Source organism: Ranitomeya imitator, chromosome 2, assembly GCF_032444005.1.
Source record: "Ranitomeya imitator isolate aRanImi1 chromosome 2, aRanImi1.pri, whole genome shotgun sequence".
Taxonomy (NCBI): domain Eukaryota; kingdom Metazoa; phylum Chordata; class Amphibia; order Anura; family Dendrobatidae; genus Ranitomeya; species Ranitomeya imitator.
In genome coordinates, this window is record NC_091283.1 from 325,543,527 (window position 1) to 325,687,705 (window position 144,179).

The 144,179-nt window shown below is 45.6% G+C and overlaps 2 protein-coding genes and 1 long non-coding RNA gene across 4 annotated transcripts; 1 reads left to right on the forward strand and 2 right to left on the reverse strand.

Annotated features, from left to right (window-relative positions):
- Positions 1-45,241: 45,241 nt before the first annotated feature.
- Positions 45,242-94,778, reverse strand: LOC138663530 (oocyte zinc finger protein XlCOF6-like). Of its 2 annotated transcripts, none has more exons than XM_069749771.1 (7): positions 94,728-94,778; positions 57,385-57,534; positions 57,076-57,255; positions 56,878-57,001; positions 56,693-56,790; positions 56,404-56,494; positions 45,242-46,897 (listed from the first exon to the last, which is right to left on the reverse strand). In XM_069749771.1, exons 2-7 carry the CDS (start codon positions 57,460-57,462, stop codon positions 45,456-45,458), a joined length of 2,013 nt encoding a protein of 670 aa, XP_069605872.1. In that variant the 5' UTR covers positions 57,463-57,534; positions 94,728-94,778; the 3' UTR covers positions 45,242-45,455. The 2 variants fall into 2 exon arrangements, with proteins under 2 accessions (XP_069605872.1, XP_069605871.1); XM_069749770.1 differs by having other exon boundaries at positions 45,242-46,900.
- A 57-nt stretch (positions 94,779-94,835) lies between these two features.
- On the forward strand, positions 94,836-113,432 carry LOC138663531 (oocyte zinc finger protein XlCOF22-like). The gene is made up of 7 exons (XM_069749772.1): positions 94,836-94,905; positions 97,739-97,816; positions 97,946-98,125; positions 98,209-98,332; positions 98,416-98,513; positions 98,698-98,788; positions 111,484-113,432. Exons 2-7 carry the CDS (start codon positions 97,739-97,741, stop codon positions 112,671-112,673), a joined length of 1,761 nt encoding a protein of 586 aa, XP_069605873.1. The 5' UTR covers positions 94,836-94,905; the 3' UTR covers positions 112,674-113,432.
- A 6,383-nt stretch (positions 113,433-119,815) lies between these two features.
- On the reverse strand, positions 119,816-124,741 carry LOC138663532 (uncharacterized). The gene is made up of 3 exons (XR_011318208.1): positions 123,855-124,741; positions 123,009-123,161; positions 119,816-120,825 (listed from the first exon to the last, which is right to left on the reverse strand). It is a non-coding gene; the product is annotated as an uncharacterized lncRNA (long non-coding RNA).
- Positions 124,742-144,179: the final 19,438 nt, after the last annotated feature.

Consider the following 144,179-nt stretch of genomic DNA (forward strand, 5'->3'; position numbering starts at 1 on the left):
TTGTATCTAGGGTCATTGAGACAATCCCTAAATTTATCAGATTAGGAGACTGGGATAAAAGAATCATCCAGTGAGAGCGGAGATGGATCTTTGGGTTGGACTCCACTAGTCCAGGAGGCTTAAATGAACAACTTAACTTCGGATGCTTTATTTAATTTTGTTGCTCTAAAAACTGCCAAAATTGCCTGGTTACATTGGTCCTACAGACCATGACCGCTACATCTATATCTCTCATTTGGGAGATTCTGTACTATATTTCTATTTGATTATTGCTTTCTTCTTTTCAGCATTGAGGGTCCGACTATCCTTTATTTATCTCTATAAGTCTAATCCCTATACTGCATACTATATTTTTTGTAGGCAATATTTTAAAGGGATGTGTAGTATGAGATGGAACACACATGGTGGACATGTAAATAAGGTATATCTTTAGGTCCCTATATGGACTAATAGAGGGAAAAGGTATATTATGACCGTTTCCATTGTCCGTTAGCCATAATGATGGTGGAACATATTTTCTATCGCTGTGGATCTTTTAGCAGCTGGTAACGCGCCCCATGGAACGCATGCTGCGTTCCACAAGCGAGACAGACTGGTATCACATGATCGCTGATGTGCAGACTGCGCTCCACCACTGACACTTGTAACCGGAAGCCGATACTATCTTCTGAGAAACAAACTGCTGATACATACAAGCGGCTGACAGCTGCCCTGCTACCCCGGAAGTCAATGAATGACTTCTGGGATTACGGCGTGCGTTCCACATTATGGTATATAAGGACCCTCTGTTGAAGCGCATTCAGTGCTTTTTCATTACAAGCTGCCTGGTGCTTACCGCTGGCATTGCCCTAATGAAACCCTTTGGACCAGCAATGGGTGGAAACGCGTCGGGATGGGGCACTAGTCCCCGGGATGGGGCACTAGTCCCCGGGATGGGGCACTAGTCCCCGGGAGATAAGTGGACATTATTGATTACACACCTATGTGCTGATCATGAGGTGTCTGTGACCTTTTTGGTTGGGATGAATACTCACACAACGCGGTTGTGGCTCAATACATATTAATGCCTATAGAGATGGTCACTTTTTTCATCTATATTGGATGGCTTTGCCTGCCTTGACCCAATGGGACTTGTGGCTTATTTTGTGACCACTTTGGGCAAGAATTATGAGCTGTGTAATCTTTTGTATTGATATCATGTATAAATGCCCTAACCTGATGGTTTGATGACTATTAGAACCTGAGTATATTTTCCTTGCCTAAAGGATGGTCATGACACATAATGGGTCTCATCTCTTAGCTGTTAAGTTTGCCAGCTGTTTTGACTCCTCTATCTATCATTGAACCTCAGGTATCATCCTCTATCAGACAATTCTTGGCTAGTGTCAAACCGTTTCACATCTATACATCAAGATAAGAATTGTGGATAAAGACGAGGCGTTTGTGAAATATATGATACCCTCTTTGATTATCACTTGTTATTAGCCTATTGAGCCTTACCTAGAGTTATTCTGCTCCGCCTCTGGAACCACAATGTTTAGATTCAGATAAGGACCTTGGTAACTGCACGAACAGCACTTTAGACATTATAGGTGTTTGGTGATGGTGGTGGCTTTTTGATAGGGATTCCTGTTGAGGGTCAAACCATTTTCTAGTGATTTTTGAAGTGTGTTTTGGGTCATTGTGCTGCTGGAAGACCCATGACCTCTGAGGGAGACCCAGCTTTCTTACACTGGGCCCTACATTATGCTGCAAAATTTGTTGGTAGTCTTCAGACTTCATAATGCCATGCACACGGTCAAGCAGTCCAGTGCCAGAGGCAGCAAAGCAACCCCAAAACATCAGGGAACCTCCGCCATGTTTGACTGTAGGGACAGTGTTCTTTTCTTTGAATGCCTCTTTTTTTCTCCTGTAAACTCTATGTTGATGCCTTTGCCCAAAAAGCTCTACTTTTGTCTCATCTGACCAGAGAACATTCTTCCAAAACGTTTTAGGCTTTTTCAGGTAAGTTTTAGGCTTTTTCAGGTAAGTTTTGGCAAACTCCAACCTGGCTTTTTTATGTCTCGGGGTAAGAAGTGGGGTCTTCCTGGGTCTCCTACCATACAGTCCCTTTTCATTCAGACGCTGACGGATAGCACGGGTTGACACTATTGTACCCTCGGACTGCAGGGCAGCTTGAACTTGTTTAGGTGTTAGTCGAGGTTCTTTATGCAACATCCGCACAATCTTGCGTTGAAATCTCTTGTCAATTTTTCTTTTCCGTCTACATCTAGGGAGGTTAGCCACAGTGCCATGGGCTTTAAACTTCTTGATGACACTGCGCACGGTAGACACAGGAACATTCAGGTCTTTGGAGATGGAATTGTAGCCTTGAGGTTGCTCATGCTTCCTCACAATTTGGTTTCTCAAATCCTCAGACAGTTCTTTGGTCTTCTTTCTTTTCTCCATGCTCAATGTGGTACACACAAGGACACAGGACAGAGGTTGAGTCAACTTTAATCCATGTCAACTGGCTGCAAGTGTGATTTAGTTATTGCCAACACCTGTTAGGTGCCACAGGTAAGTTACAGGTGCTGTTAATTACACAAATTAGAGAAGCATCACATGATTTTTCGAACAGTGTCAATACTTTTGTCCACCCCCTTTTTTATGTTTGCTGTGGAATTATATCCAATTTGGCTTTAGGACAATTCTTTTTGCGTTTTTTTTATTTAAGACAAATTAAATGAAGATAATAATACCAAACAATTTGGGTTTGCAATCATTTTCAGGAAGAAAATGAGTATTATCTGACAGAATTGCAGGGGTGTCAATACTTTTGGCCATGACTGTATCTATGTATGTATGTATTGTACATTTGTGCTCAAAAGTTTACATACCCCTGCAAAATTTTTGCTTTATTGGCCTTTAGTTTAGAGAATATGAATAACACCAAAACTTTTTCTCCACTCATGGTTAGTGGTTGGTTGAAGCCATTTATTGTTAAACTCTGTGTCTTCTCTTTTTAAATCATAAGTAAAGATCACCAACAAAAAAAGTGACATTATATAAGGCCAAATATAGATGTGCAATAGTATGTCGTATAGTCACTTAAAAATAGGACTCATCAAGGGCCAATCATCGAACAGCAAACAAAACCCAAAGAGGACAAAATATGATCAAAAAGGCCAGGGGTATAGTGTAAAAATCTACAACATTATTGAATACGATCATATTATATAAAAACCAGAGAGAAAAAGTGGGTAAGACCACAGTGCACAAAAACAACAAAACCGGGATGGGTGAAACCGCGGCTAGCAATAACGTATATACAATGAGCAAATAGCAAAATACATGGTATAAATATGTAAGATCAATGGCTCCGTTACCCCTGTGCATGGCGAAATGAAAACATCATGTCGGTCAGTAATAATGGCTGTGATACAGACGTGGGCAGAGTAGTAACAGCATAGTAGGATATACCTTAATCAAATGAAGACCAAACGTCCGCAACAGCAAAACAGGAGAGCGGGAGGAAGCCAGCGGTCACCACATCACCCCGACGCGCGTTTCGGCGGAGCCTTCGTCAGGGGGCGTGGTGACAATAGGATATGTGCGGTTTAAAAAGGAGCCCCGACCAATGGCCGGAAACCGGAAGTGAAGTAATGTGCCAATGCATATTAACGATGGAATAAGTCACAGTAATAATGTAATAATAATAAACATAGTCCTAGGAATGGGAGGTATGTTAATAGTGCAATATGCAGCGGCACAAAGATTAATATTCAATCTAGCAAGCTGCTGCGGAAGCGGCGCATGCGCCCTCAAGACCCAAACCCCGCCTGTCGGCGTCCACGTCAAAGAGAGGCGGGGCCACAGCGCTGGGTGAGCGCGGCAGAGACCGCGTCGCTATAGAGATGCAGAAAGCCGAGAGACGGGGCGGGCAGAGGCCGTTATGGTTGTGGCGGATGTTGAATCCCTTTACACCAGCATTAAACACCCTGACGGCCTCAGGGCCACTAAATACTATCTTAATATGTCCAATTTTCCTATTTCTTTTCAAAATTTTGTTTTAGAATTACTTGAATTTGCTTTAACCCACAATTTCTTTACGTTTAAGGGGTCCTTCTTCCTGCAGCTCCAGGGAACAGCCATGGGAGCGGCCTTTGCCCCATCCTATGCTAATCTTTGGGTTTTCTTTTTCAATCATAACTACCCAAAACATCAAAAGACCCTCATCAAAAGTTCACATACCCTGCTGATTTTGGCCTGATAACATGCACAGAGGTTGACACAAATGGGTGTGAATGGCTACTAAAGGTAACATCCTCACCTGTGACCTGTTTGCTTGTAATCACTGTGTGTGCATAAAAGCTGAGTGTGTTTCTGGGATCCAGACAGACTCTTGCATCTTTTATCCAGCCACTGAATTTTCTGGATTGTGAATCACGGGGAAAGCAAAAGAATTGTCAAAGGATCTACGGGAAAAGGTAGTTGAACTGAATAAAGCAGGAAAGGGATACAAAAAGATATGCAAGGAATTCATAATGCCAGTCAGCAGCATTCAAACTGATTAATGGAAATTCAGGGGCTCTGTAAAAACCAAACGACGGTCAGATAGACCAACAAAAAGGTCATTAACAACTGCCAGGAAAATTGTTCGGGATGCAAATAAAAACCCACAAATAACATCAGCTGAAATACTGGACTCTCTGAAAACTAGTGGTGTGGTTGTTTCAAGATGCACAATAAGGAGGCACGTGAAGAAAAATGGGCTGCATGGTCGAGTCGCCAGAAGAAAGCCATTACTGCGCAAATGCCACAAAGTATCTCGCCTACAATACGCAAACAGCACAGAGACAAGTCTCAAAACTTCTGGAACAAGGTAATTTGGAGTGATGAGACCAAAATTGACCTTTTAGGCCCCAACCAAAAACGTTACATTTGGAGAGAGGTTAACAAGTCCTATGATGAAAGGATCATCAGACCTACTGTAAAGCATGGAGGTGGATCGCTGATGTTTTGGGGATTTGTGAGCTGCAAAGGCACAGGAAATGTGGTCAAAGTTGAAAGAAAGAGGAATGCAGCACGTCATCCGCAAATACTGGAGGCAAATTTGCAATAATCAGCCCAGAAGCTGTGCATGGGTGTTCCAACATGACAACGATCCAAAACACAAGACCAAGTCAACCTGTCATTGACTACAGCAGAACAAAGTGAAGGTTCTGGAGTGGCCATCTCAGTCTCCTGACCTCAATTTTTTTTGAGCCACTTTGGGGAGATCTCAAGCGCGCAGTTCATGTTAGACAGCCCAGGAATAAATTTACAGGAACTGGAGGCTTTTGCCAAGAACAGTGGGCAGCTTTACCATCTGAGAAAATGAAGAACCTCATCCACAACCACCACAAAAGACTTCAAGCTGTCATTGATGCCAGAGGGGGCAATACAAGGTATTAAGAAATGGGGTATGTGAATTTTGATCAGGGTCATTTGGATGTTTTGGGTTGTCATTATGATTTAACCCCTTCATGACCTTCACCATATTAGTACTGTAGAGGTCGTTTCCCTCCCTTTGATGTGGGCTCCAGCGCTGAGCCCACATCTTTCCTGGGACATGTCAGCTGTTTTGAACAGCTGACATGTGCCCGGAATAGCCGCGGGTGGAATCATGATCCACAGCAAGTAATTCCATAGCATCATAGCAAGTAATTCTACTGCATAGAGGCGATCTGATTATCGCCTCTATATCGCAGAGCTGATCAGGCTATAGCAACTTCTAATCTCCCATGGAGACTATTGAAGCATGCCAAAAGTAAAAAAAAATGTTTTTAAAAATCTAAAAAAAATAAGTTTAAATCACCCCACTTTCGCCTCATTCAAAATAAAATAAAATAAAAAGTCAAACATACACATATTTGGTATCACCGCATTCAGAATCGCCCGTTCAATAAAAAAAGGGATTAACCTGATCGCCAAACAGCGTAGTGAGAAAAAAGTCAAAATGCCAGAATTACATTTTTTTGGCCGCTGCGACATTGCATTAGAATGCAATAACAAGCGATCAAAACATTGTGTTAGGGTTGGCGGAACGCACCGAATATATACATTTATTAGAAGTTGGTGCGTTCGCAACCCGGGATCCACCATGCAGGAAAGCACCTGCAGCTAAATATGGCGGTACTATATAGCAGTACTTCACAGAGTCTGTTAGCAAGGATAACGCTGTGCCCTGTTTGGCTCACAGAGGAACACAGCTACTTAGTAGAGCAGATGGTGGTCATGCAGTCAAATGCAAACATGAAACTCCTTGCCGGAGGTGCCAGCATTCTAGGGGTTTATTTCAGCCGGATCCCTGAATACACACACACCAAACTCCTCGCCGGAGGTGCCAGCATTCTAGGGGCTTATTTCAGCCGGGTCCCTGAATACACACACACCAAACTCCTCGCCGGAGGTGCCAGCATACTAGGGGCTTATTTCAGCCGGGTCCCTGAATACACACACAAACATGACCACACTGGCGCGGAGCTCGTACATGAATTGACACGTGCGGTCATGCGCACCTATTATAGCTGCAGCAAGTACAGGACCCTCCTAGAAGGACCAATGAGAGACTGCCAGAGACATTGAACACCTTCAGGACCTTCCTAGAGGACCAATAGAATTTGCTGCAGTACCTGAGCATGTGACCCTTGATCTCCAATGAGAGATCTTACCCTGGGCATGCTCAGAAGGGGAAAAGTAGGACTTAGTCCCAAAGACGTCTGCCACAATGGCAGAAGCTGGAGGGACAGCAGTAACCCTTCGCACAGTGTCAGACTGAGCTTGACGCTGGGACCGACGCCTCCGCTGAGCAGGCAGGAGAAGAATGGGAGACTGCAGCGGAGATGGCTCGAGATTCCCTCTGTGCAGAGGTGGGAACTCGACCCCTAACACATTGCATCTGCACCAATATGGTATCAACAAAAATGTCAGCTCAGCATGCAAAAAAATAAGCCCTCACCCAACCCGAGATCATGAAAGGTGGAGACGCTAGAGGTCTCAGAAAATGGCACAATTTTTATTTTTTTTTAACAAACTTTGGAATTTTTTCACCACTTAAACAAAAAAGAACAGAGACATGTTTTGGTGTCTATGAGCTCGTTATGACCTGGAGAATCATAATGGCAGCTCAGTTTTAGCATTTGGTAAACATGGTAAAAAAAAAAAAGTCCCACAAAGTTGCGAAATTACACTTTTTTTTTGCAATTTCAACACATTTGGAATTTCTTCCCTATCTTCTAGTACAGGACATGGTAAAACCAATGATGTCTTTCAAAAGTACAACTCATTCTGCAAAAACCAAGCCCTCACATGGCCATATTGATAGAAAAATATAAAAGTTATGGTTCTGGGAAGAAGGGGAGCAAAGACTGAAATGCAAAAATGAAAAAGGGCAGGGTGGCTTCACCCATCCACTAACCATGAGTGGAGAAAAAGATTTGGTGTTATTCGTATTCTCTGAAAAAAAGCCAAGGAAGCAACAATGCTGCCAGGGTGTGTAAACTTTTGAGCACAGTTGTATGGTGCACTTAATTTCATTTCAACCTTGATAGTGACTCTCTTAGGATACATTTTACTCTATGATGGCACTTTTGCACATAGCCACTAGATGGAGCGACATTTGCCTGAATTTTTATATCTACATATGGTTTACAAAAATTATATTTTCTTCTCTTAACTATATAATATTTATCATTATAAGCTGTGTGTTTTTGTAACTATTTATATGTATACATGATTGATTACCACTTCTGTCTCTGTAAAAACAATCCCCTGTAACGCCTTTCCGACATCGACTCCCTCCCTTTGATGCGGGCTCCGGCGCTGAGCCCACATCTTTTCTGGCACGTGTGCCCCTAGCAGCCTTTGACAGCAGCATTTAACGTGCGCTTACAGCAAACGTGCTGGAAATCCTGCCCATTGGTGACCCCGTCACGTGATCACTGGTCACCAATGGATTGGTATGACAACCAGTGGTCTCCAGCAGACCTCTGTGGTTGCCACTCCCAGATTGCTATGAGCGCCGCCCGGTGGACGGAACTCACAGCAAGTGATCAAATCTGCTACATACAGGCCAATATGGTCAATATATATATATTTGTAAGAAAATATATATTTTTCATATAGAAATGTTTGCAAACAGTGCAAACATTGCATTAATACATTTTATTTACTATTTTAAGCTTAGTTTCACAAAAAAAAAAAAAAAAACTACAAAAAAACTGGTGGCACCTTCCCTTTAATAAAGATGAGTTGTTTTTACTGATGGGATAAATGTTTGTCTTGGGTCATTTATTTCCTTGTGGTATTTGGTTTATCCTATAAAACTCCCATATAATATTCCATCCTTGAATGCACGCTGCGTGCATCATGTGTCTGTACAATAATATGTATAGGTTCTTCCCATCTGAGTTATTTTTGAAGGTTAACAAAATACGATTTTCCTGTAATTCATTTCTCACACTCAGGGCTGCCACTAGGAATTTCAGGGCCCGATACTAGCAAAATTTCCGTGACCCCCTTGAGACTCCGCCCAGGCTCTACCCCAGCTCCGCCTCCACCCCTCAAACTGTCCACAGTCCCACCGCTCTCTATTGGAAAAACTCCACTTCTCACCTATCACACATTAACAGTTCCCATAACCAGATCACACATATAACAGCAGCTTTTGTTTTGGCCAAAAGATTTATCTAATCTGCCACCACGACACGGCAGACTCTTTTGGCCGGGCCCTACGCTACTGTACCCTATTAAAAATTTGTTAAAATATGCAGTACAATTTAGGTATATTTTTATTTATTTTTCAATTTTTAAAATGACCAATAATATCACATACAAGAGACAAATACCACCGCACCATAACCAGACGCCATATTACTACAGCATAGTGACTGAATAATACCACATACAAGGAACAAATATCACCGCACCATGTTCAGATCACATATTACCACCACATGGTGGTCAATAAGACCACATATTACCACCACAGTGACCGAATAATAGCACATACAAGGGACAAATACCACCGCACCATGACCACACCACATATTACCACCACATAGTGACTGAATACTGCAATACTAATCATTAATTAAAAAAACCCACAATACTAATATCACCATATGTGCTATTATACACAGAAGATCTGTACTTAGTATGCAGTGTCCGTGTACAGGTAACACACTGACTCACCAGTGACGTCTCTAGATGAAGTCCTTCAGCCTCGCTTTCCATCTTCATCCAGCACAGACCGCCATCAGGTCTTCCAGCCAGGACTTGTCTCTGCAGTAAATAACACAGTTATCTAGAGCTCCTCTTGCAGAACACATTGCTTAATTTTTTCCCCAACTTCTACATTATACCAGATGAAGAAAAAAAGGCAACAGTGTCGCTCTGCACAGAAACAGGAATGCCCCCCATTTAAAACAGTATCCTCATAAAATAAAATAAATACATCACTGCAGTAATAATATCCGTTAATTAGCCCCTATGGTAATAATATCCCCCATCCTGGCCGCGTGTATCTCATTCCTGGCTCCAGCCATATGTTCTCACATTCTGCCTCCATGTGGTCTCCCCATCCTGCCCCATCTGTCCCATGATCCTGCCCCATCTGTCCCATGATCCTGCCCCATCTGTCCCATGATCCTGCTGCCCCATCTGTCTCCATCATATCCATCCTGCCCCATCTGTCTCCATCCTGCCCCATGTCTCCATCCTGCCCCATCCTGCCCCATATTCCTGCCCCATATTCCTGCCCCATATTCCTGCCCCATCTGTCTCCATCCTGCCCTATATTCCTGCCCCATCTGTCTCCATCCTGCCCTATATTCCTGCCCTATTTGTCTCCATCTTGCCCCGTGTCTCCCAGCCTGCCCCGCCTCACATTCAGCCCCGTGTCTCATATTCAGCCCCCTGGGTCTCACACTCTGCCCCCCGTGTCGCACATTCCTGCCCCCCTGTGTCTCAAATTCCTGCCCCCCCCCCCCCCGTGTCTCACATTCCTGCCCCCCCGTGTCTCACATTTCTGCCCCCAGTGTCACATTTCTGCCCCCAATGTCTCAAATTTCTGCCCCCAGTGTCTCACATTACTGCCCCCCAGTGTCTCACATTCCTGCCCCCGTGTCTCACATTCCTGCCCCGTATCTCACATTCCTGCCCCGTATCTCACATTCCTGCCCCGTGTTTTCATTCCTGCCCCGTTTCATATTCCTGCCCCCGTGTCTCACATTCCTGCCCCCGTGTCTCACATTCCTGCCCCCGTGTCTCACATTCCTGCCCCGTCTCTCACATTCCTGCCCCGTGTTTTCATTTATGCCCCGTCTCACATTCCTGCCCGTGTCTCCATCAAGCCCTCTTGTCTTTACCATGTCCCAGGCTTGCCGCATTCAGTAAAAAAAACCAAAAACACCTTTCTCCTTACCTGGCCAGGCTCCAGCGCCGATGTCCATCGCAGGCATTTCAGCGCAGACTCGCCGGCGAATGACAATTACGTCATACGCCGGCGACGTGCGTGCTGATGTCAGCTGCCAGCCCCCGATTGGCTGGTGGCTCTAACTGTTGCCTTGCGGGCCTGCAAGCAACAGAGGACACTGAACCTGCATCTCAGACGCAGGTTCAGTGTACTGTTTGAAGCCTGCCACTGGGGCCCGGGCGGCGGGCCCAATGTGGGCCCCCTCTGCCCACCGGGCCCCATACGCCAGTCAAGGTAGTAATGCCCTGATGGCAGCCCTGCTCACACTCTAGGTATAATAATGGCTTTTCCCAGTTTAACAGCAAATTTATCAAAATATATAGACTGTCATCTTCAAAAATTGGTCCCTGAACTCCCTTCTCATTTAAAAGATAGTACACATATCCTCAGAAAACTAGAGAATATAGAATGGAAGGATCATTTTATTATGGGCACGCTTGATATTACCTCACTATATACTATTATACAGCATGATAAAGGCTGTGAAGCGGCAGAATTCTTTTTAAATAAACAAGGCCTACTGCCAAAAAGTCAAATTCAATTTATTTTAGACTGCATGCGTTTTATTTTATCTCACAATTATTTTAAATATAATGTGCACTACTACACCCAGCAGTGGGGTACTGCTATGGGTACCAGATTCGCACCTAGCTATGCGAATCTCTATGTGGGTAAGTGGGAGTCTGATACCATTTATGGGGACTCCCATTGGGGTGCGAATCTGGTACTCTGGCAAAGATTTATCGACGACATTGTTTTTATCTGGTCTGGTGGTCCCGATTCTTTGTCTGATTTTATTAGTAATTTAAATAAAAATTCATATTTTTTAAAATTTACGGGAACCACCAGCTCCGTTTCTATCAACTTTTTAGATCTTAACATTTTTATTGAGGAGGGTATCATTCATACAAGGACATTCCTCAAACCGACGGATGGCAATAACTATATTGCTTTGGATAGCTGCCATCTTCCTAATTGGCTGTTGAACGTGCCAAAAAGCCAGATGATCAGGGCACGTAGAAATTGTTCCCGTAAGCAGGATTTCATGCAGGAATCCAAAATTTTGACTGATAAATTTAGTAAGAAGGGTTATTCCCACAGTTCTTTGTCCTTGGCTACTAACCAGGTAGAAAAATTACCAAGATCAGGTCTCTTGCAAACAAAAGAAAAAACCAGCAAGAAAGAATGGTTAGATCGAGTCCCAATTATAACGAGATATAATGCTAACACCTACTTGTTCAAGAAAATTGTAAGTAGACATTGGGACATCCTTAGAGAGGACAAGGTCATTGGGGAAAAACTCCCAGAACGTCCATGGTTTATTTATAAAAAGGCTTTTAATCTAGGTAGCAGGATAGCTCCTACAGTCCCATTTAAAGGGAACCTGTCACCCCGTTTTTTGAGATTGAGCTATAAATACTGTTAAATAGGGCCTGCGCTGTGTGTTCCTATAGTGTATGTAGTGTACCCCAATTCCCCATGTATGCTGAGAAATAACTTACCAAAGTCGCCGTTTTCGCCTGTCAATCAGGCTGGTCAGGTCGGGAGGGCGTGGTGACATCGGTGGTTCTTCCTCAGCTTTACGTTGGTGGCGTAGTGGCGTAGTGGTGAACAAGCAGCGCGCGATCTGCGCTGTAATCCCTTGCATCGGTGGGGGCGGCCATCTTCCTGGGGCCGCGCGTGCGCAGATCGAGTGCTCTGCTGCACGGGGCTTCAGGAAAATGGCCGCGGGATGCCGCGCGTGCGCATTAGAGATCGCGGCGGCCATTTTCCCAAAGCCGAGATGCAAACTCGGCTTTGGGAAAATGGCCGCCGCGATCTCTAATGCGCACGCGCGGCATCCCGCGGCCATTTTCCTGAAGCCCCGTGCAGCAGAGCACTCGATCTGCGCACGCGCGGCCCCAGGAAGATGGCCGCCCCCACCGATGCAAGGGATTACAGCGCAGATCGCGCGCTGCTTGTTCACCACTACGCCACTACGCCACCAACGTAAAGCTGAGGAAGAACCAGCGATGTCACCACGCCCTCCCGACCTGACCAGCCTGATTGACAGGCGAAAACGGCGACTTTGGTAAGTTATTTCTCAGCATACATAGGGAATCGGGGTACACTACATACACTATAGGAACACACAGCGCAGGCCCTATTTAACAGTATTTATAGCTCAATCTCAAAAAACGGGGTGACAGGTTCCCTTTAACCTTCTCCCAATAAAATATCCATTTGGAAAGACACCTCAAGGCTTCTATCCTTGCTTAAAATGTAAACCATGCAAACTGTTGGGAAGTAGAAAACAACATTTATTTGAGAAGGGGACCATCAGTTGGAAAATTAAAAACTTTATTTCCTGTAACACCAAGGGGGTTATATATGCAATTATATGCCCTTGTGATAAGGTGTATATAGGCAGAACCAAAAGAGCCCTTCATACAAGGATCAACGAACATATCAGAAATATAAAGAAAAAATTTGTTGGGTACCCTCTCTCCAAACACTTCCTGACTCACCATGAAGGGTTAATTTGTGGAACTACCTTTACTGGCCTCAAAGTGGTACAAAGATGCTGGAGAGGGGGGGATTTTATTAAAAAAATGTCCAGGGAAGAGACGGAGATGATCTTTAAATTGGATACTTTAATCCCGAGAGGTCTGAATAGCGAAATTGAGCTATTTGCGTTTAATTCATAATATGGTTGTGTGTCCACGGTCCACTATATAAGAGCGCAATACCTTGAAGAGGACCATCCCTGAGGAAGGAGATCGTTTATCTCCGAAACGCGTTGGAATTGGTCCTAAGCTCTTTCCATAGCCGGTCACGTGATTACTCACGTGAATGTGACGTCACACTAGGTCCTGCGATTGCGGAAGACCTAACGGCTTTGTCCAACAGCGTGGACACACTCCATTGTACGCAGGCGTGCGCTGCCACCGGCCGGGGCAGTGCCTGCGATCCGGATCTTTACAGGATTGTTTGTGGACTACATCTCACCCAATTTTTTTCCTGGCATTGTAAAGGATTGGAAGAAACAACAACATAGAAGCAATCGCTACAGATCCATAATCATCTGGTACTTTATTTTCTTTCTCATTTCGGGCGTCTCGAGAAAACTACATTGAAGTATTCCTATCTCCCTCGGACTACTTTCTCAGGTAGCTATGCTATATTTTTAACTAATTTTTATATATCTTGCGGCATGAGGTAGTTTGAGCGTGTATAGTATAATTCTCCGTTTCTTCTTTCACTCACCGTGGTAGGATTTATCAACGGATTTGGCCCTATGGTCCTCTTTTTATTAAAAAAAACAAACACCTTTCTCCTTACCTGGCCAGGCTCCAGCGCCGATGTCCATCGCAGGCATTTCAGCGCAGACTCGCCGGCGAATGACAATTACGTCATACGCCGGCGACGTGCGTGCTGATGTCAGCTGCCAGCCTCCGGTTGGCTGGCAGCTCTAACTGTTGCCTTGCGGGCCTGGATGGGCCTGCAAGCAACAGAGGACACTGAACCTGCATCTCAGACGCAGGTTCAGTGTACTGTTTGAAGCCTGCCACTGGGGCCCGGGCGGCGGGCCCAATGTGGGCCCCCTCTGCCCACCGGGCCCCATACGCCAGTCAAGGTAGTAATGCCCTGATGGCGGCCCTGCTCACACTCTAGGTATAATAATGGCTTTTTCCAGTGAGGGATTTTTGCGGTTTAAAAAAGGTTGACAACTAGTTGGACAAGCCCTTCTCGTTCCTCATGTTTGGTACTGTTAAAATAAAAATACTTATTATTATTATTTATTTATATGGCATCATTGATTCCATGATGCTGTACATGAGACGGGGTTACATCAAAATACAAAGATCACTTACAGTAAACAAAACTAACAATGACAGACTGATACAGAGGGGAGAGGACCCTGCCCCTGCTGGCTTACATTCTACATGATGGTGGGGAAGGAGACAGTAGGTCGAGGTTTGCAGTAGCTCCGATGGTGTTGAGGTGGTCATGTGGTCATTACAGGTTGTAAGCTTCTTTGAAGAGATGGGTTTTCAGGTTCTGTTTGAAGGATCCAAATGTGGTGGATAACCAGGCATGTTAGGGCACAGAATTCCAGATGATGGGGGATATTCGGGAGAAGCCTTGGAGGTGATTGGGTGAGGAGCGAATAAGTGTGGAGGAGAGAAGGAGGTCTTGGGAGGACGGGAAATTAGGTGAGGAAAGATATTGATTAGTTTAGAAATATATGGAGGAGAAAGGTCATGGATGGCTTTGTAGGTCAGTGTTATGCAAACCTCCCATGGTGGCACCGTTTCACTGGTGTTGGTGCTTGTGTTCGTGGGTTTCTTTTGAGATTTTTATGTCATGTGAGCCCTGTGCCCAATCAGCGCTGACGTTACTGTCCCCACCTTCGGAAAAATCAAGCATCATGAGGCAGTCAGAGAGCAGCCGCGGACCTGGCTTCCTATTCATGTTCAATACGTCCGAAGGAAGGATCAGTGAAGCTGCCGCTGATCAGGTGCAGGGCTCTTGTGGTGTAACAACCTCACATAAGCTCTGGGACAGTGAGTCTCAACACCGCTGAAGTGGAGCCGGCACGCCAGCGGAGTATGAGTGTTTTTATTTTAATGAGGCCAAACATGAGGAATGAGTTCACCAAGAAAAAAAAAAAAAAAGATATACACCATATTTTTTGGGATTATAGGATGCACTTAGGTTTTAGAGTAGGAAATACACGAAAAAAAATTGAAGCAAAAAATGTGGTCAATTCTGTACTTTGTATCTCATATCCTGATATATATGGTCCCCTCACCCCTACCCCGATACACATGGCTCCCTCATCCCTAGCCTTGTATGCATGGGTCCATCACCACCATCCTGTCACGGGGAGCCTAGGTAGGCTAAGGCTGGTTACCCGGGCCCCTGCGATATCCCTCAGACTAGGGGGAACCCTGTCTGTCCCACTCCCAGAATTTACACTAATGGTGTGCTTGTCTGCGCCACCAGGCCTGGCCCTGACTCCTGTTTCAGCCCTATGCTGAAACCACCACCCGCCACCCAGTGAAGAGACCACACACCAACCCCCACAGAAAGCACAGACAGGGAAAACTTAAAACGCACCACGCCTCAGACACACAGGAAAACACAATAATGTGCACAGGGCAAAACAAATACAAATATAGGAAGGAGAAATATAACACAGGATAATACACCATCAGATAAGGTATTTCTTCTCCAAGACCACCACTCCAGACCGGAATCACTAGGCACAAGCTATAATCGGCGACGCCCAAAGTCCAGCAATACTATTTAAAGGCCGTGGGCGTGACCCAGCCTCCAACCCGAGTACCAGCTAGATTAACCACGGGCAACCTGGATGAAGTCTAGCCAGCGCCACTGAGCGTATAGTGGACGAATGTGGAATTACCGCTGTCGGACACCCTAGTGTGAATAGCATCCAACATGACAGTACCCCACCTTCTACGAGGGACCCCAGGGCCCTCATGACTTATAGGACCCGGCTTGTCCGGATGGCGGCAGTGAAACATACTGACCAGCCGGTCCGCATGTATGTCCGAGGCTGGTACCCAAGAACTCTCCTCCGGCCCATAACCATGCCAGTGTACCAGGTACTGTAATGTGCGGCGCACTACTCGAGAGTCAACCACCTTGGAGACTTCAAACTCCAAATTGCCATCCACCAAGACTGGAGGTGGCATTGGCGCCGCGTCCACGGAACCCACCACCTTTTTTAATAAAGATCTGTGGAACACGTTGTACATCTTATATACCGTAGGGAGCTCCAATCGGTAGGCTACCAGGTTAATGATGGCGGCGACCCTAAATGGACCAATAAACCTTGGACTCAATTTCAGGGATGGTATTTTGAATTTTATGTTTTTTGTGGACTACCACACCCAGTCACCCACACTCAGGTCCGGACCTGGCACACGTCCACTGTCAGCCACTCGTTTGTACCTTGCACCTACGCTCAGCAAGCGCTGTTTCACTCTCCTCCAGACGGATGACAGTTGTGCTCCTAGCTGGTCCTCCTCCGGGACACCAGCAGAGCCCCGCTGACGCAGAGTACAAAATTGAGGATGGTGCCCGTAAACACAAAAGAACGGGGACTCCCCAGACGATTCCTGGTGGTGATTATTTATGGCAAACTCAGCCAAAGGAAGGAACGTCGACCACTCCTCCTGGTTGTAAGAAACAAAGCAGCGTAAGTACTGCTCCAAATTCTGGTTCATACGCTCAGTCTGACCACTTGACTGAAGATGAAACGCCGAAGAATGCGACAACTTGATCCCCAGCCGTGAGCAAAATGTTTTCCAAAATTTAGCCACAAACTGAGTACCCCTATCAGACACGATGTCAGACGGGACCCCGTGAAGTCTGACCACCTCCTGCACAAATACCTGAGCCAGAGTCTTTGCATTAGGCAACGAAGGTAAGGACACAAAGTGCGACATATTTGAGAACCGATCAACAACCACCAGGATGACCGTGTTCCCAGCTGAGGAGGGCAAGTCTGTGATAAAATCCATGGAGATCTCAGTCCATGGCCTACTGGGTACCCCGAGAGGATGTAGTGTGCCAGCAGGATGGGAGCAGGGCGTCTTAGCCATAGTGCACGTGGTGCATGCTGACACGTACGAGACCACGTCCTGATGGATTTTGGGCCACCAAAATCGACGCGACACCAACTCCAAGGTACCCCTAACCCCTGGGTGGCCAGCCAGGACAGCATCATGATGCTCCATCAATACCATTAGGTGAAGATGTAGCGGTACAAACGATTTGTTAATGGGAAGCTCTGGTGGTTCCTCCTCCTGAGCCTCGGCAATCTCAGCCTCAACCTCAGTCGTGAGAGCCGAGACCACTACACCCTTTTGGAGGATGGGTACCGGATCTTCCCGAGGTTCTCCCCCCGGAAAACACCTGGACAAGGCATCCGCCTTGGTGTTCTTAGACCCAGGTCGGTAACAAAAAAGTTGAATTGCGTGAAAAACAATGGCCAGCGAGCCTGCCTGGGGGACAGACGCTTGGCTGACTCCAAATAGAGAAGATTTTTATGGTCGGTGATAACTGTAACCTGGTGGACCGACCCCTCCAAGAAGTGTCGCCACTCCTCAAAAGCTAACTTGATAGCCAACAGCTCCATGTTGCCGATATCGTAGTTACGTTCGGCGAGTGACAGCTTCTTGGAGAAGTATACGCATGGACGCAACTCGCCCAAGGATGAGCCTTGTGACAGCACCGACCCCACTCCAACCTCAGACGCATCGACTTCCACGGTAAATGGTTTCGATACATCCGGTTGCACCAGAATGGGGGCTGAAGCAAAACTGTTCTTCAGGAACTCGAATGCGCGCACAGCAGCCTCAGACCAGGCAGAGAAATTGGTACCTTTTTTCGTCATGTCACTGAGCAGTTTAGCAATGGTAGAAATTTTTTTTATAAACTTTCTATAATAGTTAGAAAACCCAAGGAACCGCTGGAGCACTTTTAGATTATCAGGCCGTTCCCAACGCAGCACCGCTTGCACCTAAGCGGCGTCCATTTTAAACCCTGAAGCGAACACAATATAACCCAAGAAAGGTAACTCCTGAACCGTAAATACACATTTCTCAAGTTTTGCATAGAGCTTATTCTCTCTGAGTAGCTGTAACACCTGCCTAACATGCTCTAAATGAGTATCACGGTCGCATGAATAAATGAGAATGTCATCTAGGTACACAATAACGAATTTCCCCAGGACATGAGAGAACACATCATTTATGAAATGTTGAAATACAGCAGGCGCGTTTGTCAACCCAAATGGCATCACCAGATTTTCAATATGACCCTCAGGAGTATTAACGCCTTTCTGACCTTGGACGGGATAGTACGTCCGAGGTCAGATCCCCTGCTTTGATGCGGGCTCCGGCGGTGAGCCTGCATCAAAGCCGGGACATATCAGCTGTTTTGAACAGCTGACATGTGCCCGTAATAGGTGCGGGCAGAATCGCGATCTGCCCGCACCTATTAACTAGTTAAATGCCGCTGTCAAACGCAGACAGGGGCATTTAACTACCACTTCTGGCCGGGCGGCCGGAAATGATCGGAGGTCGGCGATGCTTCAGAATTGTAACCATAGAGGTCCTTGAGACCTCTAGGGTTACTGATGCCGGCCTGCTGTGAGCGCCCCCCTGTGGTCGGCGCTCACAGCACACCTGATTTTCTGCTACATAGCAGCGAACAGCAGATTGCTGCTATGTAGCAGAGGCGATCGTGCTGTGCCTGCTTCTAGCCTCCCATGGAGGCTATTGAAGCATGGCAAAAGTAAAAAAAAAAAAGTTAAAAAAAATGTGAAAAAAATATAAAAGTTTAAATCACCCCCCTTTCGCCCCAATCAAAATAAATGAATAAAAAAAATATCAAATCTACACATATTTGGTATCGCCGCGTTCTGAATCGCCCCATCTATCAAATAAAAACAAAGCATTAACCTGATCACTAAACGGCGTAGCGAGAAAAAAATGCGAAACGCCAGAATTACGTTTTTTGGTCGCCACGACATTGCATTAAAATGCAATAACGGGCGATCAAAAGAATGTATCTGTACCAAAATGCTATCATTAAAAACGTCATCCCAGCACGCAAAAAAAAAGCCCTCAACCGACCCCAGATCATGAAAAATGGAGACACTACGAGTATCGGAAAATGGCGCAATTTTTATTTTTATTTTTTAGCAAAGTTTGGAATTTTTTTTCACCACTTAGGTAAAAAATAACCTAGTCATGTTAGGTGTCTATGAGCTCATACTGACCTGGAGAATCATAATGTCAGGTCAGTTTTAGCATTTAGTGAACCTAGCAAAAAAGCCAAACAAAAAACAAGTGTGGGATTGCACTTTTTTTGCAATTTCACAGCACTTGGAATTTTTTTCCCGTTTTCTAGTACATGACATGCTAAAACCAATGATGTTGTTCAAAAGTACAACTCGTCCCGCAAAAAATAAGCCCTCACATGGCCAAATTGACGGAAAAATAAAAAAGTTATGGCTCTGGGAAGGAGGGGAGTGAAAGACGAACACGGAAAAACGAAAAATCCCATCTTCCACTCATCCCCTTGACGGACTCTTATGAGGTTGTACAGCCCCCTGAGGTCAAGCTTGGAGAATCACTTAGCATCAGCCACCTGGTTGAACAAATCAGGTATCAGTGGCATAGGGTATGAATCACGAACCGTAATCTGGTTTAACTCCCTGAAATCCAGACATGGGCTTAATCCGCCATCTTTCTTCTTAATGAAGAAGAACCCTGCTGCCACAGGCGAGGACGAAGGCCTGATGTGCCCTTTGCTCAGACTCTCAGCAATGTAGTCTTTTAAAGCTTGCCTTTCAGGACCAGAAATGTTAAACATCCTTGCTTTCGGCAATTTGGCCCCTGGTTTTAACCTAATAGTACAGTCATAGGGTCGATGTGGTGGCAATTCTGAGCAACCCTTCTCCGAGAACATATCCGCGAAATCCAGCAGTGACTCAGGAATGCTAGGAGTCACAGCAGACACACATGTGGCCAGGCAATTCTCCTGGCAGAATCCGCTCCACTGGATTATGTCCTGGGTTCTCCAGTCAATCACCGGGTTGTGCATACACAACCATGGAAAACCCAGAACCATTTGTGCAGGAAGATTACTGAGCACCCTACATGTAACCTGCTCAAAATGTAAGACCCCAATGTGGAGTTTAACCTCAGCCACAAACTCAGTAATCTCCCCCTGTGGGAGAGGAGCGGCATTGATGGTGACCACCCGGATAGGATGAGGCAGTTTTTCGATCCTGAAACTGTCGGGGTCGTCACGACAATACCCTTCATCCACCAGTCATTCCAAATCAGATTAAAAGCATGTTGGTACCGGATAAGAATGAGTCAGACACAATGCTGGTTCAAACTCATTGCATGCTCGTGTGTAACGTCACAGCAACAACTGAACTTTATTTCCTGATACACAACATTACATGATCTATTGGGGGAAGGTGTGCAGAGGACGGGGATAGGCGGGGGTTAAGCAATGTATCTAGTATTCAGTCCTTCTGGTTGGCTCTGACATCATATGATGGATCCTCCTTCCTCCACGTCACTTTAAGTTTCCATTTCTCCAGAAACGATACTTTAGCTTCAGAAACAAAAGTAGATTCTTGGCAAGAACAAAAAGTAGGGCAAAGGTGAATACTGGCAGCCATCTTAAATACAGTTAAATTTGCATTAGCAAGCAAAGGGGAAAAACTTATTGTTTCACAGCATAAGAATATATAAAAGTACAAAAGAGTATAAAGACATATATTTTTACCTTGACAATCCCCCTAAACACTAAGTTTTTCCCTAAAAAGAAAGATCCTTCGAGACTGTCCATGTGATGGGGAAAGGGGAGGTGGATTTCTTCATCCAGACACCTCAGAAGCTCTCCCCTTGTGAGAGGCCTCCAGGCAGCTGAACCCTTCACTAGCTTCACATGGAGTTCTCCTGCTGTCCCTAAACTAAATCTCTTAGCAACATCTGAAAATTGGGGGTTTTGTCTAACATCTTGGGGGGGGGGACATACTTAGGGATTTCCCCTGGATCAGTGCCATTGTACTCTAGTGGGTCTACTTTTTGGTTGAGGAAGGTGCCAGTCGGAGGTGCCTTAGTGATAACCTTTTTATACAGGGGAATGACACAACAGAGAATTATCGATCCAACTACAAGAAGAGCAATCAGTACTAGACAAGCTTGTTGAAGGAATCCTTTGAGCCCACCCAACCAGCCGGAAAAGAAAGATGTGTCTACTCCAGCATTAGATTTTAATTCTGCTGCTAACCCATTTATCTTTTTAAGGGCTATCATGGTCTTTCCATATACCCCAGAGCTCTGAGGGATATAGGTACAACATTCCTCTCCCACCATCCCACAGACTCCTCCTTTCTCAGCTAAGATCATATCAAGGGCTAGTCGGTTTTGGAGGGTCATTCTAGTGTTAGGGCCTAACTCCTCAACTATACCTTGGAAAGCTTCACAGGTAAAATTGGCAAACCTTTGTTCACTGTAATATATATAATTGATCCCATCAACATTTTTATTAATCTGCACTTGTGGATTAAAGAAGCAAAGCTAGCATAGATCTGGTTCTGGGCTTTAAATTGGTCAGACACCCCCCTTGGCACTCCAATGCCATCGACATATACTAATGGATCTTCTTCATAACTCATATGGAGCTGATCGAGACTTCTCTTTCTGGTATATTCATCAGGTGTCTCTGGATCCCAAGGTAAAATCTTGAACTGCATAGCTAGCTTAACAAGGGCGCATTGACCTGTCCAGGCATTAGGCAACCTAGGACGGAGCTTACCATCTCCACATAACCAATAAATATTGTACATATACTGTGTATGATTAGCTAGCAAGTCAGTATCTAGGGAACTGTTCTCTTTGCAGAAACCTGTCTCGAAGACCCCTACTGGTGTACCTGTAGTGTCGTGGGAATTATAGCAGGTATAATCATCAGCTAATACGGTTATTCCCCCTGGGACCTTTAGTTTGGGTGCTTCATGAATTAGTGGGACATAATCTGAGCAATCAGTGGACTTTAGACCCCTCATCAGATTCATAACACAGGCAGTGGTATTGTCATCAGGAAAAGACAATGCATGTGTGTATAGATGTGTATTCGCTGCAGCACAAGCAATACATCCTACAGAGATATTCTGGACTCGTACATTGTATCTTACCCATTCTAACCATAAATTTGTCCTTGGGGCTGTTTGTGTTTCTATGGAGAAGACTTCTTGCCAACTAAGACCTGGAATGGGGATTACTTCGTTAACTATATTTCGCAAACACTCACCTAGGCCTGTTTCAGCTGTACTGGTAACGGGGGGCCTTGGTTGGTCTGAAGCTAATATCCTGGAGCTGTATATAGCCTAAATTCCCATAGTATCCACCATTAAACACATTATGAAAATATCTTCTCAGTACAATTGTTATCTCTGGTAACACATATATAATACTGGATGATTCCCTCTACCTCTCGCTGAGTCTCGGGGCACTTGACTACATTGCAGAAATCAAATCACCAGATATTTACCGGGATCGTTAGATTTACCCAGAGAATAGTGGCACCGGAATTTTTATTTACAATAGGTGCCGAAAAGGTAGGGGCGAGGATGGCCCCTGGCCCAAAAACAACATTTTTCTTTAATCACTGCTGCGACTAGGCGCTGGTCCGGTCTCTTTTGCAGTGTGAAGCGTAGATCCAGGTGCTCTTTCCTTCAAGTTTAACTGACATAGCTTTTCACGACCATAAGACCACCAGACTTCAAGTTGTGACAAATATCGGTTTCTGCTGAATCTGGAAGGGAAAAAGAAACTAAAACATGGGTGTTAGCAACATTTTTACTAAGCTGAATAACATATTGAACAGCATGGTCAGTTTCTTCTGACAACTACTGAGACTGAAAATTTACAACTGAGAACCTAGCACCAAACAATATCTCATATGAGGACAGGCCATGTTTTGCAATAGGGGTAGTACAAATGTGTAAGAGCCCTGGCCATGGAGCCGTAGTCTCCTGCATCATTTTGGTCAATTCAGTGTGCCGTTCAGCCTCTTAACTTTCCCACTAGATTGTGGATGGTATGAAGGGCTACAGTGGATCCAAGCATTGTCCGAACCTCCTGACACACATGAGAAGAAAAGTCCGGGCCTTGGTCACTTTCAGCAACTTCTGGAACACCATATCTGCATATAACTTCCATCACCAGTTTCTTTGCTGTGATCTTTGCAGTCACGTTGGTAACGGGGAATGCTTCTGGAGAACATGTCGACAACCACCAGACAATATTCATACCTTCCAGACTTAGGCAACGTGATGTGGTCCACCTGGAGCCTTTGGAAAGGATAGTCGGGCTTAGCAAGATACTTCGGGGGTACACGTTGAAGTTGACCGGGTTTGCAGGTCTGACAGATACCTCGATGTGTGGGCCCATGCGCCCACGTGACAATAGCAGGGTACATCCGCTTAGGGAGACACACAAGTTGGTCCTTTTTCCAGCGACCATGTCCATACGTGCTCTATCAGCTTTCCACTGCTTCACTTCTTCCTTTGGAGACATTCTCTGCATCGTCATTAAGCGGTCTCGCGGGGTCCGACAGAAAACCTCAGTCTGGCCTAGATCATCAGGTTCCTGTAGAGTCAGTGTTTCTTGTAACTGTTTACGCTGAGAGCGTGTGGTCACCATAGCTGGTATGGTCAGTTCAACGGGTAGGAGAGCAGTGGCTTTTGCTTGCATATCCGCAAAGGTGTCACCAACAGTCTGTGGCCTGTTCCATAGTACCATGCTCCTTAACTTTGATAATGGCCACCTGAGTAGGTAATTTGATTGAGTCCATGAGGGCTTTAACAGCTTCAACATTCTTCACTGAGTCCCGGCGGTAGTAACAAATCCTCGATTGGCTCATAGGGCTCCGAAATCATGAGCAATACCAAATGCATACTGTGAGTCCGTATATATTAGCCCGCCTGTCTTTGGCCAGAACATATGCGGTAGACAGAGCCTGAAATTCTGCTTCTTGTCCTGACAGGGAGGGAGGGAGTGCAGCTGCGTGCACTACAGTATCTTCCGTAGTAACAGCTTATCCGGTGTGGAATCTGCCAAAATCATCACCATATCTTGAACAGTCTTTCAGGGCATTGTAGAGAAATTGCATTATGCGGGATGCGTCCGGTATTCACTAACAACAATAAGTACATAGTCCAAGCAAACGCTGGAGCTCAGTCACATCTTTTGTAGCTGACGGCTATTTTTCTGTGAGGTGTCTGGCACCCTGAAGGAGACAGTGACCCAAAAATATCACTTGACCAAGGCAGAACCGAAGTTTCGAGGCCGAAACCCGACAGTTCAGATCTGCCAGATACTTGCGAAAACTAACAGTGGCAACAATGGCTTCCTGCTCTGTCTGTGCACACAACAAAAAAATTACCCACATACTGAAGCAGCGTGACATAGGGATATTCTAACTGACAGGGTTAACAACACTATCCCCCCTATTTATTTTATTTTTTTTTTGCAAACTGATTGGGAAAGGACATGTAAGATACACATCTCATTATATTCATCTGCATAGGGGTTATATAACGTAAGGACCATCTGACCATCATCTTGGCTCACCAACTGTCTAGGTCTGCTCAGGTGCACTTATACATCCATCATAATGTCTTTGTCTGTAAAATGGGAAAGGTTTGTTCTCAGGGTCAGCCAATTATTTTAGCGTAGCTAGCTAGTCAGAGGGCTTCCAGGGATAATACTCCTGTATCTGTCCTACACTACCTGATGTGGTTGGTTCTCTGGTAGTGGGGGTGACTAGATGACCGGTTGGGGGTGACATGACATGCTGGTCTACAGCTCCTTCACAAAAGGATTACTGTCAGCCTACTCCCAAAAGTTAATGTCCCCACTACCCACAATCCTGTGTCAGCTTCTTATGTCACTACATGTGATCTTATCTGGACAGGAATCAGTGTAATTCACTTAGGTTGGGTTGCAGCACAGATTATACAAGTATTTCTCCAGTCTGGGTTTGTCTGACCGCAATATTTACAAGTCCATCTGTCGTTTTTTTCTTCTGAGAATTAACATGGCGAGGGAGATTTCCAGACACAGGGTTAAAATGAATATTGGAATATGAGACTGGATTTGTGTAGGGGAGGGGGAGCTGGAGCTGAAGTCTTCTGCTTGGGCCACTGATAAGGAAGCGAGCTGCTAGCTGTGTCCTTGAAGCTGTGGCGGGGGGGAGGGGGACTAGAGAGCGAGTAAAGATCGCTGCAGCTGCTGATACAGAATGTGTTAAGTTCTTCTGAAAACTTTGGCCCCCCTTTCTCTGGCCCGCAGCACAAAGAGGAAAAATAAAAAAAAACAATTCGCGCAGGGGTTCACCCCTCCCATCGGCTATAAACACAGAGATAAGAATTTACAGCATTCCTCAACACAAAAGAAGAAAAACAACAACGCAGCTATTTGACTCCCCCCTCCCATTGGGTGTTTTCACAGATCTACACAGAGTAACGGATTACAGCAGTTCTCAGACTCAATTAATTTCTACAAAACCTTCACACAATTCATATACAAAAACACCTTAGAAAAACCAATGATTGAGATATTTTATAACCAAACACGGGCTCTGCATCCTCTCATCCTCCCTCTCCATCAACCTTTTTCCATTCCTCGTTCTTTAAACCTCGCGCAACTCGCAGATGAGCTTGTGCTTGTTCTAACAGTCCTTCATCTTTCAACATTCTTGACTACCTTCTTACCCTCCCGTGACTCTACTATTGTCTTGACTTCCACAGCATCCTCACTTAACTCGTGGGGCACGGACTTCTTCTGCCATAAGAGACGCAACATGACTCACAGAATACTACGCCCTTCTGCAGTAGGCCGCTGACAGCGATAACAACACTGGTTTCCCATCGAAAAAAACACGGAGCCTCGCGTTCGACGTGTTGTCCCTAACCCCATGAACACCAGTGATTAACAGTCTACCCTGTCACGATATTCTAAACGTTGGGAGGCGGTCTCCTAGTGAGAGCCCTCCACAGAAAAACAGGTGGTCCCCTCTCGGGACGTCTTAATTACCTATCTGGACAATATCACAGAGGCTGCGTCTCCTATCCCTTTCTCTAAGCCGCCCCCAATCCACAAACTTCTCAATCTTTCACTCTATCACTACTAGGCAACAGTCACGGGTAGGGTGGTTGAATGGAGTACAATGACCGGTGGAGGAGGTGTGGTGTACACGAGGATGCGCAGAGTGCGACGTCTCAGTTGCTGGTTCGAAGCGTGGCACGGGATCGCGCTCGGTCTCACCACTCGACCGGTCACTCCCCAGACCCAAGGAGACCACAGACTAACCAATAACGGCTGAAACACTAGCAAGTGTGACACATACATAGTATGTGATCTCCAATTACCGTGTTTAGAGGGTGATCAGTCCTCGAGGTCAGCCACTACGGGTGTCGTCCACGGACGTCCAGGCATGGGTCCAGGGGGTCTCGGATCGCGGGCCACGCCCCACGTTGGTTGCGCCAAATTGTCGGGGTCGTCACGACAATACCCTTCATCCACCAGTCATTCCAAATCAGATTAAAAGCATGTTGGTACCGGATAAGAAGGAGTCAGACACAATGCTGGTTCAAACTCATTGCATGCTCGTGTGTAACGTCACAGCAACAACTGAACTTTATTTCCTGATACACAACATTACATGATCTATTGGGGGAAGGTGTGCAGACGGCGGGGATAGGCGGGGGTTAAGCAATGTATCTAGTATTCAGTCCTTCTGGTTGGCTCTGACATCATATGATGGATCCTCCTTCCTCCACGTCACTTTAAGTTTCCATTTCTCCAGAAACGATACTTTAGCTTCAGAAACGAAAGTAGATTCTTGGCAAGAACAAAAAGTAGGGCAAAGGTGAATACTGGCAGCCATCTTAAATACAGTTAAATTTGCATTAGCAAGCAAAGGGGAAAAACTTATTGTTTCACAGCATAAGAATATATAAAAGTACAAAAGAGTATAAAGACATATATTGGGGCTCGATGCTTATCATGTGACACCCCTGCGATTTGCATAGGCTCCGTGGGCCCACCTGCAGCAACCTCACGTGCACCTACGCTCTCCCCCATAGGCGGCGTCTCTTGTCCCCCTGAAGCAAACGACGATCAATGCGGACAACAAGACTCATAGCAGACTCTAGAGAAGCAGGAGTCTCATACATCAGGAGGGCTTGTTTAACCCTTCCCGAAACCCCATGAACAAACTGACTCCGCAGCGTGGGGTCATTTCATTGTGTGTCCACCGCCCAGCGGCAAAATTCAGAACAGTAATCCTCCGCCATTCGCTCCCCCTGGCGGAGAGCGCGTATTTTAGATTCTGCTAGAGCCATTCTGCCAGGATCATCATATATGAGCCCAAGAGCAGAAACAAAAACTCTCCACTGAGTTAAATGCAGCTGAATCAGATGGTAATGAAAATGCCCATGCCCCGTTCAGTAATGACAACACCAGGCCCACACGCGGAGCCTCATTACCTGAGATCGGGTGCATACGTAAGTATAATTTGCAAGCTTCACGAAAAATAACAAATTTACTGCATTCCCCAGCAAGCCTTTGAGGTAAAGGGATCTTTGGCTCTGCAACTCTACCTGCAGTTTCAGCATGCACATTAGATACTACTAGACCCTGTTGCTGAACCGCCCCCTTCAACCCAGTGACCTGTAAGGACAGCACCTCCCACTGGCGGGTTATGAAAGTCATGGGATCCATAAAATACAAAATTTGGGGCCGATTATAAATGTCACGGGGAGCCTAGGTAGGCTAAGGCTGGTTCCCCTGGCCCCTGCGATATCCCTCAGACTAGGGGGAACCCTATCTGTCCCTCTCCCAGAATTTACACTAATGGTGTGCTTGTCTGGGCCACCAGGCCTGGCCCTGACTCCTGTTTCAGCCCTATGCTGAAACCACCACCCGCCACCCAGTGAAGAGACCACACACCAACACCCACAGAAAGCACAGACAGGGAAAACTTAAAACGCACCACGCCTCAGACACACAGGAAAATAGAATTATTCTTACCGTTAATTCGGTTTCTAGGAGCCTTCCACGACAGCCACCAGGAGGTTGTCTCCATACCCTAATGGGGGACAGGAAGCACAAGAGGTTAAAAACCCCTCACACCTCCCATTAACTAGTGACTTACAACTGAACCCATAGCACCGGTTACCTTTAGGTTCTCAGATAAATATCCAAGAACATCGGGAGGGAATTAATGCTGTCGTGGAAGGCTCCTAGAAACCGAATTAACGGTAAGAATAATTCTATTTTCTCTAGTAGCCTTCAACGACAGCCACCAGGAGGAATGCCAACCAATTCTGTATTTAGGGAGGGATCACAGCTTGAAGAACCTTTCGGCCAAAAGCAAGATCCCGATTGGACCAGAAGTCCAATCTAAAATGCTTAGTAAATGTGTGTAGAGAAGACCATGTTGCTGCCCTGCAAATCTGCTCTGTTGAAGTGCCAGCCCTTTCAGCCCAAGAGACGGAAGTAGATCTGGTGGAATAGGCCCTTAGGCCCGCAGGAATAGCAATATTCTGAGTTAGGTATGCTTCAGAAATGGCCTTTTTTATCCAATATGATACATAAGAAGAGACTGAAAGCGCACTCACCGGTTTTTGAACAATCAGAGCGGTTTATTCACATGAAATCATGCGGTGCAGGGAGGGTTTGTGAATACAAAGAGGATGACAGCTGTTTCGTGCTAGGTGAGCACTTCAACAGATCCAGATTGGATCTGTTGAAGTGCTCACCTAGCACGAAACAGCTGTCATCCTCTTTGTATTCACAAACCCTCCCTGCACCGCATGATTTCATGTGAATAAACCGCTGATTGTTCAAAAACCGGTGAGTGCGCTTTCAGTCTCTTCTTATGTATCATATTGGATCTGTTTTTCATAAGCAGCACCAAGGTAAAATCTTTTCAGCGGTTTTTTTGTTTAGTTTGTTTTCTGACAAAAGGCTTAAACAGTGCATTTTTTTTGCCCCTGGAGCAGTAAGGGTCTAGCGTATAGCGGCTGTGCGATTGCATTTTTTTCTTTTTACTCTGGACTTTGGCCTTTTTTATCCAGTTGGCAATGGTACTCTTCGCTACCTTCTTGCCTTTGTTTCTGCCAGAAAGATGAACGAAGAGATTTTTGTCAATTCTGAACGATTTAGTATGTTCTAAGTAGTATAACACTATACGTCGTACATCCAAGGTATGAAATCTGTGTTCTTCCGGATTTGAAGGATTGTGACAGAACGATGGGAGGACTATATCCTGTGATCGATGAAATTCTGATACTACCTTCGGTAGGAAACATGGATCTGGACGGAACGCGATGGAGTCATCCCTTATGGTAAGATAAGGCTCTCTTACTGAAAGGGCTTGTATTTCCCCCACTCGTCTTGCAGTAGAAATTGCAACCAAGAAGGCCGTCTTGCAGGACAGAAGTTGCGAGGAGCAAGATGATAATGGCTCAAATGGAGGAGCTGTAAGACCCTTTAGAACTATGTTTAAGTCCCATGATGGCACGAAAATTTGTTTTCTTGGACAATGTCTTGATGATGCGACAATAAACCTCTTTATCCAACGATGACCCGCAAGGTCTTGATTGAAGACGGAGCTCAAGGCTGACACCTGAACTTTCAAGGTACTTGGCTTCAGGCCCAACTCTAATCCTTTTTGTAAAAAATCTAATATTTGTGAAATATTAGGATGAAAAGGGTCAGGTTTATGAGGATGACACCACGAGGAGAATCTATTCCAGATTTTGCCATATATGGCATTGGTAATAGGTTTTCTAGATTTCTGTAGAGTAGAGATTACTGACTCTGAAAGGCCCTTAGCTCTTAGTACCTGGACTTCAATAGCCAGGCTGCCAGTTTGAACTTTTGTGGTTCCGGATGGTAAAAGGGGCCCTGGCAGAGAAGATCTTCTGATGCTTGAAGAAAGACTGGACCGTCCACCTTCAGTTCTTCGATGAGGTGGTACCAGCTCCTCTTCGGCCATGCTGGAGCTACCAAGATAGCTTGGACCTGATCGTCCCGGATCTTCCGGAGGGTCTTTGCAAGTAACGGTATTGGAGGGAACACATATGCTAGATGGAACCTCCAAGTATGAGCGAAGGCGTCTACCCCCTGAGACCTGTCCCTGGGGTTTAGGGAGAAGTAGTTCTCGACCTGTGCATTCTGGCTGGAAGCTAGAAGGTCTATATCGGGAAGACCCCATCTGTCTATCAACATTCTGAAGACGTCCACCTTCAGGCTCCATTCTCCTGGATGCAAGTCGTGACGACTTAGGCGATCTGCATGAATGTTCACTGACCCCCTGAGGTGTATCGCTGAAAGTGAGAGATGTTTCTGTTAGGAGTCGAGTTTCCTCTGCTGCACAGGGGGAATCTCGATCCGTGTCTGCTGCGGTCTCCCATTCGGTATCGGCCGCAGTGGGCCCTGCTCAGCGGAGACGTCGCTCCCAGCGTCTCGCTGGGGCTGATTCGGTGCATAGGGTCACTACTGCCTTTTCTGGCTTTCCTATGGTACCCTGGACTGATCTGCGGCGAGCGAGCCTCTCTGGGACTAAGTCCTTGTTTACTCACACTGAGCATGCCCAGGGCAGGGTCTCCCATTGGAGGTCGAGGGCCACATGTTCAGTCACATGCTCAGGTGCTGCAGTACATTCCATTGGTCCTTCTGGAAGGTCCTGAAAGGGCAAAAACTTCAGTAGCAGCTTCCTGTGCTGCAACTATATAAACTGCGCATGACCGCATGGCCATGCGCTAGTATTGTCTTATGTTATGTGCTTTGCGCCAATGTGGTCACATGCATGTGTGTTCAGGGACCCGGCTGAAATAAGCCCCTAGAATGCTGGCTCCTCCGGCGAGGAGTTTTGTATGTTTGTGTGACCACTGACTGCTCTCTGTTTGGGCAGTTACCCTGTGCCTCTGTGGAGTCTAACAGGGCACAGTGCTTTCCTTTCACGGCTACTCAATGAATTAACTGAGTTAGTCTATACCGCCATATAGCTCCGCCGTTTGCTAGCAGCAGGTACTCCTGCACGGTGGACCCCGGGCTGCGAACGCACCAATATCAATAAACATCTCTATTTACTCGGTGCGTTCCGCTAGCCTTAACAGTTTCTCTGCCCAGCAAAATATTCTGTTTGATATTGCTTTTAATTGGTTGAACTTCGGACTTCCCTGGTATTTTAGATGCGCAACAGTCGTCATATTGTCCGAGTAAATTCTGACATGTTGACCCATGAGACTGCTGGCTGCCAGAAGGGCCCTCTCCACTGCCAACAATTCTCTGAAGTTGGAGGAACTGGAGCTCTCTCTCTGATTCCAGTGACCCTGGAATTTGATTTGCGAGACCACTGCTCCCCAACCTTCTTGACTGGCGTCTGTTGTCACCGTAATCAGCGGATCTTGCACCCAGTCTACTCCTTTCAGTAGGTTTGATTGGATCGCCCACCAGGTTAACGAGGCTTTTACCTTCCCTGGAGTGTAAACTCTTCTGTTTAGGGAATTTGGATTCCCGTTCCAGTTCCCTAAGATGTGTGCCTGCAGAACTCTGGAGTGGCTCTGAGCCCACTGGACTGATTGTATACAGGCTGTCATCGACCCCAGAAGAGACATTGCAGCCCGTAGAGTCGGAGAACGTTGTTTTCTGAAGTGTGAGACCTTGGAAATTAGATTTATCCGATGTTCCTCTGGCAGGAAGGATTTTTGACCTTCTGAATCCAAGAGGACTCCGAGGAATTTCCTCACCTTTGATGGTGATAGCTGAGACTTTTTTAGATTTGGAATCCAACCCAAAAACTGTAAGATGTTCAGAGTTTTGGAAATTCTCTGATTGAGAACTTCGGCGGAAGGACCAATTATTAACAGGTCGTCCAAGTATGGTACTATAGCGATGTCTTGGCTCCTGATATGGGCTACTGCTTCCGCCATGACTCTGGAAAACACCCTTGGGGCTGAGGAGATCACGAAGGGGAGAACATTGTATTGGAAATGCAAGATTTTTTGGTTGAATTGGACCGCAAATCTTAGGTATTTCCTGTGATGAGGAATATGGAAATAGGCATCCTTGAGGTTTATTGTTGCCATATATGAATGAGGAGCTATTAGAGGGATGGCTGTTCTGACTGACTCCAACTTGAACTTGCGGTAGGTTATATATTTGTTGAGAGCTTTTAGATTTATTATGATCCGAGCTTGCCCGGAAGGCTTTTTTATCATGAAGATACGGGAATAGTGTCCTTCCCCTTGCTTGTTCACCGGGACCACGGAAATAGCTCTTGAGTCTAGCAAGTCCTGTATTCCAGCCATCATCAACTTTTGAGTCTCCTGAGATGACGGGGAGGTGACTCTTAAGATCCTGGGAGGAGGCGCATCGAACTCTATCAGTAGACCCTGTTGGATGACACTCACGACCCAAGGGCTGTTGGAGATATTCTGCCAACTGTGAACGAAGTTCGAAAGCCTCCCCTCCACCGGATCGGAGTCATTGCTTTTCTTGTTGTTTGTTGGGGAATAAGGATGTTTTTAGGCTTCCCTTAGCATAACTCCACCTCCCGGTTTTTCCTTTCCCTCTACCCTGGGAGGGCTGGGGCTGGGAGGGTAAAAAAAAAACGCTTCCTGAGAGGTCTCTGTTCAGGAAGGGTTTTCTTTCTGTCTGTGGCTTTCTCTAAGATGTCATCTAAAGAGGGCCCAAACACGTAGTCACCCTTAAAGGGAATGGAACATAGTTTTATTTTTGACGTAACGTCTCCGCTCCACATTTTTAACCAGAGAGCTCTTCTGGCCGAATTTGTCTGGACCAAGGATCTGGCGGCCACCCGGATAGATTCCAGTGAGGCGTCTGCAAGAAACCCTGTTGCTCTGTGCAAGATAGGCAAGGAGTCCAGTACCTCCTCTCTCGGGGTACCCTGAGAGATGTGGTTTTCCAACTCTTCTATCCAACGGAAGAGAGCGCGGGCCACGCAGGCGGATGCTATATTGAATCTGAGGGCAGAGGTAGACGTTTCCCAGGACTTTTTGAGAAGGCTCTCAATCTTCCTATCCAAGGGGTCCTTTAATTGGGAAGAATCTTCGAACGGCAGAGCCGTCTTCTTAGCCACTCTAGCCACATGGACATCAATTTTTGGGATGCTCCATTTTATTGAGTCCTCATCAAGAGGAAACCGATGTTTAAAATCTGGAGGCGTTGTTAGCCGTTTCTCGGGCAATTCCCATTCATTATTAATCATATCTATTATGCTTTTATGGACAGGAAACCCAGGTTGCTTTTCAGCATGTATACCGAACAGTTCGTTTTGTATAGACTGAGGAACTGATTCCTCTTTTAGCCCCATGGTGTTCCTCACTGCAGACACCAATTCCTCAATATATTCAGATGAAAAAAGGTATTTCCTAATTTCCGCAGATTTATGGGGTAGCACATCTTCCCATTTGACAGAGGAAGACGTATAAGACCCCTCAGACTCTGACTCAGAATACACCTGGATTTTCCTCTTTTTGGGGAGTGATGGACCAGGTGAGGACGGTGGTGGCGGTGGAGGTGGGGCAAGTGTGGCCAAAGAGGTTTGAACCTCCTGCCTAACCAAAGAGCGAATTTCATCAATCAACGAAGGGTGTTCCGCTCGGACGATTTTATCCGTACAAGGTTGGCACAACTTTTTCTCCCAATCTAGCGGCATTTTCACATTACAGGTAGCACATTTGCGTTTGGTAATGTTTTTAGGAACAGGCTTGACTCCCTGTTATGAGAGAGGAAGCCGTGTAAGAAGGTATATTTAAGTGTACCTTTAAATGGGACCCCCTCTGCCACACTTACTGGGCTTAAGGAGCGCTGGGCTCTGCAGCTGCAGGGCAAGACCAATCCATGCTTAAGCAGGCTTACCTGAGACGTCTTCACAGCTTATATAGAAAATAAGCCTGCACCAGCGCGTGGCAATTAGCCGCCGCTCCCCCTCCGAAGTCCCAGGCAGGCGTGCGAGGATGCAGCGTGCCTCGCACGCCGTTCGGTGATCCATAACACTGACCTGTGTCGCTCCTGTACAGGAGCGCCGACCCGGAAGTGGAGAGTCACCTGACTTCCGGGTCGCCGAACAGCATGCGCTGGAGGGAGAGACACCGGAGAGCTCAGGGAGGCCTCCGGGTGGGCTCACCGGCCAGCTTTGTCCCCGCAAGAGGACACATGAGGACCGGGAACGCGGTCCCAGAATCCAAAGGAGACGGGAGAAACAGCGCAGGAGGAAGCCGCGGGGGGCCCGACCATTAGTGCCCGGCAAAAGAATACAGGTACACTGCTAGAGCCGCCGCTGCAGCGCACCAGTAACCTCTCCATGCCCCATGGGGGACAGGAAAGACACTGGTTAATAGGAGGTGGGAGGGGTTTTTAACCTCTTGTGCTTCCTGTCCCCCATTAGGGTATGGAGACAACCTCCTGGTGGCTGTCGTGGAAGGCTACTAGAGAAAACACAATGTTTACAGGGCAAAACAAATACAAATATAGGAAAGAGAAATATAACAAAACGATAATACACCACCAGATAAGATATTTCTTCTCCAAGACCACCACTCCAGACCGGAATCACTAGGCATGAGGCACAAGCTATAATCGGCAACGCCCAAAGTCCAGCAATACCATTTAACCCTGCTGTTCTGTTGGTCAAAAATGACCGACTTTGAACTTCAATATTCTTTAAAATATTCAAGATGCGGCTCTGAAACCCGTGGCCGACCGACCCATCCTCATTTAAGTCAATCAACCACAAGTTTCAGAACCGCATCTTGAACACCCCAAAAAATACCAAAGTTCAAAATAGGTCTCCCCAGACCGAACAGAACAGCAGGGTTAAAGGCCGTGGGCGTGACCCAGCCTCCAACCCGAGTACCAGCTAGATTAACCCCGGGCAACCTGGATCAAGTCTAGCCGGCACCACTGTTATGACCTGGTGGTTAGGAGCACCCGGAATGACCTGATAGTTAAACCTCATACAGGACGAGCTCTGGGATGTGGGAGCTCTGCTGACCGCAATCCCTAATCCTATCACACACACTAGAAATAGCCGTGGAGCGCTCCTGACACTCCCTAGGCGCCTCGTCACAGCCTAAGAGCTAGCTAGCCCTAGAGAAAGAAAATAAAGCCTAGTAATGCTTGGAGTCAGTTACTTCCTCGGCATTCCGGCCACCGGCTACGCGCCTCAGTAGGATGTTGCCGATCTCGGGGCACAACTCCTACTGGCTCTCCTTTGTGCTCTAATCTCGTTTTTCACTTCTCCACAGTATCCTTCGCTTCGTGTCCTTCCTTAGGATGCCGCCGCAAGGTAGTGCAGGTGCGGCTCCTCTGCGTTCTGTCCTTCTGCTAGGTACCTGCCAGGAACTCACCCCTGACAGGTCCTCCCCGGAGCTCTCCCAGACTGCGTTCTAACTAACTTCCTATCCAACCCCCAGTTTTACTAGTGTGAGGAGTGGCCTAATACATAGTGCCTTTTGCTTCCCCTGGTGGCCGGAGTGTGAAGTGTAATGTATGACTGTGATACCTGGTCAGATGAACTCCTTTAGTGCAATCAGACATAACATCACTCCCCTTAGTGGCAGAGCGACACTACTGCAACGACCAGGACCCTGGGGCGCTGCACTTCCTGTCCCCCATTAGGGAATAGAGACATCCTCCTACGTTGTCGTGGAAGGTTCCTAGAAACCGAATTACTGGTAGGTCTAATTCTATTTTTTTGCCCTTGCAGTGCTGTTTGCACACCGAATAGCACGCATGGTACTGCACAACTGAGGCGCAGCCAGCACCGCTGTCTGCTGTGGTGCCTGGCGAGCTAAATCTTCAGCTTTAACCTCGGGACAATTTTTTTGTCTTTGCGGTGCTGTTTGCACACCGAATAGCATGCACGGTACAGCACAACTGAGACGCAGTCAGCACCGCTGTCTTCTGTGGTGACTGGCGAGCTAAATCTTCAGCTTTAAACTCAGGCCAATTTTTTTTGCCCTTGCGGTTCTGTTTCCACACCGAATAGCACGCATGGTACTGCACAACAGAGGCGCAGCCAGCACTGCTGTTTTCTGTGGTGACCGGCGAGCTAAATCTTCAGCTTTAACCTCAGGCCAATTTTTGTTGCCCTTGCGGTGCTGTTTGCACACCGAATAGCACGCACAGTATTGTACAACTGAGATGCATGTCTTCGGTGGTGACTGTGACTGGTAAGCTAAATCTTCAGCTTTAACCTCAGGCCAATTTTTTGGCCCTTGCGGTGCTGTGTCTAAAACACAAAGCAGTAATAGGCTGTAGTGCTACCATCCACAAATCACGAACTGCTCCTTGTTCCCCAATATTTGCACCTGAACATCTGCAACTATTGCACAGAAACCCAAAATTCCCAAAAAGCCTGTTGTGAAGGGACAGGGACATGGACGTCGAAGTGGACGTGGGGTTGTCAGTGGTGCCTGAGAAGGCACTGAGTCTGGGAGACAGAAGAAGGTTGATGCATCTATGTTCCTTTTGAAAATTCCTGGTCTGAAACATAAACGTGTCTGGAAGCCAGAAGAGCAAGAGCAGATACTGTCTTGGATGGCAGATAAAGACTCAACAAAATTTTCTAGCAGCACCCAATCTTCCACGAACACACAGTCTACTGTCGATACACAGAATGCTAGGTCATCCAATCCTCAACCTGTTCCTACTTCCTCCCCCTTCAGTAGTCACAGGAATCATTTGGCCCCAAGCTTGGCCAGTCAAATGATCTGTTTGGTACATATGATCCTTTGGTTGCCTCTAACCTCTCAATGCGCAACATAGAAGAGGAACGTGAGGAGGTATCATCTGTTCATGGCCAAATATTTGAAAGCCCACGGCCAGAAGAAAGCCACTTTCAGCCACGTGATATACCAGCTCAAGAGGTGGAGGCTGATGATGATGAGACACAGTTGCCATTTGGCCAGCCGACAATATCAACATGGAAGGAGGATGACATGGACGACGAGGTTGTCGTTGATGAGTCCACTGATCCAATCTCGACCATTGGTACACATAGCCAGCACAGCGGAAGAAGGTGGATACGTAGCACCAACAAAGGCACCAAGGGCTACTGGTTTGAGCAGAGTGTGAAGTGTGTCAACTGATGCCAAGAGCAATCTCTCTCTGCTCCAAGGCAAGGAGGCGTTCATCCTCCATCTGGATTTTTTTTCCGGATAGTTCTTCTGAACCAAACATTGTCATCTGTAGCATCTGCCATACAAAGCTGAGCAGACGCCAGGGCAAAGGCAACCAGATCACCACCAATATGCGGAAACATATGGCAGGCAAGCATCCTAGTCAGTGGGCGGAACAACAGGATACCAAATCAGTGTCTGCGGGTCAAACCACTGCCATGTTGCCTGTGATTCGTCCTTTCCAATCTGCTGGCCAGGAAGCAGATGCTTATACCTCCTGCTCACAAGCTGCAGTTGCAGAGACACAACAATCCCATTCACTTGTCCCAGCCAAGCGTCCAGTTGTCGGTGCCCCAGATCTATGAAAGGAAGCGTAAATACCAACCCACGCACCCACAAGCACAAATATTAAACGCACACATTGTCAAGTTGCTAGCTGTGGAGATGTTTCCATTTAGGCTTGTGGGGACACAGTTTTTCCGTGATCTCTTGGCTGTGGCTGCCCCACGATACTCTGTTCCCAGCCGGCACTATTTTTCCCGGTGTACCTTCTCCGCGTTACACCAGCATGTGTTAAACAATGTAAAGAGTACTCTCACCAACGCCATTAACGGGAAGGTCCACCTAACAACACACACGTGGACAAGTAGTTGTTGACAGGGACGATACATTTCTGACATGGCACACTGGCTGAACCTGATGGAGGATGGGACAAAGTAGCAAACTGGAACATCACATATCCTACCCACGCCACAAATAGCGGGCCCAACTTCAATCATGGTTTCCTCCTCAACATATACGTTCTGTCTCCTCTCTTCCTCCACCGCCTCCTCATCCAATGCTGAAATACCCTCCACATCACTCCCAAGTTGATAGCTGTGCAGGAGCACATCGGCAAAGCGGCAACACATTCTGCTAAAGTTGATCTGTTTAGGTCAAACACCACACACTGCAGCACAGCTGTGGCAAGGAATAAAACAACAGACCGATCAGTGGCTCTCCCCACTGCAACTCGAACCTAGTCTGGTTGTCTGTAATAACGGGCATAGCCTGGTGGCGGCTTCAAAGCTTGGGAAGCTGGTACATCTGCCATGCATGGCTCACGTGCTGAACCTAGTGGTTCAGAAATTTATCAAAACATACCTTGCCTTGCCATACCTACTTGAGGTGCGCCATATTTGCGCCCATTTCCGCCATTCCTCTACCGCTGTTGCCAATCTTGCAGCGCTTCAACAGCAATTTAATTTGCCAAATCACCGACTCATTTGCGACCTGCCCACATGGAGGAACTCAACATATCATATGTTGGCAAGGATTAGTGAGCAGCAGAGGGCACTTGCTGAATACCAGCTTAAACATGCCTGTCAGACTGCAACTCAGCCAAAACATAACAACTGTCGAGTGGGTGTGGATCGCTGACATTTGTGAGATGCTTGATAACTTTGAGCACTGCACCAACCTCATCAGGCTATTATCAGCATTACCATCCCAATGCTATGTACGTTGAAAGAATCGCTGCATAATCTAAACATGGAATCTTTGAGTGCCCATCAGCTGGGTATGGAGCAAGATTTCACACTGGGTGATCCTACCCAGCCCAGCCAATATCATGAGGCAAGATTCAGTGATGATGAAGATGAGGAGGAAGACAAGGAGGGAGAGGACTTCTTTTTCTGTGGTACCAAGGGGACCCCTGATGCTACAGAGGGGACTCCCAACCCCAGTTTCATGTCTATCCAGCATGGGTGGGCTGGAGAGGAGGAAGTAGAGGAGAGTCAGTATGAGGAGATGATGGGTATTATTCCTCCTTTTGGGGCCACAGAACATTTGCCTCTTTGTAGCTTGGCACACATGACACAGTTCATGTCTGTCTGTCCCAAGACCCTCGCGTGATCCACATTTTCAACAGCAACGTATACTTCTTGGCCACCTTTCTTGATCCACAGTACAAGGACAAATTTCATTCACTACTGTTGCAGTCAGCAAAGGCTTTCATAATTGAATCCTCCAAGAGGGCAGTTGTCGATCATTTGATGACAAACACCGCTGGTAGCAGAGGTACCAGCTCTTTGCAACAGCATGCATTAATGGGGCGAGACACGCCCAGCAGGTCCAAAAGAGGTGGGGGAAAATGTCCACAAACTGGGCCATCTTTAATAAACCGACTCATCAGCAAGGGCTAGCTGGACCGGTAACAATGTCAAGGAGGCAGAAGTTGAACAACATGAACAACGAGTATCTAAATGAACATACCTGCGTCCTTCCTGACGCTTCTGTTCCATTTGATTACTGGGTATCCAAGCTGCACAGTTGGCCAGACCTCTCCTTATATGCCTTGGAGGTGCTGGTCTGCTCTGCTGATAGTGTGATGTCAGAGCATGTTTTCAGTGCCACTGGGGAAATCATCACAGATACACGCACACGGCTGACTACAGAGAATGCAGACAGGCAGACTCTGATAAAATTTGACAAGGACTGGATTTCGCCACAGTTTTTAAGCCCTCCAGATGACAGCATCCCAACCTAAAGTCACCCAAAGCATTATTTTATGCTACTGGTGATCACGTCCATCTCTTCCCATACAAACCCCTTTCCTTCTTCTTACATTTGTATCCAACTCCTGCATCTGCCACATGTACCTCCTGGTCAACAAGATAGAAACAATGTTACATTCATTAATATTTCCCATCAGAGGCACTTGTGGTGAGACCTCCTTCCTGCATCAACCATGATACAGCCCCTTGGGATAATTTTTGGAAACACTATGTCTAAGCCTGCACATTGGGCACTGGAACTACCGTGCTAGTAGTCCTAGCTTCACAATTGTCTGGCCCTTGAGGCCTCCTTCCTGCATCAACCATGATACAGCCCCTTGGGCTAATTTTTGGAAACACTATGTCTATGCCTGCACATTGGGCACTGGAACTACCGTGCTAGTAGTCCTAGCTTCATAATTGTCTGGCTCTTGAGGCCTCCTTTCCTGCCCCAACCAGGATACAGCCCCTTGAGCTAATTTTTGGAAACACTATGTCTATGCCTGCACATTGGGCACTGGAACTGCCGTGCTAGTAGTCCTAGCTTCGTAATTGTCTGGCCCTTGAGGCCTCCTTCCTGCGTCAACCATGATACAGTCCCTAGGGCTAATTTTTTGGAGACACTATGCCTGCACATTGTGCAGTGGCAGTAAACAACAAGGACAGTAGTCCAACCCTTATAATTGTGAAGCCCTGATGATGATGGGTGGCTTCTTCCTGCGTTAACCAACACACAGCTTTTTACCACCTGCTTTTAAACAATCATGCACCCATTTCAGCCTTATCCTCAGATCCCCAGACCGCTTTGTAGGGTCCAAGAGAAAATTACTCACATTTTCCATTAATTTGCATTGGACTCACTACTCATTACGAATACCCGAGTATTAGGACCTACTCGTTATAAGTATAGCGTGTCCAAATATTTCACTACTCGCTCATCTCTACTCACCACCTGAGAACTTGGCACAATAACGTCCCAACTCATTCCAAACTTTTCTAGTCTTCATAACAAGCATAACCCACCTCTTCAACCTGTCACTAACAACTGATGTCTTCCATCCTGATTGAAACATACCTTGATCATACCCAGACTAAAGTCACCAACGACCTACTAACCACCAAATGAAAGCGACGTGAGTTTGTCCTCGTCCTTCTCCTGGACCTGTCATCTGTCTTTGACACAGTGGACTATTCCCTCTTACTACAGACTTTCTGATCTGTTGACATTACAGACTTGGCCCTTTGTTGGATCTCCTCGTACCTAACAGACAGGACATTCAGTGTCTCCCACTCACACATTACCTCCTCATCTCACCCCCTATGTGTCGGTGTTCATCAAGGTTCAGTTGTAGGACCAGGAACTATGCTTAGAGTGCGCACTAGTGCTCTCCCTTCCTCTTAACGGGACCGCTCGCATCAACCTAAAGTATTCCCAACCTATAGCTGGGCGACACCTTCTGTTTAAAGCTTCTCCTCCAATATGGAGGTGCCTGAGCTACGCTGTTAAGTTTGTCTTGCATGCTTGCTAGTTGTCAGGTTCCCCATGTCCATCTGTCTGCTTGTTTACCCTGTAGCTGCCTGCTCTTACCTGTCTGTGCCCGTCTGCTTGTACCTGTCTGCACTCTTCTGTCCATTAGCTAGTCCAGCCCCCCACCTGCTTTGATTTTCTGTTCCTTAGTCGGTCCCATCTGCACCCGTGGTTCCAAAGTTTCTACAGTGCCTGCCTGCATTTTTCATCCCTCCTTTGGGCCTTAGCAGCTTACCCGCTTTAGGGGATCAGCTGCCTCATTCTGTAGGTCAGCCATGGTGTAGCATCTGGTGCCACCTCTTTGCACCTCCTTGGGTCACAGTTTTTGCCTGCTGACACTTGTCCGAGTAGGGATTTGGAAGGCCACCTAGTTACACCCCTTCCAGGCTTTCAGAGGGATACGGAATAGTGATTCTACCACCTTGCCCGTTACAATCTCCATCTGCTGGGTTGGCTGTAGTGGAAGAAGTGTCGGTCCCCGCTATACTAATTCTACTTTATTGCAATTGATGCCACATTGTTGGTGTCTGCCACTAATTGTTTAAAATGTGTAGACTCTTGGTTGGGTCTCCTTCATGCATGTTGCCTGTAACAGTAGGCCTCCAAGACCATCAGGCCTCCACTTCCTTGCACTCAACTACCCGTGTTACTATCCTTAAATTTTTCTGACAATGGTAGTCTAGAAAACTGATATTTGTGCCACCTGACTGTGGCTCAGCATGAAAGCAGGTAGAGGTGTCCCAGCAAAGGGGCCCTACACTGATCCCGCACCCACCGCGTCTTACTGTGACGTTCATTGGAAAGCTGTAAATGTTGTCCCAGACCCCTATTCCCCTAGACCTGGCTGATTTCTGTAGTTTCATGCTGCAATTTGTACTGTGGGTGAATTGAGGCCACTTTCCTGGTGTCTCCCCCTCATTTGATGTGCCTTGGCAGCATTTGGGACTGTTCTAAGGTGTTTTGCATGCGTTTGTTTTTGCCTCCCATTGACTATGATGGCATTCGGCTATGTTTGACAAATATTCGATGAATTAATCGGCGAATATTGCAAATTCGGCGCATGTAATCCAAATAGAATTTTAAAATATTTGCTCACCTCTAATAGTAACATCTACCTTTCTGCGCCTAAGAGGTATAGTTTATAGATATATCGAACACAAGGAAACTGCAAAACAAACAGACCCCAATGCAAGTACGTAACTGGGGGATGTCTTTACAGGCGTAAGTCAAACTTTCAGTCCTACGGATCCTACCATGGAATATATAGCAAGTAAAGTAATACAGTCGGATATTAAAGTAATATAATGTGAGCTCAACTTATATGCCGCTCTAAGGTAACGTTCACACTAGCGTTATGCTAGTGTGCGTCGGGTTAGCGTCGGGCGACGCAGCAGCGACGCACGCGTCATGCGCCCCTATATTTAACATGGGGGATGCATGCGTTTTTGTTTGTTGCGTTGTGCGACGCATGCGTCTTTTTTGCCGCAAGCGTCGGACCAAGAAAACACAACAAGTTGCATTTTTCTTGCGTCCGATTTTCGGCAAAAAATGACGCATGCGTCGCAAAACGCAGCGTTTTTGCGTGCGTTTTGCCGCGTTTTTGCGTGCGTTGTGCGTTGCGTCGCCGACGCTGCGGCGCACAACGCTAGTGTGAACGTAGCCTTAGATATGAACTACAATATTCTATATAGTGGGAGAGAGGAACATAAAACTCTATTCAGCTATATCTAATTGTATGCTTAAAGTAATAAGTAAGCATCTGACAACGGTCTCATCAGGAAAGACTAGATTAATTTCAGGGTATCATATGATTGGCAAGTTCATTTCCAGTCTAGGTGCATTGTCGTTAAGATCTTGATCCATTGAACATCTATTGCAACGAGCTGGAACTCTCTGTGGCAATGGTGGAGCAGGTGGCCAGTCAGATATATGGATTCTGGGAATGTCCAGGGCATCACAGAATGGTCTCATGTCACTTGGATCTTGCAAAGTAAACAATACCATACATAAGTGATCTAGGACCTCCAGCACTATTAGTGGGTACATTCACATAATGTATTTGCTGCAGAAATTCTACTATGGAAATCCCACAGCAGTTAACAACGGAAATATCCATGCAGATATTGTGCTGATATTGCTGTATTTACTACTATGTAATGTTGCACCTTTACCACTAACCTGATCCTTTGTATTGCAAAGGATAAAATTGGCAATGAATATCCGCAACAAGAATTGACAAACTGTTCATGTCAAATCTGCATTAATCAATTCATGCTGTGGATTTTCTCAGCATAAGGATGAGATGTCATTAATCCCATCCACTGCGCTATTGCTATAAAAGATTGGTTTACTGGTTAATACATATCAGGGGACCTTTATCATTAAGTCTGCACCTAAATGTGGGCGCCAACCCTTTCTATAACATTAGGAATAGTGATGAGCGAGTATACTCGTTGCTCGAGATTTCCCGAGCATGCTCAGGTGTCCTCCGAGTGTTTTTTAGTGCTCGGAGATTTAGTTTTTGTTGTCACAGCTGAATGATTTACATCTGTTAGCCAGTATAAGTACATGTGGGGGTTGCCTGGTTGCTAGGGAATCCTCACATGTAATCAAGCTGGCTAACAGATGTAAATCATTCAGCTGCGGAGATGAAAACTAAATCTCTGAGTACTAAAAAATACTCGGAGGACACCCGAGCGTGCTCGGGTAATCTCGAGTAATGAGTATACTCGCTCATCACTAATTAGGAAGTGAAGTATATTACATTATACCTTGATATTAGCGTGTTTTACCACACAACTGGTGGTTTTGTATTTATTTCTATGTAGCTACATAGCGAGCCCCAAGAATGCTTTTGTCTGGTGGGTCCAAGGTGCTCCAGTTCGACGCTGATCTAATTGCTTGTGCTACACAGAACAGGGCCAGCCCTGCTCTATGTAGCAGATATGCTCACTTGCTATGAGCGCCGACCGCTGAGCGGCGCTCATAGCTATCTGACTATGAAAACCACAGGGGACTCCTGCTGACCCCAGGTTGTCATGCCAATCTATCGGCGACCCGCAATCATGTGACACGGGCGCCAAAGGGAGGAGATAATGACACGCTTCCTGCATGAGCATATTAAATGCCACTGTCAAGAGACAGGGGGAGGCGTCCGATGACGGACTCTGCCCAACATTGGATGTTAAGGGGTTAAACAGACTGTTTATTTGCTGGCTGTGAAGATCCAGTGTTTGTTTATGAGCATAAATAGCCCAAAACATGTACGACATCATCCTCTAACCTCTGTATGAGTATGAGTGTTATTTATTTTAAAGGGAACCTGTCACCCCGAAAATCGCGGGTGAGGTAAGCCCATCGGCATCAGGGGCTTATCTACAGCATTCTGTAATGCTGTAGATAAGCCCCCGATGTTACCTGAAAGAGGAGAAAAAGACGTTATATTATACTCACCCAGGGGCGGTCCCACTGCTGGTCAGGTCGGATGGGTGTCTCTGGTCCGCTGCGGCGCCTCCCATCTTCATTACAAGACATCCTCTTCTGATCTTCAGCCACGGCTCCGGCGCAGGCGTACTTTGCTCTGCCCTGTTGAGGGCAGACAAAGTACTGCAGTGCGCAGGCGCCGGGCCTCTGACCTTTCCGGCGCCTGCGCACTGCAGTACTATCCTCTGCCCTCAAGAGGGCAGAGCAAAGTACGCCTGCGCCGGAGCTGTGGCTGAAGATCAGAAGAGGACGTCTTGTAATGAAGATGGGAGGCGCCGCAGCGGATCGGAGACACCCATCCGACCTGATCAGCAGCGGGACCGCCCCTGGGTGAGTATAATATAACGTCTTTTTCTCCTCTTTCAGGTAACATCGGGGGCTTATCTGCAGCATTACAGAATGCTGTAGATAGGCCCCTGATGCCGGTGGGCTTACCTCACCCGGGATTTTCGGGATGACAGGTTCCCTTTAACGAGGTCAAACTTAAGGAATGACAAAGTGTTATCCTAGCAGTGGATAATCTCTTTTAAGAAAATACAATTTTCGGTTAAAACATTTCCATCATTCTGAACATGAAAAAGGCTTCTTCCCTGTGTGACCTTTCAGAAGTTTATGAGGAGTTGATTTCTATGTAAAACATTTCCCACATTAAGAATATGAAAAAGCCTTCTTCCCTGTGTGAATTCTCTGATGTTTTTTAAGATTTGTTTTCTCAGCAAAATATTTCCCACATTCTGAACATGAAAAAGGCTTCTCCCCTGTGTGGATTCTCTGGTGGCTATCAAGATGTGCTTTCCTGTTAAAACATTTCCCACATTCTGAGCAGCAAAAAGGCTTTTCCCCTGTGTGGGTTCTCTGGTGTATAACAACATCTGATTTCCGACTAAAACATTTCCCACATTCTAAACATAAAAAAGGCTTCTCCCCTGTGTGGGTTCTCTGATGTCTATTAAGAAGACATTTCCGGTTAAAACATTTTCCACATTCTGAACATGAAAAAGGCTTCTCCCCTGTGTGGGTTATCTGATGTTTGACAAGACTTGACTTATTTGTAAAACATTTCTCACATTCTGAACATGGAAAAGGCTTCTCCCCTGTGTGAGTTATCTGATGTTTGACAAGAGTTAACTTATTTATAAAACATTTCCCACATTCTGAACATGAAAAAGGCTTCTCCCCTGTGTGGATTCTCTGGTGGCTATCAAGATGCACTTTCTGACTAAAACATTTCCCACATTCTGAGCAGCAAAAAGGCTTCTTCCCTATGTGGGTTCTCTGGTGTATAACAACATCTGATTTCCGTTTAAAACATTTCCCACACTTTGAACATAAAAAAGGCTTCTCCACTCTGTGAGTGCTCTGATGGCTATCAAGAAGACATTTTCGGCTAATAGATTTTCCACATTCTGAACATGAAAAAGGCTTCCCCCCTGTGTGGGTTCTTAGGTGTATAACAACACCTGATTTCTGTTTAAAACATTTCCCACATTCTGAACATGAAAAAGGCTTCTCCCCTGTGTGGGTTCTCCGGTGGCTGTCAAGGTTCGTTTTCCTGTTAAAATATTTCCCACATTCTGAACATGAAAAAGGCTTCTCTCCTGTGTGTATTCTTTGGTGTCTAACAAAATCTGATTTCTGGTTAAAACATTTCCCACATTCTGAACATGAAAAAGGCTTCTTCCTTGTGTGGATTCTCTGGTGGCTATCAAGAGGCACTTTCTGGTTAAAACATTTCCCACACTTGGAACGAGAAAAGCTATTCTTCGCTGTGTGAATTTTTTGATGTTTAAGAAAAGACTTTTCGAGGGGAAAACTATTTCCATATTCTGAAACTGAAAATGGCTTATTTGCTTTGTGAGAAGTTTGTTTTTGAATGCTTATTTTGTGTCTCCAATTTTCATTAGTAGTTGGTAATGAATCGGAAGACAGGACCTGTTTCAAAGTATCAGATGATAGATCTTTGCTGTGAAGGGATGATGGTATATCTGGGGTAATGGCATTCACTTCAGTTGTATCCTGTGGGATCTTTAGATTATCTGATTTAAAAATTGAAGATGTCAGCTGCCCCTCTGATCTGCTGGTACAATCATCTGCTAAGAATAAAACCAATTATTAGTTTTAAATAAAATATCTTTAAATTTTATATTTTTAAACATTTCTACTTAAACTGTCTGAAAAATATCAAGTTAAGCAAAAATATTGAATTATTCAACAAGACAATGACAGTTCTCAGTCTAATAGAAAGCCTCATAGCCTGAACTGTTTTTTCATTCTGCCTCCCAAATACAGAATACAAAGCTACTAAACAATGTTATGTAGGCAAAAATAATACCAATAAAAACTTCTATTTATCTCACAAAAAACAATCTGTCAATAGAAAAACAGAAGTGTACAAATAATTAGTAGCTCAAAGGCTCTTGAAAAGCAACATGGCTTCCGTAAACCAATCCAGCTATATCTGCTCTTCAAAAGTCAAATCTCCCCCTCGCTTCTGAGCCTTGCAGTGTGCCCAAACCACATTTAGCATCCATGTGTTTGACTATATTATAGTGAGAAGAACCCACTTAATTTACGGTGTGTGTGTGTTTCCTGGAGCACAATCTGGGCACTATGTGGTAGGTAATAAAATGGCAAAAGTGCAATTTTTACTCTCCAAAATCTACTGCGTGTTAATATCTGGAAAGTGGCAATGGAGTAACATAGTAACATAGTTAGTAAGGCTGAAAAAAGACATTTGTCCATCCAGTTCAGCCTATATTCCATCATAATAAATCCCCAGATCTACGTCCTTCTACAGAACCTAATAATTGTATGATACAATATTGTTCTGCTCCAGGAAGACATCCAGGCCTCTCTTGAACCCCTCGACTGAGTTCGCCATCACCACCTATTCAGGCAAGCAATTCCAGATTCTCACTGCCCTAACAGTAAAGAATCCTCTTCTATGTTGGTGGAAAAACCTTCTCTCCTCCAGACGCAAAGAATGCCCCCTTGTGCCCGTCACCTTCCTTGGTATAAACAGATCCTCAGCGAGATATTTGTATTGTCCCCTTATATACTTATACATGGTTATTAGATCGCCCCTCAGTCGTCTTTTTTCTAGACTAAATAATCCTAATTTTGCTAATCTATCTGGGTATTGTAGTTCTCCCATCCCCTTTATTAATTTTGTTGCCCTCCTTTGTACTCTCTCTAGTTCCATTATATCCTTCCTGAGCACCGGTGCCCAAAACTGGACACAGTACTCCATGTGCGGTCTAACTAGGGATTTGTACAGAGGCAGTATAATGCTCTCATCATGTGTATCCAGACCTCTTTTAATGCACCCCATGATCCTGTTTGCCTTGGCAGCTGCTGCCTGGCACTGGCTGCTCCAGGTAAGTTTATCATTAACTAGGAGTTGCATCACTGATGCAGCACCACACAACGCAAATGTGAACTTAGCCTAACCTGCAGCCAATACAGACTTAAGTCAGTCAAAGTTGGACCAAGAGGGTAAACCACCAGAAATAAAATCCTTACACGAAACAGTTTTATATGAAGCAGGTATATGTCTGCTGCTCATTTAGACCTCCAGGGCTCATGCTCTCCATCCAAAAAATCCACCTGCATTCTCGCTGAAGAATCTTCTTATCCCAATCCCCCTGTCTAATTGAGGGGTGCACCACCTCAATGATCTTAAAAGTGATGCTATCCACATCTCCATTGTGTACGGAGTTTATATGTCTAGCTAACGGGGAGTCTCTTTTGTTTCTTATGTCACCCAGGTGTTCACCTATCCTAACACGTAGCTGGCGTTTCATTTTTCCAATGTAGTCCATGGAGCAAGGACAAGTGCAGACATATATGACTCCCTCTGTTTTGCAGTTTCCAAAATACCTATTTTTATATACTCTTTTCGTAACAGAGCTTTGAAATGTACTAGATGGTGCAATACATTTACAGAAACTGCAATGACCGCATTTAAAGGTCCCCAGCGATCTGTAAGCTAGCCATGTCTCTTTTGTTTAGGGAGGATTTTAATGGCTACTTACTACCAAATCTCTGATAGATCTCCCCTTCCTATATGTGACCGAGGGGTATGGGGAAATCCATCTGTTAAGGTCCGGATCCGTTCATAGGATACCCCAATGTTTTCTTAGTATACCCATGACCTTTGTCTGTTGGTCATCGAAAGTGCCTATTAGCCTCGTTTTTGAAGACTCACTGTCTCTCGTCCGTGGGTGAAGCAGTGTGGCTCTATCGGTTGTTCTGGCATGGTGACTTGCTTCATCCAATAGAGCCCTAGGATACCCACGGTCAGAGAACCTTTGTTTTAGGTCCCTGGCCTTATTGTAGTAATCCTTGGTCTCAGAGCAGTTCCTCCTCAGCCTTAGGAACTGCCCTTTTGGTATCCCGCGTTTTAGCGGGATGGGATGATAGCTCTCCCACCTTAATGGGCCATTGGCCGCCGTGGGTTTCCTGAACAAGGTAGTTTTTATTGAGCCATTCTCCTCAATGGATAATTTCACATCTAAAAAAGTGATGTCATTTCCTCCCACCTCATTGGTAAATTTAAAAAATTGATTTTCATTTAGGGACTCCATAAAGGAACGGAAGGTAGGTACGTCACCTGTCCAGAGGACGAGGATGTCGTCTATATAGCGACCCCAAAATTGAATATGGGGCCCCCAGACGGCATCCCCGTCCCCAAAGACCACCGTGTCCTCCCAGCAGCCCAGGAGCAAATTAGCATAAGTGGGCGCACAGGGGCTACCCATTGCGGTGCCCCTGAGCTGGTGGTAGAACCTCCCATTGAACAGGAAGAAATTATGTCGTTGGACATATTCCAAAAGCTCCACCACAAAATGATTGTGTGGAACAAAATGGTTCCCTCTTGTGTTCAAGAAATACTCGACTGCTCTCAGCCCCGCCTCATGATGTATACTCGAGTATAGGGCCTTGACATCAATTGAGAACAGTGTCGTGCCTGGTTCCACTGTAATGCCATCCAGTTTGGTTAATAGATCAGTTGTATCTCTCGTATAAGACGGCAGAGCTATAACAAACGGTCTTAAAATTTGGTCAAGGTAGACGCTACTGGGCCAGAGCGTCTATACCCGACACTATCAGTCTACCTTTTAGAGGTGGGTAACCCTTATGGATTTTTGGAGTTGCATAAAATGTTTCAACTACAGGGTTTTTGGGTAGGAGGAAATTATATTCGTTCCTTGAGATCAGGTGGGCTTCCTGGGCTCTGGTTAAGATGTCATTCAATCTCTTTTTATACTCAGAGGACGGGTCCTGGCGTATGACCTCATAGGTGATCTCATCTGACAAGATGTCCATACACATTTTAACATACTTTGGTCTATTCATCAGTACAGTATTTCCCCCCTTGTCCGATGGCTTTATTATCAATGAAGCATCAGACTGGAGGCATTGTAGAACATTTTTTTTACCTCCTCAGATATATTATGGATAGCAGGCCTATGTCTGGGATTTATCCTCTTTATGTCCTCCACAACCAATTTTTGGAAAGCATCTATAATCCCATGATCACCCAAAGGTGGCATTTTGATACTTTTTAGTTTCAGATCGGTAAACGGGCCTTCCCCCAGATTTCTGGCTCCCTCATCTGCCAGATCAGCTAGGAGGCGTACATCCTCTAGGTCCTCTGGCATAATCCCCAATTGCTGGCATTTATTCCGATCATTATGAGCAAAGAATTTTTTCCATCTAAGCTTTCTCAAAAATAGGTTTATATCTTTCACCCATAGGAAGGGATCAAAATTGGTTGTGGGGACAAATGAAAGGCCAGCCTGTAATATAGTTTTTTTCCGGTACTGTCAATGTATGATCCGATAGATTAATGATGTAATTTTTCCCTTCACCATTTTTATGTTGTCTTGAGATCACATCATCAGTAAACCCCATCATTTGTGTGTTACTGTTCGCCCCCGAAGGTGATAGCGTATGTCTCTGTTCTCTAAAAAAGATGGTATTGTAGAGGAGGTACCAGAAGAGGGTGGCACACCCGTATCTCCACGTTCTGATCCTCCCCATCTTGCTGTGTTGCCCCTCTTCCCTTTTCCCCTTAAACCGTCTATAGGTTTCCCTTGATTGATAGTCAGGGTCTGATGACTCAATATCAGAGGAAGATGTATCAACTGTAGTGGATGGTCTACCATTGTTAATGTTATTATCAGAGAACAAGTAAGCTCTCTTTTCTTTGAATTCAGTGAGGTCTCTTAGGAACTTTTTATGTTTCCTATCTTTAAGTGCAGCCTTATATTTTTCTATTGCTGTTTTAAGATTCTCTTCCTTACTGGCAAAATCACCCGCTGATTTGTGTTTAAGGACCTCGTCTATTTGCTCCTTTAACTTCTTTGACGAGACTTCAAAATTTGACGAATGCACACGCCGTCTTCCAGCACTTTATTAATGACATCTTTAAGGTACCGTCACACTAAGCGACGCTGCAGCGATACCGACAATGATGTCGATCGCTGCAGCGTCGCTGTGTGGTCGCTGGAGAGCTGTCACACAGACAGCTCTCCAGCGACCAACGATCCCGAAGTCCCCTGGTAACCAGGGTAAACATTGGGTTACTAAGCGCAGGGTCGCGCTTAGTAACCTGATGTTTACCCTGGTTACCAGCGTAAACGTAATAAAAAAACAAACACTACATACTTACATTCCGGTGTCTGTCCCCCGGCGCTGTGCTTCTCTGCACTGACAGTGAGCGCGAGCCGGAAAGCACAGCGGTGACGTCACCGCTGTGCTCTGCTTTCCGGCCGGCGCTTACAGTGCAGAGAAGCACAGCGCCGGGGGACAGACACCGAAATGTAAGTATGTAGTGTTTGGTTTTTTTTACGTTTACGCTGGTAACCAGGGTAAACATCGGGTTACTATGTTTACCCTGGTTACCAGTGAAGACATCGCTGAATCGGCGTCACACACGCCGATTCAGCGATGTCTGCGGGAGTCCAGCGACGAAATAAAGTTCTGGACTTTCTACGCCGACCAACGATGGCACAGCAGGATCCTGATTGCTGCTGCCTGTCAAACTCAACGATATCGCTAGCCAGGACGCTGCAACGTCACGGATCGCTAGCGATATCGTCCAGTGTGACGGTACCTTAAGTCACCTAGTAGGCAGGTTTGTTATCTACCTGGATGGCAATCTTGTGTATTCACCTGACCTTGAGTCATACCAGCAACATGTCAGGCAAGTCCTACACATACTTGATGACAATAAATTGTAAGTCAAACCTGAAAAGTGTATGTTCTCGGTTGAGGAGATCCTTTTCCTTGGATATGTATTATCTGCCACCAGTTTTCGCATGGATCCAGCGAAAGTCCTGGTGGTATTGGAATGGGATCGTCCTGAGGATTTGAGGGCCTTACAAAGGTTTTTGGTTTCACAAGTTACTACCGTAAATTTATAAAATACTTTTCGGTAGTAGACAAACTGCTCACTGATATGACTAAAAAGGAGACAGACTTCTCCAGGTGGTCCAGTCCTGCCAGGGAGGCATTTGACACATTGAAAAGGTGTTTTGCTTCTGCGCTGATTCTTATTCAGCCTGATGTCACTCAGCCTTTCATTGTGGAGGTGGATGTGTCCGAGGTGGGAGTGGGGACTGTATTGTTGCAGGGTGCATCTCCTGGTAAATGGCAACCATGTGCATACTTTTCTAAACAACTTTCACCAGCTGAGAGAAACTATGATATTGGTAATAGGGAACTCTTAGCTATCAAATGGGCATTTGAGGAGTGGTGTCATTTTTTTGGAGGGAGCGGTTCACCTGGTGATGGTGATTACTGACCATAAGAATCTGGTTTACTTGGAGTCGGCAAAACATCTTACACCTTGTCAGGCATGGTGGGCATTATTCTTTACCAGGTTTAACTTCTTTGTTACTTTTAGGCCAGGGAGCAAAAATGTTAAGGCAGTTGCTTTGTCCCATTACTTTCCTGGGGGAGGCGGTAAGTGCAAACTGGTACCTAGTTTAAAAAAAGGGGTAGTGATGGCGTCTATATGCTCCAATCTTGAAAGAGAGGTTGCTGACGCTCCACTTGGTAAACTGTTTGTACCAGTCACTCTCCGTCTTAAAATCCTCAGTGAACATCATGATATGGTGCTGGCTGGATATCTGGGGAATAAGGCCACCACAGATCTACTTACTCAGCGTTTTTGGTCGCCAGGTGCTTTTAAGGATGTTCAGGAGTATGTGGCCGCCTGCAATATCTGTGCGCATTCTAAGACCTCACATACTCGTCCGTCAGGGGTTCTCCTACGATTAGAGATTCCCAGCAGACCTTGGACTCATTGGTCGATCGATTTTATTACGGATCTACCTGTGTCTGCAGTGAACATTGTAATCCTGGTGCTGGTGGACAGGTTCAGTAAAATGTCTCATTTTATTGCTTTGTCAGCTTTGCCTAATGCCAAAACTCTGGTGCAAATCTTCGTCAGGGAAATAATAAGACTGCATGGGATTCCCACAAAGATTGGGTGGTGCAGTTTATTTCCAAATTCTGGAAGGCGTTTTGTACCTGTCTGGGGATCCATTTGTCTTTTTCCTCTGCTTTTCACCCGCAGTCAATGGGCAAACTGAATGGGTTAATCAGAATTTAGAGACATATCTTAGATGTTTTGTGTCTGAGAATCAGCCTACTTACCATTGGCTGAATTTGCAGTTAATAATCGCTGTCAGGATTCAACCGGTAAGTCATCATTTTTCGGGGCATGTGGGTTCCATCCACAGTTTAGTTCGTTTAATGGTGATCACCTTTCTGGTTTACCGGAGGAGGAACTCTTCTCTTCTTCCATTTCTACTATATATATTGTAGGGATTGTACTCGCTCGGATGCATAGGAGGAAACAGGAGGCACATTCTCTTCAGCGTTCATGTAGGTTTATTCACTCCATAAACCACATAGCAACAGGAATAACAGGTAAACAGTCTTACTTCAGACAGTTGAATCCTAAATGTCCATATTAGAGCTCCGCTCTCTCAGATCTGTAGGCACACGGGCTGTGCTATGTCCAGCACGTAGGCTCTCCAGCCTAAATATGGTCTGTGTGCTGTTCAGGACGTCCGTCCCCACATGGAACCGTCCAACACACAGGCCACTCTGCAGTGTCCAGCCAGGACACATGGAAGTCTGTCCACTCTTGCAGACTCCCAAACACACTCACCACATGGGCTACACACACCTCTTTACATAAGTGTAACCACACCCAGATACCTGTCACATGGCCAGTCAGGTGAGTGACATCACCACAGGTCCTTCAACACAAAACCATCTTAGGTATTCAAACACGCCTCTTAGGGTGGGTTTGTAGGTGACTGAACCCACCCATCTCTCCAATCACCTGGAAGCCTTCCCAATGTAAACAAATCCCTCAGCAGTAGATCTGCTTGAGCAAAACATACCCAGGCTTCCATCACAGGGCCACCCACCTCTGCGATACATACCGTCCATTAATCACATGACCTTTAGCCACGCTACAATATATATATTTATATACTATAAAATCCATAATGTTTTTCACCGTTCACTTCTCAAGAAGTACATGGCATCTGCAGGACTTTCATCTCTGCCACCTTCTCCTGTCATTGTCGATAGTAACCTGGAGTTCCAGATAGCAAAGGTCTTAGACTTTCGTCTTGCTCGTCAGTCACTTCAATACATGGTGCATTGGAAGGGGTACGGTTCTGAGGAGAGGATGTGGGTTCCAGCTTCTGACGTCCATGTGGCCACATTGGTTCGGGCCTTACATGCAGCTCACCCAGATAAACCTGGCCCTGAGGTTCCGGAGGTCCCTCATAGAAGAGGGGGTATTGTCATGGAGTTACCATGACAGAGCAGTACCAGAAGACCACAGCGTCTGATGGCTCCTGCTTCGCCGCTGAGAAGTACTTCTTCGGGCGTGTTAAAGGTGTTTGTTTTCTTTCAGCAGGACAGGAGTTAATAGGCCATGTGGAAATTCCTGCTTTCAGCTGTGCTCAGTTACCCACTCCTCTCTCCTATAAAAGCTAGGCCTTCTGGCCAGATCCTTGTCTGAGATAGCACTTGCTAGATAGACCTGGAGTAGTGAGGAGCTGGTGTTTGGAGACCTGGATGAGTTTATTGTTTGGTTTGTACACTTGGAAATTCCTCATCTTTACCTGCCTTATTTTTTTCCTCCGTCCTTCACACCCTGATGAATACCTCTGTTATTTGTGAGAGTATATTTTGTGTGAGTGGAGTTTTCTTTTACCCTTGTCCTGGTTCCCCTGTTTGTCGGGTTGGGTTACTACGGTACACGGTAGCTCCTCTCTTCCCCGGGAGGGGAAGGGGACAGACGCAGGGCTGCAGTTAGGAGACAGGGCAAGGGCGGGGGCCCCAGCATCCTCGCCATCTGAGGTATCCAGGGGATTAGGGCGAGTTAAGGCGCCCCCTAATGCTAGGGCCAGGAAAGGTGCCCCTGGTCCCAGTTTACTCGCCAGTCCAATCGTGACAGCAGAGCTGAGGTGTCTTAAAGTTAGATCTTGCGCATTTGGCAGAAGAAATGTACACCTTTTGTCAAGACTACCTGGGTGTTGTAGACTCACATAAGTGAGGCAGGCCGATCCCAGGACAATCAAACTATCATACAGAATCAATCTGTAAAAAAAGAAAATTTGTTTAATTCTATGTTGCATCTTTACCAACAACATATGTTTGAGGGGAAAGCTTCAACACTAAACTGGAGTTTCACTCATTTATGGTGGACAATTGGAGCTGCTATGACTCCTGACCAGAAGAGTAAAGAAAGTATTAGCGCCCCCCATTTCAGGAGAGATTGTGCAGTAATCCGAATTCCTTAGGATCGAAAAGAATGTAATTTATAACGTGTGGTGAATCCATGACACCAGGGCTTGAGCCATGCCAACACATCTCCTGCAGGCGTGAATAAATGTATATTACAGCCATCAGCCACGCACAGCTTAGAGATATATCATGGCACAGGAGTAATGGTTTTTATGTACTTTATTGTGATCCTATTTGAAGTTAGTCAGTTTAAAAAGGAAATGAAAAATTAAGAAAAAGGTAATTTCTGTTATTATTATACAGAAATTCTCAGTTGGTTTCACTGCACATTCAATGTTGTCGATCATAAAAACGAAGTTTGTCCAGAAAGACTGGACCTGGTCTTGTAGGAACCATATGAGCACATTCAGCAGCATAGAAGGGAGAGAAGGTAGATTTATTCAGTAAGATATCAGGGTTCTAGGAAGCCAACAACATCATTACCATCCATTTTCTCTTACAGGCCCATCATAATATTTTTCTTCAAGTGATTTTCTAACTTGTCAGCACATTCTACGCAAGCTGTCATTTGGCTTTGCAGTTTACTGATCTGGCCAGGTAAGGGTCAGCATCTCCTAATCCCAGAGGGTAGGTGGATCCTCCAGGTTGTAAGGTCTATATAAAAGGGCTTTCAATGCCCAAATTAATTTGTGCAGTTTTGGGTGGAGGAGAATGTTGGGGTCTAGAGCCGGACTACAAGACCGATAAAGCAGCCACAGCCAGTGACTGAGAACAATCTCGCACTTCTCTGCATTTAGTGGTCACTACTCACCTGGGTAGTCATATGTAGGAATCTCCTCTTTACATCGCTCATCACCCCTCACATTTGTCTCTGTAGTGTTAATATGTGTCAGATCTTCACCCTGAAACAAATATTGTAAAAGTCACAGACAGATGGAGAAGTCACATCTCTGATCAGCTCTAATCCTGCCATCTCCACCATTCTCATAACACAAGTATAAAACATATAATACTGGTGGATAAAACAAGACTAAGCACAAGACCTTCACAGCCATCTACACATCACAGTGGAGATCTCCTGACACCTTCTCTCCATCTACCTGATGATCCTGAGGAACATTAGGATTTTCTTCTTTACAGTCCTGTGGAAGAAGAGGACGGGGACATCTCTCTGGTGTTGTCCTCTTACTGGATAGATCTGGAGAAAACACATACAGAGACTGAATTCATTCTTTACATACAGATAGATAACTATAGGCCATGTGTATTTAGTCCTGTCTATTACCTGATGATGTAAAGGGCTGGGGAACCTCCATCATGATGTCATTGTACAGATCTTTGTGTCCTTCTAAAAACTCCCACTCCTCAATGGAGAAATATACAGCGACTTCTTGACACCTTATAAGAACCTGACAAATACAATGATACCATCATTTCCCCGATCCCTTCATAGCGTTACTGTATAATGTCCCAGCAGTGTCACCTCTCCAGTCAGCAGCTCAATTATCTTGTAGGTGAGTTCTAGGATCTTCTGGTCATTGATGTCCTCATGTATCAGGGGGTGATGTGGAGGCCCCATGATTGGGCTCAAGGGTCTTCCCCATCCCTCAGACACAGGGTCTTGACAGCACTCAGTAGCGGTCTTCTTCACTACTGTGTAATCCTGGTTATGGGGAGACACAATAATAAATCTCACTATAGACATTTCCAGAGTTTTCCTCTCTCCAGTTTTGTCCATCTCTTTTTCCTATAGATAAGAATGATGTAAAGTGACCTCATCAACATCTCTCACCTCTCCAGTAAGCCGGAAGAGGATCTCTAGAGTGAGGTGTAATATCCTCTCCACCATCTTGTCTCTGTCCATATCCATCTTTGATTGGTAAATCAGGAAAATTCTCTAATATAGAAGATCTTCACCAAGAGGATCCGATATTGTAGAGAACTGAATGAAAAGAAGAGGAGCCGATGTAACATCATAAAATCCTGTGTAACAATACAATTACTGGAGATAATAAGGGAAACATATAAGAAGATAGAACGTGTAGATGTTGTATTGTATAATCTTGTTTGGTCTGGAACATAAGCTGAATGTTAGGTGTAGAGTTCCTGCCGCTGCACAGGGGGAATCTCGAGCCATGTCGGTCTCCCATTCTTCTCCAGCCGCAGTGGAGCCTGCTCTGTGGAGACGTTGGTCCCAGCGCCTGGCCAGGACAGATACTGCACGCTTGGTTACTGCTGCCCTTTCAGGTTCAACCATTATAATTAGTGCTGTTTGGCGGAGAGCAGGCGCTCCTGGGACTAAGTCCTGCTTTTCCCCTCCTGAGCATGCCCAGGGGAAGACCTCTCATTGGAGGTCGGGTGGTCACACGCTCAGGTCCTGTAGCAGCTCCTATTGGTCTACAAGGAAGTTCCTGAACTGCTACAGCTATAAAAGGTTTGTGTTTGGCAGTTGATACTCTGCCACACTGTATATAAGTGGTGTGAGTCTAGTTAGCCTTGGGGCTGTACACTCAGGCAGGCAGCTAGCATCAGTGCGGGCAATTAGCCTTGCCTTAGCATCTGGCTCCTTCATGTGTGCGGTTAGCACAGAAGAGTTCCAGAGCAAGCACAACTTTTAGGTAGGGTTTTAGTTCCTGTGTACAGTGCGACTGTGAGGCAACAGAGCTCGCTTTCATTTCACACGGGGTGAAGTTTAACCCACGTGTGAGCTCTGTGTCCATCCGCCATTACTTGCAGCAGGTATCTCTGCACGGTGGACCCTGGGCTGCGAACGCACTTTGTATCTATCACCCTATTACTTGGTGCGTTCCGCTAGCCCTGACACTGAATTACTGACTAAGATATCTCCTCCATTCCCCCAATCACTGCCTATGTTACTCACTGCTTCGGCAGCTGATTAGCTGTAGGAATCACAAGTTTTCTAATTAGAAAATACAGAGACTGGTGGGGACCCAAACAGCAATGGTATTTTTATTATTATACAACATTCTTTTTTTTTCCTGACATCTACTAATAAAACCTATATTTTCCTCCAAATACAGGGTACCGCGATGAGGGCGTCTTGTGCGCCCTCATACGCAAATTTATTCTTAGGCCTATGGGAGCGGGAAATCTTTCAGACCAACCCACATCGGTTGAGTCATAAGGTCGTCTCTTTGTGGAGTTATATTGACGACGTTCTTATGATTTGATCGAATAAGAGAGTCAAAGAGACCGCACCACCGCCTCTACAAATTAGCCGAGAACTGCTCACCTGCAGTAGAAGTCCAGTCATTAGTAACATAGTAACATAGTTAGTAAGGCCGAAAAAAGACATTTGTCCATCCAGTTCAGCCTATATTCCATCATAATAAATCCCCAGATCTACGTCCTTCTACAGAACCTAATAATTGTATGATACAATATTGTTCTGCTCCAGGAAGACATCCAGGCCTCTCTTGAACCCCTCGACTGAGTTCGCCATCACCACCTCCTCAGGCAAGCAATTCCAGATTCTCACTGCCCTAACAGTAAAGAATCCTCTTCTATGTTGGTGGAAAAACCTTCTCTCCTCCAGACGCAAAGAATGCCCCCTTGTGCCCGTCACCTTCCTTGGTATAAACAGATCCTCAGCGAGATATTTGTATTGTCCCCTTATATACTTATACATGGTTATTAGATCGCCCCTCAGTCGTCTTTTTTCTAGACTAAATAATCCTAATTTCGCTAATCTATCTGGGTATTGTAGTTCTCCCATCCCCTTTATTAATTTTGTTGCCCTCCTTTGTACTCTCTCTAGTTCCATTATATCCTTCCTGAGCACCGGTGCCCAAAACTGGACACAGTACTCCATGTGCGGTCTAACTAGGGATTTGTACAGAGGCAGTACAATGCTCTCATCATGTGTATCCAGACCTCTTTTAATGCACCCCATGATCCTGTTTGCCTTGGCAGCTGCTGCCTGGCACTGGCTGCTCCAGGTAAGTTTATCATTAACTAGGATCCCCAAGTCCTTCTCCCTGTCAGATTTACCCAGTGGTTTCCCGTTCAGTGTGTAATGGTGATATTGATTTTTTAGATCTCGGTTGCTGTGCCGAATAAACATGTGGAATATTCCAATGAAGAAGAGAAAAGAGGCAGCACTCACCGATCTTCCGAGACAGGTAAATTTATTCACTCACAATAAAATCTTCACGGCCGGGGGTGCTGTACATTGAGTGCGGCAAGCCTGACGACGGCCGTTTTGCGCCTGATGGGCGCTTCTACGGGTCTGACTGACCCATAGAAGCGCCCGTCAGGCGCGAAATGGCCATCGTCAGGCTTGCCGCTGAAGATTTTATTGTGAGTTCTTATGATTTGGCCAGGGTCACATGAAGAGTTGGGTGTGTTTATCAATGATCTGAATTCAACCACTAGGAACATTATTTGACATTTAAATATGATACTAGAAAAATTTACTTTTTAGATATCTCCATTATTGTCATACAGACAGATTTGTTTCGTAAGAGCACGTCCGTTAACTCTTTGTTACATGATTCTTCACAGCATCCACATCATCTGATTAAAAATATGCCCAAAGGTACCTTCACACTGAACGAAATCGCTAGCGATCCGTGACGTTTCAGCGTCCTGGCTAGCGATATCGTTCAGTTTGACACGCAGCAGCGATCAGGATCCTGCTGTGATGTCGTTGGTCACTGCAGAAAGTCCAGCACTTTATTTCGTCGCTGGACTCCCTGCAGACAGCGATGTCTTCACTGATAACCAGGGTAAACATCGAGTTACTAAGTGCAGGGCCGCGCTTAGTAACCCGATGTTTACCCTGGTTACCAGCGTAAAAGTTAAAAAAAACAAACACTACATACTTACCTTCGCTGTCTGTCCCCGGCGCTGTGCTTCTCTGCACTGGCTGTGAGCGCCGGCCAGCAGGAAAGCACAGAGGTGACGTCACTGCTCTGCTTTCCGGCCGCTGTGCTCACCGTCAGTGCAGGAAAGCAGAGCGCCGGGGACAGACAGCGAAGGTAAGTATGTAGTGTTTGTTTTTTTTTACTTTTACGATGGTAACCAGGGTAAACATCGGGTTACTAAGCGCGGCCCTGCTCTTAGTAACCCGATGTTTACCCTGGTTACCGGCATCGTTGGTCGCTGGAGAACTGTCTGTGTGACAGCTCTCCAGCAACCAAACAGCGACGCTGCAGCGATCGACATCGTTGTCGGTATCGCTGCAGCGTCGCTTGGTGTGAAGGTACCTTTAAGGACAGTTTCTCCATGCAAAGAGGATATGCTCAAATTAGGATCTTTTAGAGAAACAGGCTTTGGACCTTTGCAAACGATTTAGAGACCGTGGTTACGGGAAGAAAACAATCTGTCGTTCCTACCAAAGTGATAGAAATACTCTTTTGCAGAAACAAAAAACGGATAAAGGAATGGACCAGGTATGTTGTATCCTGGATTTCAATTCCAGGAGAGACGAGATTAGGAGGGCCATCACAAAGCACTGGTCGTGCTTATGACGGATAATACCATCGCTAAATGTATCAGTAAAACCCCTACAATTACCTTCAGGAGATCATATAATTTGAGGGATCAGTTAGTTCATAGTTAGCATAAAGGACCTGGTCCTAAATTTATCTTTGAATCTAAAGGTCCCAAATGGGGCTGTACTAGCTGTGGCAAATGCGTGGCCAGCCGGAATATGTACAGCGCTACTGAGTTTTCTAACTCCAGGTAAGACAGGGTGTACCAAATTACACATACCATCACGTGTACAACGAAAGCTGTTGTGTATCATGCTACCTGTCCTTGTGGTCATATTTACATCGGAATGACCACACGTGAACTTCATAGGAGAGTGCGTGAGCACGTATTGGATATTGAGGGTGCCGTTACAGAAGATGATCTCCATAACCTTAAACCAATCCCGTGGCACTTTAAACCTTTCATGGGTGTGACCCTAGGGGATTACTTTTCAAAGGGATAGGGTCTTTATTGGACTTAGAGGGGGTAACTGGAAAAGGATGTTGGCTCAAAGGGAGGCCAGATGGATCTTTAAATTGGAGACTATTACACCATTTGGCCTAAATGACCACAATAGTTTTGTTCCCTTCCTGCCAACTTAATTGTTGTGAATTCTGCTCTTGGGTTCCCTCCAGTGGTTGTTGGTGGGAATGCAGTTGTCTCTGAGTCGCAGTCCTGGCCAGGTGTATCTGCTGATTACAATTCTGACTGGGATATTTAGGTGTGCAGGATTCATTAGCCCTTGCCTATTGTCAATGTTCCTTGTGAAGTGTTGGATCACTTTCTGGCTTCTCCTGCAAGCTGCCAAATTCAGGAAAGATAAGTGTTTGGCTTTTTGTGTCTGTGGCACACTGCTGTGTGCTTGTTTTTGTTTGTATTCCTGCTCTGATTGTAGGATTCGCTGGAGTTGCAGATATACGCTCCTACATCTTTTGTTAGATGTAGGAAGTTTTTGTATATTCTGCTGTGGATATTTTTCAAGGGTTTTAATACTGACCGCACAGAACTCTGTCCTATCCTGTCCTATTTAGCTAGAGTGGCCTCCTGTGCTAAATCCTGTTTTTCTGCCTGTGTATGTTTTTTCCTCTCCGACTCACCGCCAATATTTGTGGGGGGCTGTCTATCCTTTGGGGATCTGCTCTGAGGCAAGATAGTATTCTTATTTCCAGAAAAATGTAAAAAGAACAGCGCTCCATCCGGGTGTAGATTTTCTTAGAACAAATTTATTAAAGCCATAATCCAGCAACGTTTCGACCGGTATGCGTTCTTTGTCAAGCATGCTTGACAAAGACCGCATACCGGTCGAAACGTTGATGGATTATGGCTTTAATAAATTTGTTCTAAGAAAATCTACACCCGGATGGAGCGCTGTTCTTTTTACATTTTTCTGACTATATTGGATCCGGGACGGTTCCCTGGATGTTGAACGGGCGCCCCTATTGAGAGTGCTGTCAGCCGCTATCTATTCTATTGGAGTATTCTTATTTCCATCTTTAGGGGTATTTAGTCCTCCGGCTGTGACGAGGTGTCTAGGATTGTTAGGTACACTCCAAGGCTACTTCTAGTTGCGGTGTTACGTTCAGGATTGCGGTCAGTATAGTGACTGTTGTGAATTCCGCTCTTGGGCTACCTCCGGTGGTTGTAAGTGGCACTTTTGTGAATTCTGCTCTTGGGCTCCCTCTTGTGGTTTCAAGTGGTATGGCTGCTCCTTGGAGTTAGCTGTCTTCAGCTGCTTCCACTGATCGTCTTTTCTGTTCGGCTATTTATGCCTGGCTCTGTCCTTCAGCCAGTGCCACTTGTAAATGGTTCCTGGTTGGATTCACATCTCTTTGGATTTCCCTGTTATCCTGACCAGTTCAGCAAAGCTAAGTTTTTGCTTGCTCTTTTCTGTTCACAGATTGTGGACTTATCCGTTCTGTGCTTTCTATGTTTGTCCAGCGTTATCAGTATGAATTAATTCTGTCTTGCTGGAAGCTCTGGGAAGCAGATTTACCCTCCACACCTTTAGTCAGGTGTGGAGATTTTTAGTAAACTCTGCGTGGATTTTTGTAGTGTTTTATACTGACCGCACAGTATTCCATCCTGTCCTATCAAGCTAGACTGGCCTCCTGTGCTCATCCTGGTTTCATTCTGTGTATGTCTTTTCCCTCTCCACTCACAGTCATTATTTGTGGGGGGCTAATCTATCCTTTGGGGATTTTCTCTGAGGCAAGATAGTTTTCCTGCTTCTATCTTTAGGGGTAGTTAGATCTTAGGCGGTGACGAGGTGCCTAGGGAGTGTTAGGAGCATCCCAGCTACTTCTAGTGTTGTGTTGAGCTTAGGGACTGCGGTCAGTACAGATACCACTTCCTTCAGAGCTCGTTCCATGTTGCTCCTAAACCACCGCATCATAACAGTACAAGTGGCCAAAAATGAATTAAATGCATCTCAAAAGAAGGAAAAGAAAGTTCTGAACCATTTTTTTTCTTCTGTGCTCTGGTTTGTCTTTTTTTTCCTCTTGATATCTGGGTGGTTCAGGATATATGTTCTGGCATGGATGTTCAGGGTTTGTTTTCTCGTGTGGATCAACTTGCTGCAAGAGTACATAGTATCCAGGACTATGTTGTCCAGACCCCGGCTTTAGAGCCTAGAATTCCTACCCCTGATTTGTTTTTTGGGGACAGATCCAAGTTTTTTAACTTTAAAAATAACTGCAAATTGTTTTTTGCTTTAAAACCCCGTTCTTCGGGTGATCCCATTCAGCAAGTAAAAATCATCATATCCTTGTTGCGTGGTGACCCTCAAGACTGGGCCTTTTCTCTTGAAACAGGGGATCCGGCATTATTGAATGTAGACGCATTTTTTTCAAGCGCTCGGATTATTGTATGACGAACCTAATTCTGTGGATCAGGCAGAAAAAACCCTGTTGGCCTTGTGTCAAGGTCAGGAAGCAGCAGAATTATACTGCCAGAAATTTAGAAAATGGTCTGTGCTCACTAAATGGAATGAGGAGGCTCTGGCTGCTATTTTCAGAAAAGGTCTTTCTGAAGCCCTTAAAGATGTTATGGTGGGCTTTCCTACGCCTGCCGTGTGAGCGAATCTATGTCTCTAGCCATTCAGATTGATCGGCGTCTGCGCGAGCGCAAAGCTGTGCACCATATGGCAGTGTCCTCGGAGCAGAGTCCTGAACCTATGCAATGTGATAGGATTTTGACTAGAACAGAACGGCAGGAATTCAGACGTCAGAATAGGCTGTGCTTTTACTGTGGTGATTCTACTCATGTTATCTCTGATTGCCCTAAGCGTACTAAGAGAGTCGCTAGGTCTGTTACCATTAGTACTACACAGCCTAAATTTCTCTTATCTGTGACCCTGATTTGCTCATTGTCGTCCTTTTCTGTCATGGCATTTGTGGATTCAGGCGCTGTCCTGAACTTAATGGACTTAGAATTCGCCAGGCGCTGTGGTTTTTCCTTGCAGCCTTTGCAGAGCCCTATTCCTTTGAGGGGTATTGATGCTACACCCTTGGCCAAGGATAAACCTCAGTACTGGACGCAGATGACTATGTACATGGCCCCAGCACATCAGGAAGATTGCCGTTTTCTGGTGTTGCATAACCTGCATGATGTTGTTGTACTGGGTTTTCCATGGTTACAGGAACATAATCCGGTGCTGGATTGGAAAACTATGACTGTGACTAGTTGGGGTTGTCAAGGGGTACATAGTGACGTTCCTTTGATGTCAATTTCCTCTTCCCCCTCTTCTGAGGTCCCTGAGTTTTTGTCGGATTTCCAGGATGTATTTGATGAGCCCAAGTCCAGTTCCCTTCCACCGCACAAGGACTGTGATTGTGCTATTAACTTGATTCCTGGTTGCAAGTTCCCTAAGGGACGACTTTTCAATCTGTCTGTGCCAGAGCATGCCGCCATGCGGAGTTATGTTAAGGAGTCTTTGGAGAAGGGGCAAATTCGGCCCTCTTCGTCACCATTGGGAGCGGGTTTCTTTTTTGTTGCTAAGAAGGATGGCTCCTTGAGACCCTGTATTGATTATCGTCTTCTTAATAAGATCACGGTTAAATTCCAATACCCCTTGACTCTGCTTACTGATTTGTTTGCTCAGATTAAGGGGGCTAGTTGGTTTACTAAGATTGACCTCCGAGGGGCATATAATCTTGTTCGTATTAAACAGGGTGATGAATGGAAAACTGCATTTAATACGCCCGAAGGCCATTTTGAATACCTTGTGATGCCATTTAGGCTCTCTAATGCTCCATCTGTGTTCCAGTCTTTCATGCATGATATTTTCCGCAATTATCTTGATAAATTCATGGTCGTATATTTGGATGATATTTTGATTTTTTCCGATGATTGGGAGTCTCATGTGAAGCAGGTCAGGATGGTGTTCCAGATCCTTCGTGATAATGCTTTGTTTTTGAAAGGGTCTAAGTGCCTATTCGGAGTTCAGAAGGTCTCTTTTTTGGGTTTTATTTTTTCTCCCTCGTCTATAGAAATGGATCCTGTTAAGGTCCAAGCTATTCATGACTGGATTCAACCCACATCTGTGAAGGGCCTTCAAAAATTTTTGGGCTTTGCTAATTTCTATTGCCGTTTCATTGCCAACTTTTCCAGTGTGGTTAAGCCCCTTACTGATTTGACGAAGAAAGGCGCTGATGTGACTAATTGGTCCTCTGCGGCTGTTTCTGCCTTTCAGGAGCTTAAACGCGGATTTACTTCTGCCCCTGTGTTGCGTCAGCCGGATGTTTCTCTTCCTTTTCAGGTTGAGGTCGACGCTTCTGAGATTGGGGCAGGGGCCGTTTTGTCTCAGAGGGAGTCTGATGGTTCTTTGATGAAACCGTGTGCCTTTTTTTCCAGAAAGTTTTCGCCTGCGGAACGCAATTATGATGTCGGCAATCGGGAGTTGTTGGCTATGAAGTGGGCGTTTGAGGAGTGGCGACATTGGCTTGAGGGAGCTAAGCACCGCGTTGTGGTCTTGACTGATCATAAGAATCTGGTTTACCTCGAGTCGGCCAAGCGGCTGAATCCTAGACAGGCTCGATGGTCTCTGTTTTTCTCCCGTTTTGATTTTGTGGTCTCTTATCTTCCGGGATCTAAGTATGTTAAGTCTGATGCCCTCTCTAGTAGTCTTTCGCCTGATTCTCCTGGAGTCCTTGAGCCGGTTGGCATTCTTAAGGAAGGGGTGATTCTTTCTGCCATCTTCCCTGATTTGCGGCGGGTGCTTCAGGAATTTCAGGCTGATAGGCCTGACCGCTGTCCTGTGGGGAAGCTGTTTGTTCCTGATAGATGGATGAGTAAGGTGATTTCTGAGGTTCATTGTTCAGTGTTGGCTGGTCATCCTGGGATTTTTGGTACCAGAGATTTGGTTGCTAGGTCCTTTTGGTGGCCTTCCTTGTCGCGCGATGTCCGTGCTTTTGTGCAGTCCTGTGGGACTTGCGCCCGAGCCAAGCCTTGCTGTTCCCGCGCTAGTGGGTTGCTTATGCCTTTGTCGGTCCCTGAGAGGCCCTGGATGCATATTTCCATGGATTTTATTTCGGATCTTCCTGTTTCCCAGAAGATGTCTGTTATCTGGGTTGTTTGTGACCGGTTCTCTAAAATGGTCCATCTGGTACCTTTGCCTAAGTTGCCTTCCTCCTCAGATCTGGTTCCATTGTTTTTTCAGCATGTGGTTCGTTTGCATGGTATTCCGGAGAATATTGTGTCCGACAGAGGTTACCAGTTTGTTTCTAGGTTTTGGCGGGCCTTTTGTGCTAGGCTGGGCATTGATTTGTCTTTTTCTTCTGCATTTCATCCTCAGACAAATGGCCAGACCGAGCGAACTAATCAGACTTTGGAGACTTATTTGAGATGCTTTGTGTCTGCTGATCAGGATGATTGGGTGGCTTTCTTGCCATTGGCGGAGTTTGCCCTTAATAATCGGGCTAGTTCGGCTACTTTGGTTTCGCCTTTCTTTTGTAATTTTGGTTTTCATCCTCGTTTTTTTTCAGGGCAGGTTGAGCCTTCTGACTGTCCTGGTGTGGATTCTGTGGTGGACAGGTTGCAGCAGATTTGGGCTCATGTGGTGGACAAGTTGGTGTTGTCTCAAGAGGAGGCTCAACGTTTTGCTAATCGTCGTAGGTGTGTTGGTTCCCGGCTTCGGGTTGGGGATCTGGTCTGGTTGTCTTCCCGTCATGTTCCTATGAAGGTTTCTTCTCCTAAGTTTAAGCCTCGGTTTATTGGTCCTTATAGGATTTCTGAGATTATTAATCCGGTGTCTTTTCGACTGGCGCTTCCGGCCTCTTTTGCTATCCATAATGTCTTCCATAGATCTTTGTTGCGGAAATATGTGGAGCCCGTTGTTCCCTCTGTTGATCCTCCGGCCCCTGTGTTGGTTGATGGGGAGTTGGAATATGTTGTTGAGAAGATTTTGGATTCCCGTTTTTCGAGGCGGAAGCTTCAGTACCTGGTCAAATGGAAGGGTTATGGCCAGGAGGATAATTCTTGGGTTTTTGTCTCTGATGTCCATGATGCTGATTTGGTCCGTGCCTTTCATCTGGCTCATCCTGGTAGTCCTGGGAGCCCTGGTGAGGGTTCGGTGACCCCTCCTCAAGGGGGGGGTACTGTTGTGAATTCTGCTCTTGGGTTCCCTCCAGTGGTTGTAGGTGGGAATGTAGTTGTCTCTGAGTCGCAGTCCTGGCCAGGTGTATCTGCTGATTACAATTCTGAGTGGGATATTTAGGTGTGCAGGATTCATTAGCCCTTGCCAGTTGTCAATGTTCCTTGTGAAGTGTTGGATCACTTTCTGGCTTCTCCTGCTAGCTGCCAAATTCAGCAAAGATAAGTGTTTGGTTTTTTGTGTCTGTGGCACACTGCTGTGTGCTTGTTTTTGTTTGTATTCCTGCTCTGATTGTAGGATTCGCTGGAGTTGCAGATATATGCTCCTACATCTTTTGTTAGATGTAGGAAGTTTTTGTATATTCTGCTGTGGATATTTTTCAAGGGTTTTAATACTGACCGCACAGAACTCTGTCCTATCCTGTCCTATTTAGCTAGAGTGGCCTCCTGTGCTAAATCCTGTTTTTCTGCCTGTGTATGTTTTTTCCTCTCCGACTCACCGCCAATATTTGTGGGGGGCTGTCTATCCTTTGGGGATCTGCTCTGAGGCAAGATAGTATTCCTATTTCCATCTTTAGGGGTATTTAGTCCTCCGGCTGTGACGAGGTGTCTAGGATTGTTAGGTACACTCCACGGCTACTTCTAGTTGCGGTGTTAAGTTCAGGATTGCGGTCAGTATAGTGACCACCTTCTCCAGTGAAAGTTCTCATGCTGCTCCAAGGTCACCGGATCATAACACTTAATACTCTGAGTTCTCAAGATTTGGGTATCCCCACTATTTGTGCTTATATATGTGGGTATGTGGGTTTGGTGGTATCACTTACAGTGAGTCATACTTGCCTTAACTGGTTTGTCTTATCTGCTGTTTTTTGTTCGTGGTTTTTTATCTGGCTTGTTTTAACTTTTCTTTTATTATTTTTTTTAAGGTCTTTCACCTTTCGGTCTCTTTGGGCCTTATTGGATATCGTTTTTTGGAACTGAGAGGAATTTCTACTTACTATTTCAAGAATCATTTTGGTGATGCTAATGGATTTCTACTATTATGAATGTTTTGGCTAATTGTCATAGAGATATTTTTTGGTGACTGTGTGTCCATGTATTTTTCTTGCACCTTTTCATAAGATATTATATTGCATCTTTATGGTTACATTTTTTATATATATATTGACTTTTTACACTATGTTCAGTATGTATTTATTAATAATATAATATGGTCAATATTTGTGGCTATATTGCCTTTACAATTATTTATGGCATAATGTGTCAATGTCATTTTTTTATATATATATTTGGATCTTAACGTTCCTTGTCACTAATTTGTATGGATTAATGTTGCATTTCTTTCACAGTATTACTTTTTTATTTTTTTCATATGTTTTTCGGGTTCACTGTGCACTTTCACATTCTTTCACTTTTTGTTTTTTTTGTAATCCTCATTTTGATTTCTAGCTTTGGCTTGTGCCTCATACTTGTCACTGCAGTCTCCTTAGTAACGGGCACTCTTGCTGTCGGATATTATGCTGAGTACCTTAGGGATATGCGCTTGAGCGTTTTTTTCGGTTGCTATACCTACCGTATCTTCCTGGTGGTCGCCGTGGTAACTAGTATTTGTGTTGCCGGATATGACAAAACATGTACTCCGGCGTGTTGCCATTGTTACAGCAACGTTGGTCCCACGTGGGTTATATCTACTGTGCATGTCAGTTCTTTATTTGTATGGTTTACGGCCGCTGCTCTTATTGGATGTTCCTGATGGTTGCCGAGGTGACCAGTATTTGCTTTGCCGTAAGAGATATTAACATTATAAAGGACATGCGCTCTCTTGTGCTACTGTCGGTATGTCAACACTGGTCCCATGTGGGCTTTGATTGTTATGCGCAATGCGCTATGCCCTGGCAGTGATTGTTTCACTTCTGGGTTATCAGTGATGACTGCGTGTGAGTGAATGTGATGCTAGTTTTGATTGTGTCCAATCAGGTTATCTGTACATAGGAGATTCCGATTAGCATAATCTAAGGTTCCTTCATCCTATAGGCTCTCGTTTGTATATATACCATTTCTGGCCAGTACCTAACCACCTCTGGACAAAGCATTTCATTGTGAAACGCGCGTCGGGTGTGGTGGGTCCCCAGTACTCCATTGGTAATTATATGTTTATTTACTTTGATATACATTTGTATTATTATTATATTTGTTGACTTGTATTATTGGTGCTTGTTTGTACATGGTCACACAGTACTATTATGTCTAGAGTAACTTTAGCAAATTATCTATTTATATATGTACATTGTTTATTTGGGGTTACGTCCTGGGCTACCCACCGTGTTTACCTGTGCTTGTGGTAATATACCTACCTTTTAACATATGTTTTTATTGTTCCTAATAAAGTTTATGGTTAATTTTATTGGCCCAGTGTGAAGTTGTTCTTTTGGTTATCTATATACAGTTGTGGCCAAAAGTATTGACAATTTGGTTCCTCAAGTCAGACAGTTCTTTGGTCTTCTTTCTTTTCTCCATGCTCAATGTGGTACACACAAGGACACAGGACAGAGGTTGAGTCAACTTTAATCCATGTCAACTGGCAGCAAGTGTGATTTAGTTATTGCCAACACCTGTTAGGTGCCACAGGTAAGTTACAGGTGCTGTTAATTACACAAATTAGAGAAGCATCACATGATTTTTCGAAAAGTGCCAATACTTTTGTCCACCCCCTTTTTTATGTTTGGTGTGGAATTATATCCAATTTGGCTTTAGGACAATTCTTTTTGTGTTTTTTCATTTAAAGGGAACCTGTCACCTGAATTTGGCGGGACTGGTTTTGGGTCATATGGGCGGAGTTTTCAGGTGTTTGATTCACCCTTTCGTTACCCGCTGGCTGCATGCTGGCCGAAATATTGGATTGAAGTTCATTCTCTGTCCTCCGTAGTACACGCCTGCGCAAGGCAAGCATGCAGCCAGCGGGTAACGAAAGGGTGAATCAAACACCCGAAAACTCCACCCATATGACCCAATTTCAGGTGACAGGTTCCCTTTAAGACAAATTAAATGAAGATAATAATACCAAAGAATTTGTGTTTGCAATCATTTTCAGGAAGAAGCTGAGTATTATCTGACAGAATTGCAGGGGTGTCAATACTTTTGGCCACAACTGTAATTTAGGCTACAGACAGCAAGCAGTTACTTCCTCAGAGTTGCAGCTGAATACGTGTCTCATAGGCTCATCTTCCATAACGCTAATTCTCGTCTCATTTCCCGACACTGGAATCGGCATTAACAATACTGCGGGAGATATTCATTACACGTGACATGAGAAATAACTACTTCATGATGAGGACGACATCTTCATCTTCTACTACGGCTCTAGAAACAGATTTGTCCAGAGTCCGTCACTGACTCCATCACCACCGGCCGTCTATATGAAGGTTTCCCGTCTTCCCCGCACTGTAATCTTCTATCACGTTAGATCTCAGGTCTGATTCACACACAGAAGTTTGAGGCTTTTATAAGAGATTTTTTGTAAGAACAAAAAGACAGGAGATATATGATGCCAATGTCTCCATGTAGGCTTCCATATATTACATGAAAAACACCAAATAAACAGGTGTGAAAATATTCCAAAAATAATTATAGTGAAGTGTTGAGGCACCAAATAAAAAGTTTTTACCCAGTGTATGGACACATTGAACCAATGTTACAACATCCACTATAATAAATCTTCAGGGTGGTGCATAGACGTGAGACTATTTATAATCAAGATAACGGAATGAAGAAAGTCAGCACTCACCCTTTTACAAGATATTTCAGTACTTCATTTGATTCAGCACAATGACAAAAAGTGAAACAGTGCGAACAGCGTGGTGGCAGGTGCAGTGATTTCCAAAAAAAAGACACTTAATTTGCACTTCTACTGATCCATGTTCTACTGGTCTATGAACATAGACCAGTACAAGGACTGAAGTATCTTCTAAAAGGGGTGAGTGCTGATTTTCTCCATTCCGTTATCTTGATAACAAAAATAATATTGAGGATGGGGGTACTGTGAGAACATTATACTGTGTGTGGGGGCCAAAAAAGGGGCACCGGACTATGAGAGTAATACAAGTTTCCTTGAAAAGGAAGTTGAAAAGAAACAAAAACATTGTGATTCTTATAAGGAGGCAACACAAAACCCCCCCTAAATATAACATTTCTATAACAACCTCACAATCTGTGACTCTTCAGGGTAAATCACTCTCTCACCATTGGATTAGAGCTGATACTATGAAGCTAAAGTGACTAAACAGACTTTCTGTCACTTCCATAAAGGGGCACTTTCCCGTGTTTGTCAGAACTGTCCAAGGATTATTAGAGGTGATAGTTTCTGCCCAATTAGAAGGGACACCTGTGGATATACTTGATATACACAAGCTCCACACATTACACGTGTAAAGCAGCACTTGCACAAACATTCCCAGGGTTTTGAAAGATAAAATAAAAATGGCCCATTTGTTAAAGGGAACCTGTCACCCCGTTTTTTGAGATTGAGCTATAAATACTGTTAAATAGGGCCTGCGCTGTGTGTTCCTATAGTGTATGTAGTGTACCCCGATTCCCCACCTATGCTGAGAAATAACTTACCAAAGTCGCCGTTTTCGCCTGTCAATCAGGCTGGTCAGGTCGGGAGGGCGTGTTCACAGCGCTGGTTCTTCCTCAGCTTTACGTTGGTGGCGTAGTGGCGTAGTGGTGAACAAGCAGCGCGCGATCTGCGCTGTCATCCCTTTCGTCGGTGGGGGCGGCCATCTTCCTGGGGCCGCGCGTGCGCAGATCGAGTGCTCTGCTGCACGGGGCTTAAGGAAAATGGCCGCGGGATGCCGCGCGTGCGCATTAGAGATCGCGGCGGCCATTTTCCCAAAGCCGAGATGCAAACTCGGCTTTGGGAAAATGGCCGCCGCGATCTCTAATGCGCACGCGCGGCATCCCGCGGCCATTTTCCTGAAGCCCCGTGCAGCAGAGCACTCGATCTGCGCACGCGCGGTCCCAGGAAGATGGCCGCCCCCACCGATGCAAGGGATTACAGCGCAGATCGCGCGCTGCTTGTTCACCACTACGCCACTACGCCACCAACGTAAAGCTGAGGAAGAACCAGCGATGTCACCACGCCCTCCCGACCTGACCAGCCTGATTGACAGGCGAAAACGGCGACTTTGGTAAGTTATATCTCAGCATAGGTGGGGAATCGGGGTACACTACATACACTATAGGAACACACAGCGCAGGCCCTATTTAACAGTATTTATAGCTCAATCTCAAAAAACGGGGTGACAGGTTCCCTTTAAGACTCTATTCACCAGAGGAGGCATATGCTTTCCTTGACTCCAGCACGGATTCAGCCAGTGAGGAAGATCCCACATTACTTTAGTCCTCCTCTTCCTCATCTAGTTAGGAAGGATCCCCAGAAAGGCGCCCTAGGACCCAGGCAACACCTCCAACAATCGATCCCACATAGATTGCACCCCCCCGAAAATTATCAGCCCGTCATTCCGGATTTCATCGGCAGCTCAGGAATCCAGTTTGACACCACTGGCCTCACTGACACTGACTTCTTCAAATTCTTTTTCAATGAGGAAATAATAAATCTTATGGTGGCCCAGAAAAACTTTTATGCCCATCTATTTTTCACCAAAAATCGCACGTCATCATACTCCAGATGGACCCCTGTAAATGTAGCAGAGATGATGACATTTTGGGGAATTGTGCTGCATCTGGGCATAATCCAAAAACCAGAGCTTTGGCTATACTGGAATACTGATATTCTCTACAGTACACCGATATTCTGTATGGCCATGACAAGGACACGATCTGAAGAGATCCAAAAATGATTGCATCCCCGAAATGATCCGAACTTTGATCGTCTATATAAAAAATTCGGCCAGTGGTTGAATACTTCAGCAGAAAATTTGCTGAGGCGTACAACCTCCAAAGAAACATCGCTGTAGATGAATCTGGTTAATTTCAAAGGGAGGCTAAAATTATAACAATACCTGCCCAGTAAGAAGGCCAGGTACGGATTTAAACTGTACAAACTGTGTGAGTGTACCTCAGGGTACACACACAGATTTAGGGTCTACAAGGGAAAGGACACCCAGAATAACCCCCTGGATGCCATCCTGCCCTGGGGGGTGAGTGGGAAAATTGTGTAGGATTTGCTGCACCCACTGCTGGATAAGGGTTATCACCTCTACATTGATAACTTTCACACCAGCATCCCACTCTTCAAGACTGTCTCTGTCAGAAGTACAGTTGCACGCGGCACCATGTGAAAAAATCAGAGAGGCCCGCCTAAGCCACTAATTGGGCAAATGCAGAGAAAAGGCAAAAGCCGAGCGGAGTGCAGCGACAACATGCTCGTGGTCAAGTATAAGGACAAAAGGGATCTCCTTATCTTCACCACCATACACCGTGACAACAGCTCCCTTGTCACTGTTCGTGGTACCACAACAAGAGTCCCAAAGCCAGATTGTAACCTGGATTACAATCAGTACATGGGGGGTGTAGATCTCTCAGATCAGCTCCTCCAACCATACAGTGCCAAGCAAAAAGCTGAAGTATGGTACAAAAAGTTGGCTGTGCTCATTGTATTGATGGCACCATACAATGTATTTGTGCTGTTCTGATCTGCAGATCATCAGGGCCCTAATGTTTGGCACTCAGAAAGGTGATGGTTCTGGTACTTCTGAAACTGATAGTGCCCATATTGTGCCAGGTCAACATTTTCCAGGACAGGTTCCCCAAACTGCAAAGAAAGGAAGATCACAAAAACGGTGCAGAGTATGCTCCATGAGGGGAATCCAAATGGACACAACTTACCATTGTGAAACCTGTCTCAAGAAGCCTGGTCTTTAAATTAAGGATTGCTTCAAAGCGTACCACATGTCCACAAATTAATAAAATGAGTTTTTACCCTGTTGACACAACACACTTTTATAATCTGATTAGCTGAAGAGCCCGGCGTTGCTCGTGCATAGTAACTACCTGCGGTTAGTTATAAAAAATTATAATGATTACATTGCACATAAATTCTCGCTGTATGTCATCTCCTCCGGTATGTAGCGTATGTCAACTCCTCCTGTATATATTATATACCTGTGTGTCATCTGCTCCTGTATATAGCATATACCTGTATGTCCTCTCCCCTGTATATAGTTTATACCTGTGTGTAATCTCCTCCTGTATATAGTATACTAGATTGTGGCCCGATTCTAACGCATCGGGTATTCTAGAATATGCATGTCCCCGTAGTATATGGACAATGATGATTCCAGAATTTGCGGCAGACTGTGCCCGTCGCTGATTGGTCGAGGCAACCTTTATGACATCATCGTCGCCATGGCAACCATTATGACATCTACGTCGATACTGTGCCCGTCGCTGATTGGTCGAGGCGAATTCGCGGCAGACTGTGCCCGTCGCTGATTGGTCGAGGCAACCTGGCGGCCTCGACCAATCAGAGACACGGGATTTCCAGGACAGACAGACAGAAAGACAGACAGACGGAAAAACCCTTAGACAATTATATATATATAGATACCTGTATGTCATCTGCTCTGTTGTGAATTCTGCTTTTTGGTTCCCTCCAGTGGTTGTAGGTGGTAATGCAGTTGTCCCTGAGTTGCAGTCCTGGTCAGGTGTTTCTGCTGATTGCAGTTCTGACTGGGGTATTTAGGTGTGCAGGATTCTTTAGTCCTTGCCAGTTGTCCATTGTTCTGGGAGGTTTTGGATCTTTGTCTGGTTCCTCCTGCCTTGCTGCCAATTCAGCAAAGATAAGTGTCTGGTTTTTGTTTCTGTGGCACACATGCTGTGTGCTTAATAATTTTGTGCTATTCAATTGTTTTCTCTTGTCCAGCTTAGACTGTGTCAGTGTTTTCTCAGTCTTGTTGGATTCTCTGGAGTTGCAGATATACGCTCCACATCTTTAGTTAGATGGTGGAGTTTTTTGTATTTTCTGCTGTGGATATTTTTGGAAGGATTTTAATACTGACCGCTTAGTATTCTGTCCTATCCTTTCCTATTTTAGCTAGAGTGGCCTCTTTTGCTAAATTCTGTTTCCTGCCTGCGTGTGTCTTTTCCTCTACTACTCACAGTCAATATTTGTGGGGGGCTGCCTATCCTTTGGGGTTCTGCTCTGAGGCAAGGTAGAATTCCTATTTCCATCTATAGGGGTATTTAGTCCTCCGGCTGTGTCGAGGTGTCTAGGATTTGTAAGACACACCCCACGGCTACTTCTAGTTGCGGTGTTAAGTTCAGGATTTGCGGTCAGTACAGTTTACTCCAACTCCAGAGAAAGTTCCATGCGGCTCCAAGGTCACCGGATCATACACTGCTCCTGTATATAGCATATATCTGTATGTCATCTCCCCTGTATATAGTATATACCTGTGTGTCATCTCCTCCTGTATATAGTATATACCTGTATGTCATCTCCCCTGTGTATAGTATATACCTGTGTGTTATCTCCTGTATATAGTATGTACCTGTATGTCATCTCTTCCTGTATATGATGTATACCTGTATGTAATCTCCCCTTTATATACCTGTATGTCATCTCCCCCTGTATATACCTGTATGTCATCTCCTCCTGTATATAGTATATACCTGTATGTCATCTCCTTCTGTATATAGTATATACCTGTATGACATCTCCTCCTGTATATAGTATATACCTGTATGTCATCTCCCCTGTATATAGTATATACGTGTGTCATCTCCTCCTGTATATAGTATATACCTGTGTGTCATCTCCTCCTGTATATAGTATGTAACTGTATGTTATCTCTTCCTGTATATGATGTATTATGCTGATGACACACAACTATACACATCATCCCCTGACCTTACCCCCGCTGTACTACAGAACGCCACTGACTGAAACTCAACCTCTCCAAAACTGAACAACTTCTGCTCCCGCCATCTACTAACCTCCCTAAATCTTACATTTCCCTCTCCGTGGGTGGCACCATAATAACACCCCTACAGCAGGCGCGCTGTCTGGGTGTTATGTTTGACTCTGATCTCTCCTTCACCTCCCATATACAATCTCTTGCCCGCTCATGCCGCTTACACCTAAAGAACATCTCCGCCCTTTTCTCACCATGGAAACAACAAAAACCCTCATTGTCGCCCTGATCCACTCCCGCCTGGACTACTGTAACGCTCTATTAATTGGCCTCCCCCTCATTCGACTTTCCCCTCTCCAGTCCATCCTTAATGCAGCCGCCAGGGTTGTCCATCTGGCTAATTGTTACTCGGACGCGTCCGCTCTTCGCCAGTCGTTACACTGGCTGCCCATTCATTACAGGATACAATTCAAAGTACTTGTTCTCACCCACAAAGCTCTCCACAGTGCGGCACCCGCATACATATCCTCCCTCATTTCTGTCTATCGGCATAACCGACCGCTGCGCTCTGCAAATGACTTTCGACTAACCTCTGCCCTAATCCGTACCTCCCACTCCCGACACCATAACTTCTCCCGTGCTGCGCCAATCCTCTGGAATGCTCTACCCCAAGATATTAGGACCATCCACAATTTGCATAGTTTTAGGCGCTCGCTCAAAACACATTTGTTCAGAGCGGCCTATTACATTCAGTAATCAAACTCATTTTATGTTTGTGTGTGTAGCCCATTCACTATCTTCATCTATTCCCCACCCCCTGAAGATGGCTGGACCATCATTCTTAATACATCATTGTAAATACAAACCTGTACTTTGTATCTCCTCCACCTCATTGTAGATTGTAAGCTCTCACGAGCAGGGTCGTCTTATTTCGCTTTAATTATTGTATTGTTAACGTTGTTACTTATGACTGTTGTGTTTGAAACTGTTTAACTGTAAAGCGCTGCGGAATATATTGGTGCTATATAAATAAAGATTATTATTATTTATTATTATTATACCTGTATGTAATCTCCCCTGTATATACCTGTATGTCATCTCCCCCTGTATATAGTATATACCAATATGTCATCTCCTCCTGTATATAGTATATACCTGTATGTCATCTCCTTCTGTATATAGTATATACCTGTATGTCATCTCCTCCTGTTTACAGTATATACCTGTATGTCATCACCCCTGTATATAGTATATACCTGTATGCCATCTCCTCCTGTATACAATATATACCTGTATGTCATCTCCCCTTGCATATAGCATATACCTGTATGTCATCTCCTGTATATAGTATATGCTTGTATGTCATCTCCTCCTGTATATAGTATATACCTGTGTGTCATCTCCTCCTGTATAAAGTATATACCTTTGTGTCATCTCCTCCTGTATATAGTGTATACCTGTGTCATCTCCTCCTGTATATAGTATATACCTGCGTGTCATCTCCTCCTGTATATACCTGTATGTCATCTCCTCCTGTATATAGTATATACCTGTGTCATCTCCTCCTGTATATAGTGTATACCTGTGTCATCTCCTCCTGTATATAGTGTATACCTGTGTCATCTCCTCCTGTATATAGTATATACCTGCATGTCATCTCCTCCTGTATATAGTGTATACCTGTGTCATCTCCTCCTGTATATAGTATATACCTGTGTCATCTCCTGTATATAGTATATACCTGCGTGTCATCTCCTTCTGTATATAGTATATAACTGTATGTCATCTCCTCCTGTATATAGTATACACCTCTGTGTCTTCTCCTCCTGTATATAGTATAGTAGACAAAATTGATACATAGTATGGGACTGTGGAGAAGTTTGTGCCATGTGAGGTAATAAAAAATCATAAGTAAGCATGCGCGGGTATACTGAGCAGTTATGGCTGTTACTGGGCATAGCGGTGACGTATATCTGTCACTTGTGCAGGCGCAGTTCGTGGCCATAAGGCTGTTACTGCGGCTGCACAAGTAAAACATAGACGTCACCGCTATTCCCCACGCAGGCGAAGTAACAGCCGTGTCATTACCACACAGTTGTGGCTGTTACTGTGCATGCACGGGAATAGCGGAGATATGTACGGTATGTCACTTGCACAGGTGCAGATCGTGGCCTGCGCTTGTGACACTGCCGCGGTCACTGGGGGAGGCAGTTTCTGTGGGAGCAAGCTGGACAGTAGCCACTGGAGGAATAAGCTGGGGGACAGCCTCTGCGAATCTCAGCTGGGTGAGGTGGCCTCTGCGGGAGTAGACTGAGGGGCAGTCTCCGTAGGTGTAAGGTGGGGGGCAGCCTCCGCGAGTGTATGCTGGGGCAGCCTCTGTGGGTGTATGCTGGGTGGCAGCCTCTGCGGGTGTATGCTGGGTGGCAGCCTCTGCGGGTGTATGCTGGGGGGCAGCCTCTGCGGGTGTGTGCTGGGTGGCAGCCTCTGTGGGTGTAAGCTGGGAGAGGCAGCCTCTGCGGGTGTAAACTGGGGGGGCAGCCTCTGTGGGTGTAAGCTCGGGACAGCCTCTGCGGGTGTAAGCTGGGGGCAGCCTCTGCGGGTGTAAGCTAGGAGAGGCAGCCTCTGCGGGTGTAAACTAGGAGAGGCAGCCTCTGCGGGTGTAAACTGGGGGGCAGCCTCTGTGGGTGTAAGCTGAGAGAGTCAGCCTCTGTGGGTGTATGCTAGGAGAGGCAGCCTCTGCGGGTGTAAACTGGGGGGCAGCCTCTGTGGGTGTAAGCTAGGAGAGGCAGCCTCTGTGGGTGTAAGCTAGGGGCAGCCTCTGTGGGTGTAAGCTGAGAGGCAGCCTCTGCGGGTGTATGCTAGGAGAGGCAGCCTCTGCGGGTGTAAACTGGGGGGGCAGCCTCTGTGGGTGTAAGCTCGGGACAGCCTCTGCGGGTGTAAGCTGGGGGCAGCCTCTGCGGGTGTAAGCTAGGAGAGGCAGCCTCTGCGGGTGTAAGCTGGGAGAGGCAGCCTCTGCGGGTGTAAACTGGGGGGCAGCCTCTGCGGGTGTAAACTGGGGGGCAGCCTCTGTGGGTGTAAGCTGAGAAAGTCAGCCTCTGCGGGTGTAAGCTGGGGGCAGCCTCTGTGGGTGTAAGCTGGGAGAGGCAGCCTCTGTGGGTGTAAGCTAGGAGAGGCAGCCTCTGCGTGTGTTAGCTGGGAGAGGCAGCCTCTGCGTGTGTTAGCTGGGAGAGGCAGCCTCTGCGGGTGTAAGCTGGGGGCAGCCTCTGCGGGTGTTAGCTGGGAGAGGCAGCTTCTGCGGGTGTAAGCTAGGAGAGGCAGCCTCTGCGGGTGTAAACTGGGGGGGCAGCCTCTGCGGGTGTAAGCTGGGGGCAGCCTCTGCGCTGTTAGCTGGGAGAGGCAGCCTCTGCGGGTGTAAACTAGGAGAGGCAGCCTCTGCAGGTGTAAACTGGGGGGTCAGCCTCTGTGGGTGTATGCTAGGAGAGGCATCCTCTGCGGGTGTAAACTCGGGGGCAGCCCCTGTGGGTGTAAGCTAGGAGAGGCAGCCTCTGCGGGTGTAAGCTAGGGGCAGCCTCTGTGGGAGTAAGCTGAGAGGCAGCCTCTGCGGGTGTATGCTAGGAGAGGCAGCCTCTGCGGGTGTAAACTGGGGGGGCAGCCTCTGTGGGTGTAAGCTCGGGGCAGCCTCTGCGGGTGTAAGCTGGGGGCAGCCTCTGCGGGTGTAAGCTAGGAGAGGCAGCCTCTGCGGGTGTAAGCTGGGAGAGGCAGCCTCTGCGGGTTTAGTAAGGTCAGCTATTAGTTGCCACTCTACTCCCCTGTAACCAGACAACACCTGTCCACTGGGGGGCGTACGGGAGATATTGGGGGAAGTCTCGTATATAATGCAGAGCATTTTATTCTATGTATACAGATATCAGTGTAGTGGTAGCTAATGCTGCCTGCGGTCTGTGCTGTGTACTGTGCGGTATATACGATATCAGTGAGGACAGGACACGCACGGCTCCTACCGCCCATCCTATTACCGGGCCCCCGCTGCAGGACATGTAATGTCAGCACTTCCGCCTCTCATTACAAGCGGCAGAGGCATCCCATCCGCAGTCTCATAGTAACCAGAAGCCTCATCTGTACAGAGAGGGGCGGGCAATGCTCCTGGCTGCACTGATTTCTGTGGGCGCGGTGCCTTATGGGATTCAGGAACAGCACCCAGAAATCCCAACTGGCGATTATTTATATAGATGCCTATAGATACCTGTATGTCATCTCCTCCTGTATATAGCATATACCTGTAAGTCATCTCCTCCTGTATATAGTATATACCTGTGTGTCCCCTTCTCTGTATATAGTATATACCTGTGTGTCATCTCCCCTGTATATAGTATATACCTGTATGTCATCTCCTCCTGCATATAGTATATACCTGTATGCAGGGCCGGCGTCAGCCCCCGGCGCACCTGGGCAAATGCCGGGGCCCTGGGAAGAGAGGGGGGCCCAGTCACGCTGTCATAGATACAGCTGGGAGAGCAGAGCAGGAGAACATGCTCTCTCCACCCACAAAGTCACTGCTGGCTGCGTTCTCTTAACCCCTATGTGCCAGCTCTGACAAGCATCTTCTCACTCAGTCAGTGCAGCCAGGCAGGCACACATAGGGGTTAAGAGAACGCAGCCAATGTGACATTGTGGGTGGAGAGAGCACTTTCTCCTGCTCTGGCCCCTGGCTGGCTGCAGTGCTGAAGTTTATCAGGCAGATTCCGGAGCTCCTACCAGTGACTGAGTGAGTGCAAAGGTATCCAGCAGTGGTTGCAGATGGACTTGTGGCTCAGTCTGCTGCTGCTGTCTCCGCTGCCTAAAAATGTGGGTGATGTCTGGAGGAGCAGCTGGTGGGGTGCAGCCTGCAACCTGCAGCCACCCAGCTCTCCCAGAATACATGCATGCTGCACCAAACCTGCACCAGTGGGGTAGGAAGAAGCTTAACCCCTTCCCATCTGTATGAAGGTTATTGCTAAACCTTAATGATAACAATCCGACCCGCATAAATGGGGTTAACCAGATGCCAGGAGGAAGGGGAGATGCTGCCATGGATAAAACTGAGCTGTGGGCTGTACGTTGGGGCCCCGTGGCCCCAGGCTGGTGACTGGAGGGACGCTGCCCAGTGCTGGCATGTGGGTGATTTCTGCTCCGGAGTCTTAGCTTCTCTCCTCCAGGTCACACTGTGCAGTCACAGCAACATTGGTTGTGTCTGTCCCAGGTCCCAGCAGCTGCCACTGCTCCCTCCAAGGACATGGAATTACTTAACCCTTCCCCTACAGCCACCGGCAACAAATCCACATTATTCCTTGATTAAATCAGGTTCCAACCCAATAGAGGAGCAGACATTTCCTGCTGCCATTAGGATCCGGGAGGGGGTGACCTGTGACATTGGCTGCCCTGCTACTCTGTAGTGGGGGGTGACAAGTGTAACATGGGGTAACGATGAAGGAGAAATGCACAGGATAATAGTGAGCGCAACAGAGGGCAGTGTATGGTATGGAGCAGTCAGGGGGTGGGCTGCAGGATCCCCCCATACTGTACATGACTACTCAGGACAGGGAGGTGTTTAATGAGGTTCTAATGACGGGGCACTAATTGGGTCATTAGGGTTTGTGGAAAGGATTCAGCATCAGGTCCCTCATTAATGCCCGATCCGCCTGTTACTTTGTAGCACAGATCTGTTAGGGCCGCAAAACCAAACAACGTTGTTTATGTAGAAAAGTCTTTGTTTCATAGAAAAACTCAAAACAGAAAAGATTTTCTGATACAACAACGCCCTGCTCACGACACTGCACAGCACCTCTCCCCCTGTATATATACACTGCACAGCACCTCTCCTGTTATGACCTGGTGGTTAGGAGCACCCGGAATGACCTGATAGTTAAACCTCATACAGGACGAGCTCTGGGATGTGGGAACTCTGCTGACCGCAAGCCCTAATCCTATCACACACACTAGAAATAGCCGTGGAGCGCTCCTGACCAGACCTAGGCGCCTCGTCACAGCCTAAGAACTATCTAGCCCTAGAGATGGAAAATAAAGCCTACCTTGCCTCAGAGAAATTCCCCAAAGGTAAAGGAAGCCTCCCACATATATTGACTGTGAGTAAAGATGAAAGTCACAAACGCAGAAATGAAACAGGTTTCAGCAAAGGGAGGCCAGACTTACTAAATAGACAGAGGATAGGAAAGGTAACTTTGTGATCAGCACAAAAACCTACAAAAGACCACGCAGAGTGTGCAAAAAAGACCTCCGCACCGACTCACGGTGCGGAGGGACCACTCTGCATCCCAGAGCTTCCAGCTAGCAAGACAAAATCATGATAACCAGCTGGACAAGAAAACAAAGAACAAATAATGACTATCAGGAACTTAGCTTCTGCAGGAGAAGGCAGGTCACTAGAGAGATCCAGGAGCGAAAAGAACAAATGCAAAAACATTGACAGCTGGCATGGAGTAACGATCTGAGAGGAGTTAAATAGAGCAGCCAACCAAAGGATAAGCCACGTCACCTGTGTAAGGAACCTCAGAAGCCGCAGCTTCACTCATAGCCACCAGAGGGAGCCCATAGACAGAACTCGCCGAAGTACCATTCACGACCACAGGAGGGAGCTCGACAACAGAATTCACAACACTCTCCCCCTGTATATATACACTGCACAGCACCTCTCCCCCTGTATATATACACTGCACAGCACCTCTCCCCCTGTATATATACACTGCACAGTACCTCTCCCCCTGTATATATACACTGCACAGCACCTCTCCCCCTGTATATATACACTACACAGTACCTTTCCTCCTGTATATATACACTGCACAGCACCTTTCCTCCTGTATATATACACTGCACAGTACCACTCCTCCTGTCCTGTATATATACACTGCAGAATTTACAATAGCTGTCACTCATGTAAGAAGTGAAATCTGGCATTGTACTATACATTTCTCTGCCGTATCTGTGCATCATAAATCGGGGTATGTGTTAAAGGGGGGGGGGGCCCACTGAGACTCTTTCGCCCGGGGCCCTCGAAAACCTGGAGCCGGCCCTGCCTGTTGTCATCTCCTCCTGTATATAGTATATACCTGTATGTCATCTCCTCCTGTATATAGTATATACCTGTCATCTCCTCCAGTATATAGTATATACCTGTATGTCATCTCCTCTTGTATATAGTATATACCTGCATGTCATCTCATCCTGTATATAGTATATACCTGTATGTCATCTCCTCCTGTATATAGTATATACCTGTGTGTCATCTCCCCTGTGTATAGTATATACCTGTGTGTCATCTCCAAGTTCCCTCCCGTCTATACACTGTGGAGGCGCAGTGTCCCAGCAGCTCAGAGCATTTCAGTGCTGCGGCTCCACCCATTGAGAATAATACCATTTAGTTAGAAATTGTAAAGGAGTCATTTAGAGCTGCATTAGTTGTAGCTGTCAGGGCTGGTGTTAGGGGCATGTAGACCAGGCAGCTGCCTGGGTCCTCCCCTCTCCCAGGGGCCCCCAGCTAGTGGCAAGTCACGCAGCCGCTTTGGGGCCCCTGTGAGGCAGGGAGGCCCGCCTGCCACCAGCACCAACTCCCCCGCCGCATTGAACCATACCGGCGTCTGCCGGTACAGTTCAAAGCAATGATGGAGGAGAGAGCGTCAACTGATGCTCCCTCTCCCATCATTCCCCGCTCTGCCTCTGACACTGCGGGTGCGCGTCATCGTGCACTCGTGTGCCAGTCAGTGCGGCGGCAGCTGCCGACACAGGAGCAGCGCGGGCACGAGGAGAGTTTTTTTTTTTACTGGACTGTGGGGCCATTCTTGGGAGGGGAGAGGAGGGGAGGGAAGGGGGATGTGGGCTGTGCTGTATACTACTGTGTGGGTTGTGCTGCATACTACTGTGTGGGCTGTGCTGTATACTACTGTGTGGGCTGTGCTGTATACTACTTTGTGGGCTGTGCTGTGTATACTACTGTGTGGGCTGTGCTCTATACTACTGTGTGGGCTGTGCTGTATACTACTGTGTGGGCTGTGCTGTATACTACTGTGTGGGCAGTGCTGTATGCTACTTTGTGGGCTGTGCTGTATACTACTGTGTGGGCAGTGCTGTATACTAATGTGTGGGCAGTGCTGTATACTACTGTGTGGGCTGTTCTATATACTACTGTGTGGGCTGTGCTATATACTACTATGTGGGCTGTGCTCAGGGCCGTATTTAGAGTTTATGCTGCCCTAGGCACTTTTAGTGCTGCCTCCCCCATTGGTGAGTATGACACTATCGGCAGTGACTTTGGCTAGAATCGCTGATGTGAAAGTAGCCTTTTGCAGCAGATCCGGCAGTTTTTCTGCATCTGCAGCGTAATGGATCACTTACGGCAACACTGCGTTCGGCCTCATTCATTCCCTATGGGATTTGCGGCACTTGCCGTGGTCTGGCAAATGCGGCATCATACCTCCCAACTTTTGAAAAAGGGAAAGAGGTATAAAGTTTGCAGTGCGCGTAGTGCGCCGTGGCAAATTTTAGGCCACGCCTCTGACCACACCCATTTAGCACTGCTGATCACACTGTTTCATATACAATAATTATAACAAAAAAAAATATGGCCACACAGTGCTCCATACTGTATAATGGCCACACATGATGCTCAATACAGTATAATGGCCACACATGATGCTCAATACTGTATAACGGCCACACAGTGCTCCATACTGTATAATGGCCCCACATGATGCTCCATACTGTATAATGGCCCCACATGATGCTCAATACTGTATAATGCCCCCCTCCCCTCTTGTATGCATGGCTCATCTCCCCCCATCCTGTATGCATGGCTCATCTTCCTCCCATCCCATATGCATGGCTCATATTCCCCCCCCGTATGCATGGCTCATTTCATATGCATGGCTCATATCCCCCCCCCCACCTGTATGCTTGGCTCATATCTCCCCTCCTGTATGCATGACTCATATCCCCACCCCTCCTGTATGCATGGCTCATTTCCCCCCCCTCCTGTATGCATGGCTCATCTCCCTACCATACCATATGCATGGCTCATATTCCCCCCACCTGTGTGCATGGCTCATATTCCCCCCCTCCTGTATGCATGGCTCATCTCCCTACCATCCCATATGCATGGCTCATATTCCCCCCACCTGTATGTATGGTTCATATCCCCCCCCTATATGCATGGCTCATATTCCCCCCCTGTATGCATGGCTGATATTCCCCCCCTCCTGTATGTATGGCTCATATTCCCCCCCATATGCATGGCTCATATTCCCCCCCTATATGCATGGCTCATATTCCCCCCCTCCTGTATGCATGGCTCATATTCACCCCCCCTCCTGTATGCATGGCTCATATTCCCCCTCCTGTATGGTTACATTATACTCTGTGGGGTGGCTGCATTATACTCTGTGGGGTGGCTGCATTATACTCTGTGGGGTGGTGGCTACATTATACTCTGTGCGGTGGTGGCTGCATTATACTATATGTGGGCTGAATTATACTGTATCGAGGACTATGGGGAATACATTATACTATATGAAGAACTATGGGGTGCATTATACTATGGGAAGTGAATTGTACTACATGGATGACTATGGCGGTGCATTATACTATATGGAGCACTGTTAGAAGTGTATTATGCTATATGGAGGACTGAGGAGTGTATTTTAATATATGGAGGACTATGAGGAGTGTACTATACTATATGGAGGACTACTGCATATTCTGCAGATGTGCTGCTGATAACAGGATACTGTATGGTGATCTGTTAGGCTACGTTCACACTAGCGTTCGGCTAGTGTGCGTCGCGCTAGCGTCGGGCGACGCAGCGGCGACGCACGCGTCATGCGCCCCTATGTTTAACATGGGGGACGCATGCGTTTTTGCTTGTTGCGTTTTCCGACACGTGCGTCTTTTTTGACGCATTTTTCTTGCGTCCGATTTTTGTCAAAAAACGACGCACGCGTCGAAAAACGCAGCGTTTTTGCGTGCGTTTGCACGCGTTTTTCGGTGCGTTGTGCGTCGCGTCGCCGACGCAGCGGCGCACAACGCTAGTCTGAACGTAGCCTTAGTGATCTATTAGTGATGGTTCTGTCCCCATCATTCTTTCTCAGACGGTGTAAAGAGGCCGGGAAACAAGCGTCCAATTACTTCAGTATTGTCGATCACACTCGTTTAGCGGCCTGAGATCAGCGCATGTAAGTACAATCTAAATGCTTCTGTGTGATGTGCAATATGTTAGCTTTTGGGGCCCCATTTTAAACTTTGCCTAGGACCCCACTTTGCCTGGTAGCTGTATAAATAACTATAAAGTGAACCAGACATTGTCAGGGTGGCACTGTTACACCGATTAAAATTATACCTGGGTTGGAGAAATCCATCTTGTGTTTTCTTTTCTTAATCTGTGCTTGAATTTTTAAGTTAATGAGATGCTTCATGTCAGACCAAGAGAAGTTCCTGATTCTGCGCCCCTGCAGCCTGTGGCAGAGGGTGGTCTGTGTCGGCACGGTAATAAATTCTGTTATTTCCAGCTTTACAGAAGGACGATAACACCATAGAAATGATAACAATAATAGGCCTCAGTTACAACTGTCTACAAGTAAAACTGTTGCTCATAGCAACCAATCACAGCTCAGCGTTCATCTTTTAAACAGCTCTGGTGAAATGAAAGCTGCTTAGTGATTGGTTGCTATGGGCAACACAGGCAGTGTAACCTGTTGTGGTCAAGAAGATGTGCCTTATATATATACAAGATTATATATATATATATTTATTATATGGGCTTTGCATGTGGAGTGAGTGTGGCTATGTTGAGTGGGTGGGGCTATGCATAGTGGGCAGGGCTATGTAAAGTGGGTGGGGCTATGTGGAGTGGGTGTGGATTGAAATACACACACACATACACTCCGCTTTGTATATATAGATGTACACATAACACCATATTATAAATTCATACACTAATAAAACTAAAAACATTATAATCATTACTATAAAACTATGATTCTAACATAGTAACATAGTTAGTAAGGCCGAAAAAAGACATTTGTCCATCCAGTTCAGCCTATATTCCATCATAATAAATCCCCAGATCTACGTCCTTCTACAGAACCTAATAATTGTATGATACAATATTGTTCTGCTCCAGGAAGACATCCAGGCCTCTCTTGAACCCCTCGACTGAGTTCGCCATCACCACCTCCTCAGGCAAGCAATTCCAGATTATCACTGCCCTAACAGTAAAGAATCCTCTTCTATGTTGGTGGAAAAACCTTCTCTCCTCCAGACGCAAAGAATGCCCCCTTGTGCCCGTCACCTTCCTTGGTATAAACAGATCCTCAGCGAGCTATTTGTATTGTCCCCTTATATACTTATAATAATAATAATAATCTTTATTTATATAGCGCCAACATATTCCGCAGCGCTTTACAGTTTAACAGTTTCAAACACAAAAGTCATAAGTAACAACGTTAACAATACAATAATTAAAGCAAAATAAGACGACCCTGCTCGTGAGAGCTTACAATCTACAATGAGGTGGGGGAGATACAAAGTACAGGTGTGTATTTACAATGATGTATTTACAATCATGGTCCAGCCATCTTCAGGGGTTGGGGAATAGATGGGGATAGTGAATGGGCTACACACACACAAACATAACATAACTTTGATTAGTGAACGTGATAGGCCGCTCTGAACAAATGTGTTTTGAGCGAGCGCCTAAAACTATGCAAATTATGGATGGTCCTAATATCTTGGGGTAGAGCATTCCAGAGGATTGGCGCAGCACGGGAGAAGTCTTGGAGTCGGGAGTGGGAGGTACGGATTAGTGCAGAGGTTAGTCGAAAGTCATTTGCAGAGCGCAGTGGTCTGTTAGGCTGATAGACAGAAATGAGGGAGGAGATGTAAGGGGGTGCCGCACTGTGGAGAGCTTTGTGGGTGAGAACAAGAAGAGCGGACGTGTCCGAGTAACGATTAGCCAGATGGACGACCCTGGCTGCTGCATTAAGGATGGACTGGAGAGGGGAAAGTCGAGTGAGGGGGAGGCCAATTAATAGAGCGTTACAGTAGTCCAGGCGGGAGTGGATCAGGGCGACCGTGAGGATTTTAGCTGTCTCCATGGTGAGAAAAGGGCGAATTCTAGAGATGTTCTTTAGGTGTAAGCGGCACGAGCGGGCAAGAGATTGTATATGGGAGGTGAAGGAGAGATCGGAGTCAAACATAACACCCAGACAGCGCGCCTGCTGCCGGGGTGTTATTATGGTGCCACCCACGGAGAGGGAAATGTCAGATTTAGGGAGGTTAGTAGATGGTGGGAGCAGAAGAAGTTCAGTTTTGGAGAGGTTGAGTTCCAGATAGAGAGCGGACATGATGTTGGAGACTGCGGACAGACAGTCAGTGGCATTCTGTAGTACAGCGGGGGTAAGGTCAGGGGATGACGTATATAGTTGTGTGTCGTCGGCATAGAGATGGTACTGAAAGCCAAATCTGCTGATGGTCTGTCCAATTGGGGCCGTGTAGAGAGAGAACAGAAGGGGGCCAAGGACTGAGCCCTGAGGTACCCCAACAGTGAGAGGAAGAGGAGATGAAGTGGAGCCAGAAAACAGAACACTGAAGGAGCGGTCGGAAAGATAGGAGGAGAACCAGGAGAGAGCAGTGTCCTTAATGCCTAGTGACTGGAGCCTAGAAAGCAGGAGAGGGTGGTCAACAGTGTCAAAAGCTGCAGAAAGGTCGAGAAGAATGAGCAGAGAGTGGTCACCATTACGTTTTGCTGTCAGAAGGTCATTGGTCACTTTGATGAGTGCAGTTTCTGTCGAATGTAGGGGGCGGAAACCGGACTGTGAAGGGTCTAGGAGGGAGTGAGTGGAGAGGTAACGGGTAAGGCGGGAGTATATCAGGCGCTCCAAGAGTTTAGAGATGAAGGGGAGATTGGAGACCGGTCTGTAGTTGTTTGTGCAGGATGGGTCGAGGGTGGGTTTCTTTAGTAATGGAGTAATGATAGAGTGTTTGAAGGAGGAGGGGAAAATGCCAGAGGAGAGGGAGAGATTAAAGATTGTAGTTAGGTGACTTGTGACAACTGGAGAGAGAGACTGGAGGAGATGTGAGGGAATGGGGTCGGTAGTGCATGTAGTCGGACGAGAAGAGGAGAGGAGCTTGGAGACTTCTTCTTCTGTGATGGGATCGAATGTGGAGAGTGAGCCAGGGGCAATGAGGGGAGGGATGGGAGTCACTGAACTTAGTTGTTGGGAGCGGATTTCCTGACGGATATTGTCTATTTTCTCTATAAAGTGGGAGGCCAGGTCACCAGCACAAATATCTGTGATAGGGGCTTGTGCTTTTGGCCTGAGGAGGGAGTGAAAGGTGTCAAAAAGTTTCTTGGGGTTGTTGGATAGTGAGGAGATCAGAGTGGTAAAGTAGGTCTGTTTAGCAAAGTGAAGGGCAAAGTTATGGGTCCTTAACATAAATTTGAAGTGTATGAAGTCTTCTGGTGTGCGTGTTTTCCTCCATAAGCGTTCAGCACACCTAGAGGATCGCTGGAGAAATCGGGTTTGCGATGTGAGCCAGGGCTGTTTTATTCTGTGTTTGGAGGTCCTGAGGGTGAGGGGAGCTACTTGGTCAAGGGTGCTTCTAAGAGTGTCATTGAAGTGATGTACCGCCAGATCAGGACAGGAAAAGGAAGAGATTGGGGACAATGATAAGCGTAGGGAGTCTGAAAGTGTAAGAGGGTTAATGGCTTGTAGATTTCTGACTGAATGGTGTGTAGGAGGGTGCTGGGGTGAGCGAGGATATGTGAGTGTGAAGGAGAGAATGTTGTGGTCAGAGAGGGGAAACGGTGAGTTATCTATGTAGGAGATTGAGCAGAGCCGGGCAAAAACCAGGTCCAGGGTGTTACCGTCCTTGTGTGTCTCAGAGGTTGAGAGCTGTGAGAGGCCGAGAGAAGTGGTTAGTGACAGAAGCTGGGATGCAGATGTGGAAGTGGGGCTGTTAATGGGGATGTTGAAGTCTCCCAGGATAAGGGTTGGTAGTTCTGAGGACATGAAGTGCGGCAGCCAGGCAGAGAAATGGTCCAGGAAGCGGGTGGGTGAGCCTGGGGGCCGGTATATGACCGCTACTCTGAGGGAGAGGGGGCGAAAGAGCCTGATGGTGTGGACCTCAAAAGAAGGGAATGAGAGTGATGGAACTGAGGGGATGACCTGGAAAGTGCATTGTGGGGACAGGAGTATGCCAACTCCACCACCAGGTCTGTTTGTTGGTCTCGGGGAATGGGAGAATTGTAAGCCACCATGGGTAATGGCAGCAGGAGAGACAGTGTCAGAATCCTGAATCCAGGTTTCCGTGAGGGCCAGCAGATTCAGAGAGTTTTTCAGAAAGTAATTGTGTAGGAAAGGAAGCTTGTTACATACAGACCGTGGATTCCAAAGGGCACAATTAAAAGAAGGAGGGGATGAAGGAGTGCAATTAATATTAGTAAGATTAGTAAGGTTTCGATGTGAGGTAGGGTAGGGGTTGAGGTTGAGGTTTACATGGTTATTAGATCGCCCCTCAGTCGTCTTTTTTCTAGACTAAATAATCCTAATTTTGCTAATCTATCTGGGTGTTGTAGTTCTCCCATCCCCTTTATTAATTTTGTTGCCCTCCTTTGTACTCTCTCTAGTTCCATTATATCCTTCCTGAGCACCGGTGCCCAAAACTGGACACAGTACTCCATGTGCGGTCTAACTAGGGATTTGTTCAGAGGCAGTATAATGCTCTCATCATGTGTATCCAGACCTCTTTTAATGCACCCCATGATCCTGTTTGCCATGGCAGCTGCTGCCTGGCACTGGCTGCTCCAGGTAAGGTTATCATTAACTAGGATCCCCAAGTCCTTCTCCCTGTCAGATTTACCCAGTGGTTTCCCGTTCAGTGTGTAATGGTGATATTGATTCCTTCTTCCCATGTGTATAACCTTACATTTATCATTGTTAAACCTCATCTGCCACCTTTCAGCCCAAGTTTCCAACTTATCCAGATCCATCTGTAGCAGAATACTATCTTCTCTTGTATTAACTGCTTTACATAGTTTTGTATCATCTGCAAATATCGATATTTTACTGTGTAAACCTTCTACCAGATCATTAATGAATATGTTGAAGAGAACAGGTCCCAATACCGACCCCTGCGGTACCCCACTGGTCACAGCAACCCAGTTAGAGACTATACCATTTATAACCACCCTCTGCTTTCTATCACTAAGCCAGTTACTAACCCATTTACACACATTTTCCCCCAGACCAAGCATTCTCATTTTGTGTACCAACCTCTTGTGCGGCACGGTATCAAACACTTTGGAGGGGTGTAGTTTCCAAAAAAAAAAATTCCTGGAGGGGTGTAGTTTCCAAAATGGGGTCACTTATGGAGTATTGCCACTGTTTAGGCCCATCAGGGGCTCTTCACGCACAACATGACGCCCGCAGACCATTCCATCAAAGTCTGAATAAACATCACTCCTTCCCTTCCGAGCTCTTCAGTGCGACTAAACATTGGCTTTTCCTCCACATATGGGGTATCAGGATACTCATGAGAAATTGCACAACAACTTTTGTGGTCCATTTTCTCCTATTACTCTTGTGAAAATATAAAAAATGGTGCTAAAAGATCGTTTTTGTTGCTAAAAAGTTAAATGTTCATTTTTTCCTTCCACGTTTCTGGGTTTCCAAGTTCCTGTGTAGCACCTGAAGGGTTAATAAACTTCTTGAATGTGGTTTTGAGAACCTTGAAGGCTGCAATTTTTACAATGGTGTCACTTTTGGGTATTTTCTTTCTTATAGGCCCCTCAAAGTCACTTCAAATGTGATGTGGTCCTTAATGTTTTGTAAATTTGTTGTAAAAATGAGAAATCGCTGGTCAACTTTTAACCCTTATAACTTCCTAACAAAAAAAATTATGTTTCCAACATTGGGCTGATGTAAAGTAGACATATGGAGAATGTTATTTATTAACTATTTTGTGTGACTCGAGCATGGTGCTCCATCACCTGCGATACTCCAGTAACAAGCTTGTCCGAGCTCCCGATGCCGGATCGAGTAGTGGAGAGCGGCTCACTCATCACTAGTATCTACATTATTGTGCTGGAGCCAGAAGAGGAGTCATCGCATTGTGGGAGAACTTCTCTGGGCTTCTGTCCTCTCATCCTGCAGGTGTCTGACTGGAAATAATGTAGAACCAGCGAAGCCTCATTCTGTCCACAGCTGTTATGCAGTGGTGTAGCAACGGGGGGCAGAGGGGGTGGTCGCCCCAGGCCCCGTGGTCTGAGGGGTCCACCCAGAGCTACCCTACTGTAACTGTATTGGCGTGCACAGCGTGCCCGTATAGTTACATTCTGCAGCAGTGCAGGGAGAATCGATTTCTCTGCTTTGCCGCCTGACTGCTATGAGGCCCTTGAGCAGGCGGGGGGGGGGGGGGCAGTGTCAGCAGTGGCCCTCCTACCGTCTTCGCAAGTTCAGCTGTAACACCTAGATGTTGGTACAGCTGACCGAATTGATGAGAGAAGGAGCATTTTGTTCCCTCTCCCATCATCCCCCTCTCAGCGTCTGACACCACCGACGCTGACACTGACAGGGGGTCGCGATGACGTCATTACTTGGCACCCGCTGTCTGGAGATGTGCGGGCACTCAGAACAGCGGAGGAACCAGGAAGAAAGGTGAGTATTTATTTTTTATGGGGCATTCTATAATGCTGTATATCGGCCCCCAACCCGACCTGTAAGAGAAGAAAAATAACTTTTCTTATACACATCTGCGGGGCGGCCTGGTCAGAGGGGTGTCGCTCTTCTTGATCCAGCACCTCCCATCTTCTTATGATCATCGTCCTGCTTGCTTCATGTGGATAATGCATCACTGCGTCGTCCACACAGTTTCCTCAGCATCGCGCTCCTGCGCAGGCGTACTTCTCTGCCATGTTGAGAGCAGAGCAAAGTACTGCAGTGCTCAGGTGCCAGGGCTCTTTGACCTTTCCAGACACCTGTTCGCAGTGCCAAGGAGTCTGTGTGGATGACGCAGAGACGCATCAGACACATGAAGCAAGCGGGAGGGCGACATCGCAAGAAGATTGGAGGTGCCGGACCAAAGCCTACGACACCCCTTGGATCGGACTGCCCCATAGGTGAGTATAATAAAAGGTCTTTTTCTTCTCTTACAGGTCGGGTTGGGGGCAGATATACAGCATTATAGAATGCTGCATACCAGCCCTGAAAGGTGATGGCCGTAACATATAAAGGCCAAAACTGGTGACAGGTTCCCTTTAAGGGCTGTATTATACTATAAAGTCTGCCTATGGGGGTGCATAATATTAGGGGCTGCATTATGCTATAGAGTCTGCCTTAAGGGGTGCATTTTATTAAGGGCTGCAGTATACTATAGAGACTGCCTATGGGGAGTGCATTATACTACATGGAGGCCTATGGGGAGTGCATTGTACTATATAGTCTGCCTATGGGGAGTGCATTATACTATATTGAGGACTATATTGATGATTGTCTGGTGCATTATTCTTTATGGAGGCTATTTAGGGGCCATCATACAGTGTGACGATTACAGTGTTGGAGCTATCAAACAGTTAGGGGGATACTAAGGGGTCAGCATATGTACAGTGAGGGGCATTAGACTATGTATAAGAGAGCTTCATACAGTGTATAGGGGAGCTGTACAGGGGGAGACTCAGGACATTATTAAATGTAAAGTGGGCACTTATTGTTATAGGGGAACTCAGGTTACTGTGACTGTTAAAGACGGGAAAACTGAACGATTCCATCAGAAAGAAGGTCAGCGGTAAGAGATTATCTGTAACTGTGCAGTGATCTCTTATATGTTCTGTAGGGCTGGTATCTACCACTGACCATATGGCGGTAATATCCATGTTGGTCTTTATATAGAGATTATCTTCAGTAACAGCGCGGTCATCTGCTGAGGTTCTCCTCCACTATTAGGGGGCGTCACCCAGTTGTAATCAAGGTTACCGGGTTAGGGGCTCACTCAGAAGCTTCGCCCCCCCGAACCAAAACCCTAGCTACGCCTCTATGTTTCGTCACTGTTAACACCACACGGAGACCCCCAAAAACTCTCAGTGCTGATGGGGTCAATGTCCCCCAACCCGCACCCAGTAATCTCCAGCACCTACCTCCACCCTTAGAGCAGCACTCCACATATATGGCTTTTCTGTGCGCACAGGACCTGTGATGAGGTCACAGAAGGGGAGGAGTCAGGGGGTCACATGATCAGGGCCCTCAGTGTATGCAGGACTCTGCTGTGCTGACAAGTATTCAGCTCGTCTGCTGGTGCTGCTCCTTTAAGAACAGGTAACGTTGCAAAAATAGTGATTGGATCCCCCCAGATCTTTTATAAATCTTAATGATATTACAGACGGGAGTTTCCAAGAGCGCTAGATTCAGGGGCAATCCTAGTGCTGACTGAGCCGTGTGGCCTCTATCCAAGGCCAGGTTCACATTGCGTTAAAGCAGCCCATTCAACGCATGCGTTAAACGGACTGTGTTAATGCAAGTGCCGAAATGTGATCGCGCTAGCGTAGATAAAGCTAGCAGATGCTCTATCTGCGCTAGCATTGACGGACCCGGAAACGCTGCAGCCCGCTTCCGAGGGTCCATCACAGAATGACGGCACATCGCTAGAGCATGCCCATTATGGCATGCTTTCGCGATGTGCCCGATAATGGGGTTAATGGCAGCGTTAACGGACTGCTCCTTTCTTCTAGAGTCAGGAAGACTGTGGTGAATCTGTCGGCAGTGACATTGATGTCTAAGTCCGGATTACCTCTCCTGTGCTCTCTATGAAGATCTTCTCTAGGATATTCTGTGTATTTGTCCCACAGAGCCCGGGGATTGGAAGGTGCACAGGTTGTAGTCATTATAGGGAGCAGGTTTAGAAGTTGAGGTGGAAAGCGAGTGAGGGACATCTCCTGCAATGTCAGGTCCTTGTGTTTATTGGTTCTGTTGTGTGTACAGAAGACGCTCGCTCTCCACCTTGGCATACAGATCTACTATACATTGATGAGAAAGTTGCCTCCATTGTTGTCTGATCATTATTTGGTAGGTGTAGAAGTCCATAGCTGATATTTTATTGGTTGGTTTATTGGTTGACCTAGCAGTGTTGGGATCATTCGGTGTTAGATTATAGTGATCGCCCTCTTGGCCATTCCACAATATTATATGATCTATGTGTTTCTGTAATACTTTGAAGATTTTCGCTGCGTCCCTGAATAATTATATCTCGGCTTAGAAACTCCCATCCAACCATTACAATAGTTACTTCATTAACACTGGGAGAATTAAATCTTCTTTTGCGCCACCAGCCGGTGTCTGCTCTTATTACACCCTGATATTCCGCACTTGACATTCTTTATCAGGTGGTTTTATAAAGGTTTACTAACTTATTGGGTTGATGGAAAACTCTTTGCAGATTCAAAACAATGTATTTTTGTATCAGGTATAACTTCACAGTGTCAATCAGATTGCATCTGTTCAGCTCCCAAACAGTTAATTTGTAAAAATGTGGAATCTTGATTTGCTACAGGAAGCATCAAACCTATTTTGTGATATATTTGTCCCTGGACTTTAAAAGTTGGAATAAATGCAGCTTCGTTAAGTCCAGCTGTCTTACCAGAGGATGTCATCTGGAAAGATGAATTGTATCTCCTAATAATTTGCAGTAATTGCTTAGACTCATGAGTTGTTCCTGACATGTATGAAAAAAGTGGTTCAGGAGGTAGAGTTAAAGGTGACAAATTGACTTTACCATTTGAGCTGCACATACCAGGAGATTTAATGTTAAAATTTTTGCTTGACAATGTTCTCATATTACATCCATTCTGCTTATTATGACTTTCAGATGTGACCTATAGTCGTGAATAGGGTCATAGTGAAACGCTTCCAAACTCAGGTCAGCTTGCCTACGTCGTTGCATATGTCATATGTGGTCTTTTTGACGAAGTTCATCCTTTTCTTCAGATGTTTCCACGTCCCTTGATTCAGCCTGTCTCATCTGTTTTTTCCTGAAGATGACATTCCCGTTGCTCTGATGTTTCCGCTGCCTCTGATTCAGCCTGTCTCATACATTTCCTTTCAATCCAGAGCTCACATTGTTCACTTGTCTCAGCTGTTTGAGAAGGTTTATTTTCTTAGCTTTTGGATTATATTGCCCCTTAGTTGGTCATCTTTTGGGGCGGCATTTTAAAAGCAAGTTCTTAGTATTATGACCCTTAGTAATCATCTCACACTCATCAGAGATCTAATAAGTGAAACTATATATAAAGCAATAAATGTGGGACTGCCTCACAGTCAGACTGTTCTAGTTGTCCATGGTAACCAATCAGAGCTCAGATTTCACTTTATCTCAGTAGCTTCATGCTAAAAACTGCACCCTGGCTGCTATAGGTAACCAGAACGATCTTACTGTGAGGCAATTTTCATTAAAGGAAATCTGTCACCCCAAAAAATCGTCTTTGAGCTAAGCCCACCCGCATCAGGGGCTTATCTACAGCATTCTGTAATGCTGTTGATAAGCCCCCGATGTAACCTGAAAGATGAGAAATAAAGGTTAGATTATACTCACCCAGGGGCGGTCCCGCTACGGTCCGTGTCCGATGGGCGTCGCGGTCCGGTCCAGCACCTCCTATCTTCATTCGATGACATCCTCTTCTTGTCTTCTTGCAGCGGCTCCGGCGCAGGCGTACTTTGTCTGCCCTGATGAGGACACAGCAAAGTACTGCAGTGCGCAGACACCCATTTTCTCCTTTGTTTCTATGGAGTCTTTGGGGGCCAAATCTCATGAAGGGGGGAAATTTAGAGTTTTAATGTTCGCAGTATTTTTAGTCTGGTGTTAAAGATGAGCCATACAAAATTTACTGAAACCGAGTGAAAAATGTGGTTTTGTATTCCACGGGCTACCATACGCAGATATTCTGCTTTATAAATATAGATGTAAAAAAGAAAACTAAATACTGTAAAATATTAACTCTCCTCATATGTTTCCCTTATTATCTCCAGTAATTGTATTATTACACAGGATTTTCATGATGTTACATCGGCTCATCTTCTCATTCAGGTCTCTACAATATTGGATCCTCTCAGTGAAGATCTTCTATATAAAATAATTTTTCTTAATTACCCATCACAGATGTATATGGACAGAGACAAGATGGCAGAGAGGATATTACACCTCACCCTAGAGATCCTCTTCCGGCTTACTGGAGAGGTGAGAGATTCTGATGACGTCACATTACATCATTCTTATCTATGGGGTCAACAGATGGACAGAACTGGAGAGGTGAGGACTCTGGAAATGTCTGTAGTGAGATTCATTAATGTGTCTCTCCATAACCAGGATTACACAGTAGTGAAAAAGACCTCTAGTGAGCGCTGTCAGGACCCTGTGTCTGAGGGATGGGGAAGACCCCTGAGCCCAATCATGGGACTTCCACCTCACCCCCTTATCCATGAGGACATCAATGACCAGAAGATCCTAGAACTCACCTACAAGATGATTGAGCTGCTGACTGGAGAGGTGACACTGCTGGGAATGCTGGGACATTATATAGTAGCGCCATGAAAGGATCGGGGAGATGACGGTATCATTGTATGTGTCAGGTTCCTGTAAGGTGTCAGGATGTTGCTGTCTATTTCTCCATGGAGGAGTGGGAGTATTTAGAAGGACACAACGATGTATACAAGGACATCATGATGGAGGTTCCCCAGCCCCTCATAACACCAGGTAATAGACAGGACTAAATAGACCCGGCCTATAATTATCTGTATGTAGAGAATAAATTCAGTCCCTGTATGTGTTTCCTCCAGATCTATCCAGTATGAGGACAACACCAGAGAGATGTCCCCATCTTCTTCTTCCACAGGAATGTAAACAAGAAGATCCCAATGTTCCTCAGGATCATCAGGTAGATGGAGAGAAGATGTCATGAGACCTCACCTATGATATGTAGACGACTGTGAAGGTCTTGTGCTCAGTCTTGTTTTATCCACCAGTATTATATGTTTTAGAGCGGTGGAGATGGCAGGATTAGAGCTGATCATAAATGAGATTTCTCCATCTGTCGGTGACTTTTACAATATTTGTTTCAGGGTGAAGATCTGACCCATATTAATACTACAGAGACATATGTGATGGGTGATGAGCGGTGTAAAGAGGAGATTCCTATATGTGACTACCGAGGTGAGTAGTGACCACTAAATGCAGGGAAGTCACAGATTCATTAGAAGCTGCAAATGATCTTTGGAGCAGGTAAGTTTTCCCGGAGTGGTATATGTTGGGCCGTCTGACAATTGAGTTTAGTCTAGGACAATTTGTATACACTACTAATAGACAGCTGTTACAATACCAAACTAGGGCAGTCCCTATAGGAGGAAAAACACATTAATTATACTTTATTTTCATATAGTTTCTATTCCTCACTGACTGCCACTGGAGTGGCTTATAAACTTACAATGTGTTAGGGGTCAAGTTCCCGCCTCTGCACAGGGGGAATCTCGAGCCATCTCCGCTGCGGTCTCTCATTCTTCTCCAGCCGCAGTGGAGCCTGCTTAGCAGAGACTTTGGTCCCAGCGTCTGGCTCAGCCTGATACAGTGCGGATGGCTACTGCTGCCTTTCCAGGCTCAGCCATTGTAGCCAGTACTGGTCAGCGGCGAGCAGACGTCTCTGGGACCAAGTTCTGCTTTTTCCCTTTTGAGCATGCCCAGGGTAAGACCGCTCATTGAAGGTAGGGGGTCATATGCTCAGGTACTGCAGCAGCTCCCACTGGTCCTCTAGGAAGGTCCTAAAGTTGTTCAGATACTGTAGCCTCTCCCATTGGTCCTCTAGGAAGGTCCTGAAGTTGCTGCAGCTATAAAAGGTTTGCATGACCGCACGGCCATGCGCTAGTATCAACTAAGTTGTGTGTTCAGCGCCAGTGTGGTCTTACAGTATGTACAGTACAGACCAAAAGTTTGGACACACCTTCTCATTTAAAGATTTTTCTGTATTTTCATCACTATGAAAATTGTACTTTCGCACTGAAGGCATCAAACTGAAATTATGTCTTATATTCTAGGTTCTTCAAAGTAGGCACCTTTTGCTTTGATAACTGTTTTGCACACTCTTGGCATTCTCTTGATACGCTTCAAGAGGTAGTCATCGGGAATGGTTTTCAATTCACAGGTGTGCCCTGTCAGGTTTAATAAGTGGGATTTGTTGCCTTATAAATGGGGCTGGGACTATCAGATGTGTTGTGCAGAAGTCTGGTAGATACACAGCTGATAGTCCTACTGGATAGACTGTTAGAATTTGTATTATGGCAAGAAATAAGCAGCTAAATAAAGAAAAATGAGTGGCCATCATTACTTTTTTTTTATTTTTATCGCAAATCAATTTTTATTAATAATAACATTACAATTGACATGTTACATTCTTATTTTCAATACAAAGTTTTCCCCCCAAACGACCCCCCTCATTCCCAACTTATCCTGCCCCCTCCCAGTAAGACAGCCCACCTTGTTTAATAATTCCATAATTAAATCTATAGAGTGACTAACCCCTCAGTTAGAACTGTAGGCTACATGTCCCATTTTCACCAATTTAGGACTTTGATTTACCCATTCTCTATAACAAACCTATCCCATGGCAATCCACAGAGACCACAATTTATTGAACACTTCAATTTTCCCTCTTTTCTGATAAAACCCCTTTTCCAGTATCAGGCCCTGCTTCACATATTGGAGGAATTTTCTTCCTGAAGGCGGCTCTTCCCTGATCGAATTTCGCGCTATTACCTTCCGGGCCATATACAGCAATCTGGCAATAGCTATCTTCAGGTTTTTATCCACTCCAATCTCATCCACGCACCCCAACAAGCACACCACCGGGTCCCTTGGCACCGTGCATCCGTACGCTCCTTCCACACTACTCAAAACTACCAACCAAAAAGCAGCCAGTCTCAGACATGTCCACATCATATGAAATATATCAGCATCTGTAGATCCACACCTCGGACACTCAGAATCATCACGCAAACCTGCCTTGTATAACACTTTCGGAGATTTGTAAACTCTGTGTATTACATAAAGCTGTGACAGCCTATACGGTTCGCTCAGTGACAGCCGTGGAACCCACTCTAGCACCGACTCCCAAGTCTCATTCTCCATTGGGCCCAGATCCCTCTCCCACTTAGCTCTCGCCATTATTGGAAACCCTAAGAGGAAAGTATGCAGCAGGTCTTTATACAGAGTAGAAATAACCCCCCCAGTAGTCCCTTCATTACACACATACTCCAGTACTATATCTCTTTGAATTCTAATACCTCCGTCCCTATTCTGAGGTCCAAAAGCATGTCTCATCCGCAAATACTGATACTCCCCCGCAAGCCCGAGATCAAATTCCACCTGCAATTGGGAAAAGGATTTAAACTCTCCCCGTTCAATTATCTGATGCACGTAGTGAATCCCCTTGGCCTGCCATTCTGTTAGTACCCCCAATGCCACAAACTCCTGTAAATTATTGTTATGCCATAACGGGGAGAATCTGGTCAGACCCGTAATCCCACGTATATGTCTCAGCCTACCCCACAGCTTACATATCAATAACACAGTCGGATACAATTTCCCCAAAGCCCCCAGGGATCCATCCTCCAGACATTGTATTGCTGGCCTTCTTTTTGTCACCTTTTCCATTAATTCCTGTACCGCCCCAGACGTCCCTTCAAGCGCTCAGCCCTTTAGATGCTGACTCTGGGCTCCAAGAAAATATACTTCAGGGTTAGGCAATGCCAAGCCCCCATCTTCCTTGGGTCGCTGAAGTGTCTCCAGTTTGATACGTGGATGTTGTCTCCCCCATCAAATTCCTGAACAGGGAGTTAATCTGCTTAAATTTTCCGTGCGGTATCCAAACTGGCGCATTATGAAGAACATATATAATTTTCGACATCGACATCATTTTGATAAAATTCACCCTGCCCACCACAGATAAATGCAGCTTAAGCCAAGCATCCACTTTTGCCTTAAGAACGCCTAAGATCGGAGTCAGATTCCTATGTATGTAATCCGTAATAGGCATAGATACCCATATCCCAAGATATTTAAATTGGCTTACCACCTTCAGTCGCCCATCCTCCGGCGGCTCACTCCCCTCCTCCCCTATGTCATCCACTTTAAACAAGGTAGACTTACTCCAATTTATCGTCAGTCCTGACAATGGGCAATCATTACTTTAAGAAATGAAGGTCAGTCAGTCCAAAAAATTGGGCAAACTTTGAAAGTGTCCCCAAGTGCAGTGGCAAAAACCATCAAGCGCTACAAAGACACTGCTCACATGAGGACCGCCCCAGGAAAGGAAGACCAAGAGTCAACTCTGCTTCTGAGGATAAGTTTATCCGAGTCACCAGCCTCAGAAATTGCAGGTTAACAGCAGCTCAGATTAGAGACCTGGTCAATGCCACACACAGAGTTCTAGCAGCAGACACATCTCTACAACAACTGTTAAGAGGAGACTTTGTGTAGCAGGCCTTCATGGTAAAATAGCTGCTAGGAAACCACTGCTAAGGACAGGCAACAAGCAGAAGAGACTTGCTTAGGCTACAGAACTCAAGGAATGGACATTAGGCCAGTGGAAATCTGTGCTTTGGTCTGATAAGTCCAAATTTGAGATCTTTGGTTCCAACCACCGTGTCTTTGTGCGATGCAGAAGATGTGAATGGATGGACTCTACATGCCTGGTTCCCACCGTGAAGCATGGAGGAGGTGGTGTGATGGTGTGAGGGTGCTTTGCTGGTGACACTGTTGGGGATTTATTCAAAATTGAAGGCATACTGAACCAGCATGGCATCTTGCAGCGGCATGCTATTCCATCCGGTTTGCGTTTAGTTGGACCATCATTTATTTTTCAACAGGACAATGACCCCAAACACACCTCTAGGCTGTGTAAGGGCTATTTGACCATGAAGGAGAGTGATGGGGTGCTACGCCAGATGACCTGGTCTCCACAGTCACCAGACCTGAACCCAATCGAGATGGTTTGGGGTGAGCTGGACCACAGAGTGAAGGCAAAAGGGCCAACAAGTGCTAAGCATCTCTGGGAACTCCTTCAAGATTGTTGGAAGACCATTCCCGGTGACTACCTCTTGAAGCTCATAAAGAGAATTCCAAGAGTGTGCAAAGCAGCCATCAAAGCAAAAGGTGGCTACTTTGAAGAACCTAGAATATAAGACATAATTTCAGTTGTTTCACACTTTTTTGGAAGTATATAATTACACATGTGTTAATTCATAGTTTTGATGCCTTCAGTGTGAATGTACAATTTTCATAGTCATGAAAATACAGAAAAATCTTTAAATGAGAAGGTGTGTCCAAACTTTTGGTCTGTACTGTATGTGGTTTCAGGGTTCAGCTGAAATAAGCCTCTAGAATACCGACACCTCCGGTGAGGAGTTTTGTGTGAGTGATTTAGGGCACGGCTGAAATAAGCCCCTAGAATACCGGCACCTCCGGTAAGGAGTTTTGTGTGAGTGATTTAGGGCACGGCTGAAATAAGCCTCTAGAATACCGACACCTTCGGTGAGGAGTTTTGTGTGAGTGATTTAGGGCACGGCTGAAATAAGCCCCTAGAATACCGGCACCTCCGGTAAGGAGTTTTGCGTGTGTTATTCTGACTGCATGACCACTGTTCGCTGTATTTGGTAGCTGTGTTCCTCGGTGAGGTTGACAGGCCACAGCGTTCTCTTGCCTTAAGTGACTCTGTGAAGTAACAGAGTTCACTTATACCGCCAGTGGCGTAACTACCACGGTCGCGGCAGTCGCCACTGCGACCGGGCCCGGGGGAGTCAGGGGCCCCGGCAGGTCAGATGCACGCCGACACCAGCAAAAAGTTTAAAACTGTTGCCATGCAGGTGATTTCTCCCGCACAGCAACAGACAGACCGGCCCTCCACCTGACCTGCCGGGCGCACACATCAGATCAGCAGCCGACGCCTGATCTGAAAGGAAGAGCTAAAGATCCTGTGGTGACGTCATCACTATCATAGGTCTTTCACCATTTATCAGCTCTGCCTCCTGATCACATGACGATGACGTCACCACAGGTCCTTCAGCTCTCAGCAGCTCAGTCCTGGTTGTGTGCAGCTCGTGTTCTCTGGTATCAACCAGCAGCAGATTTCCGGTTCCTGCTGTTCTGGTGAGATGTGGAGACAGGGGCAGAATGTGGAGACGGATGGGGCAGAATGCGGAGACGGATGGGGCAGAATGCGGAGATGGATGAGGCAGAATGCGGAGACGGATGGGGCAGAATGCGGAGTCGGATGGGGCAGAGTGCGGGGTCGGATGGGGCAGAGTGTGGAGTCGAATGGGGCAGAGTGCGGGGTCGGATGGGGCAGAGTGCGGAGTCGGATGGGGCAGAGTGTGGAGTCGAATGGGGCAGAGTGTGGAGTCGGATGGGGCAGAGTGTGGAGTCGGATGGGGCAGAGTGTGGAGTCGGATGGGGCAGAGTGCGGAGTCGGATGGGGCAGAGTGCGGAGTCGGATGGGGCAGAGTGCGGAGTCGGATGGGGCAGAGTGCGGAGTCGGATGGGGCAGAGTGCGGAGTCGGATGGGGCAGAGTGCGGAGTCGGATGGGGCAGAGTGTGGAGTCGGATGGGGCAGAGTGTGGAGTCGGATGGGGCAGAGTGTGGAGTCGGATGGGGCAGAGTGTGGAGTCGGATGGGGCAGAGTGTGGAGTCGGATGGGGCAGAGTGTGGAGTCGGATGGGGCAGAGTGTGGAGTCGGATGGGGCAGAGTGCGGAGTCGGATGGGGCAGGAGCATGGGCAGGATGTGGATTTGGGTGGAAAATATTTTGGCGGGGGGGGGCCCCATTTGAAAGTTCGCAGCGGGGCCCATAACTTTGTAGTTACGCCACTGTATACCGCCATATAGTACCGTCACTTACTAGCAGCTGGTTTTACTCCTGCACGGTGGACCCCGGGTTACGAACGCACCTATTACTTTATAAATAAATATTTGGTGCCTTCCGCCAAACCCTAACACGAAGTATATACAGTGGGTATGGAAAGTATTCAGACCCTTTAAATTTTTTAATCTGATTCATTGCAGCCATTTGGTAAATTTAAATAAAGTTCATTTTTTTCTCAATAATGTATACTCTGCACCCCACCTTGACTGAAAAAACAGAAATGTAGACATTTTTACAAATTTATTAAAAAAGAAAAACTGAAATATCACATGGTCATAAGTATTCAGACCCTTTGCTCAGTAATGAGTAGAAGCACTCTTGATCCATGAGTCTTCTTGGGAATGATGCAACAAGTTCTTCACACCTGGATTTTGGGATCCTCTGCAATTTTTCCTTACAGATCCTCTCCAGTTCCGTCAGGTTGGATGGTGAACGTTGGTGGACACCCATTTTCAGGTCTCTCCAGAGATGCTCAGTTGGGTTTAGGTCAGGTCAGGTTTCTGGCTGGGCCACTCAAGAATGGTCACAGAGTTGTTCTGAAGCCACTCCTTTGTTATTTTATCTATGTGCTTAGGGTCATTGTCTCGTTGGAAGGTGAACCTTCGGCCAAGTCTGAGGTCCAGAGCACTCTGGTAGAAATTTTCTTCCAGGATATCTCTGTACTTGGCCGCATTCATGTTTCCTTCAATAACAGTCGTCTTGTCCCTGCAGCTGAAAAACACCCAGTAGCACGATGCTGTCACCACCATGTTTCACTGTTGGGATTGTATTGGGCAGGTGATGAGCAGAGCCTGGTTTTCTCCACACATATCACTTAGAATTATCACCACAAAGATCAATTATCGTCTCATCAGACCAGAGAATCTCATATTCTGGGAGTCCTTCATGTGTTTTTTTTAGCAAACTCTATGTTGTCTTTCATATGTCTTGCACTGAGAGGCTTCCGTCGGGTCACTCTGCCATAAAGGCCTGCCTGGTGGAGGGCTGCAGTGATGGTTGACTTTCTCCCATCTTCTTACTGCATCTGTGGAGCTCAGCCACAGTGATCTTGGGGTTCTTCTTTACCTATCATCAAGGCTCTTCTCCCACGATTGCTCAGTTTGTCTGGACGGCCAGGTATAGGAAGGCTTCCAGTGGTCCGACACTTATTCCATTTAAGGATTATGGAGGCCACTGTGCTCTTAGGAACCTTGAGTACTACAGAATTTCTTTTGTAACCTTGGCCAGATCTGTGCCTTGCAACAATTCTGTCTCTGAGCTCCTTGGCCAGTTCCTTTAACCTCATGATTCTCATTTTGTCTGACATGCACTGTGAGCTATAATAAAGAAAACATGGCACTCAATTTCTAAAATATTTTTTTGGGATTTTTTAATGCAGCCAGAAGATAACATAGACCTTTCGGCCTTACTGGCCTTCATCAGTAACTATAAGTAAAAAAATATATACAGAATATGATTGACAATGAAAATATCATATCAAAGAAATTACAACAAAAACATAACTAAAGTATATACAGGATTGGGCAATCTAGAGTGACAAGGAATAATCTATACATAGCGTCATGTCTGAATTGAACAGTCAGATCCATATGATGTGGCATGAAACTACCATTAAATTGCACAAAATAATAATGTTATGAACAAATGAGAGTATAATATCTGGTGGAAAAAATGAGACGTTCAGTGCGATAGTAGGAGTGACACCATAGTCTATAAAGGTAAATAAGCAGAAGAAAGAACACCAGGCTGTTGAAAAAAGCTGACATGTCGTGGCGTTGAGGTGGGCTCACCGCCGGAGCCCACCTCAAAGCGAGGGATACTGCCAGCTGACGTACTATTCCGTCAGCTGGCAGAAAGGGGTTAATGAGAAAAAAAAAAGAACTTTTTTGGAATTTACCAAATGGCTGCAATGAAACAAAGTGTGAAAAATGTAAAGGCTTCTGAATACTTTCCGTACCAACTGTACATTTATTCACGCCTGCAGGAGATGTGTTGGCTCGAGTCCTGGTTTCATGGATTCACTCCACATCATAAATTAGATTATGTTTTCAATCTTAAGGAATTCAGATTACTGCACAATCTCTCCTGAAATGGGTGCGCTAATACTTTCTCTTCTCTTCTGGTCAGGACTCATAGTAGCTCCAATGGTCCACCATAAATGAGTGCAACTTCGGTTTAGTGTTGGAGTTTTCCCCTTATACATATGTTGTTGTTGAGGATGTAACTTTTTTTTGTTACATGTTCATTCTGTATGATAGTTTGATTGTCGTGGGATCGGCCTGCCTCACTTATCTCAGGCTGTAACTCACTGGTAGAGTTTTTTAAAAAAGGTTTCAATTACCTCTTCCAAATGCACGAGATCTAACTTTAAGATCCCTCAGCTCTGCACTATTATAAAAAGCTCTATTTAAATGTCTAATATTTCTTCTTTATAAAGGCACAGATGATTGGCCTCGGGGAGACCAAAACATCCAACACCGCGGAGACACCATCACGTGTTTCTCAACGCAGTGATTCCAGGACACTGCCCCCATCCCTTATGGGAAATATGCAGATGCATGTAAAGAAGCTGCGGAGACACCATCACATGTTTCTCGACGCAAGCAGTGAATAGCCAGGCCTTTCCCCGGGAAGGAACAACCACGGGAAGGGCAGCATCCTATGAAGGAAAGCCACCTATGCCAAGCATGGTATCCATCCACAGACAGCTGTTTCAGGGTTTTTGCCCCTCATCAGTGTGGAGTAGGAATCTGGCTATTAGGAGCAGTGCCTAGTAAAAAGGCTATAAAGGCACAGATGATTGGCCTCGGGGAGACCAAAACATCCAACACCGTGGAGACACCATCACGTGTTTCTCAACGCAGTGATTCCAGGACACTGCCCCCATCCCTTATGGGAAATATGCAGATGCATGTAAAGAAGCTGCGGAGACACCATCACATGTTTCTCGACGCAAGCAGTGAATAGCCAGGCCTTTCCCCGGGAAGGAACAACCACGGGAAGGGCAGCATCCTATGAAGGAAAGCCACCTATGCCAAGCATGGTATCCATCCACAGACAGCTGTTTCGGGGTTTTAGCCAGCAGAGAGCGCCTCACCGCAAATGAAGGTAAATATAGGTCATTGACCTACTTTACCTTCATTCCCCGGGGTTTTGCAGCCACGAGCACCGCTGCATTAGCAGAGCTCCTGGCTGTAAATATTTTAACCCCTTCAGATGGATTTACATCGTGGGACGTTACAGATCCTCGGAAGGTATGTATATTGTTGGTTTATTATTTTTTCTTTGTTACAGAGCGAGGGTCTTCAGAAGGATAGAGCGTAGAATAAAATATTACAACAGCCTTTGTTTTTATTTCATTAAAATACTTTTAAATAATGTGTGTGTTTTTTTTAACCCTTTACTACTATTGGATTAATAATGGATAGGTGTCATAATTGACGCCTCTCCATTATTAATTTGGCTTAATGTCACCTTACAATAGCAAGGTGGCATTAACCCTTCATTACCCCATATCCCACCGCTACACGGGAATGAGAAGAGAGTAGCCAAGTGCCAGAATAGGAGCATCTTCCAGATGTGCCTTTTCTGGGGTGGCTGGGGGCAGATGTTTTTAGCCGGGGGGGGGCAATAACCATGGACCCTCTCCAGGCTATTAATATCTGCCCTTAGTCACTGGCTTTACTACTCTGGCGGAGAAAATTGCGCGGGAGCCCACGCCAATTTTTTCCGCCATTTAACCCTTTAATACTTTATACTAACATTAGTAGTGTGGAATATGCAAAAAAAATGGGGATATGAGATGGTTTACTGTATGTAAACCATGTCTCATATCATGTCGGGTTTAGGAAGGAGATAGCAAAAGCCGACAGTATATATGTTTTTATGTTTTTTTTTACACATGGATCCCTTGTATAGCCGTATGTCGGGTTTGCAAGCCTGCGAGAAAAACACGCAGTACGGATGCCATACGGATTACATACGGAGGATGCCATGCGCAAAATACGCTGACACACCCTGCCTACGGAGGAGCTACGGACCACTATTTTGGGGACTTTTCAGCGTATTACGGCCGTAATATGCGGACCGTATTGTCTTACGCCGAGTGTGACGCCGGCCTTACACAGAGATCCATAGGCTTGGGCACAGTTACCTGCTGTTCTGTGGAGTAAGATGGGAAGAAGAATGGAGAGATAACCATGTCAGAACCAAGAGGCCAGAGAAAATACTAACTCAGGAGACATAAGAGTAGTCAGTAAACAGGCCAGGGTCAGAACAGGAATCAAATACACAAGCCGGGAGCTGAGCACAGAGGACTGAACCATAGGAGAACAAGGCTGTATCTGGCAGCTTCTGGCAATATGCTTCAAGCTTTAGTAAGGTGTGGTGCTTTCGAAGTCCAATTCTGATTGACCAAGGTGTTCTCAATCTCAGGCAGACATATCGCATATAGAAACAAATAATACTAAATAATACTAATACTAAAGCAGAAAACATGGTACCGCAACCCTATAATTGGGAACACTACTAAGACATATTGTCTAAATAAATCTAGCAGTCAACGCAGGTTGCCATTTAGTAGAGGGTATCTCACATAATCTAATCAACGTCACACAGTGACAAAAGTACTACTTAGTATCAATTGAATACCACACCAGCCCTGTTATCACTTATATGCTGCCAAGAAATAAGTGCCATCACTCATTGTATAGTCTTACCCATATTAGTGCCACTTAGATGAATCAGTGTAGCCCCTACGCGCGTTTTGCGTGGGCTTTTTCGGGGGGGCTGCATATTGCATATGCTTTGGCATTGTCCCAGATTGTCCTCCTATTGGATTGTAGTGTTGAACTGTACTGGAGTGGTGTACGGGTGCGCTATCTCTAGGGATCCGTTGATATGTATATTAGGGTATGTGGAGGAAATGTTAACTGACAATAGAACTAAAATTGTAAATGCAAAATTGTTTATTGCAAGGAAACTGATTGCAAAATATTGGGTAAGAGAGGAGCCTCCGTCCAGATGCGAATTCATTGCTCAAAGGAGCCACATTATTGAACTTGAGAAAAGTATTTACACCAGAAGAGATGAGCTGGATTTATTCTATTCATTATGGCAGCCGTGGTTGGATAGGATTAATTAATGTTATACTAGTACAGAGTACAACTCCATGGGGGGGGGTTAATTTACTGTAAAACATAAAATGAGTATGAACATGTGATCTGTTGTAAATCTTGTTATGGTTAATACAAATTTATCTGATTAAAAAAGGTGTGGTGCTTTCCAACTGGCTAAAATAGGGAGCAGATTACTGCAGCTGACAGCACACATACCCATACTGCCAGACTGGATGGTACTACAGATGCCAGGCACCCTAATCTTAGTGGCTGGGTAGAGCCTGCACTGCCAAAAGCTTCTGGTTCCAACCCCACCTCTGTTACCAGCATCACCTGCAGAATGAGTAAGCCGCGTCTGGTGTCCGAAGCAGACGTTGCAGGAGCAGATCCCAGAGGAGATGGGAAACACGATCTGCAGAATCCCTAATATGACAAAATTGCAGAAAACCAGAGCAGTTGAAATCCCTTTAGGCTAAGTGCACACGTTGCAGAATTGCCAAGGAAATTTCCGCGGCAGTTATGCGCCTACTGCCACGGGTATATCGCATGCGGAATTGGCATGCATATTCCCGCAGAAAACTAGCGTTTTGCAAGCATAATTAGCTTGCAGAATGCTAGCGAATTCCAAGCAATCTGTAGCATCGCTTGGAAAACTGATTGACAGGTTGGTCACACTTGTCAAACAGTGATTGACAAGTGTGACCAACTTTTTACTATTGATGCAGCCTATGCCGCATCAATAGTAAAAGATAGAACGTTAAAAATAATTAAAAAAAATAAAAAATGGTTATACTCACCTACCGCAAACAGCCAACCTCTTCAGCGTCTTCCGTTCCTGTAGATGGTGTGTGTGCAGGACCTTCGATGACGTCGCGGTCACGTGATCGCGACGTCATCGCGGTCATGTGACCGCGACGTCATCGCAGGTCCTTCACACACACCATCTATAGGAACGGAAGCGCCCGCGTGCAGTGCTGAGGGGCAGAAAGACTCCGGGGGCCATCAGAGGGTGAGTATATCACGATTTTTTTATTTTAATTTTTTTTTTTAACAATTATATGGTGCCCAGTCCGTGGAAGAGAGTCTCCTCTCCTCCACCCTGGGTACCAACCGCACACGATCTGCTTACTTCCCGCATGGTGGACATAGCCACATGCGGGAAATAAGCAGATAAATGCATTCCTAGGTGTGCGGAATCCCCGCGATTCCGCAAATATAATGAACATGCTGCATATTTTACCGCAAATCTTTTCCACTGCGGTAAAATACTCAGTATGTGCACAACATTTGCGGAATGCATTCTAATTAATAGGATGCTTAATGTTAGCGTTTTTTTTGCGGTTTTATAGCGTTTTTATAGCGAAAAACCGTGAAAAAAACGCGAAAAATCTGCTGTGTGTGCACATAGCCTTAAAGTTACTCCATTTTGTAAATTATAACCCTCAATGAATTAATCTATAGGAATAGTGACTATTTTGACTCCACTGGCAGTTTCCAGATATTAGCACGCACAGTGGATGTTGGAAAGTGAAAATTGCAAATATCCCAAGTTATTACCCAACACATACTGCCCAGATTGTGCTCCAGTAGATGCACATGCTGTAAAATAAATGGTTTCTTCTCACTATAGTAATGCCAAAAGCATGGATGCTTAATGTGGTTTGAGCACAGTCTAGTTAACTGTAAACTGTTAGTGTCTTGTTGAATAATTCAATAATTTTGCATAACTTGCCATTTTTACAGACGGTTTAAGTAGAAATGTTCAAAAATATAGAATTCAAGGATATTTTATTCTAAAATAATAATTGGTTTTATTCTTGGCAGATGACCGTAACAGGAGATCAGCAGGACAGCTGACATCTTCAATGTTTAAATCAGATGATCTTGAGATCCCACAGGATACAATTGAAGTGAATGCCATAACTCCAGATACACCATCATCCATTCACAGCAAAGATCTGTCATCTGATCCTTTGGAACAGGTCCTATCTTCTGATTCATTACCTACTACTAAGGAAAATCAAAGTTACAAAATTAGCATTAAAAAACAAACTTCTCCTAAAGCAATGAAGACAATTTCATTTTCAGAATATGAAAATAGTTTTCCCCTAGTAAAGTCCTTTCTCCAACAACAAAACCTTCACAAAGCAGACAATATATTTTCTTGTTCCAAGTGTGGGAGATGTTTTAACCAGAAATCAGATTTTGTCAGTCACCAGAGAATTCACACAGGGGAGAAGCCATTTTCATGTTCAGAATGTGGGAAATGTTTTGTTCGTAAAGCACAGCTTGTTACCCACCAAAGAACTCACACAAGAGAGAAGCCTTTTTCCTGTTCAGAATGTGGGAAATGTTTTCTAGATAAATCAGGTCTAATCAGACATCATAGATCTCACACAGGGGAGAAGCCTTTTTCCTGTTCAGAATGTGGGAAATGTTTTAACCAGAAAGCGAATCTTGTTAGCCACCAGAAAACCCACACAGGAGAGAAGCCTTTTTCCTGTTCAGAATGTGGGAAGTGTTTTACAGAAAAAAAAGTTCTTATCAGACACCATAGATCTCACACAGGGGAGAAGCCTTTTTCCTGTTCAGAATGTGGGAAATGTTTCAACCACAAAGCACATCTTGTTACCCACCAAAAAACTCACACTGGGGAGAAGCCTTTTTCCTGTTTAGAATGTGGGAAATGTTTTCTAGATAAATCAGTGCTTGTCAGACATCATAGATCTCACACAGGGGAGAAGCCTTTTTCCTGTTCAGAATGTGGGAAATGTTTTAACCACAAAGCGAATCTTGTTAGCCACCAGAAAACCCACACAGGGGAGAAGCCTTTTTCCTGTTCAGAATGTGGGAAATGTTTTAACCACAAAGTGAATCTTGTTAGCCATCAGAAAACCCACACAGGGGAGAAGCCTTTTTCCTGTTCAGAATGTGGGAAATGTTTTAACCAGAAAGCACATCTTGTTACACACCAAAGAACGCACACAGGGGAGAAGCCATTTTCATGTTCATAATGTGGAAAATGTTTTGTGAAGAAACCATCTTTGTAGCCACCAAAGAATTCACACAGGAGGGAGTGGCGGTGTAGTGGAGCTGAGAGGACATGTCCAGACAGAGCTCCTATAATCATGTCACAATCCTGAAATTGTTAAAGCCCTGAGTGAGTTTACCTGCAAGCAGTGTAGTTCCCTGGACTCCTGGAGGTCTCCGGCTCCTGGAGAAGTGCGGCGTGTGGCTCTGGTGTGTCGGGTTCTGATGAAACTCTGATGGGACATAAGGCCTGTGGAGGAAGGTGGACATTTTCTACTGTGCGCTCCAGTGGCAGGAGGCATGGAGCTGTGGACTTTGCTCCTGGAGGGACTGACGGAGCAGTGCGGCTCTATCCTGGAGGTACCTGAGGGGAAGCACGGTGTGAGCTCTGAGAAATGAGCTCAGCGCTCCCTTATTGATAATATAGCTGGTCCGTCGGTTCTTGCCATTTCAAGGGTCTCTGGACTCTTGTTGCCATCCCTGCAGATGCTGCAGCTCATTCTGCTACACAGGACTTGTGCAACAGTTTCGGATTTGCCATGGAATCCAGAACTCTACCTTACTACTGTAAATACTCGGAGCTGTCTGCACTCCTCTATATTACTGTGCCTAGACAAGTATATACAGTACAGACCAAAAGTTTGGACACACCTTCTCAATGTAATCACCTGTGTTTACCCACTATCTGTAAGGATTGTCCTTTTATTAATTACGTTGGACTAATAAAGAATTTCATAATTTTACTGGAGCTGGATCATCTACGTTTTTATACATCGCAGCTGCTCCGCGTCTGGGTCAGGACAAATTTCCGTGCTCTGTGTCTGATGGTCTGGTTGGTGAGCTGGCTATGGCTTTTTTGCCGAATTTTTTCTTGTTTGATATTTTTGTCCATGCATTGATAAATTTAAGTAGGTACGTTATATTATGTGTTTATAATCCTCCCCCAGTCAATGTCTCGGTTCTTCCGATGGCAATGAGCTTTGCTTTAAATTATTCGGATGCACACGTTATATGCATGGGAGACTTTAATCTAGTCATGGACAATAATTGTCTTGACAGAATTAGGCTGGATGGTGGGACATCTGGAGGGACCCCTTCTCCATCTTCGTCTCAGCTAGCACTGTTCATAGAGGGTAGTGGGTGGCTAGATCTATGGAGGATGCATCATCCTAAGGTGAAGGCATATACTTGTCACTCATCTACTAGACGCACTCTATACCGTATAGACTATATATTTGGATCCAGTAGTTTAGCTACGTAGGTAGATGACATAAAGCATGATAATAAAGGGATCTCAGATCACAGTCTGATTATACTTAGACTTAGATTTGGCCAAATGAACCATAACTGCACTCCCTCCCTCCCCTCTCATTTCTGCTGAAGACTTTGCCTATATCTTTAAACAGAAGATCGATATGATCAGAGAAAGCTTTGGCCCACAGCGCCCAATGCCCCTCTTAGCTGCTCAACCCTGCACCTCCAAAACCAGCTTCACCATGGCAGATCAGCTCTCCACCCTCCTGTCAAGATCACACCTCACCACTTGCACGCTTGACCTGCTCCCCTCCCACCTCATCCCTAATCTTGCCACGGTCGTCATCCCAACCCTAACACAGCTCTTCAACCTCTCACTCACAACAAGTGTCTTCCCCTCATCCTTCAAACATGCCAAGATCACACCCAACCTCAAAAAGCCTTCCTTCGACCCATCCTCTGTGTCTAGCTATCGCCTGTTATCTTTTCTCCCTTATGCCTCAAAATTACTGGTACAACATGTCCATCTTGAACTGTCCTCCCACCTCTCCTCCTGCTCCCTCTTTGACCGGTTACAATCTGGCTTCCGACCTCATCACTCAACTGAAACTGCCCTAACTAAAGTCACCAATGACCTATTAACTGCCAAGAGCAAGCGACACTACTCTGTCCTCCTTCTCCTGGACCTATCTTTTGCCTTTGACACGGTGGACCACTCCCTTCTGCTACATATCTTCTCATCTCTTGGCATCACAGACTTGGCCCTATCCTGGATCTCGTCATATCTGACAGACTGAACATTCAGTGTCTCCCTCCCCCACACCACCTCCTCACTCCGCCTCTTGTCTGTCGGCTTTCCTCAAGGCTCTGTTCTAGGACCCCACTCTTCTCCATCTACACCTTTGGCCTGAGACAACTCATACAATCCCACGGTAAGCAGTATCATCCTCAATTTTTTTCCCCAATGTGGAGTTTACTCTTTGCCACATGGTTTTTTTTGCCTTCCTCTGGATCAACATGTTAGGGCATGTTAGGTTAGGCTATGGGTTGAACTAGATGGACTTATAGTCTTCCTTCAACCTTAATAACTATGTAACTATGTAACTATGTATGGGCAAAATCCTCAGAATAACTCAGTCACTCTCTACCCAGAGTATCTATTTGATAGTTAGAACCTGCATATGTTAAGTAATACTGCACAAAAACCCAGACTCATAATGTAAGGTGGCCAGGATAATATCCAGGCCCCTCTATCACCTACTCCCAATAGACTATATTAAATGCAAAAGGACAACAGGAGCATATAGGAAAAATAAGTATAAACTTTATTAGAAAATCTTTAAAAATTAACACACTAAAAAACACCAATTGAAAACACCAGGAAAAACCCAGAAAATGATTACATCAATACAGGTATACGTGTATTGGACGTGGTATATCTCGATTTTTCCAAAGCGTTTGATACCGTGCCGCACAAGAGGTTGGTACACAAAATGAGAATGCTTGGTCTGGGGGAAAATGTGTGCAAATGGGTTAGTAACTGGCTTAGTGATAGAAAGCAGAGGGTGGATATAAATGGTATAGTCTCTAACTGGGTCGCTGTGACCAGTGGGGTACCGCAGGGGTCGGTATTGGGACCTGTTCTCTTCAACATATTCATTAATGATCTGGTAGAAGGTTTACACAGTAAAATATCGATATTTGCAGATGATACAAAACTATGTAAAGCAGTTAATACAAGAGAAGATAGTATTCTGCTACAGATGGATCTGGATAAGTTGGAAACTTGGGCTGAAAGGTGGCAGATGAGGTTTAACAATGATAAATGTAAGGTTATACACATGGAAAGAAGGAATCAATATCACCATTACACACTGAACGGGAAACCACTGGGTAAATCTGACAGGGAGAAGGACTTGGGGATCCTAGTTAATGATAAACTTACCTGGAGCAGCCAGTGCCAGGCAGCAGCTGCCAAGGCAAACAGGATCATGGGGTGCATTAAAAGAGGTCTGGATACACATGATGAGAGCATTATACTGCCTCTGTACAAATCCCTAGTTAGACTGCACATGGAGTACTGTGTCCAGTTTTGGGCACCGGTGCTCAGGAAGGATATAATGGAACTAGGGAGAGTACAAAGGAGGGCAACAAAATTAATAAAGGGGATGGGAGATCTACAATACCCAGATAGATTAGCGAAATTAGGATTATTTAGTCTAGAAAAAAGACGACTGAGGGGCGATCTAATAACCATGTATAAGTATATAAGGGGACAATACAAATATCTCGCTGAGGATCTGTTTATACCAAGGAAGGTGACGGGCACAAGGGGGCATTCTTTGCGTCTGGAGGAGAGAAGGTTTTTTCACCAACATAGAAGAGGATTCTTTACTGTTAGGGCAGTGAGAATCTGGAATTGCTTGCCTGAGGAGTTGGTGATGGCGAACTCAGTCGAGGGGTTCAAGAGAGGCCTGGATGTCTTCCTGGAGCAGAACAATATTGTATCATACAATTATTAGGTTCTGTAGAAGGACGTAGATCTGGGGATTTATTATGATGGAATAGGCTGAACTGGATGGACAAATGTCTTTTTTCGGCCTTACTAACTATGTTACTATGATACTATGTATGTTAGGTATAGTATGTTTGACAGTTAATGACACAGTGTAACCTTATTACCATTGTAGATGCAAATAAGGAAGATCCGAGGTACCCACACCTCCGCAAAATAGGACCAAAACCCCAGACCCACCTATGTGTATCGTAAGTACCAGTAACGCCCAAACGGCTATACTACTGAAGGTCAGGTTAGGTCAGGTTATAACCACTAATTAGCAATGAGGCTGAATGTGGGAAATGTCTTAAGGGGCAGTAGAAATGGGCAGCCCACCGGCATAACGCAGCCCCTCTCGGAACATAAACCCTACCCGGATCTTACCCTATATCAAGGTCCCTGGATCGGGCGCAACCCCCGACGCGCGTTTCGCCGTTTCTATGCCTGCTTTTTCAAGGGGAGTGCCTTGTTCCTACCATTAGGACCTTATATACCCCATTTCCGGGTCACATGAGTGTCATGTGACCGAGTACTATGCAGAGCTGTTTAGCAGCGGCGCATGCGTCAGCGGCTCACAACCACATCACCCCCCAGGCCCGGCCCACATCAGCGGACAGATGAGTGGGTGCATGGACCTATCTTGCCTTTGACACTGTGGACCACTCTCTTCTGCTACAGATCTTCTCATCTCTTGGCATCACAGACTTGGCCCTATCCTGGATCTCGTCATATCTGATAGACTGAACATTCAGTGTCTCCCTCCCCGACACCACCTCCTCACTCCGCCTCTTGTCTGTCGGCTTTCCTCAAGGCTCTGTTCTAGGACCCAACACTTCTCCATCTACACCTTTGGCCTGGGACAACTCATAGAATCCCACGGTATGCAGTATCATCCCCTACTCTGCCCTCTCTTTCAAGCCACATATCCAAGCCTTTGCCTCCTCCTGCCATCTCAAACTTAAAAATATCTCCCGGATCCATGCATTCCTTGACCATGACACCACAAAAACATGCATGCCCTTATCATCTCCTGCCTTGACTACTGTGACCTCCTACTCTCTGGCCTCCCCTCTAGCACTCTGGCCCCCCTCCAATCCATCCTACACTCTGTTGCCCGACTAATATACCTGTCTCCCCGCTATAAACCTGCCTCTCCCCTATGCCAAGCCCTTCATTGGCTTCCTACTTCCCAGAGACTCTAGTTCAAAACCCTTACAATGACATACAAAGCCATCCACAGCCTGTCTCCTCCATACATCTGTGACATGGTCTCCTGGTACTTACCTACACGCAACCTCGGATCCTCTCAAGATCTCCTTCTCTACTCCCCTCTCATCTCTTCTTCCCACAACCGCATCCAAGACTTCTCCCATGCTTCCCGATCAGACTCTCGCCTACCATAGAAACTTTCAAAAAGAACCTGAAGACTCACCTCTTCCAACAAGCCTAAAGCCTGCAGTGATCCTCAGCCTACTGAACAGCCGCACAACCAGCTCTACCCTCTCCTAGTGTATCCTCACCCATTCTGTGAGCCCTCGTGGGCAGGGTCCTCCCTCCTTATGTACCTGTGTGCCTTATTTTTTGCTCATGTTTAATTGCATTTGTATATATTTGCCCCCTTTTCACATGTAAAGCGCCATGGAATAAATGACGCTATAAAAATGTATAATAATAATAATATATTCTGGAAGTTAAATTCATTCTGGCTAAAACTAATAGGTTCAAATTATAGAACTATTGATCAATTTGATCATTTCATTTTGTCCCACCCTGAACCCCAGAATATTAACCTGTTTTGTGATACCCTCAAGGCGTACTTAAGAGGATGTTTATCTTTTACAATTTTTTATATTAAACGGGTAACTTCAGGGGAGGACGATGAGATGGAACAGCGATTGAAGGACTCAGAAGCTGCGTACATATCTAGTCAAACTAATGAAAATAGAATTGAGTGGCTGACCTCACATAGACTTTATACCCAATATATGGACACCAAATCTAAACGCAAACTATTTTTTACCCGTCAACCCTACTTTGAACTGGGGAACCAGGCAAGTTAATTTTTTACTTTTTTGGTGCACAAGCATAACATGTCTAATACTATACTCCAAATTTGAAAATTGGATGGTTCCGTGGTGACCTCGACCGAGGATATATTTCATTGTTTCTTTGATTACATAGAGCATTGTATACATCTAGGAGTGGTCTTGGTATCCCAGAATGTTTGGATTATTTATCAGATATAAAATACCCCATGTTGAGTCCTATTCAGCGGGCCTTTCTGGATGCTGATTTTACTGTAGAGGAGATAGAAGGTGCCATGTAGAATATGGCTTCGGGGAAGGCTCCCGGATCGGATAGATTCCCCATTTAATTAAATGAGAAATATCGAGATATATTGGCACGACTTCTTTTAAAGATGTTTCAAGGGATCTGGGAGGGAGGATCTTTGCCAGACTCCTTTTAGGAGGCAAATATTATTGTGCTTCAGAAAGAACGGAAGGACCCCCTTGAATGTGGATCTTATCACCCCATATCGCTGATAGATGTAGGTTATAAAATCTTTACTAAGGTTCTGGCCAGTAGGCTGAAGTCGCTTATATTGGATCTTATACTCCCAGACCAGACTGGTTTCATGCCTGGTAAAAGTATATAAGGCGGTGTCACGATTCACACCGTGACCGTCACCCCTACGTCACGGGTCGGGGTGACTTTAGGCCAACAGACGGCTATCACATGTGCAGGGGGGCTTATCTTAGTTATCCCTCCACTCCACAATGTGATGAAAACACACACAAGGCTATTGACCTCTTAGTTTACAGCAGGGGCTTATTCTAGGTATCCCACTGCTCTTCAATATACCACGAACTGCAGGGATTTATGTATAACCCGCTTACAGTTCCACTTAAAACTTGCAGCTCTCTGGCGCCCCCCTTACTCTCAGGTCAGATTAGGTACTGCACCTGGGGTAATTAGTCGCCAGAAAGGCTGCCTGCTATATACTGGCTATTGGGCACGCTGCAGCAACGCGATAAACTACTCCCGCTCAGGCAGGAACAATAATTATCAATGCCGCAGTCGCTACAACAACACCCAAAAGCCTGCACACGGTAAGCTGCCACCAGCTTCGATTAAACGGGTCCGAAGCTAACCCAAAACAGTAACGTAATTCCTTTCAGAAGACTTAGGGTACGTTTTAGAGCAGCACACCAAATAAACCCAGACTCATAATAGAACAGTGGCCAGAGAACATATCTCGGCTCACTTCACAAGCTACTCCCCATATAACGATATACATATAGGAGGACAACGGGAGATTTTAGAAAAAGATACATATTTATTAGAAAACTAGTAAAAAAATTAACACACAATTAAAAAACACCAATGAAACATACCAGAGGGACATACATGTAGATATATATATATATAAAGTGTGGACCAAATGTAACCATACTCAAAATATGACACAAATAAGATCCTAAATCTCCTAAGCGACCCCCAGGAGCGGAGAAAAATACCTCCTAATGGCAAAACAACCCACACACCCCACGTCCTGCAAGTATAGCCACTGTGGCTGTGTGCATGTGGGAAGGTAATGAATGCAATAAAGGGAGACACATCCTACCGCAAACAAGGGTGGAGATAAAGTGTGTCCCAGGGAACCATATGTGTCTAACACCAAAAATCACTGTAGAAATCTCTCCTGGGACCCCACATAAACCAAGGATCTTTCCACATGAAGATGCCCCCTGGATTGGGCGCTACCCCCGACGCACGTTTCGCTGCCGTTATACTGCTTTCTCAAGGGGATGTGTTGTTTCTGTGGGCTGTAGGACCTTATATCCCATAATTCCCAGGTCACATGCTAATCATGTGACCGGGTGAGTCATCAAGCCATATAAAGCGGCGCATGCGCTCGCGGCTCACCGCCCCTACCACCCCGTAGCCCGGCCTACGTCTAGCAGATGGTGATTGGCCGCAAGAAACCTAGCAACCGAATCAACATCCGCGGACGTGAACAGGCCGGACACCAGGGGCGCAGGGACCGAGGCAAGCGCGCGCACGTGCACTACAGCATGTACTCCCTAGCGGGTATGGATATGGAACAGCACACACAAAACTGCCACCACCGTATAAATAGTATGCACAATATAGATGGCGTATATGAGTCCGGTTCCGGTGGCAATCCATAGTCCATATTCTTACAAGGATCCATAATCCATATTCTTGCAGGGAGTAGAATAAGATGTCATATAGTGCAACTGCTTGCTTGAGAACCCCACCGTGATCAATGGGAGAAGTCGATCCCACACACACAAAGCAATCTAAATTAATAAAAAATAAGAATAAAATTACACACAAATTAAAACAACACACAAAAGAGGAAAATCCACAGGGGAAACCTTATTGAGAGTAACCCATTATGTCTTATTACAGGAAAGGGGCGAAATTTAGAGCTTCATTTAACCCATAAGGTTTGGTTGTGTCTAACACCACTATCCATTTTAACTCACGCTGAGCCAAAACTTGTTTGATGTTGCCACCTCTAATCCCCATATGCACCAATTCGATGCCCCGCACCTTAAAACTCCTTGGGTCACAATTATGTACTTCGCAAAAGTGCTTGGGGATAGTGGTTAATTCCGATATGTCAGCCACCGTCTTCACCGCGCCAATGCCCCGCATGTGCTCCCTCACCCTCACTCTCAGTTCTCTGGATGTCAAACCCACATATAGTAGTGGGCACCCGCACGTAGCATAATAAATAACATTCTTGCTACTGTAGGAAATATAATCTTTGATCTGAAATTCCCTCTTTCCATCCGCTGAGTGGAATGAGGTGCAGCGCAGGACATTGGCGCAGGCCAGACAGTGGCCACACGTGTAACAACCCCTAGTTCGTCGCGAGATCCCAAACAAATTGGTAACGGGTGGGGTGTAATGACTTTTGACCAAGAGGTCTTTTAGGTTTTTGGCCCTACGTGGGGTCATAAGTGGACTGTCGGATAAGTACGGACCCAGGGAGGGCTCAGTGCTCAAAATACGCCAATGTTTTGCCAAGATGGTTCTGATGTTATTCCATTCGTGGTTATATTCAGATATAAATCTAATTGTTTCGTTACCCTCCTCCTTTTCCGTTTTTTTATATAGCAGATGATTGCGTGGAGTCCTCCTGGCCCTGTTATACCCGTATCGAATACACCTTTTACTATAGCCCCTTTCTTGGAAGCGTTTAGTCAGATCTTCCACCTGTTGTTTGAAGCTATCCTCAGTCGAGCAGATCCGCCTCATCCGGAGGAACTGTCCGCCCGGGACGGCCCTAATTGTGGCTTGGCTGTGCCCAGATGAAGCATGTACCAATGAATAAACCGCCGTCTCTTTGCAGAAAACATCAGTTTGAATAGATGAATCAGAACTCACCCTCAAGCAGATGTCCAAAAAATCAATTGTGTTATAATCATACCTGTAGGTGAGTCTGATATTAAATGTGTTCATATTGAGCACAGCCATAAAATCCCTGAGTTTTTGTTCTGTCCCACTCCAAAAAAACAAAACATCATCAATGTAGCGTAGCCAACACAGCACATGGTCGGCGGCCCCCGCCCCCGCGTCACCAAAAACCAACCTCTCCCAGAAACCCAGGAAGAGGTTGGCGTACGCGGGCGCGCAGGCCGCACCCATGGCTGCGCCACGCTTTTGTTGGTAAAAACAATCTTTAAAAGTAAAAAAATTATGGGTAAGGACAAACTCCAACAACTCAAGGATAAGCTCACCCAGAGGGCCGTCCAGGTCGGAGGCCCCCAGAAAGAAGCGGACCGCCCGTATTCCATCCTGGTGATCGATACAGGTATACAGGGCCTCCACGTCAGCCGTCACAAGGAGAGTCCCCTGGTCCACAAAGACCCCGTCAACCCTGGTCAGGACGTCTGTTGTGTCTTTGACAAATGATGGTAATGTTTCCACAAGTTTTTTTAAATAGTGGTCAATAAATTTGCAGACAGGGTCACATATACCCTGTATGCCTGACACAATCGGACGTCCAGGGGGGCTGACCGGGTCCTTGTGGACCTTGGGAAGAAGGTAAAAGGTTGGAACCCTTGGAAATTTAACAATCAGACCATCTAGCACCTTTTTATTCATTATTCCATCGTCAAATGCCCGATATAAAATTCCCTGTAGCTGCCCCGAGAAGGAGGCCCCCGGATCCCGGGAAAGCTTAGTGTAAACATTGCCATCCCGGAGCTGTCTAAAGGCTTCCTTTTCATTCTTTTCCACCGGCCATACCACAATGTTTCCCCCCTTGTCTGCTGCTTTGATGACCACATCGTCCATATACTGGAGTTGACGAATAGCTTCTCTCTCTTTCTTCGTCAAATTGTCATACTCTCTGCGTGGGAAAGCTTCTTAAGATCTTCCGTAACTAATTTCGTGAATACCTCCACCGCAGGACACAGAGACAAGGGGGGAAACCTAGTGGACTTAGGAAAAATAGCCGATGGAAACTCACCTCCAGACGTTGTAGTTTGCTCCTCCAAAAGCTCCTCCAAAATCCGGAGAGCCTCCTCCTCAGTGCAGCCCAGAGGATCCGACCCATGTCCTCTACCAAAGTACGATTTCTTCAACACCAGTTTACGAGAAAACAGGTGAAGATCTTTTAGAGCTGTGAAGAAATTAAAACCATTAGTAGGTGAGAATGATAAACCTCTCCCAAGCACCCTAAGTTGGCAATTGGTGAGGACATGGTCAGAAAGGTTGATTACCTAACCACCAAGAAAAAGATGTCATGCTATATATAGGGGACCACCAAAAAAATCAAAAGTATATAGAAATAACTACAAATATTTTATTATGTCGATCAAAAACATACAAACAACACTACAATTTAAAAACATTTAAAAACACACACAAGTGTAACATCATAGATTCCAATAAGGAACCTCCCCCTGGACATGTAATATGATGAAGGTACAAAAAATGTTTAATTCATGGGTACTTTTGAAAAATTTGTATACAGGACAGTTGTACCCATGAATTAAACATTTTTTGTACCTTCATCATATTACATGTCCAGGGGGAGGTTCCTTATTGGAATCTATGATGTTACACTTGTGTGTGTTTTTAAATGTTTTTAAATTGTAGTGTTGTTTGTATGTTTTTGATCGACATAATAAAATATTTGTAGTTATTTCTATATACTTTTGATTTTTTTGGTGGTCCCCTATATATAGCATGACATCTTTTTCTTGGTGGTTACGGATCTCTCTATAGGTCATGCTGTGGGTTGTACCCCTGTTTTTTCATTATTGTGTTTGATGGTGCCCTCCATCTTTCTGTTATATAAAAGGTTGATTACCTGTAACCCTCCCTGGGCCCGAACGTCCGACTGTTTGGTCACTGTTCCCTTCTTTACATTTTGTCTAGTGGTCATTCTGTCACTCCCATGCGGACCCTCATTATTTTTATCCTGGAGGCCTTTTTTCCCTCCATGTCTTTCTTCCATAGATGTGGTGGATTTATATGACGTAGATCGAGACCTGGAGCGTGATTCGTTTTGGAAAAAAGGACGTGATCGTTCATTCCCATTTCTCCATCTGTACATTTTATTCATTTGTCTATCATTGCTATCCCGCTGAAATTTTACTTGTTGGATGTCCTCCACCCATTTTTGAACTTCCTTATCCACCTCCTCCTTAAATTTCTTTAGGGTTTCCCCAGACATCTCTGTTTTGATAACCGCCTGTAGGCTCTCAATTTCAGTCTCCATTTCTTTTAGGGAGCTAGCATTCATTTCTTTGAGAATCTCCATGAATCCCACTGAACATTTGCTGGCACATTCCTCCCACCTCTCCCTAATGGCAACATCATCCACCGGGAAAGACGGGAATACCTGTACTCTTAAACCCCTTAGGATTAATCCCTTTTGCAGGTATTTATCCATGAACGCATGATTCCACCAGACCTTGGTGCGTTTTCTCAATAGGTCCTTAAACGTCACCACCGTCTCCTGTAACCCCCTGGAATTCCCCTCCATGCCCAATTCATTGGTGTCATTAAAAACGCTATCAATTTGCGTGAGCCATGTGCCGTCACGGGCTCTAAAGTCCATTTATGTATTGCTGGGACCTGCTGTGATAAACACAGAAATAATTAGCACACCAAATAAACCCAGACTCATAATAGAACAGTGGCCAGAGAACATATCTCGGCTCACTTCACAAGCTACTCCCCATATAACGATATACATATAGGAGGACAACGAAGTTTTTAGAAAAAGATACATATTTATTAGAAGACTAGTAAAAAAATTAACACACAATTAAAAAACACCAATGAAACATACCAGAGGGACATACATGTAGATACAGTTAGGTCCATATATATTTGGACAGAGACAACATTTTTCTAATTTTGGTTATAGACATTACCACAATGAATTTTAAACAAAACAATTCAGATGCAGTTGAAGTTCAGACTTTCAGCTTTCGTTTGAGGGTATCCACATTAAAATTGGATGAAGGGTTTAGGAGTTTCAGCTCCTTAACATGTGCCACCCTGTTTTTAAAGGGACCAAAAGTAATTGGACAGATTCAATAATTTTAAGTAAAATGTACATTTTTAGTACTTGGTTGAAAACCCTTTGTTGGCAATGACTGCCTGAAGTCTTGACCTCATGGACATCACCAGACACTGTGTTTCCTCCTTTTTGATGCTCTGCCAGGCCTTCACTGCGGTGGTTTTCAGTTGGTTTGTTTGTGGGTCTTTCTGTCTGAAGTTTAGTCTTTAACAAATGAAATGCATGCTCAATTGGGTTGAGATCAGGTGACTGACTTGGCCATTCAAGAATATTCCACTTCTTTGCTTTAAAAAACTCCTGGGTTGCTTTGGCTTTATGTTTTGGGTCACTGTTCATCTGTAGTATGAAAGGTTGACCAATCAGTTTGGCTGCATTTGGCTGGATATGAGCACACATTGTGGCTCTGAATACCTCAGAATTCATTCGGCTGCTTCTGTCCTGTGTCACATCATCAATAAACACTAGTGACACAGTGCCACTGGCAGCCATGCATGCCCAAGCCATCACACTACCTCTGCCGTGTTTTACAGATGATGTGGTATGCTTTGGATCATGAGCTGTACCATGCCTTTGCCATACTTTTCTCTTTCCATCATTCTGGTAGAGGTTGATCTTGGTTTCATCTGTCCAAAGAATGTTTTTCCAGAACTGTGCTGGCCTTTTTAGATGTTTTTTTAGCAAAGTCCAGTCTAACCTTTTTATTCTTGATGCTTATGAGTGGCTTGCACCTTGCAGTGAACCCTCTGTATTTACTTTCATGTAGTTTTCTCTTTATGGTAGATTGGGATATTGACACGCCGACCTCCTGGAGAGTGTTGGTCACTTGGTTGGCTGTTGTGAAGGGGTTTCTCTTCACCATGGAGATTATTCTGCGTTCATTCACCATTGTTGTCTTCAGTGGGCGCTCAGGTCTTTTTGCATTGATGAGTTCACCAGTGCTTTCTTTCTTTCTCAGGATGTACCAAACTGTAGATTTTGCCACTCCTAATATTGTAGCAATTTCTCGGATGGGTTTTTTCTGTTTTCGCAGCTTAAGGATGGCTTGTTTCACCTGCATGGAGAGCTCCTTTGACTGCATATTTACTTCACAGCAAAACCTTCCAAATGCAAGCACCACACCTCAAATCAACTCCAGGCCTTTTATCTGCTTAATTGAGAATGACATAATGAAGGGATTGCCCACACCTGTCCATGAAATAGCCTTGGAGTCAATTGTCCAATTACTTTTGGTCCCTTTAAAAATAGGGTGGCACATGTTAAGGAGCGGAAACTCTTAAACCCTTCATCCAATTTGAATGTGGATACCCTCAAATGAAAGCTGAAAGTCTGATCTTCAACTGCATCTGAATTGTTTTGTTTAAAATTCATTGTGGTAATATCTATAACCAAAATTAGAAAAATGTTGTCTCTGTCCAAATATATATGGCCCTAACTGTATATATAAAGTGTGGACCAAATGTAACCATACTCAAAATATGACACAAATAAGATCCTAAATCTCCTAAGCGACCCCCAGGAGCGGAGAAAAATACCTCCTAATGGCAAAACAACCCACACACCCCACGTCCTGCAAGTATAGCCACTGTGGCTGTGTGCATGTGGGAAGGTAATGAATGCAATAAAGGGAGACACATCCTACCGCAAACAAGGGTGGAGATAAAGTGTGTCCCAGGGAACCATATGTGTCTAAAGGCCCCTTCACATTAAGCGACGCTGCAGCGATACCGATAACGATTCGGATCGCTGCAGCGTCGCTGTTTGGTCGCTGGAGAGCTGTCACACAGACCGCTCTCCAGCGACCAACGATGCCGGTAACCAGGGTAAACATCGGGTAACTAAGCGCAGGGCCGCGCTTAGTAACCCGATGTTTACCCTGGATACCATGCTAAAAGTAAACAAAAACAAACACTACATACTTACCTACCGCTGTCTGTCCTCCAGCGCTGCGCTCTGCTTCTCTGCTCTCCTCCTGTACTGTCTGTGAGCCGGAAAGCAGAGCGGTGACGTCACCGCTCTGCTTTCCGGCTCACAGCCAGTGCAGGAGGAGAGCAGAGCACAGCGCTGGAGGACAGACAGCGTTAGGTAAGTATCTAGTGTTTGTTTTTTTTACTTTTAGCATGGTAACCAGGGTAAACATCGGGTTACTAAGCGCGGCCCTGCGCTTAGTTACCCGATGTTTACCCTGGTTACCAGTGAAGACATCGCTGGATCGGTGTCACACACGCCGATCCAGCGATGTCTCCAGGGAGTCCAGCGACGAAATAAAGTTCTGGACTTTGTTCAGCGACCAACGATCTCCCAGCAGGGGCCTGATCGTTGGTCGCTGTCACACATAACGATTTCATTAACGATATCGTTGCTACGTCACAAATAGCAACGATATCGTTAACAATATCGTTATGTGTGAAGGTACCTTAACACCAAAAATCACTGTAGAAATCTCTCCTGGGACCCCACATAAACCAAGGATCTTACCACATGAAGATGCCCCCTGGATTGGGCGCTACCCCCGACGCACGTTTCGCTGCCGTTATACTGCTTTCTCAAGGGGATGTGTTGTTTCTGTGGGCTGTAGGACCTTATATCCCATAATTCCCAGGTCACATGGTAATCATGTGACCGGGTGAGTCATCAAGCCATATAAAGCGGCGCATGCGCTCGCGGCTCACCGCCCCTACCACCCCGTAGCCCGGCCTACGTCTAGCAGATGGTGATTGGCCGCAAGAAACCTAGCAACCGAATCAACATCCGCGGACGTGAACAGTCCGGACACCAGGGGCGCAGGGACCGAGGCAAGCGCGCGCACGCGCACTACAGCATGTACTCCCTAGCGGGTATGGATATGGAACAGCACACACAAAACTGCCACCACCGTATAAATAGTATGCACAATATAGATGGCGTATGAGTCCGGTTCCGGCGGCAATCCATAGTCCATATTCTTACAGGGATCCATAATCCATATTCTTGCAGGGAGTAGAATAAGATGTCATATAGTGCAACTGCTTGCTTGAGAACCCCACCGTGATCAATGGGAGAAGTCGATCCCACACACACAAAGCAATCTAAATTAATAAAAAATAAGAATAAAATTACCTTCATTACCTTCCCACATGCACACAGCCACAGTGGCTATACTTGCAGGACGTGGGGTGTGTGGGTTGTTTTGCCATTAGGAGGTATTTTTCTCCGCTCCTGGGGGTCGCTTAGGAGATTTAGGATCTTATTTGTGTCATATTTTGAGTATGGTTACATTTGGTCCACACTTTATATATATCTACATGTATGTCCCTCTGGTATGTTTCATTGGTGTTTTTTAATTGTGTGTTAATTTTTTTACTAGTTTTCTAATAAATATGTATCTTTTTCTAAAAACTCCCGTTGTCCTCCTATATGTATACGTTTTAGAGCAGGTAGAACGAAAACTAGTACTTTATATATTTTACTCCGAAAGAAGGCAGTGTTTGTAAAGAGAATATGAGACAATTGAAATATGTACAAGATAATTATAAAATAAACAGGGATTAGATAAGAAAAGGTATAACTCACATGTTCTCAGTTCATATCAGTTCAGGCAAAAAGCATGCTGGTGGGCGGAGCTCCCAAAAGTCCCAATGCATGTGGTACAGCTCTTCAGATCAGACTCACATGTTCTCTGTTGTGAATTCTGCTTTTGGGCTCCCTCCGGTGGTTGTAGATGGTAATGCAGTTGGGCCTGGACTGCAGGATTGGACAGGTGCATCTGCTAATTGCAAAGCTGACTGGGGTATTTAGCTTTGCAGGACTCATTAGTCCCTGCCAGTTGTCAACGTTCTATTGCCAGTAATGGTTCTCTGCCTGGCCTCTCCTGCCTGCTGCCATTTCAGCTAAAGATAAGTGTCTGTTTCATTTTCTTAGACTCACAGGCTGTGTGTCTATTTTTTCGTGCTGTTCATAGTTTCTATTTTGTTCCAGCTTCGACTGTCCTGTTGTTTTCTTAGTCTGGTTGGATTCGCTGCAGATGCAGATATACTCTCCACACCTTTAGTTAGGTGTTGGAGTTTTTTTATTTTTCTGCTGTGGATATTTTGTAGATTTTGTGCTGACCGCTCAGTATCCTGTACTATACTTCCCTATCTAGGTAGAAGTGGCCTCCTTTGCTAAATCTGTTTTCCGCCTGCATGTGTCTTTTCCTCTCCTACTCACCGTCATTATTTGTGGGGCGCTGCCTATACTTTGGGGGTCTACTCTGAGGCAAGTCAGTTTTCCTATTTTCCATCTTTAGGGATAATTAGTCCTCCGGCTGTGTCGAGGTGTCTAGGTCTGGATAGGCACACCCCACGGCTACATCTAGTGTCTGTGATAAGTTCAGGGTTAGCGGTCTGTATAGTTACCACTACTCCAGCAAAGGTTTTTTCATGTTGTTCCAAGGCCGCCTGATCATAACAGTACAACTGGCCAACAATGAGTTAATTGCACCTAAGAAGAAGGGAGGAAAGGTTTTGAGCCATTTTTTTTTCCTCAGCCTGTTTTGTCTTCTCCTCCCTCTTAATCTCTGGGTGGCTGAGGAACCTAGTAATAACATGAATGTTCAGGAATTAGCTTCTCGTGTGGATCAGCTTGCTGCTAGTGTACAGGGTATTTCAGATTATATTGTTCAGACTCCTGCTTTAGAACCTAAGATTCCCACTCCTGATTTATTTTTTGGTGACAGATCCAAATTTTTGAGTTTCAAAAATAACTGTAAACTGTTTTTTGCATTGAGACCCCGGTCCTCTGGTGATCCCATTCAGCAGGTTAAAATCATCATATCCCTGCTGCGTGGTGACCCACAGGATTGGGCATTTTCCCTGGAATCTGGCAATCCTGCTTTGCTTAATGTTGATTCTTTCTTTCAAGCATTGGGGTTATTGTATGATGAGCCTAATTCTGTGGATCAAGCTGAGAAGACCTTGTTGGTCCTATCTCAGGAGCAAGAGGCGGCTGAATTGTATTGTCAGAAATTCAGAAAATGGTCTGAGCTGACTAAATGGAATGATGATGCTTTGGCGGCAATTTTCAGAAAGGGTCTTTCTGAATCCGTTAAGGATGTTATGGTGGGGTTTCCCACACCCTCCAATCTGAGTGATTATATGTCTCTGGCCATTCAGATTGACCGGCGCTTGAGGGAGCGCAGAACTGTGCACGCTATGGCGTTATCCTCAGAGCAAATTCCTGAGCCTATGCAGTGTGATAGGATTCTGTCTAAAACGGAACGACAAGGTTTCAGACATCTCAACAGGTTGTGTTTTTATTGTGGCGACGCTTCTCATGTCATTTCTGTCTGCCCTAAGCGGACAAGCGGATCGCCAGTTCATTTACCATCAGTACTGTACAACCTAAATTTCTGTTATCTGTGTCCTTGATCTGCTCATTGTCGTCATTTTCTGTCATGGCCTTGAATTTGATGGACTTTGACTTTGCTAGGCGTTGTGGTTTTCCCTTGCAGCCTTTGCAGAATCCTATTCCTTTAAGGGGCATTGATGCTACACCCTTGGCTAAAAATAAGCCCCAGTTTTGGATACAGGTGACCATGCACATGGCGCCAGCCCACCAGGAAGATTGTCGATTTCTGGTGTTGCATAATTTGCATGATGCTGTCGTGCTGGGTTTCCCGTGGTTGCAGGTACATAATCCTGTTTTGGATTGGAAGTCCATGTCTGTGACTAGTTGGGGTTGTCAGGGGGTTCATAATGATGTTCCTCTGATGTCAATCGCCCCATCTCCCTCTTCTGAAATTCCGGAGTTTTTGTCTGATTTTCAGGATGTATTCGATGAGCCTAAGTCCAGTTTCCTTCCACCGCATAGGGACTGCGATTGTGCTATTGATTTGATTCCAGGCTGTAAGTTTCCTAAGGGTCGACTTTTCAACCTTTCTGTACCTGAACACACCGCCATGCGGAGTTATATTTAAGGAGTCTTTGGAGAAGGGGCATATTCGTCCATCTTCTTCACCGTTGGGAGCGGGGTTCTTTTTTGTTGCTAAAAAAGATGGTTCTTTGAGACCCTGTATTGATTATCGCCTCTTGAATAAGATCATGGTCAAGTTTCAATACCCCTTTCCTTTGCTTTCTGATTTGTTTGCTAGGATTAAGGGAGCTAGTTGGTTTACTAAGATTGACCTTCGGGGGGCTTATAATCTTGTTCGTATAAAGCAGGGTGATGAATGGAAAACTGCGTTTAACACGCCCGAAGGCCATTTTGAATACCTTGTGATGCCATTCGGACTCTCTAATGCTCCATCTGTTTTTCAGTCCTTCATGCATGATATCTTCCGGAGTTATCTTGATAAATTCTTGATCATATATTTGGACGATATTTTGATTTTTTCCGATGATTGGGAGTCTCATGTGCAGCAGGTCAGGATGGTATTTCAGATCCTTCGTGACAATGCCTTGTTTGTGAAAGGGTCTAAGTGTCTTTTTGGGGTGCAGAAGGTTTCCTTTTTGGGCTTTATTTTTTCTCCCTCATCTATAGAGATGGATACGGTTAAGGTTCAGGCCATTCATGATTGGATTCAGCCCACATCCGTGAAGAGCCTTCAGAAATTTTTGGGTTTCGCTAATTTTTATCGCCGTTTCATTTCCAGCGTGGTTAAACCCTTGACTGATTTGACTAAGAAGGGCGCTGATGTGGCGAATCGGCCCTCTGCGGCTGTCTCTGCCTTTCAAGAACTTAAACGTCATTTTTCTTCTGCTCCAGTGTTGCGCCAGCCGGATGTTTCTCTTCCGTTTCAGGTTGAAGTTGACGCTTCTGAGATTGGGGCAGGGGCCGTTTTGTCTCAGAGGGATCCTGTTGGTTCCTTGATGAAACCATGTGCTTCTTTTACCGTAAATTTTTGCCTGCGGAACGCAATTATGACGTCAGCAATCGGGAGTTGTTGGCTATGAAGTGGGCGTTTGAGGAATGGCGACATTGGCTTGAGGGAGCTAAGCACCGTATTGTGGTCTTGACCGACCATAAGAATTTGATTTACCTCGAGTCTGCCAAACGGTTGAATCCTAGACAGGCTCGATGGGCCTTGTTTTTTTCTCGTTTTGATTTTGTGGTCTCGTACCTTCCTGGTACTAAGAATGTTAAGGCTGATGCCCTCTCTAGGAGTTTTTTGCCTGATTCTTCTGAGGTCTTGGAACCAGTCGGTATTTTGAAGGAAGGGGTGGTCCTTTCTGCCATTTCTCCTGATTTACGACGGGTTCTTCAGAAATTTCAGGCTGACAAACCTGACCGTTGTCCTGTGGGGAAACTGTTTGTTCCTGACAGATGGACTAGTAGAGTGATTTCTGAGGTTCATTGTTCTGTGTTGGCTGGTCATCCTAGTATTTTTGGTACCAGAGACTTGGTTGGTAGGTCCTTTTGGTGGCCTTCTTTGTCGCGTGATGTGCGGTCTTTTGTGCAGTCCTGTGGGACTTGTGCGCGGGCCAAGCCTTGTTGCTCCCGTGCTAGTGGGTTGCTTTTGCCTTTGCCAGTCCCTGAGAGGCCCTGGATGCATATTTCTATGGATTTTATTTCCGATCTTCCTGTTTCCCAAAGGATGTCGGTTATTTGGGTTGTTTGTGACCGATTCTCTAAGATGGTTCATTTGGTGCCTTTGCCTAAATTGCCTTCTTCTTCTGATTTGGTTACGTTGTTTTTTCAGCATGTGGTCCGTTTGCATGGTATTCCGGAGAATATTGTGTCCGACAGAGGTTCCCAGTTTGTTTCTAGGTTTTGGCGGGCCTTTTGTGCCAAGCTGGGCATTGATTTGTCTTTTTCTTCTGCATTTCATCCTCAGACAAATGGCCAGACTGAGCGAACTAATCAGTCCTTGGAGACCTATTTGAGATGCTTTGTGTCTGTTGATCAGGATGATTGGGTGGCTTTTTTGCCATTGGCCGAGTTTGCTCTTAATAATCGGGCTAGTTCGGCTACTTTGGTTTCGCCTGTTTTTTGTAATTTTGGTTTTCATCCTCGTTTTTCTTCTGGGCAGGTTGAGCCTTCTGACCTTCCTGGTGTGGATTCTGTGGTCGACAGGTTGCAGCAGCTTTGGGCTCATGTGGTGGACTGTTGTGAATTCCGCTCTTGGGCTCCCTCCGGTGGTTGTAAGTGGCACTTTTGTGAGTTCTGCTCTTGGGCTCCCTCCGGTGGTTTTAAGTGGAATGGCTGCTCCTTGGATTTAGTAGTCTGCAGCTGCTTCCACTAATTGTCTTTATGCTCGGCTTTTATTCCTGGCTCTTCCCTTCAGCCAGTGCCACTTGTCAATGTTTCCTGGCTGGATTCAAATCTCTGCTTGGATTTCCCTGATTTCCTGACCAGTTCAGCAAAGATAAGTCCTGGCTTTGCTCATTTCAGTCCACATGTTGTGGACTTATTGTACTGTGCATTCTATATTTGTCCAGCTTGTCAGTATGGATTATTTCTGTTAGCTGGAAGCTCTGGGAAGCAGATTTACCCTCCACACCTTTAGTCAGGTGTGGAGATTTTTGTAAACTCTGTGTGGATTTTTTGTAGTTTTTATACTGACCGCACAGTATCCTTTCCTGTCCTATCTATCTAGCTAGTATGGCCTCCTATGCTAAAATCTGATTTCATTTCTGCGTATGTTATTTTCCCCTCCTCTCACCGTCAATATTTGTGGGGGGCTATCTTTCCTTTGGGGATTTTCTCTGAGGCAAGATAGGTTTCCTGTTTCCATCTTTAGGGGAAGTTAGATCTTAGGCTGTGCCGAGGGGTCTAGGGAGTGTCAGGTACCCCCCACGGCTATTTCTAGTTGCGCTGTAAGGTTCAGGGTTTGCGGTCAGTACAGATACCACCTCCTTCAGAGCTTGTCCCATGTTGTTCCTAAACCACCAGATCATAACAGTACAAGTGGCCAAAAATGAATTAAACCCATCTCAAAAGAAGGAAAAGAAAGTTCTGAACCATTTTTTTTTCTGTGCTCTGTTTTGTCTCTTTTTTCCTCTTGATCTCTGGGTGGTTCAGGATTTATGCTCTGGCATGGATGTTCAGGGTTTGTTTTCTCGTGTGGATCAACTTGCTGCAAGAGTACACAGTATCCAAGATTATGTTGTCCAGACTCCGGCTTTAGAGCCTAGAATTCCTACTCCTGATTTGTTTTTTGGGGACGGATCCAAGTTTTTGAACTTTAAAAATAACTGCAAATTGTTTTTTTGCTTTGAAACCCCGTTCTTCTGGTGATCCCATTCAGCAAGTAAAAATCATCATATCCTTGCTGCGTGGTGACCCTCAAGACTGGGCTTTTTCTCTTGAATCAGGGGATCCGGCATTATTGAATGTAGACGCATTTTTTCAAGCACTCGGATTATTGTATGACGAACCTAATTCTGTGGATCATGCAGAAAAACCCTGTTGGCCCTGTGTCAAGGTCAGGAAGCGGCAGAATTATACTGCCAGAAATTTAGAAAATGGTCTGTGCTCACTAAATGAAATGAGGAGGCTCTGGCTGCAATTTTCAGAAAGGGTCTTTCTGATGCCCTTAAAGATGTTATGGTGGGCTTCCCTACGCCTGCCGGTTTGAGTGAATCTATGTCTCTAGCCATTCAGATTGATCGGCGTCTGCGCGAGCGCAAAGCTGTGCACCATATGGCAGTGTCCTCTGAGCAGAGTCCTGAGCCTATGCAATGTGATAGGATTTTGACTAGAACAGAACAGCAGGAATTCAGACGTCAGAATAGGCTGTGTTTTTACTGTGGTGATTCTGCTCATGTTATCTCTGATTGCCCTAAGCGTACTAAAAGAGTCGCTAGGTCTGTTACCATTAGTACTATACAGCCAAAATTTCTCTTATCTGTGACCCTGATTTGCTCATTTTCGTCCTTTTCTGTCATGGCATTTGTGGATTCAGGCATTGCCCTGAACTTAATGGACTTAGAATTCACCAGGCGCTGTGGTTTTTCCTTACAGCCTTTGCAGAGCCCTATTCCTTTGAGGGGCATTGATGCTACACCATTGGCCAAGGATAAACCTCAGTACTGGACGCAGATGACTATGTACATGGCTCCAGCACATCAGGAAGATTGCCGTTTTCTGGTGTTGCATAACCTGCATGATGTTGTTGTACTGGGTTTTCCATGGTTACAGGAACATAATCCGGTGCTGGATTGGAAAACTATGTCTGTGACTAGTTGGGGTTGTCAAGGGGTACATAGTGACGTTCCTCTGATGTCAATTTCCTCTTCCCCCTCTTCTGGGGTCCCTGAGTTTTTGTCGGATTTCCAAGATGTATTTCCAGTGTGGTTAAGCCCCTTACTGATTTGACGAAAAAAGGCGCTGATGTGACGAATTGATTTAAAAAACCTGACCGGCACATCCAAACATAGACTCAGTGTGAACAGGTGCTGAACCCAGAGTCGCCAACTCGTATTATACGATGTGACGAATTGGTCCTCTGCGGCTGTTGAGGCCTTTCGGGAGCTTAAATGCCGATTTACTTCTGCCCCTGTGTTGTGTCAGCCGGATGTTTCTCTTCCTTTTCAGGTTGAGGTTGACGCTTCTGAGATTGGGGCACGGGCCGTATTATCTCAGAGGAATTCTGATGGTTCTTTGATGAAACCGTGTGCTTTTTTTTCCAGAAAGTTTTCGCCTGCGGAGCGCAATTATGACGTCGGCAATTGTGAGTTGTTGGCTATGAAGTGGGCATTTGAGGAGTGGCGACATTGGCTTGAGGGAGCCAAACACCGCTGTTGTGAATTCTGCTCTTGGGCTCCCTCCGGTGGTTGTAAGTAGTATTTTTGTGAGTTCTGCTCTTGGGCTCCCTCCTGTGGTTTTGAGTGGTATGGCTGCTTCTTGGATTTAACTTCTGCAGCTGTTTTCACTGATCGTCTTTCGGGCTCGGCTATATTAGTCTGGCCTTAGCCCTCATTCAATGCCAGTTGTCAATTGTTCCAGCCTGGAGTCATTGCTCTTTGGATTTTCCTGACACTCTGACCAGTTCAGCTAAGTGCTCTTTCCTGTACTATTCCTATCTAGCTAGAAGTGGCCTCCTGTGCTAAATCTTGTTTCATTCTACGTATGTCATTTCCTTCTCCTCTCACAGTCATTACATGTGGGGGGCTATCTATCCTTTGGGGATTTTCTCTGAGGCAAGATAGTTTTCCTGCTTCTATCTTTAGGGGTAGTTAGCTCTTAGGCTGTGACGAGGTGCCTAGGGAGTGTTAGGAGCATCCCACGGCTATTTCTAGTGTTGTGTTGAGCTTAGGGACTGCGGTCAGTATAGATACCACCTGCTCAGAGCTTGTCACATGTCGCTCCTTAATCACCAGACCATAACAGTACAACTGGCCAAAAATGAGCTGAATGCTTCTCAAAAGAAGGAAAAGAAAAGGAGTTCTGAGCCATTTTTTTTCTTTGGTTTGTTTTGTCTTTTTTTTCTTCCTCTTAATCTCTGGGTGATTCTGGATTTGGATGCAGGCATGGATGTTCAGGGGTTATTTTCTCGTGTGGATCAGCTTGCTGCAAGAGTACAGAGTATTCAAGATTATGTTGTTCAGACTCCGGTCTTAGAGCCTAGAATTCCTACTCCGGATTTGTTTTACGGGGATAGATCTAAGTTTTTGAACTTTAAAAATAACTGCAAATTGTTTTTTACTCTGAAACCCCGTTCCTCTGGTGATCCCATTCAGCAAGTAAAGATAGTTATTTCTCTGCTGCGTGGCGATCCTCAGGACTGGGCATTCTCTCTTGAGTCAGGGAATCCGGCATTGCTTAATGTAGATGCATTTTTTCAATCGCTCGGATTATTGTATGACGAACCTAACTCTGTAGAGCATGCTGAGAAAACACTGTTGGCCCTGTGTCAGGGTCAGGAAGTGGCAGAATTATACTGCCAGAGATTTAGAAAATGGTCTGTGCTCACTAGATGGAATAAGGACACTTTGGCAGCCATTTTTAGAAAGGGTCTTTCTGAAGCCCTTAAAGATGTTATGGTGGGGTTTCCCACGCCTGTTGGTTTGAGCGATTCTATGTCTCTGGCCATTCAGATTGATCGGTGCCTGCGCGAACGCAAAGTGGTGCACCATATGGCAGTGTCCTCTGAGCAGAGTCCTGAGCCCATGCAATGTGATAGGATTTTGACTAGAGCGGAACAGAGGGGATACAGACGTCAGAATGGGCTGTGTTTTTACTGTGGTGATTCTGCTCATGCTATTTCTGATTGCCCTAAGCGTATTAAGAGGGTCGCTAGATCTGTTACCATTAGTACTGTGCAGCCTAAGTTTCTCCTGTCTGTGACTCTGATTTGCTCATTGTCATCTTTTTCTGTCATGGCATTTGTGGATTCAGGCGCTGCTCTGAACTTAATGGACTTAGAATTCGCTAGGCGCTGTGGTTTTTCTTTGCAGCCTTTGCAGAGTCCCATACCCTTGAGGGGTATTGATGCTACACTATTGGCCAAGAATAAACCTCAGTATTGGACTCAGCTGACTATGTGCATGGCTCCTGCACATCAGGAAGATTGCTATTTTCTGGTGTTGCATAATTTACATGATGTTGTTGTACTGGGTTTTCCATAATTACAAGTACACAATCCAGTGCTGGATTGGAAATCAATGTCTGTGACTAGTTGGGGGTGTCAAGGGGTACATAGTGACGTTCCTCTAATGTCAATTTCCTCTTCCCCCTCTTCTGATGTTCCTGAATTTTTGTCAGATTTCCAGGATGTATTCGATGAGCCCAAGTCCAGTTCCCTTCCTCCACATAGGGACTGTGATTGTGCTATTGACTTGATTCCTGGCTGTAAGTTCCCTAAGGGCCGACTTTTCAATCTGTCTGTGCCAGAGCATGCCGCCATGCGGAGCTATGTTAAGGAGTCTTTAGAGAAGGGGCATATTCGGCCGTCTTCGTCACCATTGGGAGCGGGATTTTTTTTTGTTGCCAAGAAGGATGGCTCCTTAAGACCCTGTATTGATTATCGCCTTCTTAATAAGATCACGGTCAAATTCCAATACCCTTTACTTTTGCTCTCTGATTTGTTTGCTAGGATTAAGGGGGCTAGTTGGTTTACCAAGATTGACCTTCGAGGGGCATATAATCTTGGTCGTATTAAACAGGGTGACGAATGGAAAACTGCATTTAATACGCCCGAAGGCCATTTTAAATATCTTGTGATGCCTTTCGGGCTTTCTAATGCTTCTTCTGTATTTCAGTCCTTTATGCATGATATTTTCCGCAATTATCTTGACAAATTCTTGATTGTGTATTTGGATGATATTTTGATTTTTTCCAATGATTGGGAATCTCATGTGAAGCAGGTCAGGATGGTATTCCAGATCCTTTGTGATAATGCTCTATTTGTGAAGGGGTCTAAGTGCCTATTTGGAGTTCAGAAGGTCTCTTTTTTGGGGTTTATTTTTCTCCTTCATCTATAGAAATGGATCCTGTTAAGGTCCAAGTCATTCATGACTGGATTCAACCCACATCTGTGAAGAGCCTTCAGAAATTTTTGGGCTTTGCTAATTTTTATCGCCGTTTCATTGCCAACTTCTCTAGTGTGGTTAAACCCCTGACTGACTTGACGAAGAAAGGCGCTGATGTGACAAATTGGTCCTCTGATGCTGTTGAGGCCTTTCAGGAACTTAAACACCGATTTACTTCTGCCCCTGTCTTGCGTCAGCCGGATGTTTCTCTTCCTTTTCAGGTTGAGGTTGACGCTTTTGAGATTGGGGCAGGGGCCGTTTTGTCACAGAGGAATTCTGATGGTTCCTTGATGAAGCCGTGTGCCTTCTTTTCTCGGAAATTTTCGCCTGCGGAACGCAATTATGATGTCGGAAATTGGGAGTTGTTGGCTATGAAGTGGGCATTTGAGGAGTGGCGACATTGGCTTGAGGGAGCCAAGCACCGCATTGTGGTCTTGACCGATCATAAGAATCTGATTTACCTTGAGTCGGCCAAGCGGCTGAACCCTAGACAGGCTCGGTGGTCCCTGTTTTTTTCTCTCGTTTTGATTTTGTGGTCTCATATCTTCCAGGATCTAAGAATGTTAAGGCGGATGCCCTCTCTAGGAGTTTTTTGCCTGATTCCCCTGGAGTCCTTGAGCCGGTTGGCATTCTTAGGGAAGGGGTGATTCTATCAGCCATCTCCCCTGATTTGCGGCGGGCGCTTCAGGAATTTCAGGCTGATAAGCCTGACCGCTGTCCTGTAGGGAAGCTGTTTGTTCCTGATAGATGGACAAGTAAGGTAATTTCTGAGGTCCATTGTTCTGTGTTGGCCGGTCATCCTGGGATTTTTGGTACCAGAGATTTGGTTGCTAGGTCCTTTTGGTGGCCTTCCTTGTCGCGGGATGTGCGTTCTTTTGTGCAGTCCTGTGGGACTTGTGCTCGGGCTAAGCCCTGCTGTTCTCGTGCCAGTGGGTTGCTTTTGCCTTTGCCCATTCCGGAAAGGCCTTGGATGCATATTTCCATGGATTTTATTTAGGATCTTCCTGTGTCCCAGAGGATGTCTATTATCTGGGTGGTTTGTGACCGGTTCTCTAAAATGGTCCATTTGGTACCTTTGCCTAAATTGCCTTCCTCCTCTGATTTGGTTCCATTGTTTTTTCAACATGTGGTTCGTTTGCATGGCATTCCGGAGAATATTGTGTCTGACAGAGGTTCCCAGTTTGTTTCCAGGTTTTGGCGGGCCTTTTGTGCTAGGATGGGTATTGATTTGTCTTTTTCTTCGGCGTTGCATCCTCAGACAAATGGCCAAACTGAGCGAACTAATCAAACCTTGGAAACCTATTTGAGATGCTTTGTGTCTGCTGATCAGGATGATTGGGTGTCTTTCTTGCCGTTGGCCGAGTTTGCCCTTAATAATCGGGCCAGTTCGGCTACTTTGGTTTCGCCTTTCTTTTGTAATTTTGGTTTCCATCCTCGTTTTTCTTCAGGGCAGGTTGAGCCTTCTGATTGTCCTGGTGTGGATTCTGTGGTGGACAGGTTGCAGCAGATTTGGGCTCATGCGGTGGACAATTTGATGTTGTCCCAGGAAAGGGCTGAGCGTTTTGCTAACCGCCGTCGGTGTGTTGGTCCTTGGCTTCGTGTGGGGGATTTGGTCTGGTTGTCCTCTCGTCATGTCCCTATGAAGGTTTCTTCCCCTAAGTTCAAGCCTCGGTTTATTGGTCCTTATAAGATTTCTGAGATTATCAATCCTGTGTCTTTTCGTTTGGCCCTTCCAGCCTCTTTTGCCATCCACAATGTTTTCCATAGATCTTTGTTGCGGAGATATGTGGTGCCCATTGTTCCATCTGTTGATCCTCCTGCCCCGGTGTTGGTTGAGGGGGAGTTGGAATATGTGGTTGAGAAAATTTTGCATTCTCGTTTTTCAAGGCGGAGGCTTCAGTATCTTGTCAAGTGGAAGGGTTATGGCCAGGAGGATAATTCTTGGGTTGTTGCCTCCGATGTTCATGCTGCCGATTTGGTTCGTGCTTTTCATTTGGCTCGTCCTGATCGGCCTGGGGGCTCTGGTGAGGGTTCGGTGACCCCTCCGCAAGGGGGGGGTACTGTTGTGAATTCCGCTCTTGGGCTCCCTCCTGTGGTTGTAAGTAGTATTTTTGTGAGTTCTGCTCTTGGGCTCCCTCCTGTGGTTTTGAGTGGTATGGCTGCTCCTTGGATTTAGCTTCTGCAGCTGTTTTCACTGATCGTCTTTCGGGCTCGGCTATATTAGTCTGGCCTTAGCCCTCATTCAATGCCAGTTGTCAATTGTTCCAGCCTGGAGTCATTGCTCTTTGGATTTTCCTGACACTCTGACCAGTTCAGCTAAGTCCTTGCTTGTCCTTTGCAGTTCACTTTTGTGGACTTTGTTGTTCAGTACTGTCTTTGTTTTTGCTCTTTTGTCCAGCTTATCAGTATGGATCTATTCAGCTAAGCTGGAAGCTCTGGGCAGCAGAGTTTGCCCTCCACACCTTTAGTTAGGTGTGGAGATTTTTGCATTTCTCTGCGGTGGACTTTTTCTAGTTTTTATTACTGACCGCACAGTGCTCTTTCCTGTACTATTCCTATCTAGCTAGAAGTGGCCTCCTGTGCTAAATCTTGTTTCATTCTACATATTTCATTTCTTTCTCTTCTCACAGTCATTACATGTGGGGGGCTATCTATCCTTTGGGGATTTTCTCTGAGGCAAGATAGTTTTCCTGCTTCTATCTTTAGGGGTAGTTAGCTCTTAGGCTGTGACGGGGTGCCTAGGGAGTGTTAGGAGCATCCCACGGCTATTTCTAGTGTTGTGTTGAGCTTAGGGACTGCGGTCAGTATAGATACCACCTGCTCAGAGCTTGTCACATGTCGCTCCTTAATCACCAGACCATAACACACCGCATCGTGGTCTTGACTGATCATAAAAATCTGATTTACCTCGAGTCGGCCAAGCAGCTGAACCCTAGACAGGCTCGATGGTCCCTGTTTTTCTCCCGTTTTGATTTTGTGGTCTCGTATCTTCCGGGTTCTAAGAATGTAAAGGCTGATGCCCTCTCTAGGAGTTTTTTGCCTGATTCTCCTGGAGTCCTTGAGCCGGTTGGCATTCTTAAGGAAGGGGTGATTCTTTCTGCCATCTCCCCTGATTTGCGGCGGGTGCTTCAGGAATTTCAGGCTGATAAACCTTATCGCTGTCCTGTGGGGAAGCTGTTTGTTCCTGATAGATGGACAAGTAGGGTAATTTCTGAGGTTCATTGTTCAGTGTTGGCTGGTCATCCTGGGATTTTTGGTACCAGAGATTTGGTTGCTAGGTCCTTTTGGTGGCCTTCCTTGTCGCGGGATGTGCGTGCTTTTGTGCAGTCCTGTGGGACTTGCGCCCGGGCCAAGCCTTGCTGTTCCCGCGCTAGTGGGTTGCTTTTGCCTTTGCCGATCCCTGAGAGGCTGTTCTGTCCCCACATGAGGTGAATGGAGGTGTGGTTGATTAATAAGTGTTGTGAGAGAGAAACGTACCTCCGTATTTCTTCGATGTGAGGCAGACAGGACCAATGCTGCTCAGCGTCTGAAGAGATGATGCACTCCAGGGATTGTGTAATCCAGACTTGTTTATTTTGTAGATCTGGACATACAGCGTATAACTGGTAATACAGAACTTCTCCAGAAATGCAGGGTAGACAGGGTACAGTAAGATGTAGCACCAAGTGTGTCTGCAAGTGTGAGCAGCATGAGAGAGTGGTCGAAAGACTGATGCCTTCCTAAGCCCAGTTCAAAAGCACGTCCTCTCACAACAGAAAGTAAACTGGAAATGGCTGCCAGAGGAAGAGAAGATTTGACCCCTGAACCGGATGTAAGACATGCCCACAAGAAATACATGAAAAACAAGCTGCCATACAGAAAAAGGCCATTGGGTGGCAGCAGAGTAAAATATAACAACATACATGGAAACTGAGGAATATACATGGAACAGCACACTCCCCGTCTGAAATTCCGTAAGGGATTTCACTATATCAATGTCCTTAAAAAGTCCAACAACCTAGAAAGTGAAACCAAACATGCATGTAATGCAATAATAACTTTAAACAAGACATTAAGTCAGTTCCTGAGATAATCCAATGGAAAACCCATCTTCGGATCAGAGAAGCCGCACTAGGCCAAACTATCTCTGACCCACTGTAATCCAATGGACAAATAGTAGTGCAGTGTTCTGTTCATAGTTTATCCTACCAGAATGTCCTCGATCGGTAGTACCAGTACGAGCTCGTGAATAGGCCTCTGAAATGACTTAGGTTCACCTTTCCTAAGGACTTTCAGCTCCACCTTCCGGACCTTACCGTCTTCACTAGGGAAAGTCTTTGTAATGATTCCCATAGGCCAGTCAATCCTTTGAGCTCGTTGTTCCTTCATTAACACAATATCTCCTTCCTTCAAGTTTGGTTTACTCTGTTGCCATTTTCTTCTTCCTTGCAGAACCACAAGATACTCCTTTCTCCATCGGTTCCAGAAGTAATTGGCGAGGTACTGTACGCGTTTCCACTGCTTCTGGTAGGAGTTTGCGTGAGTAAACTCTCCACTGACTGTTAGCGGGTTCCCGATCTTTTGGGTAAGAAGAGTAGCCGGCGTAAGAATAGCTGGCGTTTCAGGATCCATTGACACTGGGACAAGGGGTCTTGAGTTGATTATGGCAGAAACTTCAGCCAGAAGAGTAACCAAGGTCTCATGCGTAAGTCTTGAAGAGTTTATGTCCATAAGCATAGAGTTCAAGATGTTGCGTGAGATCCCGATCATCCTTTCCCAGGAACCTCCCATGTGAGAACTATGCGGAGGATTGAAGATCCAGGTGCAACCTTTTTCTGCCAGTTGATCCTGAATTGGCTTGATGTCAATATCCAGCTCTCGACATGCACCGATGAAGTTGCTTCCGCGGTCGGACCTTAACTGTTTCACTGGTCCTCTGATCGCTAGAAACCGCCGAAGAGCGTTAATCAGGCTGGATGTGTCCATAGATTCTATCACTTCTATGTGAACGGCACAGACACTCATGCAAGTGAATAGTACGGCCCAACGTTTACTGTTGGCATGACCTCCACGAGTCCTGCGTGCAGATACCATCCATGGCCCAAAGACGTCTAGGCCAACGTAGGCAAAAGGCGGTTCGGTGCTCAGTCTGTCGAAGGGTAGGTCGGCCATTTGTTGATGTACCTGTTTTCCTCTAGTTTTGCGACATTGCACACAGCGATGTATTGATCCCGCTACACGTCTTTTCATGCCTATGATCCAAAGTCCCGCAGACCGTATCTTGCCCTCTGTGATCTGCCTGCCTTGGTGTTCAGTTTTTTCATGAAAGTGCCGAATCAGTAGATCGGTGATGTGATGTCTACTGGGAATGATGCAAGGATGTTGCTCTGAAAACTCTAGCTTGGCTCGACTTAATCGACCTCCGACTCTCAGCAAACCGAAGCTGTCCATTAGTGGATTCAAATGGGCAATGGGGCTTTTCGGAGGGATCTGCTGTTTGTGGTATAAGCATTCCCATTCGGTACTGAATACACTCTGCTGGACATAAAGTATTATAAGAGACTCACAGTGAGAAATGTCCTCAGCAGAGAGTGGTTTTTGGCAGACGTGCCAACCATGACAGTCTTTGTCTCCATGTGAATTGTGATAAGATCTCGCAATGTGGACTAACCTTGCAATAGTCTTGACGAGTTTCATC

Coding starts and splice junctions, on each gene's coding strand:
- LOC138663530 (XM_069749770.1), bottom strand. CDS start 57,462: ATGGATATGGACAGAGACAAGATGGTGGAGAGGATATTACACCTCACT. Junction 57,002..57,075: donor TTGAGCTGCTGACTGGAGAG/GTGACACTGCTG, acceptor TGTATTTGTCAG/GTTCTTATAAGGTGTCAAGA. Junction 56,791..56,877: donor CCAGCCCTTTACATCATCAG/GTAATAGACAGG, acceptor TGTTTTCTCCAG/ATCTATCCAGTAAGAGGACA.
- LOC138663531 (XM_069749772.1), top strand. CDS start 97,739: ATGTATATGGACAGAGACAAGATGGCAGAGAGGATATTACACCTCACC. Junction 98,126..98,208: donor TTGAGCTGCTGACTGGAGAG/GTGACACTGCTG, acceptor TGTATGTGTCAG/GTTCCTGTAAGGTGTCAGGA. Junction 98,333..98,415: donor CCAGCCCCTCATAACACCAG/GTAATAGACAGG, acceptor TGTTTCCTCCAG/ATCTATCCAGTATGAGGACA.